This window comes from Giraffa tippelskirchi, chromosome 5 (genome assembly GCF_054371585.1).
Source record: "Giraffa tippelskirchi isolate mGirTip1 chromosome 5, T2T-mGirTip1v1.2.pri, whole genome shotgun sequence".
Classification (NCBI taxonomy): Eukaryota; Metazoa; Chordata; class Mammalia; order Artiodactyla; family Giraffidae; genus Giraffa; species Giraffa tippelskirchi.
The window spans coordinates 166,162,454-166,304,933 of NC_137279.1; the positions used below are offsets into that span (position 1 = coordinate 166,162,454).

General features: G+C 46.5%; 4 protein-coding genes, 1 long non-coding RNA gene and 1 other non-coding gene across 60 annotated transcripts; 3 read left to right on the forward strand and 3 right to left on the reverse strand.

The window, feature by feature from the left end:
• The first annotated feature begins 3,905 nt into the window (after positions 1-3,905).
• On the forward strand, positions 3,906-10,040 carry PARS2 (prolyl-tRNA synthetase 2, mitochondrial). 5 transcript variants are annotated; one of them, XR_014053364.1, is made up of 3 exons: positions 4,228-4,601; positions 5,254-6,826; positions 7,669-10,040. XR_014053364.1 is itself a non-coding variant. In XM_081489131.1 (2 exons), the coding sequence occupies exon 2, from the start codon at positions 5,283-5,285 to the stop codon at positions 6,708-6,710; it is 1,428 nt and encodes a 475-aa protein (XP_081345257.1). In that variant the 5' UTR covers positions 3,906-4,046; positions 5,254-5,282; the 3' UTR covers positions 6,711-10,040. The 5 variants fall into 5 exon arrangements, 3 of the variants coding, with proteins under 3 accessions (XP_081345257.1, XP_081345256.1, XP_081345255.1); XR_014053363.1 differs by having other exon boundaries at positions 4,228-4,273; XM_081489131.1 differs by lacking the exon at positions 4,228-4,601 and adding an exon at positions 3,906-4,046 and having other exon boundaries at positions 5,254-10,040.
• Positions 10,041-14,424: 4,384 nt separating this feature from the next.
• TTC4 (tetratricopeptide repeat domain 4) lies at positions 14,425-36,321 on the reverse strand. Of its 2 annotated transcripts, XM_081489153.1 has the most exons (10): positions 36,160-36,321; positions 35,470-35,587; positions 34,621-34,782; positions 31,236-31,313; positions 29,703-29,827; positions 25,492-25,578; positions 23,576-23,793; positions 22,892-22,973; positions 16,705-16,787; positions 14,425-14,619 (listed from the first exon to the last, which is right to left on the reverse strand). In XM_081489153.1, exons 1-10 carry the CDS (start codon positions 36,268-36,270, stop codon positions 14,517-14,519), a joined length of 1,167 nt encoding a protein of 388 aa, XP_081345279.1. In that variant the 5' UTR covers positions 36,271-36,321; the 3' UTR covers positions 14,425-14,516. The 2 variants fall into 2 exon arrangements, with proteins under 2 accessions (XP_081345279.1, XP_081345280.1); XM_081489154.1 differs by lacking the exons at positions 22,892-22,973; positions 23,576-23,793.
• LOC145505899 (uncharacterized) lies at positions 28,624-30,248 on the forward strand. The gene is made up of 2 exons (XR_014053365.1): positions 28,624-28,985; positions 29,292-30,248. It is a non-coding gene; the product is annotated as an uncharacterized LOC145505899 (long non-coding RNA).
• A 4,565-nt stretch (positions 36,322-40,886) lies between the features above and the next one.
• On the reverse strand, positions 40,887-90,523 carry MROH7 (maestro heat like repeat family member 7). 50 transcript variants are annotated; one of them, XR_014053361.1, is made up of 24 exons: positions 90,494-90,523; positions 81,699-81,733; positions 79,607-80,891; positions 71,878-71,957; positions 70,625-70,708; positions 69,644-69,720; positions 69,209-69,338; positions 67,117-67,212; positions 66,498-66,602; positions 66,150-66,285; positions 63,114-63,226; positions 62,538-62,714; positions 62,037-62,191; positions 59,509-59,647; positions 57,121-57,311; positions 55,797-55,934; positions 53,682-53,796; positions 49,794-49,938; positions 48,935-49,114; positions 47,916-48,071; positions 47,512-47,634; positions 43,726-43,828; positions 41,746-41,808; positions 40,887-41,212 (listed from the first exon to the last, which is right to left on the reverse strand). XR_014053361.1 is itself a non-coding variant. In XM_081489065.1 (24 exons), exons 3-24 carry the CDS (start codon positions 80,814-80,816, stop codon positions 40,968-40,970), a joined length of 3,957 nt encoding a protein of 1,318 aa, XP_081345191.1. In that variant the 5' UTR covers positions 80,817-80,891; positions 81,699-81,733; positions 90,494-90,523; the 3' UTR covers positions 40,887-40,967. The 50 variants fall into 50 exon arrangements, 25 of the variants coding, with proteins under 25 accessions (XP_081345191.1, XP_081345186.1, XP_081345178.1 ...); XR_014053343.1 differs by having other exon boundaries at positions 47,916-48,180; positions 49,798-49,938; positions 69,644-69,723; XR_014053352.1 differs by having other exon boundaries at positions 69,644-69,723.
• Positions 90,524-99,560: 9,037 nt separating this feature from the next.
• On the reverse strand, positions 99,561-99,696 carry LOC145508135 (small nucleolar RNA SNORA51). Its single transcript, XR_014055394.1, has one exon. It is a non-coding gene; the product is annotated as a small nucleolar RNA SNORA51 (small nucleolar RNA).
• Positions 99,697-105,647: 5,951 nt separating this feature from the next.
• Positions 105,648-128,940, forward strand: LOC145505289 (protein FAM151A-like). The gene is made up of 8 exons (XM_081487016.1): positions 105,648-105,765; positions 108,149-108,295; positions 122,782-122,934; positions 123,915-124,074; positions 125,529-125,753; positions 126,636-126,775; positions 127,654-127,797; positions 128,189-128,940. The coding sequence occupies exons 1-8, from the start codon at positions 105,648-105,650 to the stop codon at positions 128,860-128,862; spliced, it is 1,761 nt and encodes a 586-aa protein (XP_081343142.1). The 3' UTR covers positions 128,863-128,940.
• The last annotated feature ends 13,540 nt before the right edge of the window (positions 128,941-142,480 follow it).

The following is a 142,480-nucleotide window of genomic DNA, read 5'->3' on the forward strand; positions in this document are numbered from 1 at the left end:
GCCATCTTTCTGAAGTGATGATTACTCTTGTTTTCAAGTTATAACAAGTTATAACAAATACATTCTGTAGAGTGGAATGCAAAATGTCCAGGCATTTTTCTCAGAGGAGGAGCTGTTTTGGGTTAAGCCTCAAAACAGATGTGTGTACATTGGTGGGGGAATTCGTCACAGAAACAATTTCACCAGCCTCAGAGATAAGAAACTCACAGTCTGTTCCTGCAAGCCCTGACACAGTGGTGCCCACTGCCTTTCTGGTTGTGCTTCCCTGACACCTGAGGGTGCTCTATACTCCAGTCAGAACTATCTTGAAGCCTTTTTCCTTACAGCAGTGTGACCTGCTGCCCCTCTGAATAGAATTGTCTTCCTATTCACCCTCTGCTACTTTTTAACCTGAAAAACTCCTAGTTATCATTTAAGTCTAATTTCATGTCCCCTCCTCCAAGAAGCCCTCCTGGATTCCACCTCTCCTTGCAGTGTTCCCCTCCCAGCATCTTGCTCTCCCTTCTTCACAGCTTCTAACCACAGTCTTCTGTGACCTCCACTTTGAGACACCCTCTCCAGGAGGTTAGGAACAAGTTGAGGTCAGGGAGTTCACCATGAACTCTGCCATCCTTTTCATTCAGCACACACTAGGAGCCCCTCTCTGTGCCAGGCTGTGAGCTCTGTATGTAGGGACAACTCAGCATGTCCTCAGAGGAGCTCTGACCCCAAGTAGAGACAAATCATCCACTCATATACTGATTGATATATTAAAACACGCAAAAAGCAAAACCTCTTGCTGAACCCAACATGGCCAGGCCTTCTGCTTAGGGGTGAGGATCCAGAAAAGAGCCAGACCTGTGCCTGCCTGAAAGGGATTCCCAGTCTGACCAGTGGCCAGTGGAAACCACTAAGCTTATGGTGAGTCAAGCTTATGGTTGTGGGGCACCAAGGCAAATGACTTTTGCTTTGTTGTAGATGACAATGAATGAATTTTTTTCTCTCTCTCTTTCTTTTAGGGAACTTGTGAGGTTGTAACCATGAATGTGCTCTGTAAGTCAAGGCACTGAATAAATGACTGATCAATCAATCGATTGAGATGTCACCCACCAGGTGGCTAGCAGCGAGAGGGCTATATTCTGGTCTCCACCACCCTGGACTTTCTCAATGGGAAGTAAATCTACTCTGACCATGGCCAGCTGGAGCGGACCTGCAGGTCCTGGCTGCAGAGCTTCCTGCAAACTCCCAGTAAAAGGCGGCAGTTCTCAGCCTGCCTCCCAAGGGGGTCGTGAGCATTAATTAGTTACCATTGGTAAAGTGCTCTGAAGATGTGGGGGTGTATAAACACGGCAACTCATTAGGCCTCTCCACACCATGAGGCTCTACAGCCAGGAAGAGCTAATTGAGAAATAATTAACACCTCAGGGTGCAGAGGACGATGCCTGGCTTTTCTAGGATTGGAAGGGATGTAATAAAGTGCATGGAGAGCAGGAAGAATTATAAAGGCTACTTTAGATACCAAAATATACTAAAGATTATTTGCCTTCTGCCCCCAGGGAAGAGTGCAGGGACCGTTGCCCCAGTAAAGCCTTTGGGACTGCATTCCTTGGGAAAGCCCAGAGCACAGTGCTGGGCTGCAGAGGCTGAGTGATGCTCTTCATGCAAAAGAGCTCAGGTCCAGCCCAGGTTTGCCTGATTTCTAGCACGTGAGCAGATGCCAGTTGTGGAACTCATCAAGCAGTATTTTCCTGTTGTAAGACCCAGATGTAAAATCCTCCTGCCCCAGCACCAGTGTGTCTGATGTCCTTCCTCTAGGTCAGCAGATCTAGCCTCGGCTTCATGTTAGGATCATGGGGGACTGTAAGTTCTGACCAGATTCTTGGGGCTGGGACTGGGGGGCACACGGTGATTCCCAGTTCAGTCAAAGTTAAGAACCACTGCTTTGGTTTGTGTATCAGGCACTGTGTTGGGAGCAGTAGAAAACTGAACATGTAAACCCTACCATGCTCAGTGCTCCCCTCACAACATCTCATCCTTCCTGATTCAATGCCTGGGAGTGTCCTGGACATTCCACTCCACTCTCACTGCCATTCTTGTGCTGCCAAACCTCACCCATCCTTTAGGCTCGGTTTGAAGCTCACCTCCTCAGGGAAGCCCTCCTTCCCTGTGTTCCCACAGGACTGTTCTCGGCCCTATTACAGCACTGATCACACAGTGTTGTTCCTGGCAGATCCTGGTGGGCTGAGAGCTTCTTCGGGGCAGTATCAGAATCACCAGTGTCTTGCACTGGGTCTGGTATCTTTTAGGCTCTGAATAGACTGTAACAGTTATAAGTTAGATATAGTTATATGATTTGCAACTCCCACCTCAGGGCATTTGCACTTATTGGTCCCTGTGTCTGGAGCATTTTTCTCCCAGATATCTGCAAGTCTCTCTCAACTCCTTCAGGTCTTTGCTAAAATGTCATCTTCTCCCCCAGACTTCCCCTGATCCTTCTGTTTTAAATGGTAACCACTCAACCTCTAACCCTTTCCCTTCTCTAATTAGTTTTTCTCCATAGCATTTAAAGCCATCTGATTAATGGGTCCTGTCTTTATACAAAATTGTTATAATTTGTTTATCATGGAGTTTTTACATTAATTTTAAAAATTCAGGGATTGACATACTACTGTATATAAAGTGAAAGTGAAAGTGTGAGTCGTTAAGTCTGTCTGACTCTTTGGGACCCCATGGACTGTAGCCCACCAGTCCATGGGTTTCCCTGGTGGCTCAGATGGTAAAGAATCTGTGTGCAATGCAGGAGACTGGGTTTGATCCCTGAGTTGGGAAAACCCCCTGGAGAAGGGAATGGCTACCCACTCCAGTATTCTTGCCTGGAGAATTCCATGGACAGAGGAGCCTGGCAGGCTACAGTCCACAGAGTCGCAAAGAGTTGGACACTACTGAGCAACTATATGTAAAGTAGATAACTAGTAAGGAACTACCACATAGCACAGAGAACTCTACTCAATACTCTGTAATGAACTATATGAGAAAATAATCTAAAAAAGAGTGGATATATGTATGTGTATAATTGATTCACTTTGCTGTACATCAAAACTAACGCAACATTGTAAATCAACTATACACCAATAAAAATTTGAAAAATAAATTAAAATGTAATTGCATTTAAAAAACCACTGGTCTTGATCCCTGAGTTCTTTGACCTCCCCTTAAAATTCACCATATTGGATAACTGACTAGAATGTAAGCTACACTGAATGCAGGGAACTTTGTCTATTTTGTTTACTATTTCTAGTTTCTACAAGCCGCTGGTACCTGGTTGCTGTTGTTCAGTCACCCAGTCGTGTCCGACTCTTTGCGACCCCATGGACTGCAGCACGCCAGGCTTCCCTGTCCTTTGCTATCTCCTGGAGCTTGCTCAAACTCATGTCCACTGAGTCAGTGATGCCATCCAACCATCTCGTCCTCCTCCTGCCTTCAATCTTTCCCAGCATTAGGGTCTTTTGGTACGTGGTAGCTGCTCAATGGCACCCCACTCCAGTACTCTTGCCTGGAAAATCCCATGGACGGAGGAGCCTGGTAGGCTGCAGTCCATGGGGTCACTGGGAGTCGGACATGACTGAGCGACTTCACTTTTCACTTTCATGCATTGGAGAAGGAAATGGCAGCCCACTCCAGTGTTCTTGCCTGGAGAATCCCAGGGACGGGGGAGCCTGGCGGCCTGCACAGAGTCGGACACGACTGAAGTGACTTAGCAGCAGCAGCTGCTCAAAAAATATTTCGTGGAAGTCTGACTTAGTGTCTTTAAGACTAAATAGAATGCCTTATTTCAATTCTTTAAAATTTTTAATTTATTTAAATTGAAAGCCTGTAAAATCTTAGGGCAGATTCGAAGCCTCATTTCCCACTGTTGTCATGGTTACACACTCCCCAGCCGTTCTCCCATTCTAACACAGAGGCGGGCCCTGGGATCCAGCGCGGGAACATCAGACTCCAAAACCTACCCGATCGGCCTTGATCATAGAGTTACTCCTCCCTCAATCCTAGAGGGCACTTCCGGGACGGTGATTTACTTATTGCTGCCTAGGCCAATCTACGAGCGCGTTCTCTCTCCTTGGCTAAGTTTCCGGCAAACCTTTCGCTGGAGTCTAGAGTGGGGTGGGGCCAGGCCCCGAGAGCGCGGCTTTGTGATTGGTGGGAAGGGTAAGCGGGCTTGTGCTGGCAGGCCTTTGGCGCAGGCGCGGTGGTTTGTGTGGCGGTTTCTGCGCGGGTGAAGTTCCCTGGGACTACGGTTGGTGAATGGGGTAACAGTGAGGGCTGAGGGACGGGCGGGACACTGCGGAAGAAGAGAGGGCTCGGTTCTGGTCGCGGAGACCGAGGACTCTGGTGTCAGTTTTTCCACGTGCATCCCGTGCCTAGATTGGGGCGGGGTCACAATCACATAAACTCTTGAATAATTTTTGTTTCTTAGTCTATTTCCTCCACTGTGAAATAGCAGGACTTCCTTGTGTGCCTCGGGTCTTTGTGACCAGTAATTTGTGAGAAATGCAAGTTCTCTGCCCACACCCCAGACCTACTGACTCAGAAACTCGGGCGATGAGGCCCCACAAGCCCTCCAGGTGATTCTGATGCTTGCTGAAATTTCACAACTACTGGGCCACTGTAATGTGAGGGGTCGACTTGAGAGAAGTCTTGGAGACAGACTCATTTGCTTGACGAGGAGTCAGGGGTGAAGGAGTTTCTGGCTTGAGCCACCGGCCTGAGGTGGGACTTGAAGTGATGGCTCCAGGTGTGAGCCACATGTGTCCTGCCTCCAGGGCCTGCATTTTTCTGCGCAGGCATACTAGGGCTCTGTGGCCGTGCCTCCCAGCTGTCTTCAGGTCATGGGCCACAAAGGAAATGATAATATTTGTACAGTGCCCAGGGGAAGTTGTTGAAGCTGTTGGAAGTTGGAGGGGACCAGCTGAAGGATTGAGGCTGCTGAAAGCTGGAGGGAACCACCTGGGGGGATTTGAGCTTCCCAGAGCTGAGGGGAATTAGTAACCTGTTCTCAGCATACTGCAGGAGAGCTTTTGTTCCGTGGGATGTGCTGTTGATTAGGGGTGCTCACTAAGTTTGGCAGTATAAATCAAGAACCTTGAAAGAGTTTATATCCTTTTGCATCTGCAAAATTGGTGGCTGTCATAGAAATTTTATTGGAGGACGATCTGTGCTGACTGCTGCAGGGTGTCGGATCACAATTAACACGTATTTCTGCTCGTTTTTCTTCAGGCACAAGTGACTCCCTGTGCCAGGGTGTCATGGAAGGGCTGCTGACAAGATGCAGAGCGCTGCCCGCCCTGGCCACCTGCAGCCATCAGCTCTCGCAGTATGCTCCTCAGGGGTTTCACCACTGTGCCCCCGGGAGAGGGAAGCGCTTGCTGCTGTCCCGCATATTCCAGCCCCAGAAACTTCGGGAAGACCAGGTGCTCTCTCTTGAGGGCAGATCTGGCGACCTGACCTGTAAGAGCCAGCGGCTGATGCTGCAGGTGGGCCTCATCCACCCGGCAAGCCCCGGATGTTACCACCTCTTGCCTTACACTGTCCGAGCCATGGAGAAGCTGGTGCGGGTGATAGATCAGGAGATGCAGACCATCGGGGGACAGAAGGTCAACATGCCCAGCCTCAGTCCAGCAGAGCTCTGGCGAGCCACCAACCGGTGGGACTCAATGGGCAGGGAGCTGCTGAGACTTAGAGACAGACACGGCAAGGAATACTGCTTAGGACCAACCCACGAGGAAGCCATTACAGCCCTGGTTGCCTCCCAGAAGACACTGTCCTACAAGCAGCTCCCGTTCCTGCTGTACCAGGTGACGAGGAAGTTTCGGGATGAGCCCAGACCCCGCTTTGGTCTTCTCCGCGGCCGAGAGTTTTACATGAAGGACATGTACACCTTCGACTCCTCCCCTGAGGCTGCCCAGCTGACCTACAGCCTGGTGTGTGATGCCTACAGCAGCCTGTTCAACAGGCTGGGGCTGCGATGCGTCAAGGTCCAGGCTGACGTGGGCAGCATCGGGGGCACAATGTCCCACGAGTTCCAGCTGCCAGTGGACGTCGGAGAGGACCGACTTGTGCTCTGTCCCAGCTGCCACTTCTCTGCCAACGTGGAGACTCTGGACTCGTCACAGACAAACTGCCCTGCTTGCCAGGGGCCACTGACCGAAACCAAAGGCATCGAGGTAGGGCACACGTTTTACCTGGGCACCAAGTACTCCTCTATTTTCAATGCCCAGTTCATCAATGTCCACGGCAAGCCATCCCTGGCTGAAATGGGGTGCTATGGCTTGGGCGTGACACGGATCTTGGCCGCTGCCATTGAAGTTCTCTCTACAGAAGACTGCATCCGCTGGCCTGGCCTCCTGGCCCCTTACCAAATCTGCCTCATCCCCCCCAAGAAGGGCAGTAAGGAGGAGGCGGCCGCAGAGCTCGCAGGGCATCTTTATGACCACATCACAGAGGCGGTACCACAGCTCCAAGGGGAGGTCCTGCTGGACGACAGAACCCATCTGACCATTGGAAACAGACTGAAAGATGCCAACAAGTTCGGCTACCCCTTTGTGATCATCGTGGCCAAGAGGGCCCTAGACGACCCTGCACATTTTGAGGTTTGGTGCCAGAATACCGGAGAGGTGGTCTTCCTTACCAGAGAAGGAGTCCTGGAATTACTGAGCCAAGTGCAGGTTGTCTGAACCACCCCCCGGACCCCTCCCACTGCATCTCACGGCCTTGGTGTTGACTGAAATGCTGCCTTTCCTGTACTGCTTTCCGGAGCTGGTCTCCCCAGAAACAGAGCAGCTCGTGGAAGGTGAGACCATGTTAGGAAAGCCAGTTATAGTCATTTGTTTGGACTATTTGTATTTAAAGTTGTTAACTTGATCCCTTGGTGTGGGCTGGCTGTGCCGCCACATACCCTATCTTTCATATTCCACTGTGGAAGCTTCTGTTTGGAGGTAGTGGCTAGAAGGAGCCAAGTTGTCATCTTGGCCCTCAGGAGAGTCACTTCCCTTCTCTCAGCAGTTTCCTACACCACATGTAGGTTGAGGGCCTCCTGATGGCCAATGCCCTCCCAGCTCCAGCAGTCTGACTTTGGGCCTCTTGCTGCATTCAGTCCAGACAGGCAGCCCACCAGTCCTCCTCCTTTGAGAAGTGGGCTGAGGGTCTGGGGACAAGAATCAGGATACCTGGCTGCCACTGACTCACCAGTGACTTGGACATGACCCCTCCCCTGCTGGGGCCTTGGAGTTTCCCCATCTGTGACGTGAGAAAATGGAACTAGATCTGTAAAGTCCTCACAGCTGACTGGCTGGTTCCTCGAGAGGCTCATGACAGGCAGATCTGGTTCCTCTGGTCCTCCATCGTTTAAGCTGCCCGGAAAGTTAAAACAATTAGCTAATGGCCCCCAAACCACCTCCAGAGACCTGGCTCTCCCTCTTGAGTTGGCCTGGCACTGAGATCATGTTATATTGATTGAATAAAGTCAGACTGTTGGGGTGAGGTTTGCATGTTAATTGGAAACAGTGGTAACACCTGCCATGTTAACAGTGCAGCAGCTTCTTGCCTGGAAACTCTCCTTTTTCTACTTCTCCACTGCAAAAAGAAAAAATTGGGTAACTGGAAAATGCATGTTATACCATTTCTTCCCTCAAGTGTCTGCAGGCTTCCAGTGCTACAGTGACTTCGTCCTGGCTGCAGAGTTGGATCCTAGAGCCGTGCATGACGGAGGTGAATTATTAGTAGAAGGTCACTGCCTGAGTGCTGGGGAGAACTGGCAGCGAGCTTGAGCTTTCATTGCTCCTGCCCCCAGGAGCATGATCAGCTTCTCCATCCTTGGTCCCTGGTGTCACGACTTGTCCATACTTAAGGAGAATATTTCAGGGCTAAGCTCAAAGCCATCACCTCCTGAAACATGCTGAGCAGCTCCTGGCAATGATTTCTGTCTTTGGCATCCCCTATGCTCTCCTACTAGCACCGACACCCTTCTCACTCGGCGCGCACAGCTCACTGTATGGCTGCCAGCCTCTTGTCATTGATGGTCAGCTCCCTGAGGCCAGGGTCCTAGTACTGAAGTGTTGTCTTGGCCTGTTGTTCTGCCTGCCAAACAGCTTCCCAGCAGTTTGTGACCACTGATCCTGCCAGAGTAACCTCACCCCCAGGACACACCATCAGGGTTCCTAATGAATATAGACGCCAGGCCCTAATGACTCCCAGGCTACCGCTGGGCTCTGGGCCAGCATGAATGGGCCAGGAGACGGGATTCTGAGAGCAGACCTAGAGAGGCTGGATTGTAACACAAGGATCTTACTCTTGGGTGCACAGTGGAATCCCCTGGGTCCCACCCCAAGGTTCTGTTCTGGGGTGTGGCCTGGGCGTCAGCAGTTTTAAAATTCCCCAGATGATTCTAATTCGCCAATTTTGTGGAGTGTCCTCTGAGCCCACATTGCAGGGTTGAATGTTTGAGTCATTTCAGTTGTGCATTATCAGGTTGACGTGAGCTGTCTCCTTTCAGCACTTATATATGCTGTGTTCAGATCTTAAAACTGTGCAAGGTAAGTGCTGTGAAATCTTCATTTTACAGATGAAGAAACTGGAAGTTCCACTTAAGCAATTTAAGAATGCACGGCTATTATGTATCAGAGCTAGAATCTGTGTACTAACCAAAACCTGTGCCTGTGTCACTATACTGAATGGCCTCTGCCTGGGCAAAATGATTCCAGTAAGTAAAATGGATTATATATGTCTGATCAACTTAGCCTGAAGTAGAGAAATTAGAATTAAGCACAAATGAGCACTTTAAATATTTTTTTAAATTTAAATTTGTGCTTCATAAGCATACTTTATGGAAGGCTAGCCTAATGTAAGAATAAGCACTTCTAAAAATCAGCTTCAGGGAATAGAAAACTAGTTAATTTAAAACTCTCATAAATGTGTATGATATGGAATGATTTGAGGGTAAGGTAGAATCATGGAACTTTAGAACAGGAGAGCTTGCAGCCTGCTTGTCTAGCCCTCACTTCACAGATGGGAGATAAGCCTGCAGTGGGAATTAACCTGCTGCAACCCATCTGACTGGCAAAACTGCCTGATTGCAGACCAGGTGCTGCATCTCCTGAATTAGGCTATCTCGGGTCAATCTTGTTGCCATGAGTGATGGCTGGTTGAGTCAGCCTTTGAGCTACAGGGGCCTTTAGGCTTGAAAGAGATACCCATTTTCCAAGGGCGATGCATACAAGGAGCACACAGTGACTTGCTCAACATCCATCTGAGTTGAAACCCGGGTGTCTTGATGACTTAGCCAGTGTTTCTTGCAGTAGCCGGGGGCAGTATAATTTGGTGGAAAGATTAGGACCTTGAATAGAGAATCAATTCTCCACTTAGCAGGTATATGATCATAGACAAATAACTCATCTTTTGTGCATCTCACATTCTTCTTCTGTGAGATGCGTTCATGATAATGGCATCCACACCTCCTTGGGTTGTCTGAGGGCTGGCTGAGCTGACTTATATGAAAAGCTTAACCCCTAGTGTGCTCTCTGGAACCACGATGACTTGCATGGGATGACTTAGGAAATGATCAGGTTCTGCTGTTAACATTGAGACCTGGGTTTTGGTTTTTTGTTATGTTGCTTCACAACTTTCCTGGGGAGTGGCACAAACAAGAATTAAGTAACATCTGCAGAAAGGGTCCATCTCCTTAGAGGAAAGACAAATATTCAAACCGTGTACATTCCTCTATCCTTTCTGAACTTGCCAACGTTACTTCTTGCCATAAATTGATGAAATAGGGTTGCTGGCAAAATAACAGGTACAGGCTGTATTATCATTGCTCATTCCTTGGGGAGATGGAGAAGCAACTGGCTGGGAATTTAACAGAATTAATACTTGGGGACTTTCAAAGGCTGGTGCATAACAAAACCATCGTGTGAATCAAGCTTAGAATGTAAATCAAGGGCTCCATTAATATTTGGTGTTTTAATGCAAGAAACACCTGCTGGGCTATCAATAAAGGAGCTTTGTGGAAATCTTGAAATTGTCATTTCCTTAACTACTTGAGCGCCAGGCCTCTTCAGTTTCCCCTGTCCATTTCTACTCCTAGAGGCCAGGATGCTTTTTAGAATTTGTTTGGATCTAAGGGCACACATGACTTTTAGAATTAGGAAAATAATTTTTTTAAGTTTTCTATAATGTGGGAATTGGAAAAAAAAAGTATTTTTATGATGTTATTGCAAACTTTTAGGAAAAGATCGAAGTATTTCACTTAATTTAAAATAATAACTTAGATCATAGTGACCCAGAGACTCTACTGTCAGACTGCCTGGGCCATTTAGCAGCTATGGGACCTTGTGCAGGACACTTCTTGTGCCCGTTTCCTCACTGGGAGAACGGGGACAGCAGGGTCTGCTCACAGCAGGTGCTTGGGAAGTGTAGCTGCCCTTCTGGAAGGTTATGCGGGCAGTGCGCGTGGCCAGCACAATGGGGTGGGCACTTTCAGGCTCCCATATTCAGGCACGACCTCCATGCAGGGGTGGTGTCCACTCGTATTAAGCCAGCAGCTCTCAAGGTGCTAATGAGCTTGTGATTAAAACCTTGTAGAAAAAAATAAATAAATAAAATAAAACCTTGTAGGGCTGGGAGAGTGGGGTGGAGGCACTTACCAGTTAACGGTTAAGCCCATGGGCTGACGGGAGTGCCACGGGCAGGACGTTGGTGCTGGTAAGGGTTTCAGCAGACTGAATTCTACCCAGGCAGACATGTCAGGGACATTGCAGGTCATATTGCCAAACTTTTACCATAACCTTGGAGTGAGCAGGCAAGGGCCTCTGGTTTGTTGCCAACTCCTGGAAGCAGGGGCCCAGTCTTGCTACTGTTTGTATCTCCTGAGGGACTGAGGAGAGTCCTGAATTCAAGTTGTGACTCACTCTTCACTAGCTAGCTGGCTCTGTAAGCTACTTATCCTCTCTATGCCACTTTTCTTCTCAGTAAAATGGTGCTGTGAAGTGCCTTGCCTCCCAGAGATTGGGCAGATTGAGCCCATTCACATGAAACACCTGGAATGCTCTCTGGCACACCTAAGTGCCCAGTACATGGCAGTCATTACTACTAAGCTTGGTAGCATGTGTGCTACCCCTGGAATATGCCCTTTCAAGGCTCCTGCCTTAGCTTGAAGTCCCTCCCACCTCACCAATCCCTTCAATTGAAGGGCCCATATCCCCTAGGTGTGGTGGCCTCCCTCCACCTCCCACCCCCGTCTGTTCAGAATTCATCACTCCTTCCTGTGTCATCAGTCAGTAATTATTTTTTATACACCTGCTGTGTGCTGAGGAGGTGCTGTGCTAGGTCCTGGCAGGGCACAATGCACAGTTCAGCGTACTTGACTCAAGTTTCCAGAGAAGTGGGAGCAACCATTCAGTAATCAAGTACAGTGCAGTAAGCATAGAGAGGGTAGAGGGCTCATGGGATATAAGATGCCAGCCAGTAGGGCTTCCTGGAGGAGGCAGCTGGGCCTGATGGAAGGTCCTGATAGGTATTAAATGGAGGAACAGTGGGAATGGAGGGAGGGAAGAAGTTAGTCTTCCAGAGGGAACAGTGTACAAAAGCCATAAGCTAAAACCATAGCAAGAATGGAGAATAAAATATGTGTCATAAACTCTTGGTATGAGGCAAGCTGTGTTCCATGTGCTACACCCAGATTAATTCATTGAATTCTCACAGCACCTGCATGAGGAAGGTGCTGTTATCCTCAAGTTGCAGACAGGACTGGTGCCTGAGGCCACTCAGCTAGTGGGTCATGGGGCTGGAAGCAGAAAGCAGACAGCCGGGCTCCAGAGCTGATACTCTCACTTCTGCACCCTCCTACCATAGCTGAACCGAGGCCAGGATGGCTAGGCTGAGGCTGGAGATGGAGGGAGCCACAGAAGTGATAAAGGGCCAGACACAGGCCTCCCTGTCCATCACCAACTCCTGGAGTTTACTCAAAACTCATGTCCATTGAGTCGGTGATGCCATCCAACCATCTCATCCTGTCGTCCCCTTCTCCCACCTTCAGTCTTTCCCAGCATCAGGGTCTGTCAGTTCTTCACATCAGGTGGCCAAAATATTGGAGTTTCGGCTTCAGCATCAGTCCTTCCAGTGAATATTCAGGACTGATCTCCTTTAGGATGGACTGGTTGGATCTCCTTGCAGTCCAAGGGACTCTCAAGAGCCTTCTCCAGCACCCTAGTTCTAAAGCATCAATTCTTCGGCACTCAGCTTTCTTTATCATCCAACTGTCACATCCATACATGACTACTGGAAAAACCACAGCCTTGACTAGATGGACCTTTGTTGGCAAAGTAATGTCTCTGCTTTTTAATATGCTGTCTAGGTTGGTTGCCCTTGGTTGGTGCCCATTAAATGTTGGTAAAGCCAACAGAAGGAAAGGAACCTGAGAGGTGGCAGGTGGGCTCTGGAGTGAGATGCCTGGGTTCAGATCCCAGGTCTGATACTCACTGGTGAGACTGTGTGCCTCCATCTTATTTATAAAATTGGGATCCTAGAACTGAGAACGTGGCTTAGGATGAGGGTTTGCATAGTGCTTGCTCTCCATGTTGACAGCCATTTATCATCTCTCTGCCTGCCCTTGTGCACCTCCAGAAGTGTTTCATCAGGGGGTGGTGTAAGAGGGCTTTTTGTCCCCCACCAAGTTCTCCGACACCCTAAATCCATGGAGGTAACCAGACAGGTTGGGGAGGCCCACCTCCATCCCTGACCCTTTGCCCTGAGAAGGGCTGCACTCTAGTCTGTGGGAAGAAGGGTCCCTAGGATGGTGGGAAAGGCTCTGCTTCGTTAGGGATGCCAAAGATGCTGGCTCCTCAGCCTTGCCCTTGTCCTTCCTCTGAGCCTAAGTTTCCTCATCTGTAAGATGAGGTGGAGGAGGGTTAAGTCCTTGTGGGGAGCTCTGATTCAGCTCTGCTGGAATCCCAGGCATGGGCAAGTGTCCACGGAGGCACCAGGTAAGGGCATGGCCCACAGGCCTCACTACACCCATCCACTTCACAAGAGAGACACCTGTCCCAAACCCTGCAGGTCCCGCCCCTATGGAAGGGGAGTGCCCAGGGGCCTTGCCCCACACTCCTGTGCTCACCCTGGCTGCCCATCACCATAGCCACTGCAGTGAAGCAAGGCTGGGCCAGGCCTTGTTATCTGGAAGGGCACAGAATCTAGCTGGGAAATGAGACAGGATGGCCTGTGTGGCCTAAGCCAGGCTCAGGATGGAAGCTGGACTTCGGCTCCATAGCCACAAGCCACAGGCAGGGACCTGCACCTGGAAGGAAAGCTGCCTGGTTCTTTGTAAACATTCCACAGCAAATTGCCCTTCACAGATGACAGCACACAGAGCAGAAAACCCTAAGTTAGTCGATCTTAAGTAGAGCAGCTGGTTTCAGTTTAATGATGTATTAGTTAGCTTTGCTATAGTAACAAACAACTCCCAAATCTCAGTGCTTATTATTAATACTACAACAAATATTTATTTCTCATTCATGTCATAGTCAATGGCTGCAGGCCAGCTGCTTCAGCTCTGCTCCACGTGTTTTAGCATCCAGCTGAAGGAACAGCCCCACCTTGGGAAACACATTCCCAGGCAGAGGGAAAAGAACATGAGCCCACCGCGCCATTCTCTGCAAGCTCTGCCTGGACATGTTCACTCACATCCCTTTCCATCAGGAGAAGGGACGCACCCTCCTCACTGGGGGCCGGGGTGGGCAATGCAAGGTAAGGACATATAAAATCCTCTAGGAAGGAGGAAGCAAACCGCTGCTGACAAAAATACACCAGACGATGGTGACTCAACGTGCAAAAAGATTTTCCAGCTTAAAAGGCATAAAATTCTAAACAAATGTGAAAACTGATATACTGTTTAAGTATGTCACAGTTCTCCATACTGCAAAGATCAGGAAACATGGCAAACTTTTTAGGGGTTCTAGAGGACCCTCAATTTGCAGGTCTTTATAAAAGATGGAAAAATAGGACCTGGCTTCCCTGGCCCCATCTCACCCCAAGGCATCTACAGGATCCCAACAGAGCAGGCCTCTGTGCTCATGAAGGACCTCTCGGCATGAATACCTTACAATTACACGCGTGGTTGTGTATATGTGCAGTGTGAGGCACATAGCTGCAGAACCACGTCACTGGATCGTGAGTCTTCAGGTCAGAGCTGGAGGCCGGTGGTTAACACAACTCACAGTGAGTCCAAGGATGTCATAAGCAAGGCACAGAGTTCAGTAGCAAGAGAGGAAAGTGAAGACCTGATAGACCTCAGCGGTCTGACCAGAGAGGCTGAAGTTCAAGAAGGCAGCAGCTCCTCCCCAACCATGATGCAGGGAAGGCCTGTCCCTGGGGTGACAGGAATAAAGTGCTGGGTTCGAGGAGTAGATCTTGCTGATTCAAGTGCGCTGAACTCAGGCTGAGGTGGGGGAGGGAGGAGGTCCAGGGAGCCTGGCTACCACAGCATGGCCCAGTCACTTTACCTGGTGCACCTTTTTCCCCCGGAGATAATTCCTATAAAAACCAGAGGATCCTACACAGACCAAAAATGTTGGTGTCAGGGCTTTTACAAAGTACCTGCAGTGAACACAACAAAAGAGAGGGATAATTGAATTGCAATATTAATCATCCATGAACTTTCCCAACAATAGTCAAGGTGAACCTTTAGATGTGAGTCAACATTAAAAAGCAAGTTTAGCACATTTATTTGCTTGGTTGTTTATAAGTCTGCAAATTAGCATGACCCCCTCCCCCTTAGAACCTAGCCAGAACCTTTGGGCCAGTCCTCTTGGTCCTGTAGCATCATGTATGTTTATGGCTAAACATGAAATAAAATAAGAACATGCTTTCATTCCTTCATTCAACAGTACTCGCTCAGGGTAAGCCAGGCCTTGTGCTGAAAAAAACAGATTAAACAACAAACAAAAGCCACCATCACTGTCTGGAGCGAGGGAGATAAATAATGACAGCGAGGCACAACTGTAGAAGCATTTTTGAGGTACAGTGTTAGCCCAGAGACATAATTCCTCTACGGGAAAGGGAAATCAGGAAAGGTTTCTTGGAGCTGTCTTGTCTCAGCTTGTATTAATTGGAAAAGGGGTCCTGATGGGCATGGGGGAGCAAAAGCCAGGAGGTGCAGGTCACTAGAGCTTTTGCTGTTGCTGGGCATAAAGCAAATGGAGCAGGCATGCTGGACAGCAGGCGAGGCCTTGGACTCTCAGGTCCGAGGGTTTCTGCACCACCCTATGGGCTCGGATCTGGGCAGAGGAGCCTGTGTCATGGCCTAGCACCCAGTTCAGAGTTTCTAGTTGCTGGTCTGAAGTTACTCTGTGCTGGGTAGTCTCCTGCCTATGCTAATCATTTAAAAAATAATGACTTCCAATGTATTTATACTTTCTCAGAAGCATGAAACTGGTTTTCCTCCATCAATCAGTCTGCTTTATATTTAAGACTTCTCCACATTTTCTGGGAGATAAGGTAGAGTAGACCTCAGGCCTTTAAAGAATTCTGGATAATTTGCTAACAATTGAGAAAATGAAGAGCTAAAAATTTGTCTATAAACTAGAAAGGTAATTTAGGGCTAGAAAAAAAAAAAACATGCTGCCAAGAGAAGTCATCAATCATATCTGAAGAAATCCTCACCTCCTGCCTGCCAGGCCAAAGCAGGAGCATAAGACCAGCTAGACACTCTGAGTCAATCAACACATCACCAACTCCCATCCCAATCTACCTCCTAAACTTCAATCCATCCCTACTTCACATCTCACCACTGAACAGTACACTTAAGATCTGTATACTACTTCGTAAATTTTACCTAAACACCCACTAGGGCTCCACACACCATCGTCAGGATTCACGCTCCCTAGAGCATTCGAGGATGCCGCACACGGTCCTGACATGGTCCTCCAGCCTCATTTCTAACTCAACCACCATTTTCAAACCCAACCACCCTTAACACACTGGACTCTGCCTAAATCTAAGACATTTGCTTTGCTCAAAGCTCAGGGAAAAGTGGCCCAAGGGTCAACTATAAAGCTATTGAGAGCATAACCTTATAGTCCAGGAGCCCCCAAAGCTAAGACACAACTGCCAAATCCAACTGGCTCCCAATGCAACTAACCAAGGTGCCCTCTCACAGTAGACCGCCCCTTACAGTGCATCAGAGCACTCACTGCTACTCTCTCTCCTACCTGAGAAATACGTAGTCAAGAGTTATCCTCATTTTAGAGATGAGCCAACAGCCCCAGGGAGGCAGTATGGGCTCAGAGGCACACAGCCACTAAATGATTGTGTCTGACTTCAAGACCCAGTGCTCTTTCCATACGACATCAAGGGACACAGGCACAATTAGGAACAGGAGGGCTATCCCAGCTGTCTTTGGGACAAAAGCCAGGCAGCGGGTTCTTTTTCAACCAGCCCCATTCACTTCCCCCTGAGGATGTCAAGGCTGCGGTGCAATGGGCTGAGTCAGCACACTGCAACCTGTTTGGCCAAAAGCCTGGGCCAGTCTCTGCGGGTTGCTGTCTCACAATTTTGCATCCAGGGCAGAAGGGAGGGGAGTACAAGGCCAGTGCTCAGCAGTGAAACGAGAACCTGGCTATGTCCCTGGGATGATGCCTGAGTATCCTTCCTGGTCTACTCAGCCCCATGAAGGTGACTCACCTGGGGTGCTGTAGCACCTGCAGCAGGGTGCTACTGGGAGGCACGCAGTATAGTTCTGCCCTGTCCTCATCCTCAAAGAAGACCTGTAGGATGAACAGAGGAGCAGAAGTCAGACACCAGTAAAGGGCTTCAGCGACACTAGGCATGCTGAGGCCAAATCTGGGGAAATATGTAAGAGATGGCAACTGTTGAGACTCAAATCCAGGCCTATGAGCCTTCCTTCCCTAACAATTCAGTCTTAGAGCCATTAGGTATATGGGGAAAGAAAGCGGCAGTGGCCTAGAGCAGAGGAAGAGAGATGTCCACACAGGAGACAGCCCTGTGCAGGTGTCAAAGCCCGGCCAGAGGAGATGTGCATTCTCACTGGGGACTGGCCAGCCAAGCAGGGTGAGAAGGGCAGCCACTCATGGCGGGAGGAGGCCTGCTGAGGGGAGTGAGGACCCATGCTGGATAAGAAAGACATTCATGCAGGATGGTTGAGCAGTGCAGGGCAACAGCATATGTAGGATGAGGAGGGCACCATGCTGGGGCAGCAAGCTGATGCGGGGAGTCAGTCCAAGTGAGGTGGGGAGAGGGGATACTGGTAGTGACAGGAGGGGAATTAAATACAGGGGGACTGATCAAACAAATATATTAATAATAATAGAAGCCACTGTAAAAATAGAGGAAGAGTTGGTATTGGATTAGAATTGGAGATACCAGTGACAGCTCATTTTTATACACACACACACACACACACACACACACACACACACGCACGCACACAGGCCAATAGAGCACTGAGCATCCTCCTCCCCTCACCCCTGTACTTATGAGAATAGCTACTACACAGCTCTTGACCTCTAAATACTATTTTTCGCTAAAAAGAACCAAAGCTCCTTGGGAAAAATGGCTGATTCTAGAGCTAAAACAAAGAAAAGCACAATTTGAGCCTCAAACACCTTGTAACACAAAGCAAAGAAGTGCTTTAAAAATGGAGACAAGTCAGAAGTACACAGAAGCAAATTTGAAGAAATTCCCACTGACCAAATCTGAGACAACCTGAGAATAATATAACCATAGTAATAGATTATAACTCAATAAAATAAGAAACCATAAATCCACTGACATAAATGACGGTTTGATGAAAAAGATATTTGTATCATTTCCAAGTACCTCCCTACAAAATACTAACTACAAAGGGGAAAAGAGTAACTTTATGCAGTACAGAAGCTTGTATACCCCTACCTCAGTCAAGTGATGAAAGTGAACATCATCAGTAATGGGACATTTGAAATTATGACATCTGATAGGATGCAACAAGAATATAGCACTGCTTCTGTGATATTCCAGTCATATACACATAATCTAGGTCACAAAGACACACAAGACAAACCCACACTTTGCACAAAATAACTGGTCTGTAATCTGCAAAAGTGGTAAGATCAAGAAAACTGACAAAAGACTGTGAAAATCTTCTATAGCCCAAAGGAGACTAAAGGGACATGAGCACTAGATACAGTACTATGTGGGATTCCTTCTGCTATAAAGAACATTACTGGTGACTGGCAGACGGGATCAGGATGGTGGGAATAGGAAGATGTGGAGCTCACTCCCACACACACAAACATCAAAAATACATCTACATGTAGACAATTCCCACAGAAAACTAACTAGAAACTGGCAGAAGATCTCCTATACAACCAAAGCTGCAAGAAAGACCGCCACATAATCAGGTAGGACAGAGAAAAAAATACAAGCATCATGCTGGGACTGGCACCCCTGGAAGGCATCTGTAATGAAGAGAAAGTCCACATGGATGGACCCTCACCCTGAGGAGCCTGTGTGCCAGCTGGGAAATCCACTGACAAAGAGAGAAGCCTCGACTCTACAAGCAAGCGCAGTGCTGGCCTGCTGACAATCAGGACCAAGAGAGACCTGCACTGGGGGCTGCCACCTCGACAGGCACTTCCCAATCCAAAGGACCAATACCCCAGCCCCACTTGCCCCACACCACAGCCTGGTATGCTGCTGCTGCTGCTGCTCGGTCACTTCAGTCGTGTCCAGCTCCATGCGACCCCACAGACGGCAGCCCACCAGGCTCCTCCGTCCATGGGATTTTCCAGGCAGGAGTACTGGAGTGGGTTGCCATTGCCTTCTCCAACAGCCTGGTATGAGACTAGGGCAAAGGTTCAGTTTAGCTGTGCAGACAGACTAGGGTGATGTGGTCTGAGTAGAACCACGGAGACCACTGTCAGTGTACACACCAGGGTGGTGGGTCAAACAGGGCAGACATGTCAGCATATGCACCAGGCATCACAAGGGCATACAGCAGCTAAGCACTGAATCTCAGGCAGACAGGCCCTGGGAGAGGACTTGATCTAGCTACACAGAGATACGCTGCAGGGCCTGGGATGTGATTTGGCGGAGATGCAGAACCCATTGTCAGTACCCAAACAGCAGGGGCTAGTCTAGCTACAGCAGACACTGTCAGCACATGCACTGGGCAGTGCTGCAAGAACACACAGTGGCCAGGCAGTCAGGACCTGCATGGTATCTGCAGGGATGGTTTCCCAATGGAAGCAGCCTAGTTCTGCCCACTCCACATGGCAACTTACTGTCAGATCTAGAGTGGAAAGGTCCTGGGAGAGGTCTACTACAGAGGCAGCCCAGGTCCCAGGAGGCACCAGAGTCATCTCAATTCCTGTAGCCACAACGCGCTGACCCCCAACTCCAGCCTACTCCACACCACAGCCTTGCACTAGATCTGGGACGATCACAACAGAGAAAAGGATGTGACCTTGGGCTGCTTCTGAGCAGAAACACGGCGGCGCTCAAGTTCACCGAGATCACACGGGCCTCACTTGCTTCAGCAACCACCTTCTTCTGGGCAGGGCACACACTCAAGGCAACGAAGCCTGATCCATCCTGACCCTTGTGGCTTCTATCCCAACAATGGGGGAGAAGACCTACACGGTAAGCCGTGGAGAAGAGAGGAGACCCCACCTCACATCCAAGGCAGGCTCTAGACACACCGCACCCCCATCAAGGGGATGACAGCACCCTCAAGAAAGACGTGGCTGGCATCCATACCCAAAACCGCCCTCACACCAAAAATACTGGACACACTCTGAACAGAAATGCTTTTTTAAGACCACAATAGGTAACTGTTTTCATAAATTCACAGAGATAGTGAAAGTGAAGTGAAATGGAAGAGCAGAGGAACGTCTCCCAGTTAGAAGAACAGGAGAATTCCCCTGAAAGAACAAATAATGAAACAGACCTCTCCAATCTATTAGACCTCAAGTTCAAAAAGGAGGTAATAAAAATGCTAAAGGAATTAAGAAAGATTATCAGTAAAAATGCTGATGAGTGTAAAAAGGACTAGAAACTGTAAACATGAATCAATCAAAATTAGACAATTCAATTGCTGAGATAAAAACCAACTCTAGAAGTAATGAATAGCAGACTAAATGTCACAGAAGAACGAACAAGTGATTTGGAAAATAGAATAATGAAAACCACCCAATCAGAACAGCAGACAGAAAGACAAATTAAAAAAAAAAAGAAAACAACATATGAGATCTACAGATTAATATAAAGCATGCCAACCTACACATCTACAAATAACAGGAGTTCCAGAAAGCAAAGAGAGAGAAAAGGAGACCAAAAATGTATTTGTAGAAATTATGGCAGAAAAATTCCCAAACCTAACAAAAAAAAACAGATATTCAGGTACAGGAAACATAGACGGTTCCAAACAAGATGAACCTGAACAGATCCAGAACAAAACACAGCATAATTAAAATAGCAAAAGTTAAAGAGAAGATTCCAAAGTCAGCAGGAGAAAGACAAAGAGTCAGTTAAAGAGGAACCCCCGTAAGGCTATTAGCTGATTTGTTTGCAGAAACACTGCAGTCCAGAGAGAGTGGCATGATATAGTCCAAGTCTTGAAGAGGAAAAATCCACAACCCTACCCAGCAAGACTATCATTTACAATAGAAAGAAGGATAAATAATTTCTCAGACAGGCAAAACTAAAAGAATTCAGCAATACTAAAGGTCTTTAGTACTGAAAGGTCCTCTCTAAATAAAAAAGCAGCAGAATCTATTGGAAAGGAAGATTACAATGGGAAAGGCAAATATAAAAAAGGATAGAAGATCATTTAAATAAGCCAGTACAGAGATTATAAAACCAAAAAATTCTGTACAAGCAATTAAAACTATAATTAATAGCAAAAGGATAAACATGAAGATGTAAAATAAATAGGACATAAAAATCACAAAATGTGGGGGAAGGGAGTATAAAGAAAAGATCAAGTTGTATTCACTCCACAGCCACAAGGACAGTTCAATATACACCAATCAATCAGTGTGATATATCACATTAACGAAAGGAAAGACAAAAGCTATGTGATCATCTCAACAGATACCAAGAAAGCATTTGACAAAATTCAACATCCACTCATGATAAAAACTCTCAAAAATGGGCAGAAGACCCAAACTGACATTTCTCCAAAGAAAACACAGGTGGCCAACAGAGACATGAAACGATGCTCAACATTGCTAATTATTGAAGAAATGCAAATCAAAAACCCCAGTGAGGTAACACCACACACCAGTCAGAACGGCCATCATTAAAAAGTCAACGAATAAATGCTGGAAAAGATGTGGAGAAAAGTGAACACTCCTACACTGTTGGTGGGAATGTAAATTGGTGCACCCACTATGGAAAGCAGTATGGAGATTCCTTAAAAAGCTAACAGTTACAATATGATCCAGCAATCCCACTCCTGGGTATATATTCAGAGGAAACTCGAACTTGAAAAGACACATGTATCCCAATGTTAAAGGCAGCACAGTCTGTAACAGCCAAGAAGGGAAACAAGCCCAGTGCCCATCAACAGATGACTGGCTTAAGAGGATGTGGTATATATATACACAATGGAATATTACTCAGCCATATGAAAAAAATTGCCTTTTGCAGCAACATGGATGGACCTAGAAAATGTTATACTTAGGGAATTAAGTCAAACAAAGGAAAGTATTATATGGTATCATTATGTATGGAATCTAAAAAATAATACAGGGACTTCCCCAGTGGTACAATGGTTAAGCCTCTGTGCTTCCACTGCAGAGGGTACAGGTTCAATCCCTGGTCAGGGACCTGAGATACCACATACCATGTGGTGTGGCCAAAAAAACAAAAATAAAAAAATAAAAATAAAAATCAATCTACATGTAAAATAGAAAGAGACTCACAGACACAGAAAACAACATCATTACCAAAGGGGAAAGAGATGGAGGATAAATTAGGAGTATGGGATTAACAGATCAAACTTCTATACATAAAATACATAAGCAACAAAGATCTACTGTAAAGTACAGGGAACTATTTTCATTGGCTCGTAGTAACATAAAATGGAAAATAATCTGGAAAAAATATACTTTACCATATACTTGAGAAACTAACACAATACTAGAAATCAACTATATTTCAATTAAAAGAAAAAATTTTAACTAGTAGTGTGCACACAAAAAAAGTGTTTCTAGGAGCTGGGGGAAAAATCTGTGAAAACTAACGGAGTCTGAGGATTAGCTGGTACTAGTGTGTCCAAGTTAATTTCCTGATTCTAATGATTTATTGGGATCATGAAAGAAAATGTCCTTGTGTGTAGGAAACAGACACTTAAGCCTTCAGAGGTGACAGGGCATCAGTTGACATCTTATTCTCAAACAGTTAGAAGACAAATTTCTTTATTCTGTAAGTTGTCATTTTTTTGTCAAAGTTGCAACAGTGGAATGTTACTCAGCCTTAAAAAGAGTAAGATTCTGACCCATGCTACATCATGATAACTCTTAAAGACATTACACCAAGTAAATTAAGCCAGATAAAAAAGAACAAATACTCTATGACTCCACTTACATGAGGTGCCTAGAGTAGAGCAATTCAGAGACAGAGAGGAGGAACAGAGTTCCTGAGCATCAGTTCAGGATGATGAAAACGGAGACAGACGGTGGTAATGGTTGTACAACAATGTGGATGCACTTAATGCTACTGAACTGTACACTTTGAAATGTTTAAAATGGTAAATTTTATGTTTTTTATATTTTACCACGTTTTTTCTTAAAAAGGCAGTGAAACCTTGCTCCACCCCGATTCCTCCAACTCCAATTCCCACAGAGGGACAAAAGAAAACTTCTCTTACCTCTAAATTATCAGGACAGTATTTTTGCTCTAAATCCCAAGACGGTGTTTCACCAAACATCACCATCAGATGATCAATAAACCTGAGGAGGTGTAACGTGCACTTTCTGGCATCAGTAGCTCACAATCTGTTTTCCCACATCCCATCCCCTGGACACCAATTCACAGAGATATCAAGAATGTATAAATCATGAAATGCAGGCCTAATCTATGTTGACAACAGTGCCCAAAATATGTGAATCATTTGTCCCATTATGACATAGTAGTTCTCTTTAACTGACTCAGGATTAACAACATTCCTATACTGAGACACAGTCTAACCATTAACTATGAAATCACATGTTAAAATCACTAGTTATATGTTTTCTAATAAACATACCCTTCAGTTTTATTCATGTACTACCTCCAATGCTTTCATCTCTCAGAAGAGACAACTACCAGTGCCTGACAAACACTGTACTGTGGTGTTAGTATGAGAGTGAGACCATGTCTGTCACTGCAAAGCTTCTTAGTGAAAGGATGCATCAGCTATGGGATAGAGAGATTATGCTAAACCAGACTGTGTAATAAAACTCTCCAAAACTATTCTCTTCCCTCCTCACCCAAAATTCTACCTGTCCATCCCGCCGAAAGAACAGGGAAGAGCATGCAAGCAACACAGGAGGCTCCCGGGGAAGGAAGTTACCTGGAGTCCTCGTGAAAAGCAGAGACCAAGTCCGACTGGGCATACTCTGGGTACAGAAAGAGCACAGGCCAGCTCAGTCTTCCCTGGTCATCCACACTCAGCCTGGTTCCACAGGGGTTCTCAGAGCTGAGCCCATACGGGACGAGCTCACTGAAACCTTCTGAGGCTGAGTCTTCATCCTCTCCGGCACCTTCAGCGACTAGCCTGATGTTCCTAGCCTGGGTTAAAGCAAAAACATACATTTTATGTGGGAAGGATACAAACTCACTTCACTAAAACAGGGAAAACTGTAACATTACGAGCTCCATAAAGGCCAGCTCTACACATGATTCGTCTTCATTATCCCTGACACCTGCTTAACTCACCTTTACCAGCCATCTACCACAAGCAAGACTCTTGTCACAGACATGAACTAGACATGGTAATAAGTCCAACATGAGGGAGGAAGTAAGGCTGTGGAACCGCAGACCATGAATAATTAATTCAGCCTCGAGGCTGGAGGTGACTGGGGAATGCTAGGCCTTGAACAATGACTCTGAAAGGCGGAAGAATTGGGGCGCAGGGGGAGTGGGAAGGGCATTCTACCCCAGGGAATAGCCAAGGAACAGCATGTGCAAAGGTACTGAAAAACTGCACAGTGGCATGTACAAAAGTGGTAAATGTTTTCAATTTGGCTGGGATGTGGGATACTAAAAATTATACATACATGGACTTAATCTTGAGTCTCTCATAGAAATAAGGATAAATCAAAGGTCTGAATGGTAGAGTCACCTCTTACGTATGCTGGGGGGAGTTTCCTAAGGCTAGCACACAAGGGGAAAATGACAATGTGATCAAACTACCTTGATGGTATCTCCTACACCAGGGGTTTGCAAACTTTTCCTGAAAGGGTCAGAGTAAGAAATATTTTAGGTTTTGTGGGCCAGATGGTCTCTGTGGATATTACTCAACTCTGCTACTGTAGTGTGAAAATAGTCATTGGTGAGACACAAATAGGCAGGGCCATGAACCACTGGCTGCAGCTTGCTGACCCCAGCTTTAAATCACTAAAATAGAATATATATGGCTTTGGGTATATTACTCTCTAGAGTAATTCTCAAGTGCACTGAAATTTCAGATGCAGAGTTAAAAAAAGAGTACCAAAATAATGTCTGTATGCCAATGTCTAGGCATTCCAATACTCTACATTTTAGAAAATGACCAAATCTCTCTGGAGTTATTCCCTTCTGTTTAATCTGTTAACATGTTAACAGATTTCCTGTTGTAGGGCAGAACTAGTGGAGTGCATCTTAGTACTGTGAAGTTCTCAAAGCCAACAAATAATTTTAAGGCGGTACATAATTTAACTCAACAAGAATGAAATCAAGAACCAAACTCACAGCCAATATCACCTCCCCTGTGAAACCAAGGCTCGGTATGTCACTTGTGAAAGCAGGATTTGGATCAGACTTTTCCTACATTTATTTAAAATGTAGGAAAGAGAGGGAAGGGGAGGTAGAATTTTGTGTTGTTCTGATAGTTAGGAGAGCTACATCCTAAAATCACTTTCTCAGGATGCAGTGTAACACAGGGATTAAGAGCAAGGACCTGGCTCTGACGTAGACTAGCTGTATGAGGTTTCTCTGAGACTATATGGAATAAGAAGGAACAAGAAGACCCACTTCAGAAGGCTACTGTGAAGATTAGATAATGATGAACCCATAGCAACTATTCAGTATATGTTACCTGAAACCAACACATGCATACAGGTGAGACAGCTGACTGAACTCAGGGGGTCTGACTTGTCACACTGCTTCACCAAAAGCAGAAAGAAAATGAACAACTCATTCAGGTAAAGCATCCCCAGAAAGGTTCCCGATCAACTTCATGATGAGTGAATTCTGAAAGACCATAAGGTGGAAAGTTTGAGAACTCACCTTGATGGCCCGGAGTAAAGCCTCATTCTGATCCTGCATCTTCTTTTCTTTCAACTTTGCTTTCCTTATATCCCTCTGTTCAGTTCGCTGAAAATGAAAAATTCAGATGCATCAGCTCTAGGGAACTTGCCTCCTCTCCTCTTCTGTTACTCCAGCCTGACCCTAAATAGCCATCTCTTGTCTCTATGCAACTCTGGCTCCTGTACATCAAGGAATCCCAGTGGCTGGATTCAGTTCAATAAACATTTAAGGAGCACATGTCTGGGTGCTAGGACCAGTGGCAGCAGTAATGTTCAAACCTGCCCAAGGAACTCATCGGCTACTGAGGGGGACAGGCATATGGAAAGGTCTAGTGTTAGCCTGGGAGTACGAACTGAGTGCTGTGAAACACAGAGGAGGGAGTGATAACTGAGTCTGCCCCAGGGAGGTGGGTTTAGACAGAAACCAGATCAAAGAGAAAGGGCATTCTTGAAAGAGGACCTGACATAAAGGCCAATGAGGCATTAAAACTTCTCCGTTATGGATGGAGTACAGGAGAACACACTGGGAAAAACCCAGGCCAAGAACATATCAGAGACTCTGCACTGCGCCAAAAACTTATCACAGACTCTGCCTTTTGCACAATTACAGTTCATGAGAGAAAAATATCACCAGTCTACTTCATCTGGCAGAACTATAACTCAGATTTCCTTTTCCTACTAATCTGCCCCAAACCAGCTGATCCTACTCCAACCCTCAGGACTGTGATTAATAGGGGCCAACTTTTTCTGTAAAGGGCCAGACAGTAAGTATTTTAGGCTTTGCAAACCATGCACATGTCAAAGCTAAAAGATCTCCAGTCTCATCTGTTTGTATGGCTGTGTGTACATTATGCATATGAGATGTCTCTATGGAAAATATTATCAAAATTGAATGTATAAGAAAGCTCTATTTAACTGACTTAAAAGTAAACACAACTTAACTTTTTCTAAATATAATGGAAGCTGGCCAGAATGAATTTCAGATTCACATGATCTCGGAAATATTCAATATTAAATTATATCTGATAATAAAGCTAGCTTTAAGCTTGTTGGTTTAATCAATGTAAACATGTCTTACTTATTGTACTTAGGTCAACCAAGTTCATGTTATTTCTGTTGCAGAGTTTGTTAGCAATTGCTGACTGAAAAAAAAAAGCATAACCTAAAAAGGTGAGAATTTTATTTGCAAGACTTGCCGAGGACTTAAACCTGGGAGGCAGCCTCTCAGATAGCTCTAGGAACTGCTCTGAAAAGGTAAGGGAAGACTTCCCTAGTGGTACAGTTGATGGGAACCCACCTGGCAATTCAGGGCACATGGGTTCGATCCCTGGTCCCACATGCCACAACTACGGAAGCCCATGCAACTAGGTAGAGCATATGGTTTTGTCCTAGAGCTGACTGTTTCTAGATGAAAAATAAGGAACTAATATGGATACAGAAAATTGTGAGATTTGAAAAAGGGAACCTTGAAAAAGAAGTTTTGTACACAGTCAGGCTGGAATTAAATTAGGTAAATTTAATTTACTAAATTAAAATTACTAATAGTAGTATGGGACAGGATTTAGTTCTTCTATTGAGAGAACGAAGTTTTCTTGGAATATTGCTTTTGCTAATAGATTGTATGAGTTTCTTTGCCTTTGCATGCTAAGTCGCTTCAGCTGTGTCCAACTCTTTGCTACCTTATGGACTGGAGCCCATGAGGCTCCTCTATCTGTGGGATTCTCCAGGCAAGAATACTAGAGTGGGTTGCCATTTCCTCCTCCAAGGGATCTTCCTAACACAGGGATCAAACCCAGGTCCCCTGCGTCTCCTGCATTGGCAGGTGGATGCTTTACCACTGAGCCACTTGGGAAGCAGAGGTGATAGTTCAGAACATTCATACAGGACCTTCTAGATTCCCAGGAATACACTGGCACTTTTCAAAGACCCTACAGAATCTCATACCCCAGCTTGTCCTTTTAAGTTTTCTGGCAAGCCTATTATTTGCCTCAACTGTTTCCCACTGCCTCAGGCAGATGAAAACTTACGTAACTGCCTCAAATCGTATTTAACAAATGCCTCCAATCCCAACCCTCTGTGAAAAAGCTTTTCATACTGGGATAGTTTCAAGATGCCTCAAATAAAAACAACTTGTGAGTGGGGTCTTCTAGATGGTCAAATAATGACAATCCTCTGGGAATGGGGTTTAATACTGTTCTGCCTACTCTGGTGGGTACCAGGATGTTCATTTTCACCATAATTGTGGGCTGTTGGCTTTCAAGGCTACTATGGACCTTGGGAGAGAGGCGATGGGATAGGGCAAGGTAAAATGCCATGAAGCTTGCTGTTCTTAAGGAGGTTCAGGCATTATTTTCAAATAACCATTACCCAGATTGCTGCAAGGCTTTGGTTCATTTCAGAGTTATGCTTTTGGGCCCTGAAATCTCCCTTTAATTACACCTGTGCTGCAGGACATAGACGCTTCCATTTAGGTCCAATAAGGGCTCTTCTGCAGATAGGCTTGGCAATGGCCTTCCACAGTAGCCTTCTAGATACTCTCTCCTGTATAAACCACTTTTAGAAATTATGGCCATACCTGGTAGCCTGGGCTCAAAATTCTGCTACTGAACCATGTGGGTCCATACTTCTACTTTTGTAGACATGACCAGAATGACTTCTGACTAAAACTTATCCCTGTTCAGGGCTAGCTCTAGGCTCCCATGGTACTGAAAATACCCATTCCATAGTGTAAGCAGTGAAGAGAGACCTAGACCAAGAATCAAGACCTAGACCAAGAATCAAGAGAACTGAAGTCTAATTATGAAACAAACATGTGAGACAGTATTGCAGAGGACTAAGAATGTAGACTCTGGAGCCAGACTGCCTGATTTTGAAGCCCAGCTTCACCAGCTATGTGACTTTCTGATCTCTCTGCTTTAGCTTCCTCACTACTGGAAAGTGAACCAGAATAGTGCCTACCTTATGGGACTATGTGTGATTGAGATAGATTCATATAAGTAAAATTTTTAAATAGGACTTGGAACATACATACAGTAAGTGCTAATGTTGGGGTTTTTTTCTTTGGTAGTGATGGTCTGTTATTACTATTGTTTTTATCATCACTTTTGCTGGGTTTTTTTTTGTTTGTTTTTTTTTGTTTGTTTTGGGATTCAAGCGCATTACGTTTATTGTACACTTTATTGTATTATTATTACATTAGCTCCACCTCAGATCATCAGATCCTGGAGGTTGGGGACCCCTGCTTTAAAGTATACAGTCCCCGCTGCTAAGTCGCTTCAGTTGTGTCCGACTCTGTGCGACCCCATAGACGGCAGCCCACCTGGCTCCCCCATCCCTGGGATTCTCCAGGCAAGAACACTGGAGTGGGGTGCCATTTCCTTCTCCAGTGCATGAAGGTGAAAAGTGAAAGTGAAGTCGCTCAGTCGTGTCTTGACTCTTAGCGACCCCATGGACTGCAGCCCACCAGGCCTCTCTGTCCATGGGACTTCCCAGGCAAGAGTACTGGAGTGGGTTGCCATTTCCTTCTCCAACTTTTGCTGTTATGTACCAGAAATGTTGCATTTCATCAGCAAATTAAAGATGTCTTAATGTTGGGAGTTACACAGCATTATAGAAGCCTAGGGCTTCCGTGATGGCTCAGTGGTAAAGAACCCGCCTGCCAATGCAGGAGACACTGGTTTGATCCCTCGGTTAGGAAGATCCCCTGGAAAAGAAATAGTAAGCCAGTCCAGTATTTTTGCCTGGGAAATCCCATGGACAGAGGAGCCTGGCAGGCTACAGTCCATGAGGTCACAAAAGAAATGGACAGGACTCAGCAACTAAACAACGAACAAATAGAAGCCTAACATCTTGTTTAAGTGTTTAACTGTCTTTCCCCTTCCCTTTCAATAGCTATTCTCAGTGTGCAGACTAGACTATGCCACTAGTCTATTTATTCAAATCATAATAGTCACAAACACTATATATTCTTCCTTAACTATCATGTTATAATTACTTATTTACTTCTCTGTATCCTCTAGAGCTTCATGGGTAGGGACTGATTCGGGGTTGTGTCTGTTGTTGTTGTTTTCTTTTTTTTAGCCACACCGCATGACTTGTGGGATCTTAGTTCCCCCATTTGTTTTAAAGAAGAAAAAGTTTACAATGACCCAAGATACAATCTGGGAGATGCTAATTAATTTTGCCACCAACCTTCAACTTGTCTGCTTTAGCCCTCAGGTCCAGAAGCTTCTTCTCTGTGGCATCTATCTGCAGCCCCTCATCGCACCAGTTCACAGCCTCGACATAGTTTTTCAGTTCCAAATGGCAAGAGGCACCTGTAGAACCCAGCACCCTTAGTATCCGGGGACAAGACGCATGGAAAGAGCCATCCTTGCACATGACCCCCAACTTCAACCAGCTACCAGCCAGTACCCTGAAGTTCTGAAAAATGGATGATAAAGTCCCTTTTAGTGCAGTCCCCAGACAAGGAACACTGTTTCTTGTATCTTAGATCAGAAAGGTTTCTAGGTCCCATTCAGCTCAAAACTCTAAGTCTTTCTGGTATCAAGGACTCTGAAAGTAGGGAAGGCTACAGCTTAGTGGCAAAGAACATAGTCTTGGGAATCAGAGACATCTGGGTTGGAAATCTAGCTGTCATTAACCAACTAAACATTAGACAGTGGACTGAGTATCCCTGAGCTTTAGGCTCCTCATCTGTAAATGAGAAAAATAAAGTACATCTCGGATGACTTTAAATGGAGAGAGAAAGCAGAATTTGCCTCAGTCACTCACAAAAGCAATGGCAAAACCAAACACATTAGGTATCTCCTAAAATTGCTCTTGATGGCTACCACTCTAAGCTGCCTCTCCTCTAATCAATCGTGCTTTCCCTCCAGTTAGCCTCTTTGGGCTTTCTACAGAATTTAAAAACATTTGAACTAAAAAACTTAAATGTCAATAGAATTCGACCTCATCTTCCAGATATAGTCAGAGTGGGTGTCTTGCCAAGGCCACATAGTAAGGTAATAACAACAATTTAAGCAAGCTACAGACTTCCAGCCTGTAGCAAATTCCACAGGACTATATACAATTTATTTGCCCATCTTCTTTCCCTATAGCTGAAGGGCCTGGATCTACATAAACTCCCTAACCATGATTACATAAGCATAATTTTAATAAAGCATTTTAAGTTGGTCCATGGGGATATAGAGATTAATATGTAATGAATAAATTAAAGTTTACAAAGCACCACTGAGCTTCTCAAAGAAAAGGTGAAGTATGCAAGTAATAAAAGCAAATTATTACATACAAAGGGCAGACTAGGAGAGAAAAAATAATCTGGGAACATCTCAACATTAGAGTTATCAGCAAAAGTCCCATAACTTATCTTTTAATTAACAATAACATGGCATTTGAAGATCTTGTCTTTAAATCAGCTAATTTGGAAAAAAATTAGAATGTGGCTTTTAGAGCTGCTTTAATTAATTTTATTCTTTATTAATTTACAATGAGGAGTTTCAATTTCTCTACCAATTCTTAAAACACAGAGGGTTGAATTATTCTCTGGAGAATTCTTTTAAAAATGGCATGTTGCTACTGATAACGACTTAATACCAAGACTGCAAAAATAAGGTAACTTCATTAGTATCTTAGCACCTTAATATCAAAACTTAAAATACTTCTGGTGCTGCGCATACCAACTTTTCCATGGTGACAGTCATACTGTAGCTCTATAGGACTTACCTCTTATTATTGCTTTGAGGTGGCAGGGTTTTAGCTTTCTGGCAGCCATCACATCATTGAGAGAAGAACGAAAATTGCCTGACAAAACACCATTCAGTAAACAAGAAAACAAGTTTTGAGATCAGATTATTTCCAAAATTTTGCATGTAGAAACAAAAACACTCTTGGACAATCTTGGAGAAACATAAATCAGAGCAACTGTTTATAGAAAAAAAAAGTTATGCTCATCAAGCACCTCAGAAATGTTTATAATCACAGGCAACCCACCAACTATAAATGGCTAGTAAGCACATGGAAACATGCTCAAAATCACTAATGATTAGAGAAATTAAGATTAACATGAAACTGAAAATTAAAAACAGGTAATACCCAATATTGGTGAAGATATGGTGAAAGGGCACTCTGAGAGTAAACCAAGAGAGCAAATTGGCGTGCATATTGTATATTCACTTTGACCCAACAGTACTCTTCAAAGAATTGATCCTTAAAAAGGCTTGCAAAAAAAAGAAAAAAATGCTTGCAAAAAATGTACAAGGACAAGTGTAAAAGCATGTGAGCCGCTGCATTATTTTTAATTATGAAAAGCTAGAGATAACTTTTCTAAATAAATGATGAAATAAATTATAGTAAATCCATACTACTGAATACAGTTATTAAAGGAGTAAGATAGATCTGTATGTAAAAGGCATGATAGGATGTCTTTGCTACATTGTTTTAAGTGGTGGGTCAATGTGTATAGAAGCCTATCTTTATAAAATAAACAAACCAATCTAAATATACAGGCCCATGTACACACATATATTATTTGTAAATGCATTAAAAAGAAAAAAAAAAAGGTGTGCAATCATGAACACTGGTTATCCAAACTAGGAGGCAAGAGGTAGACTTTCACTCTCTAGTTTATACTGTTAAGTATTACTAACAGCTTGGTATATATACTTATTAATTTCACTTCTAAAGCTCTAGCCCAGGGGTCAGCAAAATTTTTCTCTAAAGGGCCATATAGTAAATATTTCAGACTTTACAGGCTACACATGGTCTGTTATACATTCTTCTGTTTCATAATCCTTTAAAAAAACACTTGTTAGCTCACAGGAGATCAGGGACCCAGATGTGGCCTGAATCATAGTCTGCCAAATCCTACTTTAGCCTAAATAATCAGAATTATTGGAAAAATTTTATCACTAACTTTGTTGATTTTTGCATTACTTAAAAAAGCCTAAAAGCAGCTATATACTCAACAATAGCAGTATAGTAAAACAAATAGTGTAAACACTGGTATGTCCATATGATGCAACTTCAGTATTCACAAATAATTTAATGACAGGTGAAATTGTTTACGTTATAAAATTAAGTGAAAACTGAATACAGAATTGGAACAACAGCATGATCTTATCTGTGGGAAAAAACGTAAAGAGAAATCCAAAAACTTCTGCTTAAAGGTAGTACACTGAACATATGCATTTCAACCCCTATCACTTGACAAAAAAAAAGCCATTAATCCAGAGATAAGAATGATAAATTGGAACACATTTTAAAGCTGGAGAACAAAGAAACACAGGCTAAATGACTAATTAGGCTTGAGACAACTGAACTTTAAGCCAGTAGAGGGAAAACTCAAAACTACCAAGTATACTGAAGAGCCTACAAAGTACCCAGGACTAAAGAATCAACAGCAGCAGGTACCTCTGTAAGAGTGTATAAAGGGGTCTTTTGTTTAATGTATTCTGAGTCAAACTTGACTCTGAATCCTAATCCTAGCACTGCATACTCTTAAGGCAATCCATTTTACACATTTATTACATTTTACTACAGTTTCTTACTCTGTTAACTAGGGATAAAGCTGCTAACCTTATTTACCTTACATAGTTGCTATGAACTCAAGAGGGATAAAAAATGTGAAAGTACTTTGTAAGCCACACCAGTGACATCATTTAAGGAATGTCTCTTGATTATTATGCATTTGCTCCTCTGGTATTGCAAATGCTTTTTTTTTCTTTTCTTGCAAGGTGCTTTTGGTCTTACTAGGCCTATACGTAACATTCCTTAGTTCCCCAAAGAAAGGAACTATGTAGCTCTTATTCACAGTGCAGTGCCTAGCACACAGTAAATGCTTTACACTTACTGTTTGAATAGGTAAATGAATGAAACTCCTTTAAGGAAAAGTCAGGTCTTACTCATTTCTATGATGCCAATGCCTAGCATTGTTCTGTAACAAGAACCCAGTGTGCTGAATGAAGAAAATGTATTCCTCCAGAAGTAAGGAGACTGGGTTTCTAGTCCAGAGTCGGGCACTAACCAAAGGGGTTCTTCTCTACTGCTACTGCTACTGCTAAGTCGCTTCAGTCGTGTCCGACTCTTAGCGACCCCATGGACTGTAGCCTACCAGGCTCCTCCGTCCATGGGATTTTCCAGGCAAGAGTACTGGAGTGGGGTGCCATTGCCTTCTCCGGGTTCTTCTCTAGGCCTATGTAAAATGAGGGGGCTGGTTGGCTCAAATAATCTCCCAAGTTCTACACCACTCTTACTTTTTAAAATTTTATAATGAAACAGGCTAAAGAAGGAAAAAATTGGAGCAGATGATGACTGGAAAGAAACTCTGCTCCAAAGGTGATGAGTCCCAATAGACCTATCCCAGCTAGACTTTAAAGCTTATTGTCTACCAGTCCCTCAGAAAAGGTTGAAGTCATTCCCAGGTCCTCTCTAAAACTGTGTGATAAGAAAACAAGGGTTTAATATGCCTACGATTAGATGCCAACAATGATGTCACCCAAATAATTAACCAAAGTCATGTCTGCAGAACAGTCCTGCATGTTAGTGTTACTTGAAAAGGAGGTTCACAAAACCTGAGAATCACAGGATAAGGTTCTCTGCTGTAGGTTTTCTTAGTAGTAACATATTAACGCGCACTGCAAATCTCCAATGAAGCAGCACTGTCCGATTTTACTTGTCCAAGGGATGTTTTACTTCAAAGGGCCCAGACTACTGAGAAATTCTCTCTTGGATTAATATAGTTTCTCTCACACAAAGAACTTTATTACCTTAATCCTTCTAGCACCCTTGAGAGGAGGCCAGGAAAAAAAAAAAAAAAAACTTACTTTTGAGAGAGTAGAAGCATCTGGGCTCAAAAATTCCAGATCATACCAACTCATGTATTAAGGTATTTGATGTTACTCATTTGGCTCAAATGGTAAGAATTATACAATCTATCTGACATCCCTTTTCACCAATCTACCTGGAAGATCAAAGTTCAGTTAAAGTAAGCTATCTTAGGTTTCCGGGATAAAGAGCTCCTTTTCCTCTGACACTTTCAAACCCTCCCCACTAGCTATCATGTAATAGTTTTTTATCATAAGTTAATCTTTTAGACTAAATAATAAATTACCCAGATAGTATTGTGCTGCTGCCCGATTGGTATAAAGAACAGCATTCAAATCAGGGTCTGCACATTTCTTCTTTAATCCTTCAGTGTATGAAATAACAGCTTTTTTGTAGTCTTTTTCTTTAAAGTAATCATTGCCCTCATCTTTGTAAGTCCTGGCCTGATCTGCAAGAAAGAGAAGAAAAAAAATCACTCTTCTCTATTTTTTAAAGGGCTCATTAAAAATCTAAATCACACAATAATGTAATAACAAACCAAAAAGAACCAACAGGGGAAAAAAACTCAAAAATGAATGCTATAAAACTGGGTATCAGTATGGAGAAATAAAGTCACATGTACTTAACTACAATCAATTCTAAATATCTTACAAGGTAGATTATTCAGTGCTCACACACACACACAAAAAAGTATAAAGGAAAAAAGTATACTTATCTCTTGAAGAGAGGGCTTTAATTACAGAAGAAATGGGGTGAAATTACACTACTGTTTTTTAATATATGGTTTGAGTCCCTTGAACATAAATTCCCCTCCTCACTTTAGCAAAAGCCTACACAACCGTTACAATTCAGTTCAAATTTCCCACAGCATCTATAACACCTTGGCACTTATTACATAGGTTTCTCCTGATTCTTCAGGACAGCTGAGCTATCCACTGGAGTGTGACCTTTGAGGGCAGTCTCATTCCTTCCTGTATCCTGGTGCCCAGTATTTAGTAGGTATCCAAAGAAGTATACATGGAATAAATAGTGACAAGTTAGCTCCGGCTAACTACTTCCTGTTATCTATCAAAACCTTTCTGACTCACACTTTATCTCAATTTAATGGAGGAGCTTAGAGAGTCACTGAAGATACCTTCTGGAGATCGCTCTTCATCAAAAATAATTGACTGCAGGCAGGCCAAGTCAGGATTCTCCAGGGGATCAATTTCTGATGGCGATTTCTTCATAAACAGAGGAATCTTTTCAAATTCCTGGAGGTTGTTAAGAGAAGAATGAACTACACGAATACAATTTTCCACTAAGTAGACCCAACTCCAGGTCTCCATATCAAAGTTGTTTCTCACGCATCATAATTTGCAAATCCTCATGACATCTCTCCCTACCCGGCCTCAGTGTCCCTCCTGTAAAATAAGAGTGCAGGATACCTAAAGACCCTTCAGTTCTCACATTCTTACAAGAGCGGCAGTAACTACCAAACGAGTTGAGCACTCGTTTGTGCCTGGCACTTCACCCACCCTCTCACTTGAGCTTCGCCACCATCCTACGAGATTGGTGCTCCAGTCGGAGGAATTTTACATATGAGGGGTCGGTCTCAGATAAGCGGTGGACTCACAAGTTTCTGACTCCAAAACCTGAACACCTAAACATACTGCCAGCTTAAGAAGACCCTCAAAGCTTCGGGGCCGATTTTTAACACGCAAGTAGAAACCACCTATCCGCTGGCAGCGCCAAACCTAAGGGTAAAGCGCCTCAGCGCCCGGGAGGCCCCAGGAGTTGGGACGACGCCCACGCACGCACGTGCTGAGACCCCGGGCCCGCCCACCTCCTCCCACTGGCTCTCGTGGAAGCCGCCACGATAAGGCTGACTCTGGAACTTTTCCAAGAACGAGTCCATGCCGTCGTCCAAAGTGGCGCCCGGCTCCTGCTGCTCCATGCCCGCTCCCTGGTGATCCAACCACAGCCCGGGCGCCGAGAACCGAACGGCAACTTCCGGCGGCGCGGGTGCTCCCTCTCAATCTTCCGGGCGGCGCCGGCGTGTTGCTTCCGGCGCGCTGGAGGCGTGGCCAATCCGACTCCATCCCTCCCCCGGGAAGCGCTTAGCCTCCCGCCCATTCTCGAATACTTTCCGGGCTGTGGGTGAGCCCCGCACCCCACAATAGCGCACTATCACTTAATTCACTCGTTTATTTAACCAGTCAGCACGTTTCCTAAGCTCCTTTCTTGTGCCAGTCCTGTTGTAGTCGCTGGGTATACAGTGCTGGGCAAAGCAAGTAAAATCCCTTCCCTCTAGGAGTTGATAAGGTAGAACGGAGAAAGTGAAAGTGTTACTCGCTCAGTGGTGTCCGATGCTTTGCGGACCCCATGGACTAGGCCTGCCAGGCTCCTCTATCCATGGAATTCTCCAGGCAATAATACTGGAGTGGGTAGCCATTTCCTTCTCCAAGGGATCTTCCCGACCCAGGGATTGAACCCGGGTCTCCTGCATTGCAGACAGATTCTGTACTATCTGAGCCACCAGGGAAGCAGAAAGCAGAGGGGAGAGATAGACAATAAACAAGTAAGACACGGGAATTTGTCAAGTGGTAACAAGGACTGTGGGAGAAAAGTTTTAAACAGGGTGGGCAGGCATTCAAGCAAAGGAAGAAGCTTGGAAGTGGCCAGGGGATGTCTGGGGAAGAGCATTCCACAAGGAGGGAACAGAGAGGGCTAAAGGTGCGAGGTGCAGAAAAGACAGTGAGTAGCAGATAGGTGGGAAAGATAATGAGCTGTGATTCTGAGGGTTTGGGTTTTCCTCACAGTGCAGTGGGACCCTTTGGAGAGCTTTGAGGAAAGGAGTGATGTGATCAGACTATTTCTGATTGGGATTCTGTGGTGGGCTAGTAGTAAAGAACCCACCTGCCAATGCAAGAGACACAAGAGATGCAGGTTTGATCCCTGGGTCAGGAAGATCCCCTGGAGAAGGAAAGAGCAACCCACTCCAGTATCTCTGCCTGGAGAATCCCATGGACAGAGGAGCCTAGCAGGCTACAGTCCATGGGGTCACAGAGAGTCAGACTCGACGACTGAAGTGACTTAGCACACATGCCCAACCCCTACCCCCCACAGCTGAGATGGCAACAAGGCCTCTGGGCCAGCTGTGCCTTCCTGCAGCCACTAGGTTACCCAGCAAATGGCTGCTGGGCCCCGCATTGGGTGCCACAGTCTCAGGAGCTCACAGCCTGCTCTAGAAGGAAAGACAGGCATGCAGCAGACCAGTCTAAACCCAGTCTAGTCACAAGCCTGCCCAGTGGAGGAACAGAGGAGTGGCTGTTCCTTGAGGGGTTCGAGGAGGGTCCACTGAGGAAGTGATGCAGACCTCAGAGCAGAGATGGGGAAGGTCTCTGCAGATGGATAGGGGCTGGAGGGAAGTTGGACATTTTAGGCAGTGGAAGTCCACGTGCAGAGACATGGGGGTGGGCAACAGCCTGCATGCTGAGTTAAGAGAAAGGTCAGCAAAGTAGGTGGGGGTCATAGGGCCTGGCTGTCCTTTCACCCTTTATGCTGCAGAGGATGGTGAGATACTGACAGACATAAGGACAAATTTGTCTTAGGAAGGCCTGGGTTGCCAGGTGAAGGATTGATAGGGGATGCTGGGTTAAGAAATTGACAAGGAGGATGCTGGTGAGAAGCCAGGGGAGAAGAGAGATCTGAAGCCCAGAAGCAGAGCTAGCAGGCTTGCTCATTATTTGATACAAGAATGAGACAGACAGCAGGGCTCAGGATGACACTTGGAGGGGCCATGAGCCCTTCAGGGCCAGGACTGTGTCATTTACCTTCTATGTCACCTGTGCCCGGGGGAATACCTGGTCCATACGCTCTCTTCTTCCAAATCTAAATCTCCTTTTCCACACTTCCTCCTCCAGTCTAGTCCCTAATGATTCCTGTATTATTCTCATTTCTTCCCTTCTTGAATACAGAGCCTGCAAAGTCTTTTTGCTTGCATTTTAAAAGTGTGATTCCTGTGAAATCCCATAAGAACTCATTTTGCAGGTGATGAGAGGGAAGGTTCAGAGAGGGGAAGTGCTCTTTGACCCAACTTGAGACTGTTTGGGGGCCTTTGCCAATAATTGAGCCTGCCAGGTGCCACTGTGCTTCGAAACCACCCAGACCTAAACCATGGCAGCTCTTCTTTGTCAAGGCCACCCAGACCTGGGCTCTGTCTAGTGAAAGTAGCAGTGTCTCTGGGTGGAAAGGGCTCAGGCATGGGAGTTGGGAGGCCTTTGGGATCCACATTTCTAATTGCTTCCTGGCGTGACATTAGACAAGACCCACCCATCTTTGAGCCCTGTCCTCATCTGTAGAACATGGGTAATAAAGCCAGCCTGCCTTTCCCATGACTCCATATGGCTACCGTGAGATTCAAACGGGACAATGCTCATGAACATTCTTGGCAATGGACAAGGTTATGCAAAAGGGCCACCCCCATTTCTTATTCTATCTCAGGCCCAGGATCCTGATGGCCTTGGCCTACATTTGTTGGAAGATGATTGTGTGGTCATCTTACAGACTTACGTCTCTTCCTGCTCTGCACATGCACCCAGGGAATCTCAGCTCACACCTGTGCACAGATGAATATCCCAAATCTGTTTACATCTTAGATCCCTCTGCTGAGCTGCACCGTGTGCAGCCAGTACCTAGGAGATATCTCCACTATCATGGCAGACAAGCCCCTCAAGTTCACCATGTCCAGACTGAGTTCATCCCTCCCCAAACCTGCTCCTGGTCCTGAGGACCACTCAGTGGGGGACATCACTGGCCTGGTCATCTGCCCTGAAATCTGGGCACCATCCTGAGGTCTTGCTCTCTCTGCTGTCGACCACCAGATTCTGAAAATTCTTTGCCAGTCACCCACAGGTCCAGTCATGCTGTCCATCCTGCATTGCAGCCCAGGCCCCTGCCAGACCCCGAAGCCCCCAGCCAGGTGTCCTTGTCCATGTTCTTGTCCATCCCCCACCCAGCACCTCCCCTCCACTCCTGCATGAGCTTTCTTCCTCTCCTTTTTTTCATTTATTCCTTTTTATGCCCCTGAGCCTTCCTCCTTTCCTCCTCCTATCACTCTAATGTGTTTTAATGTGCATTTTTCAGTTTGTAAGTGTCCTTTGCAAATGTAACTTCTTTTGTACATGCATTTTATGTTTTTTTTCTCCTCAGCACTAGGTTTTAGGTCCCATCCTGGTGCTACATGTACCCGTTACTGCTTCTAACTGCTGCATGGGACTCCATGGTGCCCATTCATCCCCTCAGGGTGGATCCCCAGGCTGCCTCCTGTCCCAGGCATCACAAATTACACTAAGAAAGACTTCCTCATACATCTCCCCTTACCAACCTGTGGGAAGATTCCCTGAGATGTGTGCCCACGGTGGAAGTGCTGAGTCATGGGCATGCATAAACTTAATGTGACTGAAGAGTGGCAGATTCCTGTCCAGAACAGTTACTGCCCTCCCCACAGCATTGCCTGTGTGTGCACAAGGAGGAAGCTCTCTAAAGGAGACATCCTCCCGCATCTCCCCCTGCTTGCCTCTCGCCTTCCCACCACGCCTTCCCAGGCTCTCTGAAGTCTTCTCCTTAACACAGGCTCCAAGGCCATACTAACCCAGCCCTTGTCCTCCTCTCCCCTCCCACTCTGAGCTCCAGAGCACCTGCGGATCTGCCGTTGATTCTTGGTCTCATGTGCCCTGATCTTCTCCATACATGCCTGATGTGTAGGCATCTTTCCAAACCCACTGGAGGGGGCGTCTCTTTTCTGGGAATCCTTCCCTGATCTCCCACCCCCAGTTAGCCTCTGGACTTCACAGTCCCCACACTGCTGTTCAGCACAGCATTGACCTGCTGGGCTGTTGGTGTTTTATATGTCTCTAATACTTCCATGAGGCCAAAGTTTATCAGCCTCAGCACTTTTGACAATGTAGGATGGACACGTCTTTGCTGTGGGGCTGTCCTGTGCACTGTAGAACGTTTAGCAGCATCCTTGGCCTCTACCCACTGATGATAACAGCTTTCTCCCCAAGTGGAAACAACCAAGAATGTCTTCAGACCTGTCCAAATCACCCCCAGTTGAGAACCACTGCATCAGACTATCAACTGCCCAGGCCCTGGGGCTAGGTCTCATTCATGTCTGTATCTCTGGCACTCAGAGCAGCCCTGGTCCAGGTTAGGTGCTCAGTAAATGTTGCCCGAATGAGTGGTGGCCGGTCTCTGGGCAAAGACTCGAGGGTGGGGCTCAGAGATCAGGATTCTGGGATATGCATATCATGGGGTGGGGATGGGGGGGTTCTTTCCTTTTCCTTCTCCAAAGGCTACCCAAATCATCATCTCCTTTTGTTCTTATTCTCTCCCTGTGAGGCAGGGGAAGTTGAGACATCTAGCAAACTTTCTGTGTGACCTTGAACAAGCCATTCCACCTCTTTGGGCCTCAGCTTCCCCATTTATAAGACAGCCTACGTGCGTCCATGAATGTTGACTGAGTCAATAATAAAGAACATGCTCATCTCACAGGAAAAACTCCGTGGGGAGAGGCAAGCTATGTGGCATTTATAGTGAGCATGGTTGGGGCCATGGCCACCTCCAAGGAGGGCCGGGGGCTCAGGAACATCACTGCTTCAAAGACATCTTCCAGGAGCCCAGCACCTGCATGATCCAGGAGCGCTGCTGGTGGGAAGTGGGCAGGTTCTCACAGCTAGGGCTCCAGCGGTGCGTGGTGGCCGGGTCACACACCCATGAGTCCCCGTATGGCAGTGGCCAGGAGTTCCGCCAGCAGCTGGCCAGGATGTTGTCCTGGGCCTGGGCAGCACAGATGCACACTGATGCTTCTGGGTCGTGTCTCAAGTTTTCCAGAGCTGAGTTGTGGGGAGGAGAGAGGTCACTTGTTAAGTCTAGGTCCTCACCTGAGTCTCACACCTCATCCTTTTCACTTCATATCTTAGCTTGGGTACTTTGCTCAGCATCCCCTCATCTCCCAGCTCTTCAAATTGTTCGTGTCTTTCAAAGCTTGGATCAAAACCTGCCTCCTCCAGGAAGTCTTCTTGGACTGCCCAGGCCTTCCTTCCTGCTCCCATCAGCTTTCCCAGTTATGAAATTAACATGCCCCCTTAAGAGTCTGAACTATTTGCTCTGCACTAAATGGTTTTTATCTTGTTTTCTGAGTCTGGTTTCCTGGATTGTAAGCTCCCCTAGCAGGTGGACTGTGTGTTCTGTGTCTTAGCGACTCCACAGTAGCTAACATGTACCTACCTGGGTGAATGCTAGCACAGCTGGACTGAGCTGAAGCCCTGGCATTGGGTCGTAACCCTCCCCTCTCCCATTCCCCACTGCGAGCCTACTCATTCCCGCACTGGCTCTGGAAATCTCGCCAATGCAGGGCAGGACTCACCAGCTTTAACTTCATTCATACGATCTTCCATCATGCTGCTCTCCATACAGGGGACCAGGGACCCTTGAGCATAATCCAAGATGTGAGTGGGTCCATCTCCTGATTTTGACCGCCCCCCTCAGACCAGACCTCCTCGGAAAAGCTCTCCTAGTCCCACAAACGAGGACACAGAGAACTTCATCTTGACCCTGGGACAGATTCCTTGAGAGGGGTCCTGGGAGGGGTGGAAGATGCAGTGGGCAGAGAGGGCAACAGGACAGAGACAGGAGCAGGGCAGTAGCTGACTCTGAGAGGTGGTCCTAGGAGATCCCTTCCCCAGGCTGGGCTGTAGTGTCCTCATCTAAGACTCAGGGAGGTGCTGCCTCAGTGCCCCCTTCTCCAAGGAGCAGTAACAGGAGGGTACCAAGTGCCTCACGTACCTTCCCCTCGGGTGGTTGGTGGGGTCCCTGGAGAGGCTGAAACTCAGTTCCTCAGCAACATAGCTCAGCCCTCCCCTGCTGCAGCAGCTCCTAAAGTACCTGCAGATCCTTGAATGTGCCCTACCTCTCAGAAGGCCCCTCCCATACTTTGTACCTTACTAATTCCTATTTGTCCTTGAATATTCAATTTAACGTGGCTGCTCCTCTAGGAAATTTTTCCCTACCTTGCCTCAAGCTAGTTATAAATGCCTCTTTAGGCTCCCAGAGTCTCTGAGTCTGTCTCCACCTGTGTACACACTGTGATGTATTTTACTTGTGATTCATGAACATCTCCCACCAGACCTGGGGTTTCTTCAGCTTAGATCTGCTAGGGATGGGGAGTGGGAAGGAGAGTCTGAGAGTCTGAGGACACTTGCTCAAGTGCATGAGTATGTGCATATTTCTAGGGCAAGTGTTCCTAAATTTCTGTAGGGTCTCACAAAAGATCTGTAACCCACAAGAGGTTAGGAATCAAAACACCAACACTCTTGGAAGTGATTAGTTTGGAACAAGATTTAGAGAAGCCAGAATTTAGGAAATACATCACTCTGAGGAGCTCCCCCTGAGCATGTCCCCACAGCCCAAAGGATGCCCCCTCCAGCTTGGGCATTGCTCATCTGTCCCAGAACTGACCATGTTAACAGCTGCCCCCACATCTCCCCAATCCTGACCATTGGCATCACCTCCTGAAAATTTCTTTGTTTCTCTAGACTAAGCGCAGTGCCTGACACAGAGTAGAGGATCAATCAATGTGCGAGGCAGAAGCCAATGGATACATGCATGGAAGACAGGATGAATGAAAAATTGCATGTGAATCGGGCAAAGGTACAAGGTGGGGGGCCTCTCCAAACCTCTCTGCAGCAGGGTCTCCTGCAGACCCTTGAAGGATATATGGCTGTTTGGGGAAGGGGATGAGAGTGACTGAGAGGAGATGGCATACCATCAGAAGTGTCCTATGGAGGGATTCTGAGTGAAGGGAACCTACTTGGTTTTTTCCCCAGAAAGACAGAGGTTGGGGCTGTGGGAAGAAGGAGGAAGGTGACTGTCACTGAGGGAGAACCTTTATCTGCCAGTCTTCACATTAAAAAAAATTCTCATCCAGGCCACAAAGCAGGAGTTGATCCCCATCTTGCCAATCACCTTACAGATATTATAGAGAAGGCTCAGTTGGTATCACACAGAAAGGGAATTATGGAGCTGAGATCCTGGTTCACTTTCCCCCTGTGCAGCCTGGTGCCTCCTGCCGCAGAGCAGGCTCCTGCTGGGCCTGGACCCTACTGTATTGGGGGCAGGAGAGGGGTAGGTGAAGCAGCACTTCTACTGCCTACAGATGCCAAGGTTGTGACCTTGGTTCACTTCCCAAGCAGTGATCTCGGAAGAAGGGAGACCTTGCTAATTTATATCAAAGCTGTGTGCTGGCCAAGCCTTGCATCCAAAGGGAGGCATCCACCCTGGGCCAGAAGGGCCACTGCTTCCTTCCAAGGGAAGCAGCAGCAGGACTAGCTATGCCAGGGCAGGTTACCTATGAACATGACTGAGGACTTCCGGAGGGAGGCCCGAGGACTCTTGGCATACTCCAGACTCTGACTGAGGAATGTGAAGGCACTGTCTCGATGGGTGTCCACCTGGGACAAAGAGAAACCAGAGAGTGCTGGGCCCTCAGAGGGACTAACCACCCATCTACCCCTCCCAAAGCTAGGAACCAGGACCCACTCAGGCAGCTGAGCTCTGGCCTCTTGCCTCCTAAACAACTCTGCTACCCATTCAGGACTCTTCCAGAGGCCAGGCTTCATGTTCTCTTAGCTGATTGCAACAATCCCATCAATGATCTTCCTGCCTTGGGTGTCTCCTTTTCTAATCCACCCACCTGCTACAGGCCAGAAGGCAAGTTCTAAAATGCAAGTCCAGCCAGAGCTGAGAATGGATATAGCATGTGAGGGACATGACTAAGGAGACGGGTCTGACTAGGGTGAAGGATTCAAGTTACAAAGCAGTGGGAATAAACTACAGACTTAGGAAGGTCTTAAAAGTCCTTCAAATACAGACAGAAATAGGGCTTCCTTATGCATTAAAAAGTAAGGAGCCAGCATCCATTCTTAACAGAACAAGGACAAAGTAATGTTTTAGGCAAAATAGTCTGACAGTGGCATTCAGGTTGGGTTTGATCAAGTAGAAACCAGGGGGCAGGCAATCTGCTAAGAGACTGTTGAGGGAGATAAAGAGAGATCTGATCTGATCAGTCTCCTATTGATAATCTGCATGTCAGGGAGTAACTGTGGTGCTGGAGAAGACTCTTGAGAGTCCCTTGGATAGCAAGGAGATCAAACCAGTCAGTCCTAAAGGAAATATTCATTTCCTGAATATTCATTTGAAGGACTGATGCTGAAGCTGAAGCTCCAACACTTTGGCCACCTGATGCAAACAGCCAGCTCATTGAAAAAGACCCCGATGCTGGGAAAGATTGAAGGCAAGAGGAGAAACGGATGACAGAGGAAGAGATGGTTGGATGGCATCATCGACTGTATGGACATGAGTTTGAGCAGACTCCAGGAGATAGTGAAGGACAGGGAAGCCTGGCATGCTGCAATCCATGGGGTCGCAAAGAGTCGGACACAACTGAGCAACTGAACAACAGCAATAACAATGTCAAGGAGTAAACTCCTGGGCTTAGTGTACAAAGTGTTCATGATCATGTTCTTTCTCAGCCTCAGTTCTTTCTTTACCACTGCCTCCATGCACACCATGCTCCAATCCCAGGTCGAGGCACAACTCTGCCCAAATCCGTGCCTGATATAAGCCATTGCTCCTGATTGGAGTCCCTTTCACTCTTTCCTTCCTATGAGTCCCCTCTCATTCTTTGAGGCTCAGCTCAGAAACCATCTCTTCCCTGAAGTTTTCCACAACCCTCCGGCAGAGCTAATCTCACCACCGTTGACGTCCTTGCAGCATGTTGCACAGCCTTTGTCATGGCACCTATGACACTGGACTAATAATTGCTTATACCTGTCTCCCCCACTGGATCTGTAGTTCCCCCAAAAGAAGGGACCATCTCACTCAGCTCAGAGTCCTCAGCACCCTGGACGGAGCTTTGCATGGTACAGGTGCCCAGAAAGTATTGGATGAATAAATGAATGAATGACTAGGTTACTGACCCCTCCTTAAAGCTAAGTCTAGAGGTTGACCTTCATATGAGCAGAACTGTTGATGCCTGGAGAGCAAAGAAGAGACTGAGAATCCAGAGGGTCTAATACAGAGGTCACAAGCTGGCAGCCCACAGGCCACAAATGGCTGGCAGGGCAGAGGCCAGTGCAGTGTTTTAACTAAATTGATTGTTAATTAAAGTCTTATAAAAATCTAGCTTTTCTTGTGAAACTGAAGGCCCTGGTGAGAGTTGGCTGCATGGTGGCTGGGGCTCTCCATTCGTGCTTTCAACAGAGCCTGGCCCCTCCAGGTTGCCATGGCCCTACCACCCCTACATCACTTATTATCTGCCCAGTCACTGGTCATGGTTAGTATTTGAATTAGCAGCACTGGCCAAACACTTCCTCCAGGCCTCTTTTTTCCCTCTGTAAAAGGAGGTAACAATATTAGGCACTGGATTGCAGAGGCTTTGAGCATTATTGATAATGATTATTACTGCAAAATAACAATCTGTTATTTTGTTTTTTTTCTGTTAGGTTGGTGGGAGAATGGGGATACTGCATGCCCCACCCAGACCTCCCTTAGGGTGTGAAGGATTTATTCCCCCAGGTACAGATTGCCTTGGTGGAAGAGAACTGCTGGCCCAAAGTCATGTCCCTTCCCAGGCCAGCTGGCAACCGATGACAAGACAAACCACAGCCTCAAGACCTTCTTCAAGGGGCAGAACCAGAAACTGACAGACCACTCAGTCTGTGTGGAGACCTGACCGCCAGCCCCAATGTGAGGAATCTCAGCATCATACTGGCTGAGACTTTCCCTGAAACCACACTGCAGCTTGATTCCTCTGCCACTTCTGCTCCCTGCCCTCCCCTCTACAGCGGCTGGTCCCAGGGTGCTCCCTAATAAACCTCCTGCATGCCAGCCTCTGCCTCAGAGCCTGCATCTGGGAAACACAACCTGTGACTACAGGAAAGGTAGATGGGCCTAGATGGCAAAGCATCCAAAATGGTATGTGGAGGAACCCAGCTGCATCCTGCAGTGCAGCACGTCACTGTGTTTAGGGCTCTCTCCTACTGCAGAATGTTCTCAGGTGTTACCTGGAAAGGGGGCTCTGTGGTTCAATAATTTTGGGAAACCATGCATCAACCATGAAATTTCCTCAGCACAGAGCATTTCAGAGCTCTAAGGTGCTGGTGATGCTGCAAATCTCCGAGAGGAAGATAACGATGCAGTATTTCCCAAACTTGTCTTGGATCTTTTCTCTCCTGTGGGGCATTTCTTGTAGGACTGTCATCACAGCGAATACATGCTGGAAATTACTGTTGTAGAAGAGGGAGCCAGTAGAGTCCCTCAGGCAGGGATATGATATAGACAGACTCTGGTTTTAACTAGATCATTCTGGTAGCCTGAGTGGGGAATGGACTGGAGGGGCTGAGATTCAAGACTGGGAGACCCACTGGATGGCTGGACTCATCTGAGAAACATTTATGACCCTGAACTAAGGGAATAATAATGGGGAGGGGGAGGAAAAAACAGATTCAGAGGTATTTAGGATATTTAAGATTGATCAAAGGTGAAGGTGAGGGGGATGAAGAAGCCTTGGATGGTTTTAGGTTTCAGCTTTGGGGATTTAGAAGGAGAGAGAACTGACGTTGGGAAGGCCATAAGTTCAGAAGAGATATGCTGAGTTTAGTTGTGTGTAGTCTTTGCGGGCAGGGGAGGGCTTCCCACGTGGCCCTAGTGGTAAAGAACCTGCATTGCAACGCAGGAGACATAAGAGACACGAGTTTCATCCCTGGGATCAAACTCCAGGAAGATGCCCTGGAGAAGGGCATAGCAATCCACTCCAATATTCTTGCCTGGAGAATTCCATGGACAGAGGAGCCTGGTGGGCTACCATCCGTGGGGTTGCAAAGAGTAGGACAGGACTGAAGCGACTTAGCACAGCACACACACAGTCATTGGGGGAGATGTCCAGTAAGCCTTGGAGAAGGAACACCAGAAGTGGGGAGAGAAGTCAGAGGCAAAGATGAACTTCCAGGAGCCAACAGCTTGTAGGTGGTAATGGAATTGTCAGTAAGGATGTAAAAAGGAGGAAGAGACGAGGAAAGAACTGGCCACCTCCAACATACTCATAAGAACCCACTGTAGTCTTAGAAGCACTCACAAGGTACTTGCAAATTTTGGCCACCGTCTGCTGCTGTTTGTCCCAGGGCTTCCGGCTGTAAGCTTTTTTTGGCAATTCCCAAGCCATGAAGCAAGAACAGCGGAACAGGGTCTTCACACATTTCTGGGGGCCAATAGGAAGAGAATACCAGAGCTATGTAATTCCAGAAGAGTTGAACTATGCTCCGGAGGAAAAAAAAGTATGAAACTGGATTCTGGGAAAACAATTCCTATCAATATTTGAAACATACAAGGAAAGTTGGCTGTTTTGAAAAGAAATACTGGCATGGGTACCTTTTAAAAACAGGCTTGGCCAGACTTGGTTGCATGATGGATTGTCTGTGATTCTAGGCTGGGTTCTGTAAAGCGGGTGGCACCCTCAGGACTCAGGCTATGCACACTCACCTGGCTCACCTTGGCGCTGCCCTCTTGCATGGTCAGCAGCAGGGGCACCAAGGTGCTGATCAGCTGCTCCTCCACAGCCGGGGTGCGGGGCGACCGCAGCTTCTGTACTACCTTGCCGTACAGGTTGATGCAGGAGGAACGCACGTCCTCTCGTGACTGGGGCAGATCCAGAGGCTCAGGCAAGCTCCATCCTCCAGGAGGCTGCCTGCACCTCTGTGCCCCACATAGAGGCTCACGGCCTTCTTTCCACTCATTCCGAGGGACCCTCCAAGCACAAGAGGCACAGAGACGAAGAACACTGAAGGCCACCTGACAGGGCTGATCTGGGGCTGGCTTCCCCCTGGTCAGAGCCTGGGTCAGGAGCTCTGCCCACTCTTCCCAGCAGGAATCCCACTGTCCTAAAAGGTGCCTTTGTGCCAAGTAGAAAAATGCCCCCCTCTGCTGAGACCAATCAAAGAATTGTGACCCCCTTTGGGGGAAGAATGGGGGAAGGGATAGTTAGGAAGTTTGGGATCAACAGGTACATACTGCTATATTTAAAATGGATAACCAACAAGGACATACTCTATAGCACAGAGAACTCTGCTCAATGTTATGTGGCAGCCTGGATGGGAGGGGAATTTGAGGGAGAATAGATACATGTATGTGTATGACTGAGTCCCTTTGGTGTCCACCTGAAGCTATCACAACATTGTTAATTGGCTATACTCCAATTTAAAAAAAATTCAAAGAAAAATAATTGTCACGCCTCTAGATGGACCAGTTACAGAGAGGCAAGTATCTGGGGTAACGAGGACACAAAAAGACCTCCCTCTGTGAACCAATTAGAGAAGGAACCTTCTCCGTGCAAACCAATTACAAAGAATTTGGACCAGTTGGAACAATCGCCCCTTCCCCTGGGCTGACTCAGCCCTGCCCAGGTCCCAGCGGCCGTGGGAGCTATTATGACCCCCAGAGTAGTAAAGAACTGCCCTCCAGATGTTACACCCGCATCCTTCCACCCTTACAGAATTCCTTACATCACTGAAGTGTGGCAGCAGAATCTGCAGTATCTCCACATAGACTGAGTTGTCCATCAGCTTCCGATCCTGCCCCTTGAAAATGGTCTTGAGGTTGTGGACCGCCTCCACCACCAGCAGCCCATCCACACTCTTCAGACCCTTCACCATGGAGGGCAGGAGAGCCCGCACCTTGGCGGCCTGTGGAGAAGGAGTATTTGGGATGGGGGCTCCTATCTGATCTAACAGGTGAGGGACCCAGCCTCTGATTCACAGAGATGAACTTGGTCAAGCAAGTCCTACCTCCAGGCCTTTGCTTATGTTATCCCACCCGCCTGGCATGCCCTCACTCAAACTCCCGCTGTCCCCAAAGCCCTCTTTGGCCTCACTGACTCCTTCCTAGCCTGCAACCCTGAGGGCTTTTGTTGTCTCCCCACTTCTTGGCACTATCTATAGATGATACCCTGTGTTGTTAGTTCTCTGAGTCTATGTCCTGTCCCTTTGTCCCTCTAAATCATAAGCTGTAACGACAGTGCTTAGTAAAGAAAAACACAGCACTTTTAAAAAGGCTAATGAAACATCAACAACCTGCAACTCAGCTTCCTAATCTCTAAAATAGGAATAATTACTGCTATCCCCAGCCCCTCCTAAACACACTGCTCTTAGGGTCATTGTGAAAAATCTGAATTCGGAAAGTACTTTTCAAAAAATAAAGCATATAGGGAATTATTAAGGGATACCCATTTTACAGATGGGATAATTAAGACAGACAGAAATGAGCTCTGATTCCAGTCACCAGCGTTGGAGAGTTAAGGTTGGCCAAGCTCCATCATTCCTCTTGTCGGGGCCCTGTCTGAGTGGGCTGTCCCCTGCCCATCACTGACCTTTTCAGTCCTTTGAGCCAGGGTGACCAGGCCTTGGATGGACAACACCTTCATGACGGGGTCCCGGTGGCTCAGGCCTTCCGCCATCCGCCCCAGAGAGTACTCCTCAGGGATCCGCCGTACCTGCTCCATCCGGAGGAGCTGAGGGAATAAGGATGATTACTCCCCAGTGATAGGAATACCCCTCAGGCTCCGTTTACCTCTGGGGCCTCATTCACATCTATCCACCCTCTAGTCTGTATCCTTACCACCAACAAGCTTCTAACCAAGCTTCCCATCATTCATGGAATGACCCAGGCTGCTTTGTCCCTTCTGTGTGGGCCGGGATGCTCTTCTGCCAGGTCTCTCACCTCCACTCTAGCCCCAGCTCACCATGCACGGCTCCACCCAAAAAGTCAGCCCCCTGACACCACGTTTGACAGTGTCCCCAGGCCTCACCTAGGCTGACTGCCCCCTTCTCTGCACCCCTGGGGGCCCTGAACACAGAAACCTCATGGCCCCCATGTGCTTATGCACCTGCCTCCTGTATCCTATCCCCCTGGAGCTTCTTTGAGGACACAAACTGAGCCTTTCTCCTTGGGCACCAGTTACTGATGCAAGCTCTGGGATGGAGTGTGTGCTCAGGGAACCCTGGTTGCATGAATTCACAACCAAGAAATGGTTCATTTCCTTCTTGGAATTGCCCTTCTCCAGTGCCCACCATTGCAAGGTTAGTACCATCAGCCCCACTTTGTCCCAGCCCCAAAACAGGCATCATCCCCATCTCCTTCCTCTCCCTCTCCTCTGCCACCTCCAGCACCCAACCAGTCTTCAACTCCTGCTTAGTCATCCTCCCTCATAAGCACTTCTCCCATATGTTCCCTTGCCCTGCATCTACTGTGACTATTGAGACCATGTGTCTATGGTGAAAAGAGGAAGCTGGAGAGAGCAGACAGGACAGCTGATGGAGTCCAGGTGGGGAAGGCAGGGAAAGGTGGAGCTCCACCTACCACCTACCCTCCACCCATCCATAGAACTATACTCAGCTGCTCTGCACCAGGTTCTGGGCTGTGACTAGAGACACAGAAATGTGACAATCATAACAGCAACATAGCTGACTTGGGGAGTACTTCCTGCACTGGCACTTGACATGAACTCACTTACTCCTCATCAAAACCCTATGAGGTGGGCAATTCATTATCCTTGTAGTGTAAATGAAGAAAGCAAGGCACAGACAGGTTCAGCAACTTGCCCAAGGTCACACAGCTCCCTTGAGGACTCCACCCACCACTAGGAGAAGCAAGTACTTCCTCAGGCACAGCATGGGGGTCTAGGGGAGCTGGGAAAGGACATCTGAGCAACATCAAAGCATCACTGTGAACATGTTGGGCCACCACTTCTGGGGAGAGAGAGAAGGACTTGAAGCTGGGTGAGGACCCCTGTCCCAGGGAGGGAGGGCCACTGTTCAGGGCTCCAGGGGAGTGCCTACCATCCCTGACATTATGGATGTGGGAGGGCCAACCTCCACCCCTCCCTCCAAGAGCCTGTGTGGCAGCCACAAGCAGACTGAGCAAGGAATGCCCAGACTGAGCAAGAAATGCCTCTCCCACAAGCCTAACCAGGGTAGAGGAGCCAGGTGGGCAGAGCTGGTCTGAATCTCTCTGGACAGCTTGAGCTGTGTGACCTTGAAAACTGCCCCTTGTCTCACCAACACATGAGCGTCACAATTCCTGCTTTGCAGGGCTGCTGTGCAGATGCTGCTGCTGCTGCTGCTAAGTCACGTCAGTCGTGTCTGACTCTGTGCGACCCCATAGATGGCAGCCCACCAGGCTCCTCCATCCCTGGGATTCTCCAGGCAAGAATACTGGAGTGGGTTGCCATTTCCTTCTCCAGTGCATGAAAGTGAAAAGTGAAAGTGAAGTCATTCAGTCGTGTCCGACTCTTCGCGAGCCTACCAGGCTCCTCCGTCCACAGGGTTGCCCAGGCAAGAGTACTGGAGTGGGGTGCCATTGCCTTCTCTGCTGTGCAGATGAGTGGGGTCGTATACGTAAGAGGTCAGTGTGGTGTTCGGCACATGGCATGCCCTCGAGAAATGACACTTTCCCATTTCCTCACCAGGGTCATGGGGATCCCAGCAGAGCTGAGACCGTAACCTGGACTCCTGACCCCAAGACACATGCATGTCCTCCTGAGGTGACACATTCCGCTGGTGCCTGCAGAGCCAAGCAAAGTGCTTACCTGGGTACTCACTCACCCATCTGATCCCCTTTTCTTAGACACCTTCCTGGGGCTGGGTCTAGGGATGCCAGGCAAACATGCTGTGGTTCCTGTTCCCCAGGCTCACAGTCCACTGGGGAGGCAGTGCTGGAATTGCCATGCTCCCCCTGTCCACCTGGCTGTCTTTACTCAAGGCCCAGTTCAAATGGCACCTCATCCAGGAAGCTGTCCTTAACCTTCCACTGTCTGAGCAGACAGTGAGCCTCTGAGCCCCACTGTACAGACCCCCCTGGTGATAGCCCAGACCCCCTGTGTGCCAGCTAGTACATCACAAGAGGAGGACGGGGTGGTGGTTAAGCGAGTGGGTTTTCCAAGTGTCATCGACTAGTGACTGGAGAAACAAAATGTGGTATGTACATACAATGGAATATTATTCAGACTTAAAAAATAATGAAATTCTGATCTGTGTTACAACGTGGATGAGCCTTGAAAGCATTATATTAAGTGAAATAAGCATGACACCAAAGGACAAATATTGGTTGGAACCAAAAATTTTGGTTCCATTTGTATGAAACCCAGAATAGGCAAATTCATAGAAACAGAAAGTAGAATGGTGGTTACAGGGTCTGAAGGGACTAGGGAAGGAGAGTTAGTGTTTAATGGGTAGAGAATTTCAGTTTGGGAAGGAAGATGAAAAACTTCTGAAGATGGATGGTGGTGACGGTTGCACAAAAGTGTGAATGTACTTCACACTGAATGTACAGCCAGTGAGCTGTACACTTAAAAATGGTTAACATGATAGCTTTATGATATATATTTTTTTATTACATCCATAAGCACAAGCACACACACAAAGCTAAAGAGTGAGTGTGTATTTTAGAGCCCAGTTGTCTGGCTTTGAATCCTGGATCTCCCTCTTAACGAGTTGTGTGGCCTTGGGAAAGTTACTTAAATCTGTGCCTTGGTTTCCTTCTGTACAGTAGGGGATGGAATAATACGTGCATCGTAGAATTATTGTGAGAATTAGATGAATCAGTATGTGTAAAGCTCTAAGAATACACCTGAAAGGTAGTAAGTGCTCAATAAAATTGTTGGCCATTATTATTGGCAAGTCTTTCCTTCTGGGGCTGACATTACCAACTTTCTCCTGACTCATCTCTCCCCAATATCCGCTCTAGTATCTCTATACACTCACTCAGCTTAGATGTCACTTCCTCCAGGAAGCCTCCCTGATGTTTCCCCACCCAATACACCCAAGATGTTCACTCACCACAGCCTGAATTGCCCCCATTAGCACAAGTCACTCTATGGTACCCTGTGATATAATTAGGATGTCCTCTGTCTCCCCTCCCACACCAAGAACTCCTGAGAGCAGGGCAGAACCAAGTTTATATTTGTGTCTCCAACCTGGTACCTGGTACATGGCAAAGGATGGTGGTTGCCTGGGGCACTAGGGGAGTCTGGGAAGACTGAAATGGGGTGGAGGGATGGAAAGAAGAGGAGGGATGGGAAGGAGAAGAGAGAAGACCCATAAGATCTTTTTACTTAAGAAGAATCATGTTCAGGAAAGACTCTAAAGTATTAAGTACTTATCGCACAAGAGAAATGACCAGCAATGGGAACTGAGGTGTATGCTCCTGGGAAGGCCCCGGGTAGCCCCTGCCCCGCTCTGGGCACCCAGTCAGTACCTCCACGAAGAAAGCGGTGGCGGTGATCTTGTGCTTCTCGTCGCCTCGCTCCAGGAGTGGAATGAGCAGGTAGAGGATGCGGCACAGCTCCTGACAGGAGTAGTGCACCATGGCCCTGGGGATGGGGGAGCAGTGCCCTCAGGCTCTCCAGCCCCAAGGGGACCCGCTGCATGGGGGCCTGGCCCCCACACTCAAAACTCTGGGCAAGCCCCAGTCCCCTGTGTTGCTGCATCCCCAGGGTTTTCCACCTGAACAGGATCTCAGAGGATGTTTGATGACATTGCTTCATTTTACAGGTGGGAAAACTGACATTCAGAGTGGAAAAGCCCGAGATCACAGAGAAAATCAGTAAGAAAGGCCTCTGACCCCTGAATGTGCAGGACCACTCCAAGAGGGAAAGACAGGAAGGAAAGAATGTGAGGACCCACTCACTAAGCACCAGGCAGCAAGCCAGATTCTTTCAAGTCCTTATTGCATTTGATCCTCACCATTACCCTTTGAGGCAGGTTACTGTTGTTAACCCATTTCATAGATGAGGAAACAGAGGCTTTAAGTGTGAACTGCCCAAGGTTCTAGAGCTGGAAAATTGCAGAGCTGGCGCCCCAACCCAGGGGTCCCTACTCCAGCTGCCTAGTTCATTCTACTAAGCCAGCAATGTTCCAAGTGCAGCCCCTGGATCAGCAGTATCAGCATCACCTGGGAACTTGTAAAAAAAATGCACATCCTCAAGCCCCCATCCCAGACGAACTGAATTAGAGACTCTAGAAGTTGGGCGCAGCCATCAGTGTTTTAACAAGCGCTATAGATGATTCGCCCTCAAGTCTGCACTATGCTCTGTTAGTCAATGAATCCAGAAAAGTGTGTCAGCCATGCATAGAGTCTGGAATAAGATAGCCTGGGTTCAAATTCTGTTACCACTAGCTGTGTCACTTTGGGCAAATCACCTAACTTCTCTGGGCCTCAGATTCCTTATGGGTAACTCTGGGAAAGTAATAGTGTTATTTTATCAGTCATTGCTGTTGTTGTTCAGTCGCTAAGTCATGTCTGACTTTGTGACCCTGTGGACTGCCACACATCAGGCTTCCCTGTCCTTCACCATCTCCCAGAGTTTTGCTCAGACTCACATCAGTTGATTTGGTGATACCATCCAACCATCTTATTCTCTGTCACCCCCTTCTCCTCCTGCACTCAATCGGTCAGGGTGAGGGTTAAATGGAATAGTCCGTGAATAGACGGCTCTTTGCAAGGTGCCTGGAGCATGCAAGTACTCAATAAATACAGTTGTATCTTGAGATCCAAGAGGAGAGCACCACCCTGGACACTCAGGGTGCAGGGCTAAGAAGCAGGATCTTCCTGCAGGAACCACATCAGTGAAATCAAGGTGCACCAGCCCCCCATCTCCTTTCCCTAAGGGAGGCTGTGTGTGGCTGAGGGGAAGAACCCTGATCTGGGTCAGGGGGTTATTTCCCGGCCTTGACACTTTCAGGCTGTGTGCACCCTTGGTGCATAACTATCCCTCTCTGAACGTTGGCACCCTCCCTTGCAAAATCTGCATTAATAATCCTTGCCCCACTAGTCAGCATAATGATAACAGAAGCTAATGTGTTGAACTCTTACTATATGCAGAGGCTGTTCAAAGTACTTTAATCCTCACCCCAAATCTTGGAGGTGAGTCCTGTTATTATACTACTGATGGGAAAACTGAGACTCAGAGAAGGAAAGGAACTTTGCCCTAGGTCACACAGCTGGAAAATGGTAAGCTGGGATTCAGAAGCAGGCAGACCTGCTCTCAGACCACACTCTAAACTGCTCAGGTAGACCATCATTTCTGTATTAGCATGGGAATTAAATTAATAATGTGGTGAGAAAGGTGCTTTATAAATAACCTAAGTAGCTCCACAATGCCAGGTACTGTTACAACCGCAGTTTGTAGGGCATATGTCATCTTTCACATTTGTATTGTCTACCCGCTGATGGAGACAATACTCTGCCAATCTTAAAGAAGAAGTGATGGAGCAAGGAAGGGGTCTTTCCCAGAAACAGATGCAAACCCAAGTCTGTCTGAAGACATTGAGGTCTCTTCCCTCCCTCTGACCCCTGCCCTGGGGTCCTCACCTGGCCAGCAGGGACACTCCGCGGTGGTGGTTCTCTGCCTGCCCCATAAGCTCCCAGCCGCCCTGGTCCTCCAGAAAGTTAGCCTCGTATGAGCAGCCCATCTTCAGCAGCAAGGTTTTCACCACTTTGACCACCCAGCTGCCAAGACAAGGGGGCTGAGATCTCATGTCACCCTGCCCCCAGCAGGCCAGACCTTAATATATAAAGAGCTCTTACAAATAAATAAGAAAAATTCCCTAAAGTCCTATATACAATTAGGCAAAGAACAAGAACAGTTGCTCACAGAAAAGGAAATAGAAATGGCATTTAAACTCAACCACATTCATAGTAAGAGAAATGCAATCTAAAATTACAGCAAAATACCATTTTTTTTCAACTTTCAGATTGGCAAAGATGAGACTGTGATGACAAAGTTGTGGGGAAATGAAGTGTCATATACTACTGGCAAGCTGGGTGCTTTAGGAGGTACTTCATTTCCTTTCACTCACTGATCAAGAACTTTTTCCACCATATCTTCCTGTTCCACCATAATATTTAAACACAGAAGCTTTCTGATGCACCCATTCTACTTTCAGGAATCCATCCTATGTGTACAGTCACATGTAAATATCAAGACACATAAACAGCATCGCTTGTGGCAGCATTGTTTGTAAAAGGCTATGAAGCACCTTAATCGAGAGGATACTGGTTAAGTGAATGGTGGTATATTATAATCTACACAGAGGGATATTATGCAGCTGTTAAAAATAATGAGGCAGCTCTGTGTGTGATGATCTCAAAGATACAGTATATAATAAAAGCAGAAATACTTAACTGTGTAAGGTTCACTACCACTGGTGTGAAAGTAGAGAATGAAAACACATTGGCTTAGCTCTGCATCAACCCTGTCCGAAGGGCAAGAAAGAACCCAGTTCTTGTGACAGAAAACTGGGGTAAAGAGAGGAACAGAGACTGTTTTACCGTCTTTGAAGATTTTTACTCATGTGCCTATATTAACTGTTCCAATTAACAAATGAAAATCAAATAGTTCAGCCTTGGTTATAAATCTAATACAAATCATATCTCCAGGGATGGAGGAGAAAAATTGAAATGGTGATCTCCTTGGAGAAGGCTGATTTCTTCCTGCCATCCAGCCCTAAGCAGAGAACACATACAGCAGATGTTCACAAATAGCTCTTGAACACGATTGGCTCTGTCTCATAAAAGTGCACTTCTGTTTTCTTTTCTAGCCGCAGAACTAATTTCTACCGATCGATTGCCCTAAAGACTTTCATAAGAGCCCTTGCTGATGGCTGTCCCTCTGCCAGGGACAGCAGGAACATACCGTACAGGGACAAAGCCAGAGGTCTGGGCGTCCTTCTTGGCATCCTTGTGGGAAGCCACGCGGCCAGGCAGGCTGAGGCCGATGTGGTAATGGACCTGAATGAGCAGGGCCAGGAGCAGCTGTGGGTAGATGCGCCTCACACGGCCCATGCAGCTGTTGACGGACAGGAGCTCACACAGGCCGCTGGCTGCCTGGAGGAGGAGGGGAAGCTGGTGAGATGTCACTGCCCATCATCCCAGCACTCCTGACTGGGCCTGGGCTGATCCTCTAGGAGGTTGGTCCTGGATCTTTGCTCTTCTCTGGCCCAACACGGGCAAGGCCAGATTCCCCCCCCACTGCATCCAGACTCTCTGGGTGAGCCCTGCCCCAGAACAATCACAGCGACCCTTTGCTGTTGACACAGCCCTGGAATAATCATGGCAGAAGGATTTCTTCCCACATTTATGAGGTAGAGTCTTGACCCCACTGTGCAGGGGAGGAGACAAGATCAGAGGTGTGAAGGGACTTGCCCAAGGATACCCAGCCCCTCGGGGCAGAGCTGGGACTTGAACCCAGGTTTTCAGATTACAGGAGCCCTACCTCTTACTGGTTCATAACATAGGTGCCCGGTCGGTGAGGTGGGGTATCAGTTGCCTCTTCATTGGGGGCTGTTAAAACTAGACTTCCCTCACTGCCTCCTCTGAGTGATTTGAAAATATGCCAACACACAGTGATCAGAGGAGGAGTGTGTGATGCCCAAACCAAGGATGGAATGGGTGCTGGTGTCCTAGTCATAGAACTCAGTGCTGGGGGAGAGAGGCAGAGAGATCCAGAGGTAAAGCATGGGATTCAGGGGCAGGAGGTCTGGGTTTGAGTCCTGGCACCACCACTCAGTAGCTGTGTGACCTTAGGTGAGACATGGAATGTCTCTGAACATCAGTATCTTCCTGTGTTAAGGGATAATACCACCTGCTCCTCTATCTATCATGTCTCTGTTTATTGGCTTTCCTCTACCAGACTGTGTTGCTCTCTGCTGAATCCCTATAAACTGATGAGTATGCCTGGCACATAGTAGGTGCTTAATGTTTGTTGAATAAATAAATCAACCCAACAAAAAATTTTTTTGAGTGTCTACTGTAGGCGCTGAATTCAGGCATCTCAGAGATTAATCAAATGACCCACTCTATACACACACACTATTGTTAGATCACAACTGGGGTGAACTCTTCTAAGATAAAGTATGTGATGTGTGTGTGCTCAGTCACTCAGTCATGTCCAACTCTTTGTGACCCAATGGACTATAGCCCACCAGGCTCTTCTGTCCGTGGGATTTCCCAGGCAAGAATACTAGAATAGATTGCCATTCCCTTCTCCAAAGGATCTTCCTGACCCAGAGATTGAACTCACATCTCCTGCATTGGTAGGCAGATTCTTTACCACTGAACCACCTGGGAAAGAAAGTATAATATGCACAGATTTGATCTGGTCAGAGGCTTCCCTGAGGAGGTGGATAGCTTTTTTGGCAGACAGAAATCTAGGTAGAGAAAACAGCATGTGCAAAGGCCTTGTGACAGAAGACAGCACAGTGATTAACAAGACCTGACAAAGAATAATGAGGTTGGAGCCATGCAAGCAAGAGGATCACGCAGTATAGTGAGGCCAGTGAGGGTTGCAGGGCCTAGCAGCAACAGCAGGAGCTCTGTGTTACCCTTAAGGGCAATGGGAAGCCATAGAGAGAGTTGAGAACAGCAGATGCACATTTCTCAATGATTTTCTTAGCTGTGATACAGATTGGAGGGGCTGGAGTGGAAGCAGGGAGGTGAATGGGGTATTATTCAGCTGGCTAGGACCAGGGTGGTGGTGACAGAGCCAGAGAGAAATCTGTCTGTCCACTCAGCCCCTTCCCACATCAGAGCCTGTTCCCTCCGTGTTCCAGGTCTAACCTCTGAGAGTGGCAGCAGATGCGCTTAGACATTTTATGTCTCTAAAAAGAATAAATGAGTTACCTTATTCAATTTTCATAACTGCCATACAAGGTAGATATTATTTCTATTTACAGATGCAGAGACTGAGCCTCAGAGAGGCGAAGTGACTTGCTCAGGTTACGAAATAGTAACAGAGCAAGGCCAGTTCTCAGCCTAAGGTGTGTGAGTCCCAGGTCATTCAGTGCCCACTATTCCAGGCTGCCGCGGTCACTGTAAGTAGCAGCAGGATGGTGCTGCTGGTGGTCCGGTGGATCACAAACAAGAGCCCAGGACAGACTTGCTCAAGGCCACCAGTTAGCTCCGGGCAGAGCCGGGCACTAGAAGATGGGTGTGCAGAGCTCAGCGAGAGCGGGAGGACAACGTGTTGGGGCAGTGATGGGGCTGCTGGGCAGGGGAGGAAGGGGGCAGGAGGAGAGCTCCTCACCGCCAGGGGCACAATGGAGGCCCGGCCCTTCTTGGTCATGGGCTTCTCCTTCAGGCTGGTCAGAAGCAGGTCCAGGAGGTCTCGGACGTCACAGCTGGGCTTGCGCAGTATCAGCTGCCTCCACATCTCTGCTCCATTGCTGACAGGCCAAGAGTGGGGATGGTTAGTGGGGACAAGGGAAGTGGGGCCAACCCTGCCGCCGAATTGTTTGGGGAGGGAGAAGGGAAGATGCCTTTGAAATGGCATCCATGAGTGTGCTGAAAAATTTCTGGAATGATCTAAGCAGCCCGGGGCTAACAATGATCAAAAACCCTGTTTCTCAGGCACTTTGCCAGGTGCTTTGCATACAAGTTATGACTTCAGCAAATACTGAGCATCTGCTGTCTGCCAGCAGACGTGAGCAAGATATTCAAGAAACTCAGGGTCACTGAGTTCTTACAGAGACCTTCAAGGTGGATTGTCAGTCTCATTTTACAGATGCGGAGTTAAGGCTCAGAGAGGTAAAATCACCAATCCAAGACTGCACGGCTAATGAGCTACAGAGTCCAGAAGTGACCAGGTCTGATGACTCCAATGCCTGTGCCTGTTCCTCTATGCCTAGGAGCCCTTTGGGCCCTGGGTCTTGCATTTGTCACATAACGTCAAGGAGCTCCCACTTCTGACCATTAGAAGGCTATACACCAGGGACTTCCCTGATGGTCCAGTGGTTGAGAATCCACCTGCCAATGCAGGGGACACAGGTTTGATCCCTGCATTTTGGGAAGATGCTGCTTGCTGCAAGGCAACTAAGTCCATGTGCCACAACTAGAGAGTAGCCCCACTCACCACAACTAGAGAAAGCCTGGGAGCAGCAACGAAGACCCAGCGCAGCCAGAAATAACAAAAAACTAACAAAAAAATTAAAAACAAAAAAGAAGGCAGTACACCAGTCAGGGGAAACCATCTGGATCAACCTGCACCAGCCTATAGGTTCTATCCTGGGGAGGTGAAAAGTGCTGACAGCCCAGGGCACTAAAGGGTTAACAAAAAGTCTCCCCCCCACCCATCTGGTTAAGAGTTGAACCTTCCATTAACTTTCCAGCTCTGTTCCCCTGGAAACCTGATAAAGATAGTATGTCAACTATGTTGCTAGGCAACATTGCTTATGGTAAAAATGACCCAATTGGTAAATTGTGTCTGGGTGAGGAACAACTGCAAATGAACTATAAGGACCACTGGGGACGCTGTGGCATTGAGCTTCTCAGGGTGCAGCGACTCTTGTGACTGGGTTTTTCCCTGTGAGAATCTGGGAGGCAAAGTCCAAAGAGTTATTATAAGAGACTCTAGTTCCTTTAAAGCCCAAGCCACTTAAGACAGGATAACACCTACATCTTTCAACTGGGAGGCCCAGGGCCAATACTAGGGTGAGGAAAGTGAGGCATCCAGGGCACTACATTTAAGGAGGTCCTCACTCTCAGGCATGCACAGGAGTGGCACTTGCCAATGAGGCCTCCTTAAATCTCATCCCAGCTCTGTCTAATCCTCCTGCACAGGCTGCTGTAAGGATACTGCCATGTCCTACATCCTCCTGAAGTAAGTGAAGTCAGATGTGGCCCTGGCAGTCTTGAGTCTGAATGTTTAGTGGCTCCAAGAAGAAAATTCCCTAGTTTGCAGTGAAGCCAGAAAGGGTTAAATTCTTCCAGGTGGGAGATGGGGGTGTGTCACTCCTGCACTGCTCTCCCTGGTTTCTGTGAATGACACCAGCTCTGCTGGTTAGAAATGCACCCCACTTGCACAGTTCTGCATAATTCTTTTCTGTTCACTCTCAACCAACCACCTTAAGACATGGATCACACGCTTCTGCCTTGTTTTCATTCAGAGGTGTGGGAGCATTTCCTGGGCCAGGAGCCTAGAGCAGCCAGATTTGTCTCTCTTGCCCACAAGCTGATCACCATCTGGCCACAGTCCCCTCTGCCATCAGACCAGAGGTCCCTGAAGGCTGACAACATGGAGCACAGGGCAGGCACTCAGCATGACTGGCTGCTTTACTGATCATGCCCACCCATTTGGGGTGAGAATGTGGGTGTTATTTTCTCCTTTTACATATGGGGAAAAACTGAAGCCCAGAGAGGGCAATAAAGCTACCCAAGACCACACAGCATCTGGAGGCAGAGTTAAGACCAACATTCAGTTCTCTTTCCCATGGCATCATTGAAGAGCTCTGTGCTTGGAGTTGGTCAGATTTGAATTTAGGTCCTCATTCTGCTGCTTGTTCAGTAGGTTCTTAAGACTAGAAACTTTCCATGAGCCTCAGTTTCCTTATCTGTAGAATGGGGTTATTATACTTGTGAGAGAACAAACAGATGTGCAGCACAGACACCTGGCAGGAAGGGCTTAAGGCTTGTCATAAGCAACATAGATCATGGAAGAGGGACCACCTGGGAGGGTGAGGGGCTCCCCTGGGTAGAAGGAGGGATTCTCAGCCCCGGAATAGGGGGCTGTATCAGCTCTCTGAGAGGCAGTGGCTGGAAGCACCCCTCACTTGGTACCTGTCCAGTGGGAGGGGACACATGAGCAGCGCGACGACGACCTCGGTCATGAAGGAGCTGGCCAGGAGAGAGACGGGCAGCAGAGCCACCTCGCGGGCCCGCGGCTCCTGGATGTGGCTCAGGTGCACATAGATGCCATGCATGATTTCCGGGATCTGGGGGCACAGCCAGACCCCGAGGGAGCAGGCAAAGGGCCAAGCGGAGAAGCCAAGGCAGGACAGGGGAACAGGGGGATGGGAGGAGGGAGAAGAGGGTGATGAGGAAGAGGAGGGCTCAGAGGGGAGAAATGGCGAGACAGGTAGGCAGAGTGCTTGCCCCTTCCCTGGAGACAGTCTGTCTTCACTGCCCTCCCCCACCCCTCACCAGATAGTTGAGCTCTTGGGGGCTGATAAGCAAGTTGAGAGCTCCTAGAACTCATTCACCACCCACCCTGCCCTGCCTGCTGAATCAGTGAGCCCTGTGGGGTCTCTCAGCCCAGCCCCTGCCCCCAGGGGGCCTTACCACCTCCAGTGCCCTGTGTCGGTACCACTCCAGCACCGAGCTGAGCGTGACCTCCGAGGCTAGCTGCATCATCTCCCCCGAGTCCTTCCCCCGAGCCTCGGAGCCACCTTTCAGCCCTTCCAAGGCTGCTAGCAGCAGGTCCTTTACCTGCTGGGGCCCCAGAAAATCTCCGAATTCCTGAAACAAAGGCAGAGAGATCCTAACACACATGGGCAGACCTGGAGTGAGTCCTGCATCTATGCACAAACATCGCCAGACACGGGCAGAGGTCAGCAAAGGGACCACATACTCGGTTAATCATTGAGTGTCGAACCCTTTGAGGAACTGTGACAAAAAGAGGGGGTGACATGGCCCCTGCCTCCCCAGAACTGGGTGCCACATGCTATGGCACAGACCAGAGGGGTGGGGAGCCCAGAGGATGGACCTGTGTGGTTGAGGAAGGCATGTAAAGGAATATAAGGGGGATTGAGCCTAGAGGGATGGAAGGAGAGGAGGAAGCACTGGGGCAGGCTGGTGCTGCCCCTCCTCCCTCGTCCCCATCCCCCAGGAAGGCCCAGGTGGGCAGCAGGTGGTCACCGCAATCACACGCAGAATGTTCTGGCATGGGCTGACAGGGTTGTAGGGCCCCAGGAAACGCTTGTTGCTCTCATACAGCTCCTTCTTATTGGTCTCTTCCTTATCTCTGGCTCCTGCAAGGCAAGAACCTTTTCAGTGAGACCTAACTACTTATTTTGTTTCTTAACTTTTTGCTAAACATGGATGTCAAATGTGCATAAATCATAGGTAACCAGCATGATAAATCTTGATGAGGACATACATGTAGCTCTCACCCAAGTCAAGAAACAGAACACAGTCAACACCCCAGAAGGCCCTCCTATGCCCCTGTTTCAGGCTATAATCCCCCTCCCCCACTCCTATTTGGACTTCTAAATCCACAGATTAGAGCTCTCTGCTGTTGGACATCATATAAATGGACTCCTACTGTATGTTATCCTTTATGCTTTGCTTTCACTCAACATTATATGGGTGAGATACACCAACACTGTTGCAAGCTGCGTGGGTTCATTCATCCCCAGTGCTGTACAACTTTACACAGTATGAATATACTACCACTTACTGGTCTACTGTTCTGCTTCTGATAGACACTTGGGTTGTTTCTAGCTATTATACGTAGTGTTGATATGAATGTTCTAGTATATCTAGTCCATGTCTTTTGTAGGCATGTAGCTAGAAGTGGAGGCTTCCCAGATGGCTCAGTGGTAAAGATTCCGCCTGCCAATGCAGGAGACATGGGTTCAATCCCTGGGTCAAGAAGATCCTCTGGAGAAGGAAAGCGCAATACACTCCAGTATTCTTGCCTGGGAAATCCCAAGGACAGAGGAGCCTGGCAGGCTACAGTCCACGGGGTCTCAAAAGAGTCAGACACAACCTAGCAACTAAACAACAACAGCAACAAGCTAAAAGTGAAATTGTGTCCTCAGGTGGGTAGAGGTTCTGCTTTAGGGAATATTGCCAAAAGTTCTCCACGGTGGGGACCAGTTATGCTCCCACCAGCAGTGTATGAGAGCTCAGTGGCTTCACATCTCGCCAGTAAATTTTCTATCCATTTTTGCTGGGTGTGTGGCGACACCTCTTTTAAACTGCAATTCCTTTACCCCTGGTACTCCCAAGCTCCCTTTCCTATTTTTTTCTTCTTTCTTTGATACTCATCATCATCTGACTTACTATATATATTATTTGTTTATTTTGTTCATTGTGTTCTGACAACAAGAAGATAAGCTCAACAGGAGGACTACTGAATTAATTTATTTTTTTCCTTCTGTGTCCGCAGTGCCTAGAATAGAACCTGCAAATTGGAGATCCTTATTTTCTGCTGAAGGAAACACATTTAAGGCACATTTCCTGAGTCTTATGGTGGTCTGACTCAGGTCCTACCTGGATTCCTCAGCATGTACAAGATATAAGTCGTGAGCATGAGAAAGGGTCATTGAGGCAGAATAGCATACAGACCAAGCAAGCAGATTGTCTGCAAAAGGAAGGAGCTTGAGACCTGATATCATGATTATATCGCTTCAGTCATGTCCGACTCTTTGTGATCTCATGGACTTAGCCCACCAGGCTCTTCTGTCCATAGGATTCTCCAGGCAAGAATACTGGTGTGGGTTGCCATGTCCTCCTCCAGGAGATCTTCCAGACCTAGCGACTGAACCCACATCTCCTGCATCTCCTGCATTGGCAGGTGGGTTCTTTATCACTAGCGCAACCTGGGAGGGCTAGTATCAGGCAGACCAAGGTTCAAATCCTAGCTTTGCTGCTTCCTACAGTCCAGAGGCCCGGATAAATCACTCCTTGAGAATCTAACAGAGGGAATTTGTCCTTAGAATCACCACATAAAATACAAAATACCCAGTTAAATCTGAGTTTCAGATAAACAAGTAATTTAGCAAAAGTATGTCTTAAATATACCAAAAGGTATTTACTGTTTTTCTGAAATTTGTATTTAACTGAGTGTCCTATATTTCTATTTGCTAAATCTGGCAATACTAATTTGGTGTATATTATTCCTGTCCCCAAGACTGATCCTTAAGATGACTTATATCACCTTTATCCATCACTCAGAAGATCTATGTGGCTAAATCTTTGCCCCAGATGCTAGCGAACAAGAGCAGGGATACCAGATAGATCCCAAAAGACTGAAGCTAATAAGATGAGGAGGGATGGGGGGAAAAAAAACTTTGTTGGCCCATAATGTGTGGAACGAGCTGGTCATTTTACACATACGATCTCATTTAATCTTCCGAAAAGCTTGTGGTTTGCATTCTTGTGTCCTTTTTACAAATGAGGACACTAAGGCCTCAACAAGAAAAGTATTTGCCTGAATTTGTACAGCTAGGAAGGGCCAGAGCTAGGTCTTGTACCCAGGTCACTCAGCTTCCAGAGCCAGGGGACTTTAAACAATGTGCCAAGGTCCCTTGGTTTGGAGCAGAGCTGGGACTCTGGGGAAAGGGGAGAGGCAAGTAACAGTCAATACTGCACACCTCTAGGTGCAGTGAGTGCCAGCTGGGTTTCTGTGTCAGCCCGTACCATATCACTAGCTTCCCGCAGCTGTTTCAGAGATATTCTCCTGCCTACAGGTTTTAGCCACTCCAGATTCCAAGATAGGACCTGTTCTTTGTTCACTCATGCAATACCTGTTCACTGAGCACCCACCATGTGCCAGGCCAAGGCCAGATCTTGGGCATACCGTGATGAATGAGATATAGACTCAAATGAACTATAGACTAATGGGGAAGACATACTAAAAACCAGGACACTGAGGCTATCATACCTGGCTGCACATGGTGGCATAGGAATGTGAAAATGAGAATCACAAATTAAACTAGGATGGAAAAGAAGAGGCTTATATAGAAGCACTGCTTAAATCAAAATGTGTTTGTCACCTCTGTCTCCTAGTTCTGTGGGGACTAAATTTCACACTGATTTCCAGACCCCTTTGAACTTTGTTTGGTCTCTTCCATCTCCCACCAGTGCCCTGTTGCCAAGGGTCCGTTCAATTCCTAGGCTGAGTACCTGCTCAAAAGCCTTGTTTTAGAGGCACTCCAGAAGGCTTACGTTTTTGAAGCTCCAAGATGGTGTAAAGGATGGTAATGCCGTCCAGAGCCTCACGGCCAGTCTCTTCATCAGGATCTCCGATGCGAATGATGAGCCTCCCCAGAAGAAGCCCCAGTGCCGGGAATCCCGAAGACATCTGTTTGTGTCATAATCTTAGGGGTTGAGACTTACAGGTTCAATAATGCTATACAGTAAATGGTGAACAAAGCTAGATGGCCTGGCCCCGAGAGCTGAATCCTCTGAGGAGTGAGGACCACCTAGGAATCTCTGGGCAGATGCATGGGCTCCCTCAGAGCTGAGAACATTCTCCCTAGCAGTCCTCCCCTCCCCCCTCCCAGAGCCACTCACAAGAAAAGGTGGGGTCAGAAGCGCATGGTTCAACACAGAGACATTGCTTTTCACAGCCCGTGCTCTCTCGTGGGCCTTCCCAGAGTTCATCCAGGGCCCCAGGGGCTGTGGGGAGAAGGGTACGACTCAGAGCTATGAGCCAGATGCTAGCCTCTGCCCTCTGGATGGGCAGGCCAGCCTTCACCAATCATCAGGAAGCTTCTGGGGAGAGCATCAAAGCAACCCACCACAGCCCTCCTCCTCTTCTTAGAGCATAGGGACCCATGGGTCTTGAAGCTGAGGACAGAACTGAAAGACCAGCAGGAGGACAGAGGTCAGTGAGGAGAGAGATGAAAGGCGGAGAGTCTTGAGGATAGGAGAGAGACATAAGGACAAGAATTTAGAAAGCAAGGATATGGGGGCAGCTATCGCAGGAGTTACAGGAGTATGAGGGATAGGGAGAGGGTGAAGGAGAAGGAGTTTGGGACACAACCTGTGAGAGGGGCAGGGAAGCAGAAATCTGGCACAAGATTACATCCTGAAGTCAAATCACTCTTTCTGGGTCCAGACCACCAACCCCAGTTCTCCTGAGTTGATTCCCCATCCTCCTCCACCCTTCTTCTCCTCCCTGCCCCCACACCTCCAAGATGCTCTTCAGCCCAGCAGGAGTGGGGTCCTCAACAAAGAGGGCATTGAGAAGTGTCTGCAGGGCATCCAAGGTCTGACAGTAAAGTATCTATGAACAGGAAAAGGAACAAGTCACTAGGGAGCCTCTGGGGCAGACCCCAACCCCAGGCAACCCCTGATGTGGGTCAGGGGAGGAAGGGTTACTCAAGCCCAGGAGTGCTGCTTTCTGCTCCCATCATGTGAGATTAACCTTGATGTGTGATATTGGGCAACTGGCTTCCCCTCCATGGGTTACAGTTTCTTAATGGAGAAACTGGTAATTATTATCCTTGAACTTCTTAGCTTACAAGTGGAAGAAGCAGAGGCCCAGGGAGAATCTACTGAGAATTACAGAGAATCTACCATGGGCCAGATGATTGTCTCATGATTGGCACAACCCTATCACTTTGTTCTCAAAGTGTTTTTCTCATTGTGCAAATGAGGAGATGTTCTTTAAAAACTATTTATTTATTTGGCTGTGCCTGGTCTTGGCTGTGGCATGCGGGATCTTTAGTTCTTTAGTTGCAGCATGTGGGATCTAGTTCCCCAACCAGGAATTGAACCCCAACCCTCTGCATTGGGAACTCAGAGTCTTATCCACTAGACCACCAGGGAAGTCCCAGGAAGAGACACTTGTCCAAGGTCACAGAACCAAGGTTTCAATTCGTGAGGAACATGAGAAGATGGGTGGGAAAACGCTCAAGAACCGTGAGGGCTAGATCAATGGACAACCAGCCCTACTTGTGTTGTTGTCTCCAAGGAAGTGTTCTGATTCTTTTTAAAATTACCACTCCTAGGTCCAAATAGATTTTCTTAGGAGGGTGCAGGCATGACACCTACACGGGGCTAAGGGGTGTCTCTGAGGCCCTCTCTCCCTGCTTCCCTTCTTCCCACCATCTCCACATCTTCCTTCCAAGTCGTCTTTGTCCAGGCTTCCTGAGTCTGAGCACACCAGGCTTACACCACAGCTACCAAGGAAGCCCTTGTTCACCCACTCCCTCCTCCTACCCGCCCATCTGCAGTCCGTCGCCGTGCAGCACTGACCTCTGCTGGCCGGGCCTGGTACTACAAGAAGGCTGCAGGCGCTCTTCCTACCCATCCTTGCCTCTCCTTTGGGTCTCCTCTCAAGGGCACCACCTCCAGGACTCAGAGCCGTCACGCTGGGGCTGGTCTGGCTCCCACGGCTCTCTCACCTCACCCTCTGGACTCCAGCCACTCTTCCTCCTTATCATCTTGCAGTCATCATGTTCTCTCAGTCCTCAGGCTGCTGCACAGGCTATTCCCTCGGCCTCTCACACTCTTCCTTCTGCCACCTGCTTCAGCTAATTAACTCTTCTAAACCTCTCGCCTCTAGCATCATGACTTCTGACCCCCAACACGGTCAGGTTCCCCCCATTCCAGGCTCTTCATAGTATCGTGTACTTCTTGCTTGCACCATGTACTGTTGTAATTCTGCATTTATTTGTGTGATACTTGACAATCTGCTCCTCAGCCCTACAGTATCTCAGCCTTGTACTTCTGGATTAGGTATTAGTTAAAATTTTCTGGATAAAAGGATGTATGCATGTGCCTCACCCAGGGCTGAAATCTCTCTCCCTAACCTCCCCCACTGACCCCATTCTACATGAAGGGTCTCCTCTGATCACTCTTCCAGGGACCATCCTGCAGGGGGTTGAAGGTGCTCATGAGAGCCCCTTGAGGTTCCACTTCCAGGCCTCAACCCAAACTCGCCCAATCCTCAGGCCTTTTCTTCCTAATCCTGGCCACCTCCTGAGTCATGCCAACGTATGCCCACATCCTTCTCATGGGGCAGAGCCCAAAGTGGACAGTGCTTCAGATGAGGGATTCTTTACTCCACAGACTCACTCATTCACCAAATATTTATCAAGTGCCTGCTCGGGCCAGGAGAAGGGAGGTGAATTGCCCAAGCTGCTTAAGTAGGAGGTTGAAGATTCCCATCTGCCTCTCACAATGCCCTTCCTCTCTCTGTTGGGAGTCCAGGGACATGCCTCCCTCTGAGAACCCCAGTCAGCCCCAAGGCCCCGCTTGGGAGGGACCTGCCTCACCTGCAAGGCATCTGCCTTGGCCTGGTCTTTCTCCTGCATGGCCTGCACCGTGGGCAGGGAGAACACACTCTTCACGCACGTGTTCACCAGCTCCGACCGTTCCCACAAGCCCAGGACGGGCTGGGAATGGCTGGGGAAGAGACAGAAAGTGAGGGCGTGGAGTGAAGGGACACCTGAGGCTGGAGGCTGGAAGTGAAGGGTGCAGGGCTGGGACAAGGGCTGAGATTCCGATCCGCAGAAGGGCGAAATGAGGCGGGGGGGGGGGGGGGGGGGCGGGGCACACGTCAGACAGCCCCGGCAGGGCCTGGATAAGGGGAAGGGAAAAGGCCTGGGACTAGGAAAGGGCCACGCACAGCAGAGAGGCCTCTGAAGATACCAGCAGAGCCTGAGGGTAGCCGGAAAGGGGCTGAGGGTTGGGAAAGGGGCCGAGGTCACCTCAGCTGGGTCAGGGTCTCCATGGCCTGCTGGCGGACAGAGCTCGTGAGAGAATCCAGCGGCTCCTCCTGGATCTGCTTCTGGATGGGAGACACGGAGGTGTCAGTGAGGAGGGCAGGCCACCACAGACCACCAGCGACACAGCCACTCCTCATAGGGAAAGGGGCCGCGGCAGCCCTTCAGCCTGGGCCGGCTCCACTCCCTGCCTGGCCTCCAGTGGAGGGAGCCAGCTGACTGCTCTGACCCTGTCCAGAGCCCTCAGTTCAAGGCCTTCAAAACAGGCCTCACTCCAAGGCCTGGCCCGCTGCACATATGCAGGGCTCAGCAAGAACTGTTCCAGCAGCCCTGTGGTAGGGAAGTCTAAACCATGGACTGGTCCCCAAACACCATGCTTGACCCTTGAAAGTGGTCCAGTTGAATTCCTTTAAAATGTCCTTCCAGTAGGTGCTCAATTAATGTTAATTAAATGAAAGTATCAGAGGCACAGATTTTTTTTCTCTCTCTTTATAGCTAACTATTGATATAATTCTGGAAACTTCAGTGGCTATCCCAGCCCAAACACTCTGGTGGATCACTGAGAAGTGACTGCATTTAGCAGAGAGAAAGAAAGTTCCTTCAGAAGTTCCCCCATCAGAAGAACTATGGGGGAAAATAAGACATAAAATAATAATGACTGCTCCCGGGGCCCTAAGATTTTACAGTGAACTAACCTTTGGGTTGTGTCTTCCAATGACACAGGTTTTTTGATCACAGTCACTCGTGAGATATTAAGAGTGAGACTCAGAGAAGGGAAGTGACTTGGCCAAGCTCTCTTCAGGTAGGTGGGGGGCAGTTCAGGGTGGAGCTGAGACCCAAGCCCGAGTATCTGTGCCTTGGTGTCCTCTGCCCACCCCACCCCAAGCCTGCCTCATCAGTGGGTGGGCTCAGGACTTCCGCCCCCTCCCCACCCCGATGCCGCAGACCCGCAAGTTGCTTGCGCACCAGCATCTTCTTCATCAGGGTCTTCTTCTCTTCTTCCTTGTCCAGCACACTCTGGCTCTTCTGGAGGCTGAGGGCACTCCCGACCTCAGGGGCAGTAGAGGGCAAAACCACATGATGAGAGCCACACGGAGCCCAGCCCTGGGGCTGCCCTTACACCCCCTGTTTGCACCTGCCACCTGCAGTCAAGCTGCCTGTTCCTCCCCAGCTTCCAGCCCCCAGTGTCAGCTCAAGAGAAGTGAGGGACCACAAGGGAACTCAGGGTGGAGGGGCGGTAAAGATTTGAGAAGATGGTGGTGGCAGCAGGTTGAGGATAATCCCTGTAGGTCAAATTTGGGGGAAGACCAGATATCAGGTTCAGATTGCAAAGCACCTGTCAACTAAGGAAGAAGAGGCAGGAGCTGGTGGGACAGAAAGGGTTCCAACACCTCAAGTTGAAATGTTATCATTAGTGATACCTCGTGAGGGCCTTCGAGCATCTACCCTTTGTAGGGACACCCACTAGTCGGATTAAGGCATTCTGCTACCTGAGAGGGAATACATTAACCAATCTCCCATTAATCTATTAGTTCTCTTTATCTTAAGGTAGAAGAAGAAAAAAAAAACATGAAAAAAAGATAAAATATATAGTAAAGAAAGCAAAACAAGTGTATCTGATGGGCAGTATGGTGGTTTAAAGATGCTACAAGTTCTTTCCCGTTCCACCTGGCAAGAAGACAGATTGTATGGCCTGGTCTGGGTGGGCCGCCTGCCTCCAGACTCTGTCCACCAATTAGGCTCACCCACACTCCGTGTGTTACACTCACTACCAGCCTGTCCCACCGGCCCTCACCAAGTCCTGAAGATGCTGGATTTCTCTGGCCTCCCAAGGCTTGCTACATGGCTAAGACCTGGGCTGGGCCTGTGTCCTGAAAAGGGCAACTCCAGCTTTTCTTCCCCTTTTAGAGACCTTCACAATTCATTCAGTTGTTTAAAAAAAAAACAAAAACAAAAACTGTTATCAAGCACTTAGGATGTGCCAGGCACTGCTCTAGATTCGAGGAATACTGATGAGAATAAGACAGACAAAACTCCCTGATTTATGGAGAATGAATTCCAGTGTGAGAGACTGACAAGAAATAAGATAAACTAATAAAGCCATAGAGCAGAGAAGAATCCGGCAGAGAAACGAGAAATACCGAGGGTGGAGTGGGAGGTGGAGGGAGAGGGCATCCCAGAAAATCGGTGGCGGGGAGGTGGTTTGGCAGGAAGCATACCAGAGCCATTTCCATTTTGCCGCGATCATCTCTCTGCCCTGGCACCTCCACCAGGCATGAGGCTACTTCATCGAAGGCTCCTGCAATGTCATAGTTCCATTGAGGAAAGAAGAGGGAGGGTAAAGATACAGTGCAGTAGAATCCCGTCTCCTCTTCCCGATGGGGCCCCTCCAAGCTTTACTTCCCCAGCAGCCAGACTGAGCCCCTATCCCTAAAACCCTTCAGGGGCACCCCGTGTCCCAGAGCATAAAGCTCGCATCCTTATTAGTGCCTTCAAGGCCCTGCCAGGTCAGTCTCCCCTGCCCACCTCCGCAGCTCACTTCCACCTACTCTCCCCTCACTCACCATGCTCCCACCACACTGGCCTCCTTCCAGGCCCAGCAGGCTTTCCTCTCAGGCCTTTGCACAAGCTGTTTTCCTCTACCTGGGCCTCTCCACTCTCACACCCCCTTGCCCAGGTAGAGGACAAGGTCTGCTTGCCCGCCACTCCTCAGAGCGGCCTCCCCTGACCTTCAGAGTAACCGAGGGCCCACTGTGATCCTGTAGTGCATCATTCTGTTCTCTTCTCTTGGTTGCTATCACACTTTATAGTTAAACTCTTACTTGTTATAGTATTGGCTGGCCAAAAGTTCATTCAGGTTTTCCCATAACATCTCACAAAAAAACCTGAACGAACCTTTCAGCCAACCTAATAGATAATTGCTATTTTGTTAGCCTCACAGTTCCTCATCTTTCTTCTGGTGGCAAAGCCTCTGTCTTTCCTGCGGGCTATTCATTTCATATAGGTAGGTGAAGCTACAAGGCCCACCCATCACTCCTCTTCAAATAAGGATGGGCTTTACTCTTGAAATCAACATAACATTATAAATCAACTATACTTCAATAAACACACAAATGAATAAAGGTGGATCTGGAAACCATGCTTGCTCAGTAAGAGATTCCCATGCCCCCAGCCACAGTGACTGGTCCAGGTGTGGGCACTTGGCTGAGCAGGGCCCATAGAGTCCTTGACTTAAGGTGGTGAGGGGAAGCCCAAAGAGAGACACACTGGAGTTTCAGGGACATCTTGGCCACCAACCTCCGGGGGCTACTGGAGGATGGAGTCAACAGTGAGAAGCAGAGACATCTCAGTGGTAGTGAATACAGCTAGCACTAAAAGCTTGGCTTCTTCTAAGCATCTTTGTCCACTAAAGGGAACAAGGCTCCTAGGAGAATGAGGTGATTCTAGGACTCGGGCAGAGAACGTGCAGGTGAGTCTGAGACATCTTGTACCAGAAAACAAGGAAATGAGCCCAAGAAGTTGTGAGGATATGTCAAAAAGACGTAAAAGCTTGCTCAAAGAGTATTCCTTGGTCAAACAGGGGAAAGCTTCAGTATCACAATAAATGATGGTAACAACAGATTATATAGTCTATCGAGTAAACTAAGAAATGATAAGTCCATGCTAATATAAAAAAAAGAAATAACTAATTGAAAGTCTGATGAGAAATGGGATATTTACATAGTTTCAAAGGATCTATCTAGTATTTTTTGCATATTTATGACAAAGGGGTAAATAATGACTTTATAGTGGAAAACCTTGGCAGCAACCATTGAACTCAAGTGATCAAAGTGAACATCACCAGTAATGGAACAAATCAAAATCATACACCACCAGATAGAATGCAGTGAAAAAAACCCAGCATCATGTCTGCGCTATTCCCACCAAAGATGCATGACATGAATCTGATCATGAGAAAACATCAGACAAGCCCAAAGTTAGGCAAATCTTATAAAACAGCTGGCCTATGATCTTCCAAAGTATCAAGGACATGAAAGTCAAGGAAGATCTGATGGCTGAGGGAAACAAAACAGATGAGATAGAAAAGTGCAATGAATGATTCTGACCTGGATCCTTTTTTAATAAAGGATATTTCCGGGACAATTGGTGACATTTGAATGGAGCCTGAGGATTGGATGGTAGCAGTGTATCAGTGTTAATTTCCTGATTTTGATGGTTAATTTTTATCCTTTTTTATAAGAAACACATACTAAAATTTAAGATTGATAGGGTATCATTTAGCAACTTATCAGTTCAGAAAAAACATTTTATACTGTACTTTCAACTTTTCTGCAAGTTTTTATTATTTCAAATTTTTAAAAGAATGATGAAAAAAAAAAAAAAAAAAAGAATGATGGATAAAATAGAGGCATTTTCAGTAAAAATGAAGAGTTTGCATCAGCAGAGCTCACTAAAGCAAAAGGGTGTACTTCAGCCAAAAGGAAATTAATCCCAGATGAAGGTCTGAGATGCAACAAGCAAATAAAAAAAAAAAGAGGTTAATATTTGGGTAAATATAAGAACATTAACTACATAAAATAATAATAATGTTCATAGAGTTAAGAAAAAGAAAAGATAAAATTAACATACATTACCAGGAGAGCATATAAATGGGAGAGGAGGCGTTAAATGAGGTTAACATGTTTAAATCATCTGGGAGGAAGATAAATGCATCCACTAGTTTGGACGTTGTGATTAATTAAATATACACATTGTAGCTTCTAGAGAATCAGTAACAGACTTTAAACAGTATATAACTTCCACACAAGTAAGGGAGAAAAGAGAGAGGAAAAGCAACCCAAAAACCAGAAAAGGAGAAAAAAAGAAATATAGAGCAAGCAGAATAAAGAATACAATTGCTAATCAACTACAGACCAATTAAAAATTTTAAAAAATTTTAACTATGCATAATTACATTATATATAAATGAACTATGGGTTGGAAACAGAATTATCTAATTCACTTTTTTTAATCTAGATGCCATTTCACTTTTATTTATTTATTTATTTATTTATGGCTGTGCTGGGTCTTTGCTGCTGCATGGGCTTTTCTCTAGTTGTGGAAAGCAGGAACTACTCTCTAGTTGCAGTGCACGGGCTTCTCATTGCGATGGCTTCTCTTCTTGCTGAGCGCAGGCTCTAGGAGCATGGGCTTCAGTAGTTGTGGCACCTGAGCTCAGTAGTTGCAGCTCCCCGGCTCTAGAGCACAGGCTCAATAGTTGAGGTGCACAGGCTTAGTTGCTCCACAGCACGTGGGATCTTCCCAGATCAGGGATCCAGCTCACGTCTCCTGCATTGGCAAGTGGATTCTATACCACTGAGCCGTCAGGGAAGCCCCAGAAACAGTATTATATAGAAGACAATGCTGCCTAAATTGATTTGTAGTGTCAATGAAATTCCAATGAAAATCTAACAGATTTTTATTCTGTTTTATGGAAATTGACAAGCTGTTTCTAGAATTAAAATGGAAAAGTAAAGCACCTAGAATAGACAACCCTGACAAAGAACAAACAGACCAATCCCGACAAAGTGGAGGAGTCACACTACTAAATATAAAGACTTACTCTAAAACACAGTAATTAAAGGCAACGGTTAAGGATAGACAAACGAAGGAATAGAAAGGGTCCAGAAATAAACCTACTCATACACAGTCACTTGATTTACCTCAAGGTGACACTGCAATTCAGTGGGGGAAATTATGGTTTTTTCAATAAATGGTCCGGAGCAATTAGATATTCACATGGGGGGGGAATGAGCCTTTTAAGTCCCTCTCTCAAACTGTTTCCCAAAATTAATGCACGATGCATTATAAATTTAATGTGACAGACAAAATGGTAAAACTTATGGGGGAAAACATAACACTAGTTTCATAACCTTTGCATACACATATCAGGATTATATATAGAACTTCCACAATAAGAAAAAGACAACACAAATTTTTTAAATGAACAAAAGACTTGAACAGGCACTTCATTATAAAGGATATACAAATTGACAATAATCATATTGAAAGATGCTTAACATCAATAATCATCAGAAAATGCCATTGAAAACCACATGGAAATGGCATTAGATACCCGCCAGAATGGCTAAAATTTTAAAAACTGACTACCAAATGTTTGTGAGGATGTTGAGCAATTGGAATTCTCACGTGTGAGAGGGTGAATTAATTCAACCACTTTGAAAATTTTGCAGTATCTATTAAAGCTGGACATGTGCTTATGTTATGACCCAGAAATTCCTCTTCTAGATGAAAAAGTGTATCTTTGCACTAACACGTGCAAAAGAGTTCAAAGTAACTTTATTCATATTATCCAAAAAGTAGAAAAATTCCAATGTCCATCAGAATGAATCAACAAATTGTGGTATGTTCATAAGATAGAATACTACAGAACAGTAAAAAGAATCAGCTATGACACGTGCAACTGTGGATGAATCCGCTAGACATAATGTTGGGCTAAAGAAGCCAGAATCGAGACAGTATAAACAACAGTAGTATCCTGTTGATAGAAAGTTAAAAAACAGGCAAAACTAGTCTCTGGTAATACAAATCCAAAAAATTGTTCCTTCTGTGACCGTTGATAACTGAGGGCAATCTTGACCCCCATTTGCCATTTGGCAATGTCTGGAGACATCTTTTGTTGTCACAACTTGTGAGGGAGAATGTTCCTACTAGTATCTTCTGCAGAGTCTAGGGATGCATCTTACGATGCATATAACAGCCCCCATGCACCCACACCCACACAACAAAGATCTGTCTAACACAACATGTCAATAGTGCCAAGATTGAAAAACCCTATGCGAAGAGCCAACTCATTGGAAAAGACTTTGATGCTGGGAAAGATTGAAGGCAAAAGGAGAAGGGGATGGCAGAGAATGAGACGGTTAGATAACATCACTGACTCAATGGACGTGAATCTGAGAAAACTCCAGGAGATAGTGAAGGACAGGAAAGCCTGGCATGTTGCAGTCCATGACTAAGCAACTGAACAACGAACAACCCCAGAAGAAGGGGAATTGATTGGAAAGGATCACAAGGGAAGGTTCTGGGATGCCGATAAAGATCTGGGTCTTGATCTGGGTGGGAGTTACCAGTGTGTATATGTATGTAAATATTCATCAAGCTGTACACTTAAGATTAGTAGTGCACTTTACATATTTACTGATATATGTTATATATCTTGGAAAACTTTTTAAAAGACAAATACAGTTTGAAAATACATTGTTTTTAAAAATACAAACAGATAAAATTATCCTACTAAAAAACAAAGATTGATCCTAAATAGCCAAAACAATTTTGAAAAAGAACAAAATTGGTAGACTCCTATTTCCTCCTTTCAAACTTACTACAAAGTTGTAGAAACCAGAACAGTATGTTACTGGCATAAGGACAGACATAAAGGCCAATGGAATGAAATAGAAATAAATCTTCATATATATGGTCAATTGATTTTTGACAAAGGTACCAAGACCTTTCAGTGGAAAAAGAATGCTCTTTTCAATACGTAGTGCTAGAAAAACTAGATATCCACATGCAAAAGAATGATTTTGGACCCCTTCCTCACACTGTACACAAAAATTGACTCAAAGATTAAACTTAAAAGCTAAAACTATAAAACTCTTAGAACACAGGGAGAAATCTTCATAACATTGGATATGGCAATAATTTCTCTTATTTTTCAGACTACAGAATTATTCCATTTTACTCAGCTCAAAAAATACAATTCTTTTCTTTTTTACATGTTGTTTGTTTTTAGTACTTTAGGGAAGAAATTATTTTTTAAAAGAACTTTTTATTTTGTATTGGAGTATAACCAAAGGCAAACATTTCTGAAACATAACACCAAGGTAACAGATAATCAAAGAGTAGACAAATTGATTCTCATCAAATTAAACACTTGCGCATCAAAGGACAATGTCAAGAGAATGAAAAGACAACTCACAGAACGGGTGCCAATATTTACCAATTGTATATCTGATAAGGAATTAATATTCAGAATATATAAAGAACGCCTAAACTGAACAACAAAAAACAACAAAATGTGGGGACTTCCCCAGTGGTCTAGTGTCATGACTCCATGCTTCAAATGCAGGAGGCATGAGTTTGATCCCTGGTCGGGGAACTAAGATCCCACATGCTGTGTAGCATAGCCACAAAATTAAAAATGAAACAACCAAATCTGAAAATAGGCAAAAGACATTGTACAAATGTCCAATAAGCATATTAAAAAAAATGTTCAATGCCATGCATTAGTCATTAGGGAAATGCAAATCAAAATCACAATTGAAATATTACTTCATACTCTTTAGGATGGCTATTATAAAAATGTTTTCAAAAAAAAAGCAAAAATAAAAAGTGCTGGCAAGGAGAGATTAGTAGTGCAGCAATAGAAACCCTTGTACATTAGAACCTCTGTACATTGTTGGAGGGAATGCAAAATGGTACAGCTGCTATGGGAAATAATTTGACGTTTCCTCTCATAAAGCTAAACAAGAATTACCATACGATTCAGCAGTTTCACTCCTAGGTATCTATCTAAAGGAACTGAAAGCAAGGATTCAGAGACTTGTGAGCTGATGTGTATAGCAGCATCATTCATCATAGCCAAATATTTGTCCACGGACAAATAAAATCTGGTACATTCATTGGAATACTGTCCAACCACAAAAAGGAATGAAGTACTGATTTATGTTACAGCATAGATAAACGTTATGCTAAGCAAACCATATACAAAAGAACAAATGCGTGATTCCATTTCATGAGTTACCTAGAGGAGGCAAATTCATAGTGACAGAAAGCAGGTTAGAGTTCATGTGGGACTGGGGAGAGAGGAATAGGGAGTTACTGCTTTATGGTGAGACCTTCTATTAGGGATGACAAACAGTGGTGATTTTACACAATATTGTGAAGTGACTAATGCCACTGAATTAAACACTTAAAAATGTTTAAAATGGCAGATTTATGTTATATATACTTTACCACAATTTTTTAAAGATTTATCATGTAATATACCAAGAGCCATTGAATTGTGTACTTTAAATGGGTAAATTGTATAGTATGTGAATTAGATCACAATAACTGGACTCCACAAGTAAAGGAATGAATTTGAACCCTATTTTCACTCCATTTCACTTGAACAGATGGATATATTAATAACATTCCAACAAAAATGCCAGAAAGATTTTTTGAGGACCTAAACAAATGTATTTTAAAATGTATACAGAAGAATGAGTGTTTGAATAGTCTCCGGGGCATGATGTGGAGGCTGTTGTCCTTGGAATAATTTTAAGAACTTTAAAGAGGGATTTTTTTCTCTATCAGATATGAATGCATATCTGTAAAGCCATGGTAATTTTTTAAAATTGCAATGTGGTATTGGTAAATGAGCAAATAAAAATATTTTGAGATATAAATAACTGGGAAAAGATCTTCACAACATCAAAAACTGATGGGGGATTCATTTACAGAACTCTTGCACATCAGAAGTGAGTCACGGGTTCCAGACAGGACCCCAAGGCTTCACTCAGGTGGGAACCTCAAAAACTCAAGTCTGCCTGCTCCACTGGTCAAGCTCTGACCTGAGAAGCCAGACCTGAAATTCATCAAGAAAGAAAGGAAGGTATAGTTAGATGACTTGTAATTTGTATAGAATGAAAGTATCATTGTATGGAATATTATATTACAGTTAAGAAAATTGGAGCTCAGAGAGATTAAGTAACTCGTCCCAAGTCACACAGTAAGCAGGGGCTGAGCACTAGATTTCTCGTGTATAATTAATGTCTTGCATGTTATCCATTACATGCTGTTTCCTTCCTTTCCCCTCTCCTCTTCCCTCCCTGCCCTACAAATCTGAATAGAGTTCTTCCAAGTCAGTGTCCTCTCTGGGGCTGGCACTCTGGCCTTACTCACCCTGAGGGATGCTCTGGAAGGCCGTGGAGTCCTTACTCGCGGTGTCACAGGTGGGGAGCCCCGGTGGGAACTGGCCCACCTCCACACTAGTCCTCTCACTCCAGCTCCCCAGATTCCCTTCCAGAGGCATGGTGTGGATACTGTTGTCCTCAGAACACTCCTGCTGGCTGCTCAGTGTCAGGGTGGAGGTGTCGCTGAAGATGAGGCTGGAACCCAGGCTCAGAGTCTCCTTGGAGCCCAGGATCAGGGTCATGCGCGAGGGTGGCGAAACGGTGGAGTTGGGTCCATGGGTGCTGGAGTGCAGGCTGGCAACGTCGTTGGAACCAGGGACCAGGGTCAAGCATGAAGCCTGAGGGACGGTCATCTTCAAATCAGACTTGGGGTTGCCATTTGAAGCCATGCTGATGGTTCCCTTGGAACCTGTGTTCCAGACTACACCAAAGGCTCTTTTTGAAACAGATCCAGAGATGTTATGTGAAGCCAAAGTGATGGTCTCATTTGTGTCTGGCATAAGGGATTCAGGGTCCAGCTTGGATATGTTCCCTGAGCCCATGCCTAGCAGCTGACTGGAGTCAGGATCCAGAGAAGAGGTTGAGTGTGGAATAAGGAGAGCTTTTGAGCCTGACCTGGAGATGTTGTGGCCCAGAACAAGGGAGTCTTTGGAATAAAGCCTTTTAAATGGGTTTGTCTCAGGCCTGGAAGGATTGGAGTTGCTCTGAGCCAAATCAAAAAGATTGCTTGAGAGGGAGTTGACAGCCTCCTCCGAATTTGGCCCAGTGTGGCTCCCTGAGCTCATACCCTGGACCTCCATAGAGTGGGGGCTCAGAATGAGGTTTGAGGCTGGACTTAGGGTCCCCTGTGTGTTAGGCCTTGAGAGGTGATTGGAATCCAAAGCCAGGGCTTCACCAGAGTGGGCAGCAGTGATCTGGAGGGAACCTGGAGTCGTGGACCTGTTGTCATCAGGTCTGGGGGTGTTATCAGACTCCAGGCCAGGGGCCTCCTCTGAGACCGGAATCAGAGTTGGATTAAGGTCTGGAACAAGAGCCACGCCAGGACTCAGGGATGGATTCAAGAGAGCAACAAGGTCCGTGTCCAGGCTGGACCCAGAGATGATGCCAGAGCCTAAACCAGGGGCCTCAGTGGAGTTGAGATTGGGTGTCATGTTCGCGTCTTCACAGAGGACCAGACTAGCCCCTGGACCCAAGGCCATGCTCGGTCTGGAGGTCTGTCAGTGCCACTGCCCCCTTCTGTCCAATAGCTGACTGCTGAGCTCCCTGCAGTGCTCCTGAGAGAGAGAAAAGGCAAGTTCAGCCTCACCTATTGAAACCTTTCCATGGCTCCCCATGGATGACCTCCATGACCACGCCCAGCCCACCTGTCCAGCTCCGTCCTACATGGCTCTCTCCCAGCTTTCTCAGCTCCAGCCCCATCACCTGTGTTCCCTTCTTTGACCACATCCCGCTCCCTTTCAGCTCACAGTCCTTAAATGTAGTTTCCTTGGCCCGGAACCTCCCCCTGCTCCCCTCACTGATCCTACTCCTCCGAGCAAATGACTCATGGCACTTTATTCCAATGACTTGTTTAGTGCTCCAGCCCTAGCTAGAGATGAGTGGGGACACTGGCGAGAACTATGCACATCTTAGTCCCCAGGGCATCCCCAGCACCTAACATAATAACTAGGTCCACAGTAGGAAGTCCATGAATACTAGACAAATGAGGAACCCTCCCACCTTAAGGTAGAAAAGGAAAAGGGGAAGTCTCCTTATTTACTACTTCCAGCCAACCCCTAAGTTGCTAGAACTACTCTGTGAATGGCTGTGGCACTAGATGCCCAAAGCAGCCTTGGCAGAGCTGCCCACTGCCCTTAACAGTTTGCTCTGGGTGAGGCAAACTAAATGGAGGAGAACCTGAGGATATCATCCAAAGCAGAGCCTGTCTCAGCCGAGCAATCTCACTGCTGGGTGAACTCCCCAATCCCCCCACCCCATCCCACCCCAGAAAGACTAGACAAAGGAGCAAACTCTCCCACCTTACCCTACCCCACCCCCACACCTGGGCCACCCTCCCTATGGGAATCGTAGGGACAGCTCACCTGCATGCATGGTGTTCTTAAGCAGGAATGGGCCCCTGTGAGGAGATGCGAAAGGAGATCAAGTCAGGCACGAGCGGCTTTTTCAGTACTTACTGAGCAAAGTCTAAAGGCCAGGCACACACTTCTGCTAACAAAATTCCCCTGCGTACACACACACACACACACACACACACACACACACACACACACACACACACACAGAGTCCCAGAAGCTAGAGATGCTTACTCCATTGTATGCTTAAGGAAGTGGAGGTCAAGGGGAGAAAGGTCACCCCACGGGCCCTCAGGGAAGCCAAGACCACCTCTTTATGCCACCTGACTGCCTACCCTCCATGGCTTCCCACTGCCTTCAGGACAGCATCCCAAATCCATAAGGGGACCTAAAAGGACCTTCTGTGTCTGGCCCCAAGTCCTTTTTCACCCTTCCTGCCCCTTCATACTCCCTCTACCTCTGTACCCCCTCATTCCAACATTCCTCAACTTCTTTGTTCCTACAAAGAGTCACAATCCCAGGTTAAGTCTGGCCCTCCACAGGCTGAGCATCCTTCAGTCATTTTCCCTAGCTAACACCTATAGCTTCACCCCTTCAGATTTCAGCTTATATGCTACAAGCCTTCCAGGTTCCCCAGACAGGTGAGGTCCGCCTGTAAGTTCCCAGGGCACTGTGTCCACTTCCCCTTTCTTGGCACACAATATCTGGTTTCCTTGCTAAACCATAAGATCCACAAGAGTCTAGCACCCCCGCCCACCCTAGAGCCAGTGCTCCACAGCAAGAGAAGCCACCACAGTGAGAAGTTTGCACACTGCAATTAGAACATAGTCCCTGTTTGCCACAACTAGAGAAAACCCTCATGCAGCTGCAAAGACCCAGTGCAGCCAAACATTACAATAAATAAATAAAATAAAAAAGAGTCTAGCACAGCACCTGGCACACAGTAAATGTTCAATAAATGAGCTTGTTATTTCATCCTTTTATCCCTTCTTCATTCATTCATCCATTAAGTCAGTAGCTCATTTCATCACGTATTCATTTCTTATTCATTCATACACTAACTCATTCACTAAATCATTTACTCATACCATACATTTTCCTGTGCACCTTATGGCTTAGCTTTGAAAAAGATATAGATTCATAATCATGTTGTCCTGGGTTCAAATCCCAGCTCATCCTCCTAATAGTGTTAGTACACTTGGGCAAGAGACACTCCCCTCCCTGCTCTCATCCTCCTCGTCTCTAATATGGGGAACATAAAACCTGCCACCCAGGGTTGTTAAAGTCTCAGCGTCTGGCATGGAGCCCACTTGGCCCACTGACGGTCTTCTCTAAATTAGTTACTTTCTGTTACTCTCTGTGAGGCACTATGAGCTGAGTAAGGTGCTTAGAGCCCAGTGGGACCTTCCTTCACCCCCAAGCCAGCAGTTCATGCAGAGCTTTGCAACTTGCCTCAGAGGAAGGAAGGTTCAACTACCATCAGCACCAGAGATGATTTTACCCTGAAGCTAATGAAATTTAAAATTTCAAGGCTCCTTGCTCATACAATTCTTTTCCAAAGGGCCTGTACATAATTTTGTATTCATAATTTTGTCTTCTTCTACTTAAACAGGAGCCTCAAAACTATAAAAAGACTCAAGGCTCCAAAATACCCTGGATCACCTCTCCCATATTCTCCTCTCTGTACACACACATACACACACAAACACACGCCGTATTTATCAAAAGGAGGCATTTTCAACCTGGAAAAAATTTAAGTCAGGTACAGCCTATGATGTAGTCAGTAGGATTTTGGAAGGCCTACCTGGTTTAACCTGTGAAAGAACATAAATCTCTACTCTTTTGACACAACAAATCATAACACTGGGTCACTGAGCAAAAAGCCATGGGTCTCAAGCCAGGCTGACCCTCCTTTATCCATGAGAAAATGTCTCTCACTTTCTCCTGTTTCCTCATTCCTCCTCCTCCACCCTGCAACACACAGGTGAGTCTTCAGAGCTGAGGTAGGCAGCCCATATCTTACCCTCCACCAAAGGGATATTGTGCATTAGGAAGATTGGTGGTTGTTGAGGTGGGACCCAGGGGAACTAAAGGAGGTCGCTATACAGCTGCTTATTGGCCTTTGCCCCCAGGTCCTGGAGTCCCAGTTGAGGAGAACAGAGGGTAGCAATAAACCACCTAGTCCCATCAGAGACTGAGAATCATTGACTGATTCCCATCCTTTCTCCTTCACCTTTATGAAACCTTCCAGGCCCTTGATAAGGGTTTCTGGGGCTCTCAGGAAGAGGAACTATCAGTGGATCTTCCAGTCCCTCATTGAGAACATGTTTATCAGATGTATTGGCCCGGAATGTGTCAGGCACTTGTATGAGTATGTATACACACATGCACGCATGCATGCACACACATCTGACATTGTTATACCTCGGTTCCAGAAAATCCAAAACAGACTTTGCCATCATTCCTGCAAATCAGATCGTCTTAATTCTCTTACATTGCAGGGCACTGGAACCATAATCCAAGCCAGACATAATATCATCCTTGACTATGCTCTTCTTGACTTGCTGAATCCAAATTTGGCCGAGTTCTGCTAGTTCTGGCTCCAGAAAAGTTCCCAAGTATCTCCTCATATCTCCATCACCACTGCTAAACCCTAGTATGGCTCCCACTGCTTTGGGACTCTGTCTTGGAATTGCCCTCTCAACAAGGGTCCCTGTGCATAGGGGTCACTCCCAACAAACCATTTTTCAAATTGAGCCACAAAGTTCTTCCTTTAAAATTGCATTCAACAGTATGGTACTGGCAAAAAGATAGACACATAGGCTAATGAAATAGAACTGAGAGTCAGGAAATAAATCCATGCATCTATGGTCAACTGATCTTTGACAAGGATGCCAAATCTGTTCAATGGGGAAAAAATATTCTCTTCAACAAATGGTGATGGGATGACTGGAAATCAACATCTAAAAGAATAGAGTTGGCCTCTTTCACACTAGATATAAAATTTAAATCACAATGGACAAAAGACCTAAATATCAGAGCTAAAATTGTAAAACTCTTGGAAGAAAATATAGGAATAAATCCTCATGACCTTGGATTTGGCAATGGTTTCTTAAACCAAAATCATAAGAAACAAGAAAAAATAAATTGAACGTTAGCAAAATTAAAAACTTGTGTATCAAAAGGCACTACTAGAAAGTGAAAAGACAACTTACAGAATGGGATAAAATATTTATAAGTCATATATCTTATTAGATCTAGTATCTAGAATAAATAAAGAACTCTTACAACTTAACAACAAAAAGATAAACAACCCAATTTAAAAATGGGCAAACAAATTGAATAGAGCACTTAGTCATTAGGGAAATGTAAATCAAAACAACACTAAGATAGCACTTCATGCCCACTATGGTGGTTATAATTTTAAGAAATGGAAAATAGCAAGTGTTGGCAAGGATATAGAAAAATTGGAACCATCAAATGTTGCTGGTGGGAATGAAAATCATATGGCCTCTATAAAAACCAACCTGGCTGTTCCTCAGGAAGTTAAACTAGAATGGCCATATAATGCAGCAATTTCACTCTTATGTATATGCCACAAATAACTGAAAATTGATGTTCCAACCAAAACTTGGACACAAATGTTCACAGCTGCAGTATTCACAAGAGCTAAATGTATAAACAACCAACATGTCCATTGACTGGTAAATGGATTAAAAAAATGTGATATATCCACACAATGAAATATTATTTAGCTGTAAAAAGAATTGAGTACTAATACATGCTAAATATGGTAAACTTTGAAAATATTATGCTAAGTGAAAGAAGCTAGATGCAAAAGGTCACATATTATATGATTCCATTTATATGGAGTAGCTAGAATAATCAAATCTAGAGAGATTAATAGCAGATTAAAGCAGACAGACTGTCATGGGCAGGAGAAATAGGAGAATGGGAAGTGACTTCTTGATGAGTATGGGGTTTCCTTTTGGAGTGACAAAAATATTCTGGAGCTAGATAATGGTGATGATTGTGCAACATTATAAAGGTACTGATTGTCACTGATAGTAAATTCTATGCTATGTGTATTGTACAACAGCTTTTTTTTGTTTTTGTTTTTTTTTAATGCATGTAACAGATAAGAGAGAGTCCCTTGGACTTCAAGGAGATCAAATCAGTCAATCATGAAGGAAATCGGTCCCGAATATTCATTGGAAGGACTGATGCTAAAGCTGAAGCTCCAATACTTTGGCCACCTGATGCAAAGAATTGACTCATTGGAAAAGACCCTGATGCTGGGAAAGATTGAAGGCAGGAGGAGAAGGGGACAACAGAGGGTGAGATGGTTGGATAGCATCACCGACTCAACGGACTTGAGTTTGAGCAAGCTCAGGGAGATGGTGATGGACACGGAGGCCTGGTGTGCTGCAGTCCATGGGGTTGCAAAGAGTCGGACACGACTGAGCGACTGAACTGAAGTGAACTGAACAGACAAGAGGGCATAGACTCACTTTTCCATGCTCTTCCTTGGTAAATACAGCTAAATATCCTGGAAATAGTTCAACAGACAAGCAAAAACAAACCAAAAAAAGGACTCAAATCTAGAAAGAAGGCAGTGGACTAGCTAGGAATATCAGGACTGGAGGCATGACAAGGTGGTGAGTTCTCCAGGGTTTTCTTTTTATCTCCCACATATTCCAGACTGGGTACCAGAGAGGCCTGTAACACAGATTTGCCAAGAGCATAAACACACATGCAAGAAAAGAAAACCTTGTTTTCTCTGACCAAGAAAGGACCAGAAAAAGAGAAGCCCAACAAAGAAAGAGCTCTGGGGGGAGCCCCAGTCCCCACTCCATACCCAGGCCAGCTGCAGTTTAATCCACCTGCAGTGGCAGTAGCTGTGGCAGTAGAGTCTTGTATCGTGGGCCCCCCACTGAATGGCAGAACAGTTACTAGGGCCCACAGCTCCTGAATCCCACAGTGACACAGTTGGCTCAGAGAAGTACCTCATTCCCCTGCAGATAACAGCAGTACAAATAAATAGGAGCTCCAATGGCTGAAGAACAAAGCAGGCTAGTGCTCTGGAAGCTATCGTTGGAACCATTGTCCAGCAAAGTAGGCCAGAACTGACACTCTAAACCTTAACCTTCTAAAATAAAAGTTTTAAATAGGCTCAAGAATCTCTTAACATAATATCCAAAATGTCAAGGATACAATAAAAAATTGCTTGTCATACCAAAGACTAGGAAAATAGCATCTTGAGAAAAGATAACGAGCACCAACACTGGGATGAAACAGATGTCAGAATTTGTGAAAATGACTTTAAAGCAGTCATAAAAATACTTCAGCAAGCAATTACAGATCCTCTTGAAGCTAATGATAAAATAGAAAATCCTAACAAAGAAATCAAGGTTATTAAAAAAATACAGTAACCAAAATTAAAACAAATTATTTTTAAAACTCAATAACTGAAAAAAAATTTAGCTTGCTGGATGAGCTCAATAGTGAAGTGAAGATAACAGAAGATAGAATCAATGAACTTGAAGACAGACTGATAAAATTTACTTAATCTGAACAACAGAGACAAAAGAGACTGAAAAAACTGGACAGATTCTCAGGTATCTATGGAATAAAATAAAATATCTAACATTCGTATCATCAGAGTTCTGGAAGAAGAAGAGGAAAAGTGTTGAAAAATTTCAAAGTAGAAATGGCTGAAAACTTCCCAACTTAAGGAAATATACAAACGTACAGATTCAGGAAGCTGAGAAAATCCCAAATGGGAGAAACCCAAAGAAACCCATGCCAAGATACATCATGATTAAACTTCTGAAAACTAAAGGCAATGAAAAAATTATCTTAAAAGTGATCAGAGAGAATTACCTATAGAAGAACACTAATCTGAATGAGAGTAGATTTCTCATCTGAAGCCATGGAGGCCAGAAAGAAGTTATACCCATTTTTTAAGTGCTGAAAGAAAAGAACTGTCAACCACAACTTTTGTAACTGGCAAAGTCATTCTTCAAGGATGACTCTTAGAAATGACTTCCCTGATGGTCCAATGGTTAAGACTCCCTGCTTCCACTGCAGGCAGCATGGGTTTCATCCCTGGTATCTAGGAGTCATGTAAGGATGTGAGAGTTGGACTATAAAGAAAGCTGAGCACCGAAAAATTGATGCTTTTGAACTGTGGTGTTGGAGAAGACTCTTGAGAGTCCCTTGGACTACAAGGAGATCCAACCAGTCCATCCTAAAGGCAATCAGTCCTGAATATTCATTGGAAGGACTGATGTTGAGGCTGAAACTCCAATACTTTGGCCACCTGATGCAAAGAGCTGACTCATTTGAAAAGACCCTAATGCTGGGAAAGATTGAAGGCGGGAGGAGAAGGGGACGACAGAGGATGAGATGGTTGGATGGCATCACCGACTCAACAGACATGAGTCTGAGTAAGCTCCGGGAGTTGGTGATGGACAGGAAAGCCTGGGTGCCGCAGTCCATGGAGTCGCAAAGAGTCAGACACGACTGAGCAACTGAACTGAACTGAACTGAGGGGAACTAAGATCCCACATATGCTACACAGTGTGGCCAAAAAAATGATAAAGGAAAAATGCGTGTAAATTCAACCATGCCGTTCCCCTCTTAGAATCCCTCTGTGACTTTTCATGGCTTTTTAGACTGTGGCGGTGTGGGTTATATTTTTCTAAATGACAGATTCTCAGGGCTTCCCTGGTGGTCCAGTTGTTAAGAATCCATCTTGCAATGCAGAGGACACTGGTTTGATTCCTGATCTGGGAAGATCCCACATGCCTTGAGGCAACTAAGCCTTCAAGCCACAGCTACGGAGCCCACAGGGCCCTGGAGGCCATGCTCTGCAACAAGAGAAGCCACTGCAGTGAGAAACCCAAGCACTGCAACTGGAGAGCAGCCCTGGCTCGCCACAACTAAAGAAAGCCCACTCAGAACAACAAAGACCCAGCACGGCCAAAAATAAAAATTAATTAATTAAAAAAAAAAAGATTCTCAGGCTTCACCCTTAAAAATTCCACTTTGCAGCTCTGAGGGGACCCAGGAATCAGCCTTTCATCAAGCTTTCTCCCTCCACTCCTCCCCAAAGTGATAATCACATAGCTGATGGACAGGACGCAAGGGGAGACACTTGGATCTTCAATCTGATGTCTGTGTTTCATTTGCCAAGAGCCTCAGCCCACAGGCCTTACCCTCCATCTCTTCAGCTACATTCATCCCTTCCCAAGCTGCATGCTTGAGCCCCTTTCAAACTTCTTCTGGTGCTTCCAATGGGGCCTTTGCAAACACTCTTTCCTCTTCCTGCAGCCTTCCTCCAGACTGCCCACCACTTCATCGCCCCCCTGGCTAACATCTAGTCACATTCCAGATGCCAGCTTAGGTGTCCTTTCCCCTAGGAACATTCCTCGGACCCTCAAATGTGGCTGAGGTGCCCTCCTCATGTGATCACCTATATCAGAGAATTGCTCCGTTTACCTGTGTGTCTCCACTTTAGAAAATGAGATTGGTGGGTATCTATTACTCCTGTTTTCCCAAGACATAGCACAGTGCCTAGTACCCAGAGCAAGATTCAGAAAACGTTAACAGAATAAGGAAATGAATGAACGACAACTCTTCAAGACGGGTATCATTATCCTCATTTACTGGCATGTCAATTCAGACTGCTCAGGGACATAAGTAGATTTTTACAAAGCCCCCCACAAGTGGCAGAGGAAGGATTCAAACCCAAGCATTCTTAGCTCACAAGTTTCCCTACAAGATCCCAGAGATTTCCGAGGTACGAGTCACTCAGTGAAGCCACATCTTCCCACTTCTCATTCCTTATTCCCCCTGCCACCCTTGGGCCTCTGTGATGTGTTAGTCACTTCAATTGTGTCTGACTCCTTGCAAATCCAGGCACTGTAGCCCATCAGGCTCCTGTGTCCATGAGATTCTCTAGGCAAGAATACTGGGGTAGGTTGCCATACCCTCCCCTTCAGGGGATCTTCCTGACCCAGGGATTGAACCTGTGTCTCTTATGTCTCCTACACTGGCAAGCAGGTTCTTTATCACTAGCGCCACCTGGGAAACCCTTTTAGGTCTCTATCCTAGAGGAAAAGTCCAGTGAAAACAACACATCTCTCCTAATGCCCGGCTATAATGCACAAATCCGGGGATTTGGAGTCAACTGAACTTGAATTCAAAACCTGCTCTCTCTCTCACCAGAAGTGTGAGTCTGGGAAGGAAGCTTCCCCGCACTGCATGTCTATCTTAATACTCAATCCATGAGATAAGCATAGAGAATAAAATGTGATGATGCACATAGGAATTTTCATAGCATCTGGCCCCCAGCAGTTCCCCCAGTAAATGTCCATCCTCACCGTCCCTTCCTCCCTATGGGTGACGGTTGGGTGGGGGCCTTGAGAAAAAGACCAAGTCTGGCTTTCAGTTCTCTGCACCCTCTCCCCCTAATCCGTGGTATTCCCTCCCTGGATCTCACTCTTCCTCTCCTCCCCCAGACTCCCACCCACCACATTCTCAGAACTTGATAGCCTAAATGCTTTGTCCATGAGCTTTAAGCAACTGCTATAAAGTTCAATGTGTTACCTCCACCTGGGGCATCCACATGGTAACAGAAAATTCAGCCTTAAGTCAAAGGTACGAAGTTCTAAGAGTGGAATTACAGCCAGAGGGAGACTTTTACCCAGGGGGGTGGGGTCAAGGTGGTAACTGCCTTGTGGAGGCTGTGGCAGCTGCCCCCACCCCTGGGACTTTCCCAGAGCCACCCCTTGCTTACCTAGGCTCTCCCCCCCAGCTCTGGTGCTGCGGTCTTTGTGAGGTCACCATGACTCAGAGTTCCCAGCCAATGAGGCCCCTTCTATGCCTACACAGTGGGAAGAAGCAGGGAGATGTCCTTTCTAAGAAGGAGGTATCTTCAGCCCCTCCACCACCGCCTGGAAATGACCTAGCACAGACTAGCTCAGACAAAGTCTGACTTCCTCACCTGGCATTCAAGTCTTCTCATAAAATCCCCTCACCCTGCAACTCTACTGTTATTGTTGTTCAGTCGCTAAGTCAGGTCTGACTCTTTGTGACACCATGGACTGCAGCACTCCAGGCTTCCCTGTCCTTCATCTCCCAGAGTTTGCTCAAACTCATATCCATTGAGTTGATGATGCCATTCAACCATCTCATCCTCTGTCGTCCCCTTCTCCTCCTGCCTTCAATTTTTCCCAGCATCAGGGTCTTTTCCATGATGAGTTGGCTCTTCACATCAGGTGGCCGAAGTATTGGAGCTTCAGCTTCAGCATCACTCCTTCCAATGAATATTCAAGGTTGATTTCCTTTAGGGCTCACTGGTTTGATCTCCTTGTGCTGTCCAAGAGACTCTCAAGAGTCTTCTCCAGCACCACAATTCAAAAGCATCTATTCTTCGACGCTCAACCATCTTTATGGTCCAACTCTCACATTCATACATGACTACTGGAAAAACCATAGCTTTGACTATACAGATCTTTGTCAGCAAATTGATGTCTCCACTTTTTCATATGCTGTCTAGATTTGTCGTAGCTTTTCTTCCAAGGAACAAATGTCTTTTAATTTCAAGGCTGCAGTCACCATCCGCAGTGATTTTGGAGCCCAGGAAAACAAAGTCTATCACCCAACTCCACCCCATCCATTCTGGCTAAGGGCCTCAATGTCAGAAGCCCAGACTCTGGCCTGTCTTCTCAGTATGTCCTGCAGGACAGGCTATCCCCTCTGCCAGCCACCTCCATCCTGCAGCCAGGTCATGTCCATGCTCCTGGTCTGGTCTCTTCACAGTTTGCTTTTGCTTGCCTATCTACCTTGTTTCTGCTTCCTTTTCAACTTTTAAAGTATGCACTAAAGCATCATATACATGTCAGATTCCCTGGTGGTTCAAACGGTAAAGAATCTTCCTGCAATGCAGGAGACCCTGGTTCAATCCCTCGGTCAGGAAGATCCCCTGGAAAAAGAAATGGCTACCCACTCCAGTATTCTTGCCTGGAGAATTCCACAGACAGAGCCTGGCAGGCCCCAATCCATGGGGTCTCAAAGAGTAGGACACAACTGAATGACTGATACAGAGCATGATATACAGGCAGAAAATTGCACATACCAAGCCAGTTTTGGATGACTCTTCACCAAGAGTGTAGTGGGCACCCAGATCTAGAAACAGAACCTACCAGGATCCCAGAAATCCTCCAGTCAATATCTCCTGCACCAAGGGTAATTGCTAGTCTGATTTCTTACAGATTTTTTAGCCTGGCCTGCTTCTATACCTTATACAAATGGGATGATACAGTACTAACTCTTTTGCTTCTGGCTTCTTTGATTCATTATTAAGTTTGTGAGCTTTTACATATTTTTGCATGTGGTGGCTGTCACTTCTTCTAAATGTTGGCTCTCTTCCAGTCTCTTCCTTCCTTTAATCTCTTTCCAGAGCCTCCAGGTAGTTAGTTGTTCTTCATATTTTGTCCAAAGTTCATAATTGTTATCTCTAGGGGGTTGGTCTGATAGGAGCTACCTTGACATTACTGGAAGTACAATAGAATCTCAAGAAACCTGTATGCAAGTCAGGAAGCAACAGTTAAAACTGGACATGGAACAACAGACTGGTTCCAAATAGGAAAAGGAGTACGTCAAGGCTGTATATTGTCACCCTGCTTATTTAACTTATATGCAGAGTACATCATGAGAAACGCTGGGCTGGATGAAGCACAAGCTGGAATTAAGATTGCCGGGAGAAATATCAATAACCTCAGATATGCAGATGACACCACCCTTATGGCAGAAAGTGAAGAAGAACTAAAGAGCCTCTTGATGAAAGTGAAAGAGGAGAGTGAAAAAGCTGGCTTAAAGCTCAACATTCAGAAAACTAAGATCATGGCATCTGGTCCCATCACTTCATGCCAAATAGATGGGGAAACAGTGGAAACAGTGGCTGACTTTATTTTGGGGGGCTCCAAAATCACTGCAGATAGTGATTGCAGCCATGAAATTAGAAGACACTAACTCCTTGGAAGGAAAGTTATGACCAACCTAGACAGCATATTAAAAAGCAGAGACATTACTTTGTCAACAAAGGTCCATCTAATCAAGGCTACGGTTTTTCCCGTAGTCACGTATGGATGTGAGAGTTGGACTGTGAAGAAAGCTGAGTGCCGAAGAATTGATGCTTTTGAACTGTGGTGTTGGAGAAGACTTTTGAGAGTCCCTTGGACTACAAGAAGATCCAACCAGTCCATCCTAAAGGAGATCAGTCCTGGGTGTTCATTGGAAGGACTGATGTTGAAGCTGAAACTCCAATACTCTGGCCACCTCATGTGAAGAACTGACTCACTGGAAAAGACCTTATGCTGGGAAGGATTGGGGGCAGGAGGAGAAGGGGATGATAGAGGAAATGGTTAGATGGCATCACCAACTCGATGGACATGGGTTTGGGTGGACTCCGGGAGTTGGTGATGGACAGGGAGGCCTGGCGTGCTGCAGTTAATGGGGTCGCAAAGAGTCGGACACGACTGAGCGACTGAACTGAACTGAATAGAATCTCTCCTCTTTAATATTTTTTATTTTTTCCTTTCTTTAGGATTACTGATTTTGCCTTTATTCTCTCACTCCTTTCCCACCCTTTTCTATTTGTATGAAATTTACATATTCTATGTCTATTCCTTACAATTACTCTAGCCATTTTAATGTGCATACTTTAAATAGAAAAGTTCAAAATTGTACTCCAAAATAACCCAAAATATAACAGATCATACTGTTATCTGCTATCCTCTTTCAGAAAAATCAAGAAACAAGAGACAGTACAAGAGTTTAACACTAATCAGCCAACTTACATACCATTGTTATCTTTTATTTTAGTCCTGTTCTGATTTTTAAATCCTACCAATTAGAAGTATTGCTAGCTGAAGCTCCAATACTTTGGCCACCTGATGCGAAGAGTCAACTCATTGGAAAAGATCCTGATACTGGGAAAGATTGAGCGCAAAAGGAGAAGGGGACAGTAGAGGATGAGATGGTGAAATAGCATCACTGACTTAATGGACATGAATTTGAGCAAACTCCAGGAGATAGTGAAGGACAAAGGAGCCTGGCATGCTGCAGTCCATGGGGTCACAAAGAGTCAGACATGACTTAGCAATTGAAAAACAATAGCAATTAGATATCATGGTTTTATGCAATCAATGTTTAGATTTAAACACTGTGTGTGTGTGTGCTAAGTTACTTCAGTCAAGTCTGACTCTTCTCGACCCTATAGACTATAGCCCACCAGGCCCCTCTGTCCATGGATTCTCCAGGCAAGAATACTGGAGTGGGTTACTGTGCCCTCCTCCAGGAGATTTTCCCAACACAGGGATCGAAAGGAGGTCTCTTACATCTCCTGCCTTGACAGACGGGTTCTTTACCACTAACGCCACCTGGGAATCTTCAGATTTAACCACTATCCCACAAATATTTTGTCTGATCATGTAAGCAGCAGGACTCTATGGGGCCTTCCTGGGACAGAACCATCCCCTCCTTTTCCTTCACTGGTCTCTTGTTTGTAGAAAAACTTTAGCCTCCTAGGCCTACCCAAGTTCCAAAGAATAAATTTAATTAGAGAAGTGAGAAAATGCAGAAGCAAAGCAAAAGTCAAGCAAGACAAAATAATAAGTTTAGCCGTTAAACAAAGGGCTTCCCAAGTGGCACAGTGGTAAAGAATCTGACTGCCAATGCAAGAGACACAGAAACTAGGGTTCAATCCCTGGGTCAGGAAGATCTCCTGGAGGAGGAAATGGTAACCCACTCCAGTATTCTTGCCTGGAAAAATCCCATGGACAGAGGAGCCTGGTGGGCTACAATCCATGTGGTCTCAAAGAGTCAGACATGACTGAGTGACTGAGCACATTAAAGTCGAGGACCTTTTGTTCCTCCTCAAGGGCTATAGATAATATCCTGAGCCATGTCTCTGGAGCTGTTCTGCAGAGAATGAAACCTCCACCAGGTGGAAGAAGTTAACTGTGTGCTTCCCACAAGCATGGAGACCCCAGGCTGCTTGGAACCAGAAGGTTGGTGATGTTGACCACCAACTACCTCACCATCAACCAATCAGAAGAATGTCTACCAGCTGATCACACAGTCCGCCTCCCTCACCCTGTCTTTAAAATCCTTTCCCTAAAGCCATTGGGGAGTTTGGGTCTTTTAAACCTAACTGCCTAAACTCCTTGCTTGGTTCCGGGTAATAGATGCTGCACTTTCCTTCACCGCAACCCAGTGTCAGGAGACTGGCTTTATTGCACACAGGGGGGGCGAGTGGACCCAAGTTTGATTCAATAATGATCATTTTTTAAAATTTAATCTCAGATCTTCCATCTGGGATCAATTTCCTTCTGCCTGAAGAATGAAAAGTGAAAGTTTTAGTCAGCCGTGTCCAACTCTTTGTGAGACTGCCAGGCTCTTCTGTCCATGGAATTCTCCAGGCAAGAATACAGGAATACTGGAGCCATTCCTGAAAGACCTGAAGAACAGCCTTAATAAATTCAGTAAGAATTTATTAGTGATGGGACTTCCCTGGTGGTCCTGGGGTTGAGAGACAGCCTGCCAATACAGGGGACTCAGGTTTGATCTCTGGTCCAGGAGTATGAGCCCCTGCACACCAACTACTCAGCCTGCGCTCTAGAGCCCAGAAAGGGCAACTGCTGAGCCCAAGAGCTGTAACTACTGAAACTACTGTTCCCTAGAGCCCCTGCTCAGCTACAAGAGAATATAAGAGAAGCCCGTGTGCCCCAGTGAAGAGTAGCCCTGACTCACTGTAATTAGAGAGAGCCCACATGCAGGAATGAAGACCCAGCATAGCCGAAGATAAAATAAACAAATAAAATTTTTAGGAAACAATTTATTAGTGATAAACTCTGTTAGTTTTTGTTTACAAAAAAATATTTTATCCTCATTCTTGAAAATATTGTCACTGAATGTAGGATTCCACGGTGTCTGTTATTCTGTTTTAGCACATCAAAGTGAATCTCCCACTGCCTTCTGGCTCTCATTGACATGTCTAGTTCATTATTCCACTGGAATCATTTCCCAGTCTCATCTCCTACCATTTCCTCCTACACAGTTTCTGCTTTAGCAACACAGTGGTTTCCCCAAACTCACAGTAATGTTTCTTACCTTTATGCCTTTTCTCAGGCTGTTCCTTCCATCCAGAATGCTTTTTTCCTCCCTTTCATCCCCATTTCATCTGCATGACTCCTACTTATCCGTCAAAATCCAGTGGTACCTTCTTTAGGAAGTCCTCCTTGAGCCCCTCCCCACAGCTCAGTAGGACTTTCTCTCTGCTCTTGCAGCATAGATCAGAACCGTATTACAGTATGCTATAAATCTCTGGAAACTTGATTGTTTCCCTCTCTACACTGAGAATGCTTTAAGAACAGAGACCATATCCTATTCATCTTTGCACACCAGGTACCCGAGGCCTGGCCCGTACTTGGTGCCAAGTATACTCGGCAAGTATTTCAATACTCCAGTATTTCCTGAAGAAATGTTTTACTCTCACTCTGGCCTCCCGCACCTCACTCCCTGCCCTGTTCTTTAACACTTAATCTGTTCTCTGCCACGTCCTCTCCACTGAGGCTCTGCCTCTGAGGACATGGCTGAGTTGAAGTCTTGTCCTCCATCTCTGCCTTCATTCTCTGCCTTCCCTAGAGCATCTGCTTCACCATGCTCCAAACTCAAGCCATTCTCCTTCCTTAGTTCCTGGGGCACTTCACTCTACTGGTTGTCTCCCTGCCCTAGATGCTTTTTCTCTCGTGTCCCTCTCAGTGTCCCCTTCAGTGTCCCCATCCTCCCCCCGCCCCCAGCACCTTATATTTGTGTGCCCTGGGAGTCTAGGCTTGGGTCTCCCCTCTCTCACTTGGGACCTTGTCCATACTCCTTCCTTTAGTTATGGTATCCGTGCTTGTGACTCCTGGTTCAGTCAGGGTCTATCCTGGAGAACAAGAAACCACACTACGTATTTAAAACAGAGGTAATGTTTAAAACAGAAGAAGCAGGGTCTTCCCTGGCGGTCCAGTGGTTAAGACTCCTGCTTCCACTCTAGGGGACGTAGGTTCAATCCCTGGGTGGAGAACTAATTTTGCATGCCTCTTGGCCAAAAAATAATTTTAAAAAGAAAACAGTTTCATGGTGATAGCTGAGGAGACAAATGAGCAGGAGGCAGGGATACCAGAGTGGGAGTGTGAGCCATTCATTGCTAGACACGTTCCCTGAAGCAGAGGGAGAGAGATGACAAAACACATTGCCTCTCCCTTTTCCCACCCTCCTACTGAAACGGAGCAGAACCTTATGGTCCTTGCCCCCCAACCCCTACCGTGTTCTCTGTCTGCCTTTTGTCTGTGGAAAACTTTAGCCAGAGAATAAGTTTAATCAGAGAAGTGAGAAATGCTGAAACAAAGGAAAACAGTCAAAAGAGACTAAATAATAATAATGTAGTCATTAAGCATATGACTTGTGAGCCCAAGAATCTTCAGTTCTATCTCAAAGGCTATAGATACTATTCTATAGCCATATCCTATGAGCTGTCTTATAGATACCAGAACACCAGGTGGAGAAGTTAACTACATGATGATCAGACTACCCAGGACTTGAGCTGCCACAATTCTGAGAACTGACGCCAAGAAATGGGAACAAGTCTATCCCGGAACTGAAGATTAACTATACCTAAAACAACCAAGATGATGTGATGATCCTAGTCAGATGACCAATTCGAAGATGTCTATTAGAGATGACTGTACTGTTTCTGCATGTAACCCCCTCCCCCCACTCTGTCTATAAAAGCTCTCACCCCCTGCTTGTCAGACGGTGAGTTGGCCTTTGGGCAGTTGTCCGCCACCCTCCCCCTTCCCCTCCAGTTGCTGGCATCTGAAATAAAGCAAACTTTCCTTTCCACCAACCTGGCCTGTTTACTGTCTTTTGAGTGGTGAGCAGCCGGACCCCTCAGTGCACACCTTTGGTAACACTACTCCTGCCAGTACCACCCCTTGGTTGACGCAGCTGGAAGACAGAGACAAGGAGGCAGGGTTTAACCCAGTGCACGGCCAGGGAAGAGCCAGGAGTGGATCTGCGGATACCCCAGGCTGAAACTAACATAGCCCCATCCCTGGTCTTCCTGCCCCAGCTTGTTCACCATATACATACCCCACTTGTGACTCATCACGTCTTACTTGAATCTTTTTCCCACAGTTTCCTCCTCCCAGCTTTCTTATTTCTATCAGTGGTCCCTGATTCTCCAAGAGACAGGCTGAAACCTTCCCGCAAAGCCTGACTCCTCTCTCCTTCCCTCTCCTCCTTCCTCCACGTGGTGTCAGTTTCCAGGTCCAACAGATTCTTTGATGAAAATATGCACAGATCCTCCCCTTCCCTCACACCCAATTCAGATCTCCTCTTTCACTTGTTTTTTGTATGTGTGTGTGTGTGTGTGTGAGAGTGTGGCATGTAGGCTTTCTTTACTTGTGGCACACAGGTGTACTTGCCCCACAGCATGTGGGATTTTAGTACCCAGACCAGGGATCAAACCTGTGTCCCCTGCACTGGGAGGTGGATTCGCAACCACTGGACCACCAGGGAAGTCCCTTGACTGGCTTCTAACAAGAGCTTCTTCGCTGGGTTCCCTACATCTGTTAACCTTTTCCTGATTCATGCTCCACCACAGCCTGCCTATCACCAGTGAATCCACCCTGCAGCCTTACTGCCCCACCACAGGCTCACTCAAACCTCATGACTTAACAGCCTTCTCCCAGTTCCCCTAGCATGTCCTGTGCTCTCTCCTTCTGAGCCTTGGGTCATCCTGCCCGTTATCTGGAATGGCACTTGCTCTTTGCCTCTTCCCCAGTGGAAACCCCACCCAACCATGCAGCTCCTCACTGATGTAAATCTTAGGGAATGAAATTTTAACAGCAGATGCCAAAAGCCTTAAAAATGTGCAATTCTACTTCTGAGAATCAGGCCTAGAACATCATCAGGAATATGGCCAGAGAGGCTCATTGGAGCATTTGCTTATTAGTAAAAGACTGTAAACAATCCAGGTATCCAACATGGAAGGTAATGGTTCCATAAACTAGGGAAACAGCCATTGAATGAGATTTTATACATCTACTAAAAGTGAAAACTGGGGGACTTCCCTGATAGTCCAGTGGCTAAGACTCTGAACTCCCAATATTGGTAGCCCAGCTTTGATCCCTGGTTAGGGATCTAGATCCCACATGCCTAAAAGAAGACAGAAATCCTGCAGGCCACCAGTGAGACCCAGTGGCTACCCAGCGTAGCCAAATAAATAAATCATTTTTTTAAAAAATGATAAATGTAATCATATAGGGAAATGCTCATATTATATGTGTGGGGAAAAAAGCAGATTACAAACTCACATTTTATAAATTATATACATAATTTATAACACATCATCTTTATCAAGCATTTGGTTGGTACCAGGTACTGTCCCAAGTGATTTACATGTGTTTATTCATTTAATCCATACGACAACCCTACAAGGTAATAAATGATGAAACGGAGATATGTCACACAGCTAGTGGGTGTCAGAAGGAAGTACAGGCAGCCCAGAGTCTATGCATTTAGCCATGCTGTCTCCCACAAGCAGCGGAACCCCAACCATTTTTTTTAAACAGGCAAATTTAAATATTCTGCAGCACATTACACTACCTTAAAACCAAACAAGTACGATAAATGTTGGGATGTGGGATGTGGTACAGAGCAGTATCACAAGACAATTTCTTTTTTTTTTTGTTCCCTTGTTTTTCTCTTTTGTTTTACAAGAGAATTCTTTTTTTTTTTTTCTTTTTCTTTCTCCATGTCTCCCCATTCACAATACAGACCAGGTAAAGGGCCTGCCTGGGCTGAGGTGTATATGGGGTGGGTTTACTCTGCCTCCTCTTTCTATACAGTCAGTGTAAGTACACAGCCTGTGGTAAGCATCGGGAGGCCAAGAGAATTCTTTTTGAAGGTTGTTTTTGGTTTTAAAACTTATCTACTACATATGCCTGGAAAAAATCTAGAACAGTATCCATCACAGCTTTAACAATAACTTTCTCAGGATGGCAGCATTATTATTTTTTCTTTCCTTTTTTACTACCTTTGGTTTTTCTTCAAAATCTGCAATATGTATATATTACTAGTTTCCTGGGTTTTGGTTTTAAAAACAATATATGATCCAATTAGGGCAGCGGCTGTGCCATACTGGTGTCTCTGTCCCCAACATCTAACACAATAAGTGGCACAGAGTAGGTGCTCAATAAAAGTGAACTGAATGTCCTTTAGTTATAGATCCTGCCTCTTGGACAGTCACTCTATTAAAGGGATTTCAGGACAATGTGAGTCCACAGAGCTCAAGGATATGAAATGACAGCAGGCAATTTTCACAGGAAAGAGGCCTCTAAGTATAGGAAATCATTTCAACACTGCATTCTTAGGAATCGGTAACCACTTTTCTCTTTGAAACTAAGCATTTTGAGTGATTTATTATAAATTTACAATGACAGTTGTGAACACCAGTTGGCTTTTATTTTATTTTTTTTTTGGCATGAGGAAAGAGTCTGTTGATTGTCTTGCTGCTCAAAATAAAATAAAAAGGGGAAATAAAAGCTAACCCTTGCCATGGAAGGTAGAATAATAGCCCCCCAAAGACAGCCACATCTTAACCCCTGGAACCTGTGACCTTACTTTATATGCAAAAGGAATTAAGATTACAGATGGAATTAAGATTTTAACTAGCCAACCTTAAAGTGGAAAGATGATCCTGGATTATCTGGGTGGGCCTAATTTAATCATAAAGGTCCTATTATAAGTGGAAGAGGGAGGCAGAAGAAAGTGAGACTGAGAGATATAATATGCCCAACCTTGCTAGCTGTGGAAATACAGGAATAAGGCTGAGAACCAAGGATGCGGGCCAGCTCTAGAAGCTGGAAAAGACCAGGGAACAGATTCTCCCCTAGGGCCTCAGAAAGAAACTCAGCCACATGTCTTGTTGATTTTGGCCTAGAGGGATTGGAAGATTAAAAACATACTCTTTAAGCCACTAAATTAACACATCCACCAAAAAAAGCCAAAATTCTGGTAATAAATGTGCATTGAAAAAGACTGAAAAAGTTTTGAATTGAATGAAAGCAACCAGTTAAATCTGCTTGGTCAAACTCTTTATTTTTAAAGAATGATCACTTCTTTTAGGGGAAAATTCTCCCTAAGAAATCCTACCCAACCTTCCATCAGTCAGTTCAGTCGCTCAGTCGTGTCTGACCCTTTGCGACCCCATGAACCGCAGCATGCCAGGCCTCCCTGTCCATCACCAACTCCCAGAGTTTACCCAAACTCATGTCCATTGAGTCGGTGATGCCATCCAACCATCTCATCCTCTGTCATCCCCTTCTCCTCCCACCCTCAATCTTTCCCAGCATCAGGGTCTTTTCTAAAGAGTCAGCTCTTCGCCGTCAAGGCTATGGTTTTTCCAGTAGTCATGTATGGATGTGAGAGTTGGATTCAACCTTCAAGGTCCAGGTCAAATGCCACCTCCCCCAGGAAGCCTCCCAGATGCCTTAGCCTTGGTCAGGGGCGGCCTCTCTTCTCCCATGACCTTTACACTGCACCCAGATTCTAAACGCCTCAGAAGAATCCATGTCGTATTCTCCCTGTTGTTCAGGGGCCCCAACTGGTGAGTGTTTAGGAACAGTCAGTTATTTTTCCTCACTGAGGTACCTCTAGGCTGTATTTCCCCACTGCCTCTCTCAGGGAACAGTGGGCATAAATCCCTGCAGCAACAGCTCTAAAGATCATTGTTCCACATCTGAAACGTGGGTGCTTCCTCACGACCTCCATTTCTATCCCGACCATATAGGAGGAAGGTATAAGCAGATATGGTAGAGGAGACATGCCCAGAGAAAGAGAACTGGGCATGACTGTCTTGACATAAGAGAAGCCATTTTGTGATCTACACCTGGCCAAAATGCTTGTCCTTGAACAGGTCTCAGTAATCGACAGTCTTAAGGGAACTAAGGGAATGTAGGAACAAAGGAAAAGCCCTCAAGAAACAATAGTTCTGATAAAACAGAGTCCTAGTTCATCCTCAAGGGATATATGTAAACAATCTGACAGGGAGTTCTGCCAGAACTAAGGCTTCCACCCAGGTGGAAGATGGGATGATGTTGACCTTCCCTTATCTTCACCTTCCCTTATCTTCAAGGTTTCAATTAACTAAAACTTAGATCCCCTCATCATTAGCCTCAATTCCATGCAGAATTTTCCTCTGCGCAAGCCCCTTCGTGAATATACCTGTATCCTTTCTTATATGCCACAAATAATAAATCCTTCCTTCTCTGAATTTTTGGCTTGGTTGTGTCTTTTGACTTGGCACTGATGAGAGGTGAACCCAGTTTTCCAGTAAGGGGCCAGGTAAATGAAGTAACCCAGGAAAGAAAGGCTGGGCCTGGGTGGACCTGTGTGGTTCTGAGTGGAATGGACTGGAAGGTCATGTGGCTCTGTGGTAGGGAATGGGAGGATGGCAGGTGTGGAGGGATGCTGAAGCTGGATGGCCCCAGGGCTAGGGACAGGAGAGGCCCCCTCCAGCCACTCCTCAATAGCAGCTTCCAGAATCATTCTCCAAAATGCGAAGCTGAGCCTGTCTCTCTCCTGCTTATCCCACAGACGAACCCTCCTGGTTGGAGTCAAGCTCTTTATCAGGGTGACCCATCCCTGCTAGCCTCTCCAGCCCTCTCCTCCAAGCGTCCCTGTCTCCCACTTGGCAGGATCCAGTCCCACTGCACAGCTGCCCTCCCAAGCAAGCCCTTCTCCCACATGCTGTGCTCCCTCCACACACACTGCCCCCTCATCTAGAACATTCTTCCCTAGCCCTGGTCCCCCTATGGCTCTCCAAGTCCTCCACGTCTCCCCTGAAACCACGTGGTCCACCCAGGAGGCTGGGACTCCTCCCCTGTGCTCCCAGTTCCTTTGTGTGTCTTGATCCATCAGGCTCCACCTTGCAGGCCCTGCTATTGCCCATCCTTTACAGGCTGTAACCCCACTCCCGCAGCATCAGCTCTAGAACAGCGGCTCCACCTAAGAGATGCTGGAGTCCCTGACAACCCCCATATTCTCCTCTCCTACTATGTCACGGGGGGCTGATGGGTTCCCAGAGCTAGCATGGTACTGGGCACAGAGTGGGGCTCAGTACCGTCATCAATTATCTGTCTCAAGAGGAGTATCATAGGCAATGGGGTCCTTTGCGGCCTAGAGACCAACCTAGAGCTCTTCCTCCTGTCAAAAGCCAGAGCTGAATAAAGTCCCTTTCCTCAAAGACAGCCTGCAGAGGCCACAGAGCCGAGAGAGGCAGCTAAGCTAAGTGCCTCAGAACCCACCCACATCCTTCTCAGGGGTAGACAGCGCATAGCCTGCTGGGCAGAAAGACCCAGGCTCATAAACCAGCCCTGCTGCTGACAGACTCCCGCTCCCTTATCTGAAATGAGGAAGTGATGTTTCCCTCAGAAGAGTGTCACGAAGACTAAATCAGCACACAATTCTAAAGCTGATGGCAAGCAGCACCCTGTGGGACTTCTGGGAATGGAGGACTTTATGCTCATCATTTCTTATAGGCCAGACCCAGGCTCCATGACCTTCTCTTGGTTCCAACTGTCAGAACAGTTGCTAATGGAGGAAAGAGCAGCAACAAAACCACCTGAGGCAAGATTAAAGGGACCACAGAAGCTTATCAAGATAAGGAGACCACCTAAGACCCTTTTGTTGTTCAGTTGCTCAGCAGTATCCGACTCCTTGTGACCCCATGAACTGCAGCATGCCAGGCTTCCCTGTCCTTCACCATCACTGTGTCCATTGAGTTGGTGATGCCATCCAACCCGTCTCATCCTCTGTTGTCTCCTTCTCCTGCCTTCAATCTTTCCCAACATTAGAGTCTTTTCCAATGAGTCGGCTCTTCGCCGACAGGTGGCCAAAGTATTGGGGCTTCAACTTCAGCATCAGTCCTTCCAATGAATATTCAGGGTTGATTTCCTTTAGGATTGACTGGTTTGATCTCCTTACTGTCCAAGAGACTCTCAGGAGTCTTCTCTAGCACCACAGTTTGAAAGCATCGATTCTTCGGCACTCACCTTTCTTTATGGTCCTACTCTCACATCTGTACGTGACTACTAGAAATACTATAGCTTTGACTATATGGACCTTTGTCCTGCACACACCCTAATCTTGCCAGCAACCTCACCCTTTTGAAACTTGCAGAAGAAGAAATGAAGACTGTTGCTGCGATGATCCTTATCACATACCCTGCCTGACTATGTAACCTCTCTTGACTCATCAGGGAGGGAGACACAGTTCTTGAGATCTGTGATTTCAAGATCCGCCTTTGCCAGGCAAAGTAATAAAGCCACTCTTTCCTTCTCCTCCATAACTCTGTCTCCATATTTTTGTTTGGCATGGTGCACAGAGAGCCAAGATTTTGGCAACAAAATGAGGGCTGTTTGTACGTGGAGAGCCTAGTCAATTGTAAGAGCTAATTTCTAGATTTTTCTTTCAAAAAAGAGATTTGTCTAGTGTTAGATATTGTAACCAAAAAAAGTGACCATCTCACTGTAAATGGAGTCTGCACACTACCCTCTCCAACATCACCTTTACTCTTATTGTCAAGTTTGGCAGCACCTTGCTGTCCTTGTGGGCCTCCATCTCCAAGCACAGATGACCACCCCTTTCTTCTCTAAGTGACCCTTCTATTGGCTCCCTGTAACTTCGCCACCTCTTGTCATTCTATCCCACAACACTTAACTGATTTCTCTTCCCCTACCATCCCTAAAGTCTGTAGTCTCCAAAAGTCTGCCTATACCCCCTTCTCTCTTTGCTTTGAGCAGGAAATGATGCTCACAGCTTTGTGTTTTGTCCAGAGTCCTAGACCTCTACATCCAATTCCTTTTTGGGCAGCTCTTAAGAGATGATCCAGAGGAGGCCTGAACAAAATTCCCTCCCGAGCTTCTCCTTACTTCCCAGATTCCCTGAATCTGCCCACCTGGGCATCCTTCTAGTCACTCCTACACACACAAACACACACACACACACACACACACACACACACACTTGAGTAACCAGGGGCCCTACTGGATTTCTCTGTGCACCTCTGTAAGCCCCAAACCCCATGCACATGACAGGTGATTCTTGGACAGATTTAAATTCTAGGGTCCCTGAAATAGGAACAATCTCTAACTGCCTTCCTATACCAGGGACCATAGGACACCCTCTGTGCCAGGCAGTGACTCAGTCCCTCCTCTATGGACTCAGGAGTGGCCTGTAGAAACCCAGGTGAGCATGCCAGTCCTATCAATTTCAATCCCAGGTAGATAATCTATCTGGGATAGATGCAAAATTCATATTCCTCTGGCAGATCTAATCTGTTCCTGTCACTCACCCCTGCCTGAACTTCGTGACTCCCTGGAACAGGGCAGGAAGAAGGAAGGACCAACTAGGTGCCTCCTTTTATGCAGGGGAAGAAAACCTCCAGATCTTCAGGAAAGCAAGGTCAAGCTGGGTCCAGATCCCTAGTCCCCCAACTCTCAGGCTGGAGCAGACAGGCAGCAGGTTGCTGAGGGGGAGGGCGGTGGTGGGCTCCATCTAACATCTACTGCTGTCTCTTACTGTGCTCAAAGGTCATTTTGGAGGTGGCAGGATTTTCTGCTTGACCTGTTAAGATCCTGGGGGAGAGAGAAGAGGAGGAGCACAGGAAGGTAGGCGGGGCCTCCAAAGCTGTCTTTTGGGACATTCCAGGCCTGCAGGATCTGTCCTGCCAGGGGGAGAATTAGGTGTTGTTAAGTCTCCTACCTCCCACCTGATCCAAGCTCTCAGAGCCTCAGGAGACACTACCCTTCAAGGGGTATTCTCCCCAGAGGGTCATCATGGCCAACAAGAAGGGGTGCTGGAAGTGGGCTATTGTCGGCGGTGTCAGTGTGGCTGTGGTATTCGCCATCGCAATGGTCCTGGGCTTCTCGCTGCAGAAGCGCACCATCTTGCCAGGTAGGAGCACCCAGGCATGCCATCTGGTTGGCTTCCTCCATCTCTCGCTCTTTGCCCCCATAAAGTTCTGTCCCCGTCAACAACCTTGATGGCCTCCTCTCTCTTCCCTGTTGTTCAGTTGCTAGGTCATGTCCGACTTTTTGTGACCCCCATGGACTGTAGCACTCCAGGCTTTCTTGTCTTTAACCATCACCATGTCCATTGAGTTGGTGATGCCATCCAACCATCTAATCCTCTCTGACATCCCCTTCTCTTCCTGCCCTCAATCTTTCCCAGCATCAGAGTTTTCTAGTGAGTCTGCTCTTCTCATCAGGTGGACAAAGTATAGGAGTTTCAGCTTCAGCATCAGCCCTTTCAATGAGTATTCAAGGTTGGTTTCCTTCAGGATTGACTACCAAGACTTATCCTCCATCCACAGCTCTACTTGCCCCTCCTATCACCAATCCCACCAAGATTTGATCTCCAACAGACAGTCTCATTAACTTTGTTTCCCTTCCTCCTTTACCAGGCTTCAGCTATCCTTCCATGCTTCTGGATGAACACTTCTTCTTGGAGGGTCATGCAGACATCACACTCCGTGGACTGAGCTGAACTTACCCTCACCCCCCTGCACCTTCTCCTGATGAAGGGCCCTCCACCCACATGGGGACCTGGGAGCAGCCTCTTCTCCTTCTGCCTCATACCTGTGCCTCAAGGCTTCTTCCTTCCCAAGCTCTATCTCCATTCCCTGCTCACCCTGACCTCTCAGCTCCCCCCCTCCTGCTGGACCCCTGCCTCAGCCCACCCCTTCCCACACAGTCTCTGCCACCAGCCTGCTCTCGCCAACCCATGCTCGCCCTGCCACTAAGGAGAACTTTCTAAACACAAACTTGTTCACTATCTCCAGCATATATCCCATGCTTTTTTGCTGGCACCCAGGGAATACCAGACCACCTTACCTGCCTCCTGAGAAACGTGTATGCAGGTCAAGAAGCTACAGTTAAAACTGGCCATGGACAGACAAACAGACTGGTTACAAATCGGGAAAGGAGTACGTCAAGGCTGTATATTGTCACCCTGCTTATTTAACTTATATGCAGAGTACATCATGAGAAACGCTGGGCTGGATGAAGCACAAGCTAGAATCAAGATTGCCGGGAGAAATATCAATAACCTCAGATATGCAGATGACACCACCCTTATGGCAGAAAGTGAAGAAGAACTAAAGAGCCTCTTGATGAAAGTGAAAGAGGAGAGTGAAAAAGCTGGCTCAAAGCTCAACATTCAGAAAACTAAGATCATGGCATCTGGTCCCATCACTTCATGGGAAATAGATGGGGAAACAGTGGAAACAGTGGCTGACTTTATTTTGGGGGGCTCCAAAATCACTGTAGATGGTGATTGCAGCCATGAAATTAAAAGACACTTACTCCTTGGAAGGAAAGTTATGACCAACCCAGACAGCATGTTAAAAAGCAAAAACATTACTTTGTCAACAAAGGTCCATCTAGTCAAGGCTATGGTTTTTCCAGTGGTCATGTATGGATGTGAGAATTGGACTATAAAGAAAGCTGAGTGCCAAAGAATTGATGCTTTTGAACTGTGGTGTTGGAGAAGACTCTTGAGAGTCCGTTGGACTACAAGGAGATCCAACCAGTCCATCCTAAAGGAAGTCAGTCCTGAATATTCATTGGAAGGACCGATGCTAAAGCTGAAGCTCCAATACTTTGGCAACCTGATGCGAAGAACTGACTCACTGGAAAAGACCCTGATGCTGAGAAAGATTGAAGGCAGGAAGAGAAGGGGATCACAGAGAATGAGATGGTTGGATGGCATCACCAACTCGATGGACATGAGTCTGAGCAAGTTCCAAGAGTTAGTGATAGATAGGGAAGCCTGGCATGCTGCAATCCATGGGGTCACAAAGAGTCGGACACAACTGAGTGACTGACTGAACTGTGGGTCATTTATAACTGGATCACAGGCCTCTTTTCCAATCTTGTCCTATCCCATTTCTCTGTATCTGTACCAGGGCAATGGCCATTCTTTTATGCAATCACACATTTCCTATGGCTAAACCTTTGCTTATACTTTTCTCTCTGTCTGGAATAACCTAGTCCCTTCTTTTGGTCAAATTTACACACCCATCCTTCTATGTTTCCCTTAAATGTTCCCTCATCAGTGAATTTCCTAATGTCCCCAGGCTGGTGCAGAGTATCCTTGTGTTCAGGACCCCACATGTTTCTCTTTCACAGCACTGATGACTCTGGGGTCCACTATCTCTCTACTAGATGTCAGGATGAACATGTCCCTGGGGCCCAGAGAGGGTTAGTAGGATGTACAGACAAGAGTCTTGGGCTGGGGCAAGAACTGATGCTAACAGCCTCCTTGGCCTTGATTCCAGGCTGTGAACAAGATGGGACCTGCCGCTCTGACGCAGACATGCTGGACTATCTGCTAAGCTTGGGTCAGATCAACCAAAGGGATGGCCTGCTGGTCACCTGGTACCACCGTGCCAACAGCAAGGAGCAGATGAAGGCTGCCCTCAGCAGTAAGTCCAGTTGCCAGGATGGGGCAGGCTGGGGCAGAGGTGGAGAAGATGGAGGGAGGGTGGAGGCAGGGCTAAGACAGCATTACCTGTGAGGTAGCATTAGGATGGGTATGGCCACGTTCTTGCCATTATCCCACTTGAGAAAGTGAGGGCTCACTGGTTATGTGACTGGCTCAGGTTGTAGGGAGATGTCTTTGTCCAAGGTCACATCCTGCTCTCCCTCCCAGCCCTTGCCAGGAGAAAACTTGCCTGCTAAGGAGGCCTTTGCTCTCAAATCTGAGGAGCCAGAAGATGTGTTTGAGTTCTAGCACTACCAAAACAAGTGAAAAAGTCTGAGCGAATTGTCTTAATATAACTCCTGAGCCTCTGATCCCCAATGATGATGGCAGCTAATCAGCCACACTCCCTGCGGGGATGCACACACTCAGTCATGTTGGGGCTCCTGGAACCACAAGCAGCCTGTTTTGTGGGTGCCATTCCACAGAAGGAAAATGGGGGCTCAGAAAATTTCAGTGACTTACCGAACTTCACACTAAGGTCACACTGTTTGAAAGTGGCTAAGCCAATATCATGGGTTTCCAAGGTGGTTCGGTGGTAAAGAATCCACCTGCCAATGCAAGAGACACAGGTTTGATCCCTTGGTTGGGAAGATCCCCTGGACAAGGAAATGGGAACCCACTCCCGTATTCTTGCCTGGGAAATCCCATAGACAGAAGAGCCTGGCAGGCCACAGCCCACGGAGTAGCAAGAGTCAGACACGACTTAGCGACTAAACAATAACAACAGCAAGCCAGCATCAGAACCCCCAGTGGTTGGCCCCCATACTCTGAATCACTGCATTATGCCTGGCCCAGTTCAACAGGGGAGAACGCTTTTTCAGCACTGTGGGAAAGCTCATTAAATCATGTTCATGAATGTGCTTGTTAATTCTGAAGCAGTGACTATTTGAGATGAAAAGAAGGGTCCCCAGTTTGAGCATGCTTCAGAAGAGTTTCAGATTCAGTGGTTCTGGGATGGGGCCTGAGAATTTGCATTGCTACTAAGTTTCCAGGTGGCGCTGATGTTGCTGACCCCAAGATCACACCTTGAGAACCACTGCTCTACCCAAACCCCTCAGTTTTAGAAAAGTGAGATCCTGGGTGGGAGAGGGTCTTGTCCAAGGTCACACAGTAGGTCTGAAGCAGAATAAAACCCAGGCTCGAGGCCTCTGACTCTTATCTCCTGCAGAGTCACCAGGGCCTGGGAGTAAGTGACTGGGAAAGGTTTGTTGAATGAATGAATGAGTCCTTAGAAAGACTTCCTGGGGGAGGCAGGCTTGGTGATTAGCAGAGGGGAGGGCATCAGAGGCTGGGTGGAGCCAGTTTGCTGCTGCTTCAGGATTGGGAGGCTAATGGTCAGACTTGGGTGATAAGGAGGAGAGAGAATTCCCTGGCAAGAGGGAGAACTCTTAACTGGGAGATAAGGCCTGAGGGAAGGCAAAGAGGCTCTGCCAGCCCCAGGCTCATCTCAGGTAGGTCCTAGGGCAGCAGATAGGGATCAGGCCCCACCAAGTTATGACCTTGGCCAAGAAGAAAGCTAAGGGCCCCAACCAGGCAGTGCGTAACTGCATGGAGCATGCAGAGGTACCTGTCAGTACAGCCACAGGGGTGGGTAGGACCCAGTTTCCCCCCTGAGGGTCCTGCTAGGTCCCTGGGGTGGGTCTATGGGAGGAGGGTGGCTCCACAGCTGGGGTAGGGATCCTGAGGGGAAGCAATGGTAGGCCAGAGTTAGGCTGGTGAAGTCACACCGGACATCTATGTGGATGGGAGCGGCCAGAGCAAAGGCTTGGGAGGCAGACAGATGTGGGCTCAAATTCTACATTTTACCATTTACCAAAGCAGTGGTTTGGGACAAGTGACTTCACCCATCTGCAGCTCAGTGTTTCCCTCTGCCAAATGTGGACTGGTAGGATGAAACCAGGGCATTTTGGTCATGAAAGAGGTCATTATTAACAATTATGCTGAAACAACAGGAATACAGGAATACACCAGATTATCCCAAGCAAATGGGGACATGTGATCATCCTAGTTGAGTGAGTTACTTGCCAAGTAAAAAAGATGCACAGCTTGAGAGCTGCAAGTGTTCGAGTCCTATTTTGGTCACCACAACTGTTAACTAAAAAGATGCACAATTCAAGAGTTATGAGTTAAGTTTCATCTGGAGTAAAATGAGGACGGCAGCCTGGGAGGCATCACCTCATTTAGCTCTGAGAGTATGCTCCTCATACTGCTCCAAAGAGGTAGTGGGGGAAGGTCAACATAAAAGATTTTGGTGAAGGGGGAGTTCAGTGCAACCAAATGCTTACTTTACAAGAGGTTTTCTCCTAGCCACGAGGATCTGATGTCATCAGGAAGGTATTTAGTGCTTTTATAGATATGAGGAGATGAAAGGAAAAATATCCACCTATCTAAAGACCTGTCAAACCAGGTTCCCCGGAGCAGAGAGTAGCTCACTCCACCCTGAACTCCATCAGCGGGTATTGAAGGGTCACCAGCTGCAGCAGCACTGGATTCAATCTCCACAGAAGCAGAGGGCAAATGCCCTTGTTGTCCAGTCAGCGTCAATGGTCTTGGCAAGTGCCAGTTTAGAGCTGACAGTGCCCCCTTGTGGTCATAAACCAACCATACTTGGTGGTGGTTTCCTCACTAAGTTGTGTCCAACTCTCGCGACCCCATGGACTGTAGCCTGCTAGGCTCCTCTCCTCTGTCCATGGGATTCTCCAGGCAAGAATACTGGAGTGGGTTGCCATTTCCTTCTCCAGGGGATCTTCCTGACCCAGGGATTGAACCCAGGTCTTCTGCATTGCAGGCAGATTCTTTACTGACTGAGCTATGAGGAAACTTGGGAAGGCGTCTCATGACCGTTTTGTCCCGTATTACTAGGAAGGCTCATTCCCGATTCTGAAGGTTTTTGTTGATAGGCCACTCAATGCGCTATTACTGAACTAGGTCTTAATAGTCAAAGATCTCTGTACACCTGTCTTCTAGTTACGGTCCAAAAAAGTAAGATTCCCTCTCATTGCATCTTCCCGTATCTAGAGTTACACTATTATAATCATTGATAACATATCAAGCTACACATTTGATCAACTGCTTCAAGTTTAGTCAACATTATTTTCGTTGGAGGCTCAGTCATCCACTTGGTAATACAAGAAACAATGATCTTGTAAAACAGGCAAAATACAAATAATACAACTAACAACATTAGCAGAATTATAAATAAATATTTCAGCCTTGAGCCTCCTGCACCAAATCATTTTTTTTTCTTTTCCAAACCAGTTTTTTAAAAGATCGTCAAGAATAGGGAATGGATCACTTAAGGCAGAAATCTGATTTTTCATGTGGTTCATCAAATGTGTTACATTAAAGGATTCATCAGATATGAAAACACAGCATTCAGTTTGAATTATGGCACAGGTACCTCCCTGAGATGCTGCAATGATGTCAACACCCATGGGTTTTGTAGTACCACCTTTCTCATCATTGAGACCTCAGAGTTCAATAGGCTAATAGCTTGGTTACTATCATTTGAAGTTTGTTGAGTGAAAGTTGTTAAGGCTTCAATATGATCAATTACACCCTCCAATCCCACTGAAGTCATGAAAAATAGCTGCTAAAGGATCGTACCAGTAGAATACAGATGTCTTGACTCATTGAGCTTGCATCAATGTTAGATTAGCTTGAGTTACCTCTAATTTGTTATGTATATGACCTTGAGTTCATGGTAATCCCAGGCTACACCTTCCCATCCATTCCAGATGCCAAGGCCATTAATTAGAACCACAAATCCTCCGAGTTCCATATCACTTACTCTCTCTAAGGGTAATAGTAGGCATAATTCATAAGGCACCCAGCCCAGTTTCATAATATTACTAGGTTGATTATTCTTAGAGGAGCTTTTAAACTTAAGTGACCATAGCGTGGTGTTAACCATATAGATCCATCCCATAATTGAGCGAGTTTTCCTTTTAGTAGACAAGAGGTTACAATTTTTGATTGAGACTTAGCTTGCCATTCTAATTGGACTTTGAGTGACCCTAAGAGAAAACTTAAATCTATGGCCAGAGTCAGAGCAGGTATTATTAATTGGCCAGGTGAGAGGATCCCATCTAGTAGTATCATGAATAGACAGAAGAGGACTAAATTATTTTCTAAAATAAATTTGCTAGGGGGTATCCAATCAGAGCCCTGGAGGGGAAAAATCCACCAAGGTAATCCAGAAGTATTAGACACAGGTAATTGGCCACAAACCCAACAGTTGGATTGAGTTTTAAACTAGCATAGAATCATGTCCATGATAGAAAACATTTGATTTATAGGCAAAGGTCCAAGAAGTCATGAAAACATTATAACTGACCATATGAATCAGGTCCAGCATCTAGGGCAAGCTGTCTACTTCTAGTGTCATTTTCTTTTTGTCCTAGCGTACTGCAGCTTCCTCTGATAAAAAAGTCCTTCCATCCAGGTAGGAGACAGTTCCTTAAATTATGCCTTTTTCTGGTCTTGGTTGCAGGCCTTGAGGCATCTGATCTTCACTCAAAGATAGATTACTGAGATAAGCTTCAGAAACTAATTTAGAGTGTCCTTTAAAAATTCAGTTAAATTTTACACTAATACAGTATAATCGCAAAGAACTATCAGGAAATGAGTCTTAGTAGATACAGACCTCCATTAACAAATTGGGATTTAACAATCATTGAAACATCTTTTTCTCCCTAAATTTACCTTTGTTTTTACCAAATATAACCGATTTAAGACTAGTTTGTTTGTGAAATAGGTGTGGTGTCAATAAATTTGGCCTGATGATTTATGTAACCATAATTGACCATTGGCTTTTTGGCTTTGCCGAAGTTTTTATAGCATCTCAGACTGAACTTTTAAAATAAAACCTTTCAGAGATAGGAAAGTCACACTGAAGGCTGATCACAGATTTCACCTTTCACCTAACAGACCTAGGTGGATTCCTCCCTTCTCAAGGTCTCCAAAATTCCTTGAGATTTTTGTAGCTGTTAGTGACATAACTTTCCTAACTTATCTGATAAAGTTACTAGAAGCAGAGTTTCCAATTTCTGGAGGGGTCAGATAGAGAGAAATAATAAATGTTTCAATTTGTTTCTAAAGTATAATTTTACCAAATTGTTGTCATAATTAATTTGAAGGGAAGGTTTTTCTTACACCTGGAAAACACAGATTCAAACCAGTAATTTTTCATATAGAAACCAGAAAAGCTATTAGCATGCTTGCCAGTTCATTCAGTCCTTTTGCTAACCTTTGTGAAGTCACCAGGTTTTTCATTAGAATCCTTTAATTACTTACCCAGTTCAGAAACTTGTATTTATCCAAAAGTCCTTTTTACAAATCTTCTTGAAGAGGAAGCATTTTTGTGAAACTTGGTTAAGTGCTGTGACAACACTTTAAAATAGTAGCTAGAATTATGACTGATAACATTTACCAAGATATATCAGAACTTTAGGAACTCCATATAGTTTCTAATAAAGCTAAACTAGTAACATTTACCATACAATATAACCCGAGATTTATTACTCACTTAACAATACTTTCCATGTGATTTTGCATTCAATATGAATCTAGTGTAACATTTTTCTTTGGGATGTTTCAGGGGCCCTCTGAAGCATCCCAAAGTTAGCTAGAAGCCAAAAGTGCTTCATTAGAATTATTTAGGAAGTTTTGTCAACAAATATGAAAAAGGCTTAAAACATTCAGTCAAGTAGGATTATAGGTCACTGTGAAACAATAACTATTCTACAATGAAGGATTTCAGAACAGATCATTTAAGACATAAAGAAACTTAAATCTATTACCAAGGCTATTCAAAATAGAGAAAAGCTAAATTCAAGCTTTTGTACCAGCTTACTTTTAACTTCATTTAAAAGTAAACTTAATTAAATTTATTTTAAACTTAGTCAGTCCTAACCACGCACAAAATTCTTTTCTCGGGGTCTGCTTTCCACAAATCTTCTTATCACTTTCTGTACCCAATACTTTGTTCTCCCATCCTGAAACAGCCACCTGTAAGTCAGACCTACTTGCTTTTCCCTTCATAAAATGCAATTCTATTCCTCATACCTTCTTCACTGAAAACACACATCCTACTTTCCTTAAGCAACCAAGAAATGACCTTTATATTAGCATTCTGTAGATTGGTGAGCAAAAATACCAGTGATAATTTCCAAAACCCTTTTCTTTCTTAGAGAGAACATTTTAGGAAGACACCAAACATTATTCCAGAGAAGGCAATGGCATCCCACTCCAGTCCTCTTGCCTGGAAAATCCCATGGACAGAGGAGCCTGGAGGGTTGCAGTCCATGGGGTCACTAAGAGTTGGACACGACTGAGGTGACTTAGCATAGCATAGCATAAATATTACTCATTAATAGTCCCAAATCTCTTTAGTTTTTCTGTAGGAGGAAACTAGTGTTCAGTGATAAATGCTTCAAAATCTTATTTTATTTGGAAATGACCTAGCTATTCAATAGACTCCCATCACTTAGTTTAGTACAGCCCTTAGAATTTTAAGTTACCCCAATCTAGAGAGTATTTTAGACAGACATTCCTAAAGCATAATTATTCATAATAGAGTTTATCTAAAAGTTCACCTCATTTACATTTTTTAGAAGTTTTTTCACTTGAGGAATTTTCCTTGCTGACAAAATTGTAACAGATATAATAATATTTAACTTACGTTAAACCGAGACACAATGAAAACACTCTGCTTAATGTTAATGTTAGTGACTCTTAGACATGTATATATTAGTTAGATTAACAAACAAACATTAATGCCAGGTATTTAATACTCAATATGCCAGCAAATTTGGAAAACTCAGCAGTGGCCACAGGACTGGAAAAGGTCAGTTTTCATTCTAATCCCAAAGAAAGACAATACCAAAGAACGTTCAAACTACCACACAATTGCACTCATCTCACACGCTATCAAAGTAATGCTCAAAAGTCTCCAAGCCAGGCTTCAACAATACGTGAACCGTGAACTTCCAGATGTTCAAGTTGGATTTAGAAAAGGCAGAGGAACCAGAGAATAAGGTGCCAACATCCGTTGGATCATTGAAAAAGCAAGAGACTTCCAGAAAAATGTCTACTTCTGCTTTATTAACTACACCAAAGCCTTTGACTGTGTGGATCACAATAAACTGGAAAATTCTTCAAGAGATGGGAATACCAGACTACCTGACCTGACTCCTGAGAAATCTGTATGCAGGTCAAGAAGCAACAGTTAGAACTGGACATGGGACAACAGACTGGTTCCAAATAGGAAAAGGAGTACGTCAAGGCTGTATATTGTCACCCTGCTTATGTAACTTATATGCAGAATACATCTTGTGAAATGCTGGGCTGGATAAAGCACAAGCTGACATCAAGATTGCTGGGAGAAATATCAATAACCTCAGATATGCAGATGACACCACCCTTATGGCAGAAAGTGAAGAAGAACTAAAGAGCCTCTTGATGAAAGTGAAAGAGGAGAGTGAAAAAGTTGGCTTAAAACTCAACATTCAGAAAACTAAGATCATGGCAACCAGTCCCATCACTTCTTGGCAAATAGATGGGGAAACAGTGGAAACAGCAGCTGACTTTATTTTTGGGGGCTCCAAAATCACTGCAGATGGTGACTGCAGCCATGAAATTAAAAGACGCTTACTCCTTGGAAGAAAAGCTATGACCAACCTAGACAGCATATTAAAAAGCAGAGACATTACTTTGTCAACAAAGGTCCGTCAGGTCAAAGCTATGGTTTTTCCAGTAGTCATGTATGGATGTGAGAGTTGGACTATAAAGAAAGCTGAGTGCTGAAGAATTGATGCTTTTGAACTGTGGTGTTGGAGAAGACTCTTGAGAGTCCCTTGGACTGCAAGGAGATCAAGCCAGTCAATCCTAAAGGAAATCAATCCTGAATATTCATTGGAAGGATTGATGCTGAAGCTGAAGCTCCAAAACTTTGGCCACCTGATGCGAAGAGCCAACTCGTTACAAAAGACCCTGATGCTGGGAAAGATTGAAGGCAGGAGGAGAAGGGGATGACAGAGGACAAGATGGTTGGATGGCATCACCGACTCAGTGGACATGAGTTTGAGCAAGCTCTGGGAGATGGTGAAGGAGAGGAAAGCCTGGCATGCTGCAGTCCATGGGGTTGCAGAGTCAGACACTAATGAGTGACTTAACAACAACAAATAAGTTATCTAGAGAACTCTGGTCTCAAGGCCTAGGAGGAGTTATTTCCTCAGGGCAAGAATTCTTAAAGAGATTTTTTTTTTTTTTCAAGCTGTCTCTGAAGTCTAAAGAATATTTTTACCACACTGTCAAAAATCGTCTTTATTTTTCTGTGATCATAGTTTTATAGCCAGAATTTAGACCTGATAGTGCTCAAATTGGCCCTGATAATAAGGGCAGATTGGTCTCAACAGGGATTGTTCTTCTGGGGAAGCGGGGGTGGGGGTGGGGGTGGGTGGGGGGGGGTCTTAGTTTGCTTAGCCCCAGGCTGTTGATTATAGGAGAAAAGTCCTGGACATAAGGGAACTTCAGTCCATTTCCCTATCCTGTGTCAATAAAGAGCTGATATTTTTAGGTCATTTTTCTTGTCATTGGATCATAGCTATAGGTTGACCCATCACTTGAAATTTTTTTCCAAGGGGTTCCCAGGTGGAGTGTAGAACCTTAGAGGAAGAACTTTCCATATAAGCTCAATCAGTTTGTACCAGATGTCTGCATGCTTAAACCAAACCAGAACCTCACCAGCCGGGAGTCACACTCCAAATAAAAGAAGGCAAAAGGATGCCCAAAAATCAAAAGCCAAGTGGTAAGAGTGCCCTCAAAAGATGGCAAAGTGATTGCCCAAAAATCAAAAGTCAAATGGCATAAACGCCAAACGTGACTTCCCAGTCCCACTAGACCTGTGACCTGGCAAAGTCAGTGCTAGCAGCCTTTTTTAGTTCTGATATAGTTTCAAGCAATTACTTGTTGGTTTCCTGCAAAGAAGTTACTCTATAGTTTCCTTTCTTAGACACTTCTAGATACCAAGCAAAGTAGTATGGCCGGGCTTTTCTAATCGTGGGCACAAAAATACCAATTTTGGAATATGAAAAGAGCCCCAATTTGGCCATTTTAGGTTGAGAACTCTTTTAGTATAATGTCCCCAATTAACTATGTCCTTGCAAATACCAGCTCCATACATATTGTACATGAATCTGGCTGGAATGTTAGTCAGAGGTTGGCTTTCTGACACCCCTCTGTTTCTGTGTTTGAGATTCTGTTTCCCACTTTAAGCTGAATTTGTCAGGGATAAAAATCACTAGTGAAATTGTGTGGTGGGCCTGTGTGCTGCTTGTGAGCTGAACTTCTCCAGGAGTCACCTCAGAGTCATTTTAGCTCCTTTTATGTGCCTTAGATTCTCCCTCCAGCACTCTAAGATGGCTGCTCAGGTCGCTGAATGGCCAGTTCTTATGTGTGACCCCAAAACGAGCAAGCATTTTAATTAATAAGTGAGTTTCCCTATGGGACCACTGTACTGTACGAGGACTAGGCCTTCACCACTCCCATAAATTTCTCAGTCACCTGAGAAAACCATAGCTGGCCAGTAGAAGCCTTGTCCCTTTTCTTCAGAGCAAAGCTCTCATATATTCTCACTTTTACCCTGACAAGTTCTATCCAGTTCCAGTTCAGTCCCCCAGTCGTGTCCGACTCTTCACGACCCCATGAACCACAGCACGCCAGGCCTCCCTGTCCATCACCAACTCCCGGAGTCCACCCAAACCCATGTCCATCGAGTTGGTGATGCCATCCAGCCATCTCATCCTCTGTCGCCCCCTTCTCCTCCCGCCCTCAATCTTTCCCAGCATCAGGGGTTTTTCAAATGAGTCAGCTCTTTGTATCAGGTGGTCAAAGTATTGGAGTTTCAGCTTCAACATCAGTCCTTTCAATGAACATTCCAATGAACATTCAGTGAAACACAACATTTTTTTTTAATTTTCATTTTTTTAATACAACATAATTTGTGTCCATGTGCTGTTAAAGCCCAGAGAGATTCATCCCTATTTTGCCAGTGAGGACACCAGGGAGTCTGGAGCACTGGGCCAGAGATATAATATGAGGATGAAATGGGACAGTGCAAAGTGCCTGAATCAGTGCTGGGGACAGCCTGGCACTCAGCTTCCTCTTCCTTCTGGAAATCCAGACACCTAGGGTTTAGAAAAATTTGTAAAAATTCTCTGCAACTTTGTGCAAGCTCTTTTACTTTTCTGGACCTGGGCTGGTTGAACTTAACTTTTTTCTCTTTTGACTGCACTGTGAGACCTGTGGGCTCTCAGTTCCTCAACCAGGAATCAAACCTATACCATCTGCACTGGGAAGACAGAGTCTTAGCCACTGGACCGCCAGGGAAGCCCCTGATCTCAGCTTTTTCTATCATTCATTTATTCAGTCTTTTCAGTTCAGTTCAGTTCAGTTCAGTCGCTCAGTCATGTCCAACTCTTTGCAACTCAATGAACCACAGTACGCCAGGCCTCCCTGTCCATCACCAACTCCCGGAGTCTACCCAAACTCATGTCCATCGAGTAGGTGATGCCATCCAACCATCTCATCCTCTGTCGTCCCCTTCTCCTCCTGCCCTCAATCTTTCCCAGCATCAACATCTTTTCGAATGAGTCAGCTCTTCACATCAGGTGGCCAAAGTACTGGAGTTTCAGCTTCATCATCAGACCTTACAATGAACACCCAGGACTGATCTCCTTTAGGATGGACCGGTTGGATCTCCTTGTAGTCCAAGGGACTCTCAAGAGTCTTCTCCAATACCACAGTTCAAAAGCATCAATTCTTTGGCACTCAGCTTTCTTAATAGTCCAACTCTCACATCCGTACATGACTACTGGAAAAACCATAACCTTGACTAGACGGACCTTTGTTGACAAAGTAATGTCTCTGCTTTTTAATATGCTGTCTAGGTTGGTCATAACTTTCCTTCCAAGAAGTAAGTGTCTTAATTTCATGGCTGCAATCAGCATCTACAGTGATTTTGGAGGCCCCAAAAATAAACCCAGCCACTGTTTCCATTGTTTCCCCATTTATTTGCCAAGAAGTGATGGGACTGGTTGCCATGATCTTAGTTTTCTGAACGTTGAGCTTTAAGCCGACTTTTTCACTCTCCTCTTTCACTTTCATCAAGAGGCTCTTTAGTTCTTCTTCACTTTCTGTCATAAGGGTGGTGTCATCTGCATATCTGAGGTTATTGATATTTCTCCCAGCAATCTTGATTCCAGCTTGTGCTTCATCCAGCCTAGTATTTCTCATAATGTACTCTGCATATAAGTTAAATAAGCAGGGTGACAATATACAGCCTTGACATACTCCTTTTCCTATTTGGAACCAGTCTGTTGTTCCATATCCAGTTCTAACTTTTGCTTCCTGACCTGCAGAATGTGGTCCACTGGAGAAGGGAATGGCAAACCATTTCAGTATTCTTGCCTTGAGAACCCCATGAATAGTATGAAAAGGCAAAAAGATAGGACACTGAAAGATGAACTCCCCAAGTCGGTAGATGCCCAATGTGCTATTGGAGATCAATGGAGAAATAACTTCAGAAAGAATGAAGGGATGGAGCCAAAGCAAAAACAACATCCAGTTGTGGATGCAGCTGGTGATAGAAATAAGGTCTGATGCTGTAAAGAGCATAGGAACCTGGAATGTTACGTCCATGAATCAAGGCAAATTGGAAGTGGTCGAACAGGAGATGGCAAGAGTGAACGTCAACATTCTAGGAATCAGAGAACTAAAATGGACTAGAATGGGTGAATTTAACTCAGATGACCATTATATCTACTGTTGTGGTCAGGAATCCCTTAGAAGAAATGGAGTAGCCATCATAGTCAGCAAGAGTCTGAAATGCACTACTTGGATGCAATCGCAAAAACGACAGAATGATCTCTGTTTGTTTCCAAGGCAAACCATTCAGTATCACGGTAATCCAAGTCTATGCCCCGACCAGTAAGGCTGAAGAAGCTGAACTTGAATGGTTCTATGAAGACCTACAAGACCTTTTAGAACTAACACCCAAAAAAAGATGTCTTTTTCATTATAGGGGACTGGAATGCAAAAGTAGGAAGGAAACACCTGGAGTAATAGGCAAATTTGGCCTTGGAGTACATAATGAAGCAGGGCAAAGGCTAATAGAGTTTTGCCTAGAGAACGCACTGGTCATAGCAAACACCCTCTTCCAACAACACAAGAGAAGACTCTACACATGGACATCACCAGATGGCCAACACCAAAATCAGGTTGATTATATTCTTTGCAGCCAAAGATGGAGAAGCTCTATACCGTCAGCAAAAACAAGACCAGGAGCGGACTGTGGCTCAGATCATGAACTCCTTATAGCCAAAATCAGACTTAAATTGAAGAAAGTTGGGAAAACCACTAAACCATTCAGGTCTGACCTAAATCAAATCCCTTACGATTATACAGTGGAAGTGAGAAATAGATTTAAGGGACTAGACCTGATAGACAGAGTGCCTGATGACCTATGGACAGAGGTTCATGACATTGTACAGGAGACAGGGATCAAGACCATCCCCAAGAGAAAAAAAGAAATTCAGTCTTTTACCATCCAACAAACATTTCTGAAGCTCCTTTTTTAGGCCTGGTACCATCATAGCACTGGAAATCCAAGTGATGGGCAGCATAGAGCTGGAACCTGCTCCTAGCACTTAGGCTCAGGAAGGATGGTGCTAAATGAGTAGTTACATGGGGGCTGAGCTCTCAAAGGATAAGCTGTCAGCCTGACTTTGACTGGGTGTGTGGTTTAGGGATGGCCTCCTTGATATTTTAAGCCAACACCCACAAATAAGCTGGAGGTGGCCTAGTAAAACTGTCGAGGGAAGAGTGTTGCCATGGCAACAGCCAGATGTAGGAGCCCAGAGATGGGAGACAAGATATTTGAGCCTCGAGGCTCAAAGTGTGGTCTGTGGACCAGCAGTCTGAGCATCACTGGGGAGCCTGGTAGATGTCTTGGGTCCCACCCCAGATCTACTGAGCAGAACTTGCATTTGAACAGTTCCTGGGTGGTTTGTGTGCACACTGATGTTGGAGAAACAGGAATGGCTGGAAGCTGGATATTGAGGGAGACAAGGACTCGAGGTGAGATGCCAAAGTTTGCCAGAGCTGGTCCTACAGGACCTCACAAACTATGGGCAGGCATTTGGATTGGATTCTCAGGACTAAGGGCAGGGCTGTTTTGATTTTTAACAGAAGTGACAGGTATGTGGAACACTCACTCTATTGACTATAAGCTAAATGGACTTGGAGGGGAGCAGGGCTGCAAGTATAAAACAGAAGAGACCCCTCTGATGCCAACTGTCTTCGATGGAGCAGGAGCTCATAGCAACCCCACCCACCCTCCGCTCCACTCCTTGATCAGAGAGCCTGGCCTGCTCTTCCCAGTCTGCTTCTCATTCAAAGTCCTTGACTCGCTTCTGGACTGAACTCTCCCAGTGGGCATCACACAGCCAATGGAGGTGTTAACTGTGTATATTTAAAAGACAAAAATAACAATTCTCAGTGCTGTATGGGTGCCTGGAGATGGACCAGCTTATGTATTTCTGGCAGGAATGTGAGTTAGAGGAATTTTTCTAACAGTACTTTGATAATGTGGGCTCTAAAAATTACCCTGCAGACTTCCCTGGTGATACAGTGATTAAGAATCTACCTGCCAATGCAGGGGACATGAGTTCCATCCCTGGTTCAGGACTAAGCTGATTGCCACACTGAGCCTTCCTGCTGGAACAACTGGAGCCCATGCATCTAGAGCCTGTGCTCCACGACAAGAGAGGCACTGCGGTGAGAAGCCCACACACAGCAATGAAGAGTAGCCCCTGCTGGCCACAACTAGAGAAAGCCCGCTCCCAGCAATGAAGATCCAGCGCAACCAAAAAAATTAATTAATTAAAAAAAAAAAAGACCCAGCATGGCCCTGACTCAGATTCCTCAAGTCACGGTAAAAAATAACCAGAAAGTCAGAACAAAATATACATCATTATCTGTTAGTAACAAAAATTCAGAGACTACTGAGTGTTCCTAAAATTTAGAGTCTCGTGAATGGCAGAGGAGTCGCTAACTGAAACAGGGTGACTGCCCTCAATCAGGGCTTTTGCAACTTTTTTCTTTTTTTCATGAAACAGAAAAGACTGTGAAAATGTATCAAAATTGAAAGAAAAAAATTAAAACTATATGCTGAGTGGTCTCAACTGTGGAAAAACTATACATAGATAAAAATGGAAGAAAATACATCAAAAACTGAACTATGATGGAAATGTGGGTGAATATTTCCCTTTCTGTTTTTCTATTTTTTCCAAATATTCTATAATAAGTGTGTAATACTTTGATGATGAGAAAAATTGCTTTAAAAAGTTTGTCTGTCCAACGGAACAGGTGACGTCATGGTCCTGGAGGCAGACATCACAATAGAAGGGCTCGGCACAGTCAACGAGACAGGAGTTCCCATCATGGCCCACCCCCCAGCCATCTACAGCGACAACACCCTAGAGCAGTGGCTGGAGGCTGTGCTGGCCTCTTCCCAGAAGGGTAAGGACTTCTCTCAGCCCCTTGCCAGCTGCCCACCCCTCTGGTCCTCAGGCCACATGTGCAAGGGTCGCTCCACTAGGAGACAAGTCCAATCCCTATCAGGAGTTGCTCTTTGCCTCAGCTTTCCAGACCACTCTAGAGGCCTGGGCTCAGGGAAGATGGGTGAAACGAGGGTTGTAAAAGTGCAGGGTAAGCTGCAAAAGGCCAAACATGAGCATTCAGGCTCTGAATCCATGGAACTGGATACAACATGCTCAAAGCCAATTCCACCTTCCCCTCCCATGTCTCTTTGCCAGTTACCAAAAGAATCCAGGCACCACCCTGATGCCTCTCCCTCATCCCCTGCATCTACTCAGCTGCTGCATCTGCCAATTCTAACCCTGAAGATTTCCCCGGATCCAGTCCCACTCACATCATCTTTCTCTTGGACCTCCTTCCTCACTGGCTTCCTGCCTCCAAACTCAGCCCCTACCCAGAAAAGTTTTCCAAAATGCCAACTGTCATGTCACTCCCCTGCTTCAACCCTCCATGGCTCCCCATGTCCTCAACAAATTATGATCTCCTTGGCCTGGCTTTCAAAATTCTTCTCTAACTCTTTAGCCTGACTTTGTGCTATTCAGGCTTGGGTGGCTTAGGACTCTCTGAGCCTGCCTGTCCAAGAGTCACAGCCCCTTTTCATGAGATGCTTGACAATACCTGCACCAGCCCCAAGTCCCAAGCCCTTAGCCATCATTTGCTTCCCCCTCCTTGGGGATGAGGGATGGAAGATCACTCCTACACGGGCAAGTCCTTTCTCTCCAGGAGAGCTCCGCCTGTTTGAAGCCTTCTCCACACCCACCCAGAATTCCGTCCCTATCTTCCCTCCCACCCCTGACACGCACACCATACCTGCTCTCTGTCCCAGGAAGCCATGTCTTCTGTTTCCTTCCTCCTTGAGCACAAGGGACCAGTTTCCCAAGCCCTTGGCCCTCTCCCCACAGGCATCAAACTAGACTTCAAGAGCATCAAGGCTGTGGGCCCATCCCTGGACCTCCTTCGGCGGCTGACAGAGGAGGGGAAAGTTCGAAGGCCTGTGTGGATCAATGCCGACATCCAGAGGGGTCCCAATGTGGGCATCTCAATAGAGATCAATGCCACACAGTGAGTGTTTGCCTCTCTGCTCCAGCTGTGTCCAGTCTGTTTCCTTCAACATCTGGTACAGCAGGTCCTCAGGGGACCTTTGCTGAGTTTGCCTCCAGCCACACCAGGTCGTCTGACCTCCGAGCCTTCACACATGCTGTTCCCTCTGCCTTGAATGCCCTTCCACCATTTCCTGGTGAACCAGCCATTACCTGCCCCAGAAACTTCTCTGATGTCCAAGGCTGCTGAGGACCCTCCCTCACACTTTCTCCTAAAAGTCCTGATTTCACAAGGCTTTCACTGTTGGATTACGGGTTTGTCCCCTTACTATAATGTTTATTCCTGGATGGCAAACAGTGACCAGGGCAACCCTTGGCCTGCTACAAAAGTCTAAAGCACTCACTCCTTCCCGGGCCTCCCCCTCCCACCCCTCAGCCACCCCCCAGATCCCAGCACTACCAACAACAGCACTTACATAGCACCAGCTGCATGGTGCACTCAAGTTTACAGTGGCCGCATAAAAGGAGAGACTATATCTGAGTTCATCTTCCCACAGGAGTGCCAGGTTAGGAGCATTTTTTCTTACCATTTTGCAGATAAGAAAGCTGACAATAATTGAGGCTCAATCTGTTGAATGTTTATTATCTGTCACATGCATTGTTTTAAGTAGTCTAGTTATAGAGCACCATTTAACTCTTACAATGAGAATGAGGTAGGTACTATTATTTTCATTTTAGTAATACAGTATATCTTACTGAGGTTAAATGACCTGCCTAAGTCTAATAATTCGCAGAGCGAACATACAAAGCCAGGTCTTTCTGACTCTAACCTCCAGCTCTTTACTGTCCATCTCCATTCATTCATCCATCAAACCATCTTTCCAACCGGTCAGCTAACAATCCATCCATCCAATATTTATCAAGTCTCAAACTGAGGTGCATTTGGTAAGCAGCAGTTTGAAACTGTAGTTAGTGGCCCAAGATAAAAAAATGGTTGATCTTCTTGTAGTGAGGTTACTCAATAATCTGGAGAAGGGGAGAGGGTAACATGATTTGCCTATGAACATTTGTAAGAGTTCAAAATCTGAATGAAATTTTTAAATAATATCTGAAAGTTCAGAGACTCTCACAGCTGACAGAGCCCTGATCCCACACCCAGGGCTTTGAATTGCATCTCCACATCCACATAAGGATGTTTGAGAAGCCCTGTCCTGCCTGAAAGGATGCCATTTTTAAGAACCAAAGAAGTTGGGTGAACTGCTCAAGGTCACAAAGTCAGGACTCAAATCCAGGCCTCCCCAATTCCAAAGTCCATGCTCTATCATGGGACTTTGAGCAACTTGTAACCCACCCTGTTCTTCAGGACTGTGCTCTAATATCTAGATGCAATAGATCCTGCCTCTTCCTAGCACTCTGATGAGAACCCAGGAGATGAAGAAGGGGCTCTAAAAGACCAGCATCTCTGATTCTCTGCAGGTTCCTGGCCTTGGTCCAGGAGAAGTATCCTGAGGCAACCCTGTCTCCAGGCTGGACCACCTTCTACCTGTCCCTTTTCCCAAATGTGACGTACACACGGGCCATGGTGGAGAAGATGCAGGAGCTAGTGGGAGCACTGCCACAGAAAGTGACCTTCCCCGTGCTGGCTGTCATGGCGAGGGCCGCCTGGCCCCACTTCAGCTGGCTGCTGGCCCAATCTGACAGGTGAGAATGCCCAGGCCCCTGCCTCAGCCCCCACTCCCTCCAAACCCACTCCCAGTCCTGATGCCCCAGCAAGATCCCAGATGCTGATGGTTAGAAGGGTCTTCATGATCATCTGGCCCAACCTCTGCTGGTGCTCACATCCTCTATAATGTCCCTGCTTTCTGCTTGTACACCTCTGGGACAGGCAGGTCACTATTACCTGGGGCAGCTTGTCCACTGGAAAGTGTTGCTTTTTTATTATTATTATTATTTTCTGTTTATTTATTTTCGACCACACTACACAGCATGTGGGATCTTAGTTCCCCAACCACTGCAGGCATCCCCTGCAGTGGAAGCACAGTATGACCCACTGGACCACCAGGGAAGTCCCAGAAAGAGTTTATATTGAGACTTGATTTGCCTCCCACAGCCCTCTCCCTTGGGAACCACCCGTTCCCTGAGGGTGCACAAACTGCACCTACAGACTCTGCCCCTAATAGCTCTGTGGGACTGAGGAAGCCCACCCTCCCCTAGCTCTGCACTGCCCCCAGCTGCCCAGCACCACCTTCCTCAGACTTTCCCCACTGGGGTCCACTCTCTTTCCTCTTCATACCTGACCTCTAATCCACCCCCACCACTCCCAGCCCCATGCTCATCTCTTCTGTCTTTGTCTCTTTCCTAAGAGAGGACCCACAAATAGACATTCCAAGTGAAGAGGCAGGCCAGTCCATCTCTCCTCCTTCTCAGCCTCTGCTCTCAGCTACCCAAGGCCTCTGTGGCTTCTTCTGCCCCCAGGAAGGGGGTAGTGCCCACCCCCCCAGCTCAGGTTCACTTCTGAGCATGGGAGAGGGGCGGAGGGCTGCTGGGCCCAGGAAGGCCCTAAGCTGACTCTCTGGACCCCAGGTACACCCTCACAATGTGGCAGTCCGCCTCGGACCCCGTGTCAGTGGACGACCTCCTCTACATCCGGGACAACACCGCCACCCACCAAGTCTACTATGACATCTTTGAGCCTTTCCTGTCGCAGTTCAAGCAGCTCGCCAGTAGGGAGGGGTCTGGGGAGGGTGGGAAAAGGTGTATGTGTATGCATGCTCAGTTGTGTCTGACTCTTTGAGATCCCATGGACTGTAGTCCACCAGGCTCCTCTGGCCATGGGATTTTCCAGGCAAGAATACTGGAGTGGGTTGCCATTTCCCCCTCCAGGGGAGAAAAAAGGTAATGGAGTGGATTCTGCCCACAAAAGCACTGAGCTAGGTGGGGCAGAGCATTGGAAAGGGAAAATCGTACATGAGATAAGAGGAAGGAATCATTTGAAGCATCCATTGTATGCCAGACCCTGGGATGGAATGCTAAGCTCCATAGATCCGTGGAGCCAGGGATTCCATTTTACAGATAGATAAACTGAGGTTCAGAACAGTTATATAATTTATACAAAGTATTTCAGCTTGAACATGGCACAGCTCCTACTGGAAACAGCGAATTCCAAACCCCAGATGCTTCCCCTTGCAATACCGTTCTCTGAGGGTTGCTCTAGCATTTCAGAGAATGGCTTCTCCACTGTACCTGCTAATCAATGATGCTTGTTCCTTTGTCCAAAGCCCCTGTTCCCTTGACTCCAAACCTAGGAGAGCCTACAATCAGGCCATCTCAAGGGGACCCATCAGACCCAACATTCCTGCTCTGGGAGCCATCTAGGTGAGGGGGAGGAATGCCAGCTTTGGGGCCTGACTGATTTGGCTCCATCAGGTTCCAATCCCAGCAACCCTGCCCACTGGCTGTAGGACCTTGGGCAAGTCACCTGTCATCTACAAAACATGGAACTCCAGCTCCCTGGAAGTTTTCTGTGAGGTTAGAGAGGACTCATGGTGCACAGAAGGCCTCGTGACCGGTGGCCTCTTCATCTTGGCAATCTGACCCACAGTGAATACCTCACGGAAGCAAAGCTACTACACCGGGGGCAGCCTGATCCCTGCTCTCCAGCACCCTGGGGATGAGGGTCTGAGCGTGGAGTGGCTGGTTCCTGACATCCAGGGCAATGGAAGCACAGCAATAGTGCAGCTCCCAGGTAAGGTCGGCCTGCAGCCCCTGTGGTCCTAGCTCAACTGCAAGGGTTACCTCGGGGAAGCTACCTCAGGTCTCTGTTACCATAGCATCATGGCTGCAAGGTGGGGAAGCAGCGTTGTCCAAAGTGCGGGGCTCCTGGCATTCGAACCTGTGAGGCTTCAGTCACATGGTGCTGCAAGAGAGGCGGGCACAGGCCTCAGAGCTGAGCTAGTGGCTCATTGGGCCATTCTGATGAGCCCCAGGCACATTCACAAAGTAGCCCTTCCACCTGGAACCCAGATCCAATCAACAGACCCCATTACCTCCTGCTGTCCCTTTAACTTCAGCAAGGGCCTCTGACACCCCATGACAACCCTAACCCCAGACACTGTTGCCTCCACTGCCTCTTCCAGACCGAGAAGGCATGATCCTGCTGGACGTGGGCCTCCAGAAGCCTGCAGCTGGGGACCCCGTGCCCATCGTCCGCACCCCAGATGGCCGTGCCCTGACACTGGAGTCCTGCCTGCAGCAGCTGGCCACGCACCCTGGACGCTGGGGGGTCCACATGCACATAGCAGAGCCTAGCGCCCTGCGGCCATCCCTGGCCACGCTGGCCACCCTCTCCGCCCTTGGCCACCTGTCTAGGCCTGTGTGGGTCGAGGCCACAGTCTCCCACGGGAGTTTCACGGTCCCTGGCTATGTGACTGGCAGGGAGTTGCTTACAGCTGTGGCCGAGGTGTTCCCCCACGTGACAGTGGCACCAGGCTGGCCCGAGGAAGTGCTGGGCAGTGGCTACAGGGAACAGCTGCTCACAGATATGCTGGAGCTGTGCCAGGGCCTCTGGCAACCCGTGTCCTTCCAGCTGCAGGCTGGGCCTCTGGGCCAGAGCCCCGCTGGAGTCGTGGCCCGGCTGCTGGCAGCCTCCCCCAGGGCCACGGTCACGGTGGAACACAGCCCTGGCCAGGGCCACTATGCATCTCTGCAGGCAGTGCTGCTGGCAGCCAGGACTGTGGAGAAGACTCGAGTCTACTACAGGCTACCCGAGAGCTACCGCCAAGACTTGCAGGCGGATGTTGGCAGACACTGAGCACCCAGGGGTGCTGGCCTGGTGGACCCCAGCTTCCCACAGGGGAGGCAGGAAGGAATAAATGCCTCTGCTTCCTCAGTGCACTGCACATGTGTTCTCGGGGCAGGATGGAGTAGGGGTGGACGTGAGGTGACCAGGTAGGATGCTTAGAGGGTCTGGAGGCTGGGGACCAGGTCATTCTGGTTGTGCAAGAGGAACTGTTCACAAACCTTGAAGGTGGTGTAGAACTCAGAGGAGAGGCCAGTCACATTGGTGGTCATGTACTTGAGAACGCTGGGGTGGCCTGGTTATAGAAGGACACTGCAGGACGGGGAGCCACAACCAGGGAGGGTGGGGAGGGATGATGGGGGGCACTGGGCGGACATGAGGCAGGCAGGCAGCAGCCTTGTTGCCTGCTAGGAAGGCAGCAAATACCAGTCAGCACCTGGGCCATACAGGACTGTGTTATTGGCAGGCGTGACCAGCTGGGCTCCCCTGACCCTTCCTCTGGCCCCTCCTCTGGGTGCTGACAACGCTGGCTTCCCTCTGTCACCACACACTATACTCTCATCATGTGTCCCCCCTCTCAGCTGGGAGGCTGGCCCCAAACTGAGGCCCAGAGTGGAGGTGACTTACCCATGGTCACATAGTTGGGCCAGGCGCCCAACTCCAATTCCAGGCTCAGTTCCTTTCCTGAGGGCTCAGAATATTCTTTTTTTTTTTTGAGTAACCTTCTTTATTGACATTTGTATTTCTTTTCTTTTTTTTGAATTTTAAACTGGATTAAATCTTTTTTTTAATTAGTTTATTTACCTATTTTTTAACTTTACAATATTGTATTTGTTTTGCCATACATTGACATGAATCCACCATGGGTGTACATGTGTTCCCCTTGCAGAACCCCCCTCCCACCTCCCTCCCCATCCCATCCCTCCGAGTCATCCGGTGCACCAGCCCCGAGCACCCTGTATCATGCATCAAACTCAGAATATCCTTGACTCAGATACACACTTAACACACAACCACAGTACCTCCCTTCCCATCACCCACTCCTAGCTAAAAGCAGGGGTCCAGAGCAGTGGGGGATGGCTCAGCAGGAGGAGACACCTCAGGGCCCCCTTTCCCACCCCAGCCCCGGTACCCCCGCCCTCCGGCACCCACCGGCAGTGCTTGTCCCACTCAGGCCTCCGGCGGAGGTCAGAGAGCAGCAGGAAGGCCTGGGCTGTGTCCACGTGCACCAGCATCTCCAGGTGGAAGGAGAGGAACGTGTCCTCCTCTAGAGTGAACAAGTGGACCTGCATGGGACAGAGGGCAGCCTCGTTCCCTCGTCTCCTCAGACTACGCTGGGGACCCGGGCTGGAAGTCAGGGCTGCACTGATTGCTGTGTGTCGTGAACAAGCGACTCAGCCTCTTTGAGCCTCGGTGGCAGCCCCATAAAAAATGGGCGATTGGGCACGAGCGGATACGAAGGTGTCTGAAGAAGCAGGGACTGCATGGATAAGCCCAGTAGTCAGATGGAATGGTACTCGACGTGAAACGGAACACACTCATCACTTCACACAAGCGAATGCACTGTGCCTAAGGAAATACGTCAGAGTCAAAGGTTACATACTGAATGACTCCCTTTACTGGACATTCTCAAATAGACCAAACGAAAGGCACAGAAAACTGGTTTGTGGTTTCCAGGGATTGGGGTGGGAAGAGGCTTGAACACAAAGGAGACAGAAAAATTGGGGATATTATGGAAATGCTCTGTATTTTGACTACTAGTAAAGTAATGCTCAAAATTTTCCAAGCCAGGCTTCAGCAATACGTGAACCGTGAACTTCAAGATGTTCAAGCTGGTTTTAGAACAGGCAGAGGAACCAGAGATCAAATTACCAACATCCGCTGGATCATTGAAAAAGCAAGAGAGTTCCAGAAAAACATCTATTTCTGCTTTATTGACTATGCCAAAGCCTTTGACTGTGTGGATCACAATAAACTGTGGAAAATTCTGAAAGAGATGGGAATACCAGACCATCTGACCTGTCTCTTGAGAAACCTGTCTCTTGAGGTCAGGAAGCAACAGTTAGAACTGGACATGGAACAACAGACTGGTTCCAAATAGGAAAAGGAGTACGTCAAGGCTGTATATTGTCACCCTGCTTATTTAACTTATATGCAGAGTACATCATGAGAAACGCTGGGCTGTAGGAAGCACAAGCTGGAATCAAGATTGCCGGGAGAAATATCAATAACCTCATATATGCAGATGACACCACCCTTATGGTAGAAAGTAAAGAAGAACTAAAGAGCCTCTTGATGAAAGTGAAAGAGGAGAGTGAAAAAGTTGGCTTAAAGCTCAACGTTCAGAAAACTAAGATCATAGCATCCAGTCCCAGCACTTCATGGTAAATAGATGGGGAAACAGTGTCAGACTTTATTTTGGGGGGCTCCAAAGTCACTGCTGATGGTGATTGCAGCCATGAAATTAAAAGACGCTTACTCCTTGGAAGGAAGGTTATGACCAGCCTAGATAGCATATTTAAAAGCAGAGACATTACTTTGTCAACAAAGGTCCATCTAGTCAAGGCTATGGTTTTTCCAGTGGTCGTGTATGGATGTGAGAGTTGGATGGTGAAGAAAGTGAGCACTGAAGAATTGATGCTTTTGAACTGTGGTGTTGGAGAAGACTCTTGAGAGTCCCTTGGACTGCAAGGAGATCCAACCAGTCCATCCTAAAGGAGATCAGTCCTGGGTGTTCATTGGAAGGACTGATGTTGAAGCTGAAGCTCCAATACTTTGGCCACCTCATGCGAAGAGTTGACTCATTGGAAAAGACCCTGATGCTGGGAAGGATTGGGGGCAGGAAGAGAAGGGGACGACAGAGGATAAGATGGTTGGATGGCATCACTGACTGGATGGACATGGGTTTGGGTAAACTCCGGGAGTTGGTGATGGACAGGGAGGCCTGGCGTGCTGCGACTCATGGGGTTGTAAAGAGTCGGACACGACTGAGCGACTGAACTGAACTGAGTGATGATGTAACTTCATGTGTTTTCCACAGTAGTAGGATTATACACTAAAAAGGGGAAGTTTTACTGTAGGTAAATTATACCTCAATTTTTTAAATATCAAAAATTTTCTTTTTAAAAACAAAAAGATAAAGAAGCAATAACTAATGCAAACCCAGAATGGCTCCTCAGAGCCAGGCGTCCATCCAGCCACTGATTTCACTGTGGGGAGGTGACCCATCCCAGGACACAGGCAAAACTGGCAGAGCTCAAGCCCTCCCTCAGCCCACCCTTGCCCCCAGGCCCCATCTGAGCCACACCAGGCCTTCAGGGGGCAGGTGTGCTTCTATAACTGGGTTGGTTTCATGACTCACCCAGGGCCTTTTAGGGAATCCCCCTCTGACTTGAGCGGTTTGAGAGGGTTTCGAGGCTCACAGTCAACACCTCTGGTTGCTCAGAGGAGGAAGGAGAGCTGGGAGGGTGGGGTCCGCTACCTGGTTGCTCTCCGAGGACAGCACCCAGTTGTCCTTGGCCACGAGCATCTTCAGGGAGGAGACGTTGTTGTAGCTCAGGTACACCTGCACAGACACAGAGCAGCCTCACCATCCCCTTCCTCGGGGGCTCCATGCCAGGGCCACTCTGATGTGTGGAGAGGAACCTGCGCGTGAAGGAAGGAGCCCTGGGCTTTGGGAAAGGAGGCCCAGGCTGGGCCAGACTCCTTCTCCTCTCGGGGCCTCAGCTCCCTCCTGCCAAGCAGGGGACACAGGAAAGCCCTTGGCTCACTGAGCCCGTCCTGATGCAGAGCATCCTGTTCCCTTTGGGCCTCCTCCAAGAAGGGAGGGTTGGGGGTCCCCGACAGGTCTGAGGACTGTCCACTCAGAACAGAAGGCCTTACCTGATTGCTAGGGTCCCAGGGGACACAGAGGGGCATCTCCGCCTGCTTACAGGACACGATGTACTTCCTGAGAGAGAGGGAAGATGACAACCTTGGTCCCTCTGGGGCCCACCTCTTCTCAGCAGGCTTACTGTGTGCCAGGCCCTGTGCTCAGCCCAGCAGGGTGGGAGACACCCCTATCTGGCTAGGGAGACTGGGTGGGCGCACAGAAAACAGCAGCTGAGGACATGCACACTCAGAGGTGGGGACTCAAAGGGAAAGATATAGACCCTTAACCCTTGCCAAGTGACATCACCCTTATGCTCAGTGTACTCACCTGTAAAATGGGATCAGTAGTCACACCTGCCCCCTCATGGATCATCAGAAGAACAGCACTGGGCGTATGGTAAACCCTCCCTAAATGCACATTTTTCTTATTGATATCAGATGGTGAACCATGGTGTGTTTACAGCATTTTCAAGCTTGTAAAGTGCTTTGACAGTGGTCATTCACACCTGGATTTGCATCTCAAGCCATTGCTCATCTCCTCTTAGAGTCTTTATTTCTTCATCTGCAAAAGAGGCATCAGAATCAATGGGAGGGACACAAGATGTAAAATTGGCCACACCAGCCAGGGGTTCAAATTCTCATTCTGCCAATCATTTCTATCTGTGTGCCCGTGGACACCAAATCCCTCTGTCCTCAGCTTCCTCACCTGTACAAGGGGCCAGTAAGCCTGCTGTGTCAAGAGGCCAAGACCAGAGACTGCCTGGATGTAAAGGCCCAGCCCTGGGGCAGCACCAAAGACAGGCGAGTTCCCAGAGGCAGGGAGCAGACAGGGAGTTGAGATAAAACTGAAGTCGTGTCCCTTCCCATCACCTGCCCTTCACTTGCCTGTCCAGGTGGATCTTCTTCCTGGAGCAGCCAGTTTGCCCAGCCCCCATTACTGCCTGCTCTTCTTCCCCAAAGGGCCCAAGGAGACCCTCCCTGCAGTCCTAAAGCAGACTTCAGGTCTTACAGGGGCAGCCTGGACAGCACAGTGCCCGGTCACTGAGTTCCAGCCCCAGCTTCCCCTCACATCCCTGAGTGTCTTTGGGAACACCACCCGCTCTCACTAAACCTGTTTCCTCCTCCATGAAAGAGGACTTGCTATGGGCAGGCGCACTTCTGAAGTGTTTCCCATGCCAAATTTCAACTAAGCCTCATGACAACCCTCTGTGGTTGGCACTGGTACTACCCCCGTTTTATTTTATTTTGCCAGCGCCATGCAGCTGGTAGGATTTCAGTTCCCAACCAGGGACTGAACCTGGGCTGTGGCAATACTTCGGCCACCTGATGGGTGGAGCCGACTCATTTGAAAAGATCCTGATGCTGGGAACGATTGAAGGCAAAAGGAGAAGGGGACGACAGAGGATGAGATGGTGAGTTAGCATCACCGACTCAATGCGCATGAATTGAGAAAACTCAGGGATATAGTGAAGAACAAAGGCACCTGACATGATGCAGTTTATGGGGTCCCAAAGAGTCAGACGGGCTTCCCTGGTGGCTGGTAAAGCGTCTGCCTGCAATGCAGGAGACCTGGGTTTAATCCCTGGGTTGGGAAGATCCCCTGGAGGAGGAAATGGCAACCCACTCCAGTACTCTTGCCTGGAAAATCCCATCAATGGAGGGGTCTGGTAGGCTACAGTCCATGGGGTCGCAAAGAATTGGACACTACTGAGCAACTTCACATTCTTTTCTTTCTTTCTAAAGAGTCAGACAGGACTTAGCAACTCAACAACAACAACAACAATTAGATATCATTGTTTCATGCAATCAGTTTTTGTTTAGACTTAACCACTATCTCACAAATGAATATTTTGTCCAATCATGTAAGCAGCAGGACTCTATGGGGCCTTCCTGGGACAGAACCATCCCCTCTTTTCCTTCACCGGTCTCTTGTTTGTAGAAAAACTTTAGCCTCCTAGGCTTACCCAAGTTCCAAAGAATAAATTTAATTAGAGAAGTGAGAAAATGCAGAAGCAAAGCAAAAGTCAAGCAAGACAAAATAATAAGTTTAGCCATTAAACAAAGGGCTTCCCAAGTGGCACAGTGGTAAAGAATCTGACTGCCAATGCAAGAGACACAGAGACTAGGGTTCAATCCCTGGGTCAGGAAGATCTCCTGGAGGAGGAAATGGTAACCCACTCCAGTATTCTTGCCTGGAAAAATCCCATGGACAGAGGAGCCTGGTGGGCTACAATCCATGCGGTCTCAAAGAGTCAGGCATGACTGAGTGATTGAGCACATTAAAGTCGAGGACCTTTTGTTCCTCCTCAAGGGCTATAGATAATATCCTGAGCCATGTCCCTGGAGCTGTTCTGCAGTGAATGAAACCTCCACCAGGTGGAAGAAGTTAACTGTGTGCTTCCCACAAGCATGGAGACCCCAGGCTGCTTGGAACCAGAAGGTTGGTGATGTTGACCACCAACTACCTCACCATCAACCAATCAGAAGAATGTCTACCAGCTGATCACACAGTCCACCTCCCTCACCCTGTCTTTAAAATCCTTTCCCTAAAGCCATTGGGGAGTTTGGGTCTTTTAAACACTAACTGCCTAAACTCCTTGCTTGGTTCCGGGTAATAGATGCTGCACTTTCCTTCACCGCAACCCAGTGTCAGGAGATTGGTTTTACTGCACGCAAGGGGGCAAGTGGAGTCAAGTTTGGTTCAATAGTGATAATTTTTTAAATTCAATCACAGACCTTCCATCTGGGATCAATTTCCTTCTGCCTGAAGAATAGCTTTCATAAATTCCTCAATAAGAATTTATTAGTGATGGAGCTTCCTGTGGTTGAGAGTCTGCCTGCCAATACGGGGGACTCAGGTTCGATTCCTGATCCAGGAATATCCTGCGTGCTGCGGAGCAACTAAACCTCTACACACTAGCTACTGAGCCTGCGCTCTAGAGCCTGGGAAGTGCAACTGCTGAGCCCAAGAGCTGCAACAACTGAAGCCCGTGGGCCCTGGAGCCCCTGCTCAGCGACAAGAGAAGAGCAGCCCGTGCACTTGCAACAAAGAATAGCCCCCACTCGCTGCAACTAGAGAAATCCTATGTGCAGCAACAGAGACTCAGCACAGCCAAAAATAAAATAAACAAACAAAATTTTTAGAAAATAATTTATTAGTGATACTTAGTTCTTGTTTACAAAAAAATATTTCATCCTTGTTCTTGAAAATACTGTCACTGTATGTAGGATTCCAGGGTGTCTGTTATTCTGTTTTAGCACATCAAAGTGAATCTCCCACTGTCTCTGGCTCCCATTGACATGTCTAGTTCATTATTCCACTAGAATCATTTCCTAGTCTCATCTCCTACCATTTCCTCCTACACAGTTAGCAACACAGTGGTTTCCCCAAACTCACAGTAACGTTTCTTACCTTTATGCCTTTTCTCAGGCTGTTCCTTCCATCCAGAATGCTTTTTTCCTCCCTTTCATGCCCATTTCATCTGCATGACTCCTACTTATCTGTCAAAATCCAGTGGCACCTTCTCTAGGAAGTCCTCCTTGAGCCCCTCCCCACAGCCCAGTAGGACTTTCTCTCTGCTCTTGCAGCATAGATCAGAACCGTATTACAGTATGCTATAAATCTCCGAAAACTTAATTGCGTCCCTCTCTGCACTGAGAATGCTTTAAGAACAGAGACCATGACTTATTCATCTTTGCACACCAGGTACCCAAGGCCTGGTACTTTACCATACATAGTACCAAATATACTTGGCAAGTATTTCAATACTTCAGTAAGTATTTCCTGAAGAAATGTTTTACTCTCACTTGCCTCCCAAACCTCACCCCTTGCCCTGTTCTTTAACACTTAATCTGATCTCTGCCACCTCCTCTCCATTGAGGCTCTGCCTCTGAGGACATGGCTGAGTTGAAAGTCTTGTCCTCCATCTTCATTCTCTGCCTTCTCTGGAGCATCTGCTTTACGATGCTCCAAACTTAGGAATTCTTCCTTGGTCTCTGGAACACTTCACTCTGCTTGTTCTCTTCCTGCCCCAGATTTTTATTCTCTTGTGTTGTTTTCAGTGTCTCCATTCCCTACACCTGCCACCCCCCCCAAAAAAAACACTCCTTACATCTGTGTCCCCTGGAATTCTGGGCTTGAGTCTCCCCTCTCTCACTTGGGACCTTGTCCATACTCCTTGCTGAAAGTATGGTAGCCATGCACGTGGCTCTTGAATAAGTCAGAGTCCAAGGTGGAAAGCAAGAAACCACACTAAGTATTTCCTCCCAACCCAGGGATTGACCTGGGTCTCCTGCACTGCAAACAGATTCTTTACCATCTAAGCCAGCAGGGAAGCCTCATTTAAAACAGAGGAAGCAGGGACTTCCCTGGCAGTCCAGTGGATAAGATGCTTCCATTGCAGGGGACACAGGTTGAGTTCCTGGTCAGAAGCGAATCTCGCATGCCTTGCAGCCAAAAAAAAAAAAAATGTAAAAAAGAAAACAGTTTCATGATGACAGTGAGGCACCAAGTGGGCAGAAGGCAAGGGTACCAGAGTGGGAGTAGGAGCTGTTTATTGCTAGACACATTCCCTGAAGCAAAGGAAAAGAGATAACAAAATACACCGCCTCTCTGCCTCTCCCACCCTCTCACTCCAGCCAGCGCCTCCCATTGGCTGACGCAGCTGGAAGGCAGAGACAAGGGAGCGGGGTTTAACTCAGTGCAGGGCCAGGAGTGGATCTGCAGATACCCTGGGCTGAGACTAGCATAGCCCCATCCCTGTGCTTCCTGCCCCTGCATGTTCACCATCTATATACCCTACCTGTAACTCAGCACGTCTTAGTTGAATCTCCTTCCCACAAAACCATTCCTCCTCCCAGCTTTCTTATTTCTCTTAGTGGTCCCTGATTCTCCAAGAAACAGGCTGAAACCTTCCCGCAAAGCCTCTGACTCCTCCCTCCCTCTCTCCTTCCTCCACGTGGTGTCAGTTTCCAGGTCCAAAAGATTCTTAGATGAAAATATGCATATATCCTCCCGTTTCCTCACACCCAATTCAGATCTCCTCTTCTCTGGCTTTTTTTGTTGTTGTTGTTCTTTTACTTTGCAGCATGTGGGTTTTCTCTAGTTGTGGCACACAGGTGTACTTGCCCTACAGTATGTGGGATTTTAGTACCCAGACCAGGGATCAAACCTGTGTCCCCTGCATTGGGAGGTGGATTTGCAAGCATTGGATCACAAGGGAAGTTCCTCGACTGGCTTCTAACAAGAGCTTCTTCGCTGGGTTCCCTACTTCCGTTAACCTTTTCCTGATTCATGCTCCACCACAGCCTGCCTATCACCAGCGAATCCACCCTGCAGCCTTACTGCCCCACCACAGGCTCACTCAAACCTCATGACTTAACAGCCTTCTCCCAGTTCCCCTAGCATGTCCTGTGCTCTCTCCTTCTGAGCCTTGGGTCATCCTGCCCGTTATCTGGAATGGCACTTGCTCTTTGCCTCTTCCCCAGTGGAAACCCCACCCAACCATGCAGCTCCTCACTGATGTAAATCTTAGGGAATGAAATTTTAACAGCAGATGCCAAAAGTCTTAAAAATGTGCAATTCTACTTCTGAGAATCAAGCCTAGAACATCATCGGGAATATGGCCAGAGAGGCTCATTGGAGCATTTGCTTATTAGTAAAAGACTGTAAACAATCCAGGTATCCAACATGGAAGGTAACGGTTCCATAAACTAGGGAAACAGCCATTGAATGAGATTTTATGCATCTATTAAAAAAGAAAATTGCAATCATATGGGGAAATGCTCATATTATATATGCGAGGGAAAAGCAGATTACAAACTCATATTTTATAAATTATATACATACATGAACAGCAACACATCATCTTTATCAAGCATTTGGTTGGTACCAGGTACGGTCACAAATGATTTACATGTGTTTTTTCATTTAACCTCACGACAACCCTACAAGGTAATAAATGAGGAAAGGGATGTACCGAAAGGTGAAGTGACTGCCCTAGGTCACACAGCTAGTGAGTGTCAGGGCTAGAAGGGAGGACAGGCAGCCCAGAGCCTATGCATTTAGCCATGTTGTCCCCCACAAGCAGTGAAAACCCAACCATTTTTTTTGAACAGGCAAATATAAATATTCCACAGACCAGATTATACTACTTTAAAACCTAACAAGTACAATAAATGTTGGAATATGGTACAGAGCAATATCATAAGACAATTCTTTTTGAAGGTTGTTTTTTATGTATGCATAGAAAAAATGTAGAACAATATACATCACAACTTTAATAATAACTTTCTCAGAAGGACAATATTACTGTTTTTTTCTTTTCTTTTTTACTACCTTTGATTTTTCTTCGAAATCTGCAATATTACTCGTTTCCTGGATTTTGGTTTTAAAAACAATGTATGATCCAATTAGGGCAGCAGCTGTGCCATACTGGTGTCTCTGTCCTCAACATCTAACACAGTAAATGGCACAGAATAGGTGCTCAGTAAAAGTGAAACAAATGTCCTTTAGTTATAGATCCTGCCTCTTGGACAGTCACTCTAGAAAGGGATTGCAGGATAATGTGAATCCACAAAGCTCAAGGATATGAAACAACAGCAGGCAATTTCCACAGAAAAGAGGCTACTAAGTATAGGAAATCATTTCAATGCTGCATTCTTAGGACTCAGTAACCACTTTTCTCCTTGAAACTAAGTATTTTGAGTGGTTTATTATAAATGTACAAAGAGAGTTGTGAACATCAGTTGATTTTGGGGGGCGGAGGAGGCGGAAGCTTGAGAACTAAGTATGTTGATTGCCTTGCTGCTTAAAATAACATGGGCTTCCCTGGTAGCTCAGCTGGTAAAGAATCCACCTGCAAAGCAGAAGACACCCCTTCCATTCCTGAGTCGGAAAGATCCACTGGAGAAGGGATAGTCTACCCACTCCAGTATTCTTGGGCTTCCTTGGTGGCTCAGCTGGTAAAGAATCCACCTGCAATGTGGGAGACCTGGGTTTGAGCCCTGGGTTGGGAAGATCCCCTGGAGAAGGGAATATGTACCAGTATTCTGGCCTGGAGAATTCCATGGACTGTATAATCCATGGAGTTACAAAGAGTCAGACAGGACTGAGTGATTTTCACTTCATACTTCCTTAAAATAAAATGGCCACAATGCTTGCCCTTGAACAGGTCTCAGTTATCAACAATCTTAAGGGAAGTAAGCCAGTGTAGGAACAACTCAAGAAACAATAGTTCAGATAAAACAGAGTTCTAGTTCTTCCTCAAGGGTAATGTGTAAACAATCTGACAGGGAGTTCTGCCAGAACTAAGGTTTCCACCCAGATAGAGGATGAGATGTTGACCTTTCCTGATCTTCATGATTTCAGTTAACTAAAACTTGGACTCCATCATCATCTGCCTCAATTCTATGGGGAATTCTCCTCTGCTCAAGCCCCTTCATAAAAATACATGTACCCTTACTTACAACTTGTCCTATTTTGCTGTTCCTGAAGACACTGCTTTGGGAAAGTAATAAATCCTTCTCTGGATCTTTGGCTTGGTTGTGTCTTTTGACTTGGCACCGACAAGACGGTGAACCCAGTTTTCAGGTAAGGGGCTGGGTAATTGAAGCAACCCAGGAAAGAGAGGCTGGGTCTTGGTGGACCTGTGGTTGTTCTGAGTGGAATGGCCTGGGAGGTCACCTGGCTCTGTAACAGGGAATGGAGGGATAAGAGGTGTGGAGGGGGGCCCCCTCCAGCCATTCCTCAGTAGCAGCTTCCAGAATCATTCTCCAAAATGCGAAGCTGATCGCGTCCCTCTCCTGCTTATCCCACAGACGAAGGCTTGCTATACTCTGCTGGTTCGAGTCAAGCTCTTTATCAGGGTGACCCATCCCTGCCAGCCTCCCCAGCCTTCTCCCCTGAGCACTTCTGTCTCCCACCTGGCAGGGTCCAGTCCCACTGCCCTGCTGCCCTCCTGAGCAAGCCCTTCTCCCACATGCTCTATCTGCTCCACACACGCTGCCCCCTCGTCTAGAACAATCTTTCCTAGCCCTGGTCCCCTATGGCTCTCCAAGTCCTCCATGTCTCCCGTGAAAGCCACATGGCCCGCCCAGGAGGCTGGGGTTTGCAGTTCCCCTGTGCTCATCAGGGATCCATCAGGTCCCACCTCGGAGGCCATGCTATTAGCCCATCTCTATAGGCTGTAACCCCACTCCTGCAGCATCAGCTCTAGAACAGGGGCTCCACCTAAGAGATGCTGGAGTCCCTGACAACCCCCATGTTCTCCTCTCCTACCATATGTCACAGGGGGCTGATGGGTCCCCAGAGCTAGCATGGTACCGGGCACAGAGTGGGGCTCAGTATTGTCATCAATTATCTGTCTCATGAGGAATGTCATAGGCAATGGGGTCCTTTGTGGCCTGGAGACCAACCCAGAACTCTTCCTCCTGCCAAAAGCCAGAGCTGAATAAAGTCCCTCTTCCTCAAAGACAGCCTGCAGAGGCCACAGAGCTGAGAGAGGCTGCTACGCTGAGTGCCTCAGAACATGTCAGCATCCTTCCCAGGGGTGGACAACATACAAGCCTGCTGGGTGGAAACACCCAGGCTTATACCTCAGCTCTGCTGCAGACCAACTCCCACTCCCTTATCTGAGATGCAGAAGTGATGCTTTCCCCACAAGAGTGTCATGAAGACTAAATAAGCACACAATTCTAAAGCTGATGCCAAGCAGAGCCCTGTGGGGTACCTGGGCACTGAGGTCTCTTTGTCTGTCATTTCTTATAAGCCAAACTCCAGGCTCCATGACCTCTTGGTTCCAACTGGCAGAACAGTTGCTAATCAAGGGAGGAACAGCAACATAACCACCTGAGGCAAGATTAAAGGGACCATAGAGGCTCATCAAGATAAGAGACTAGATCACCTGAGACCCTGCAAATGCCCTAATCTTGCCAGCAACCCCACCCTTTAGAAACTTTGCAGAAGAAGGAATGAAGACTGTTACTGCCTTGATCCTTATCACATATGCCTGCCTGACTAGGTAACCTCTCCCTAGTCACCAGGGAGGGGGGCACACTTCTTGAGCAGCTTGCCTGCTGTGTTCCTCCTTTGCCTGGCAAAGTAATAAAGCCACTTTTTCCTTCTCCTCCATAACTCTGTCTCCGTATTTCTGTTTGAAATTGGTGCACAGACAGCCAAGATTTTGGCAACAAAACAAGGGCTGTTTGTATGTGGAGAGCCTAGTCAACTTTAAGAGCTAAGTTCTAGACTGTCTCCAACATCAACTTTACTCTTTTGTCAAGTTTGGCAGCACCTTGCTGTCCTTCCGGGCCGCCATCTCCAGGCACAGATGACCACCCCTTCCTTCTCTAAGTGACCCTTCTATTGGCTCCCTGGGCCCTCCCCACCTCTTGTCATTCCATCCCACAACACTTAACTGATTTCTCTTCCCCTACCATCCCTAAAGTCTGTAGTCCCCCAAAGTCTCCCTCCACTCCCTTCTCTCTTTGCCTTGAGCAGGAAAAGATGCTCACAGCTTCATGTTTGGTCCAGAGTCCCAGACTTCTACACCCAATTCCTTCCTGGGCAGCTCTTCAGGGACACCCAGAGCCCCCATGACCCGAGGACACCTGAACCAAACTCCCTCCCGACCTTCTCCTTACTTACCAGATTCCCTGAATCTGCCCACCTGGGCATCCTTCTAGTCACTCCTACACACACACACACACACACACACACACACACACACACACACACACACACACACACACACACACACAC

Coding starts and splice junctions, on each gene's coding strand:
- PARS2 (XM_081489131.1), top strand. CDS start 5,283: ATGGAAGGGCTGCTGACAAGATGCAGAGCGCTGCCCGCCCTGGCCACC.
- LOC145505289 (XM_081487016.1), top strand. CDS start 105,648: ATGGCCAACAAGAAGGGGTGCTGGAAGTGGGCTATTGTCGGCGGTGTC. Junction 122,935..123,914: donor GCTGGCCTCTTCCCAGAAGG/GTAAGGACTTCT, acceptor CTCTCCCCACAG/GCATCAAACTAGACTTCAAG. Junction 127,798..128,188: donor AGCAATAGTGCAGCTCCCAG/GTAAGGTCGGCC, acceptor TGCCTCTTCCAG/ACCGAGAAGGCATGATCCTG.
- TTC4 (XM_081489153.1), bottom strand. CDS start 36,270: ATGGAGCAGCAGGAGCCGGGCGCCACTTTGGACGACGGCATGGACTCG. Junction 31,314..34,620: donor AGCAGCACAATACTATCTGG/GTAATTTATTAT, acceptor GTGTTTTGTCAG/GCAATTTTCGTTCTTCTCTC. Junction 16,788..22,891: donor ACTGTCCTGATAATTTAGAG/GTAAGAGAAGTT, acceptor TTCATCCTACAG/GTCTTCTTTGAGGATGAGGA.
- MROH7 (XM_081489052.1), bottom strand. CDS start 80,816: ATGGCCTTGGGTCCAGGGGCTAGTCTGGTCCTCTGTGAAGACGCGAAC. Junction 49,939..53,681: donor CCACCGCTTTCTTCGTGGAG/GTACTGACTGGG, acceptor TTATTCCCTCAG/CTCCTCCGGATGGAGCAGGT. Junction 48,072..48,934: donor TGCTGCCACACTTCAGTGAT/GTAAGGAATTCT, acceptor GATCTGCCCCAG/TCACGAGAGGACGTGCGTTC.